Source organism: Suillus fuscotomentosus (assembly GCF_016647785.1).
Source record: "Suillus fuscotomentosus strain FC203 chromosome Unknown F5891scaffold_77, whole genome shotgun sequence".
Taxonomy (NCBI): Eukaryota; Fungi; Basidiomycota; class Agaricomycetes; order Boletales; family Suillaceae; genus Suillus; species Suillus fuscotomentosus.
The window spans coordinates 1-139,290 of record NW_024539589.1 but is presented as its reverse complement, the minus strand read 5'-3'; the positions used below and the strand labels follow the sequence as shown (position 1 = coordinate 139,290).

The following is a 139,290-nucleotide window of genomic DNA, read 5'->3' as shown; positions in this document are numbered from 1 at the left end:
GTATTGATCTCCCCAAATTTTCCCAAGTTCCAAGTTCTGGACACCCGACACCCGACACCCGGCAGTCTCGGGTATCGGGTGTCCGGAACTCGGAACTCGGGGGAAATTTGGGGAGATCAATACAATTTAATTTACAATCGAGTTAATTGACAACACATTGACTTAATCATGTTTGCAATATATTTTTGTTTAGACATACCAAGTTCCGAGTTCCGGACACCCGATACCCGAGACCCGAGACTGCCGGGTTTCGGGTGTCGGGTGTCCGGAACTCGGAACTTGGGAAAGTTTGGGGAGATCAATACAATTTGATTCACAATCAAGTTGATTGACAAACACATTGACTTAACTATGTTTGCAATATATTTTTGTTTAGACATACCGAGTTCCGGACACCCGATACCTGAGACCCGGTGTAGAGACTCGTGTGTCTCATGGTCTGATATGACAGCTTTACACTAGGAAGTACGTAGCATGAACTTGTAGTGTCACTCTGTGCGCTACCCGCAGCTATCTCTATATGAGGCGCAGCTTTCCCGCGCAACGCGCGCCATGCGCGCACCATTCCCGCGCTTCACGATGTATGCGCGCGCGTTCCCGCGCTTGCGCGCCCTATAGCGCCAGCCATCCAGATGCATCCATCCACTGTCCACCAAGCTCCCTAGTACGTATATTTCCATTTCCTTTATTAGCATAGTTCCACCTTTATTTTTATCATAGTTTCTCACTCATATATATTTTTACATACCTACTCGGTAGCGCTTCGGCTCCGCATGACCGCGCTTAGGCGCGCTATATAAGCGCCAGCAGTACATACTACACCTTAACTTACTTTACCTCCCATTTACCTATTACTACTTACTTACTACTTAGGAGAACATAGTAGAAACCTATTCCTTTAGATCTCGCGCTCTCACATCTCTTGCATCATATTATCACTTAAGTCTAGTCTATCTATCATTTCCGCATACGCGCGCGCGCTTTCCCACGCTTCGCGCTAATACGCGCGCGTGTTCCCGCGCCTTGCGCGCACCTGCGCTTTCTCGCGCTTCGCTGAAGCGCGTACCTCTAGATCTTGGCTGCACTCGCTTCCCCTTTAGGGTCGAATGCACTTGCCATCTCAAGTATCGCAGACTAGGCAACGCGCGACCTTACAACTTTTATAGATACAGTCTGGAGCTATCTTTGCTCCTCACAGTATTGTTGTTTCTACACCGGCAGTCTCAGGTTTTGGGGTCCGGGGGTCCGGAACTCGGAACTCGGTATGTCTAAACAAAAATATATTGCAAACATAGTTAAGTCAATGTGTTTGTCAATCAACTTGATTGTGAATCAAATTGTATTGATCTCCCCAAACTTTCCCAAGTTCCAAGTTCCGGACACTCGACACCTGAAACCCGGCAGTCTCGGGTCTCGGGTCTCGGGTGTCCGGAACTCGGAACTCGGTATGTCTAAACAAAAATATATTGCAAACATGGGTAAGTCAATGTGTTGTCAATCAACTCGATTGTAAATTAAATTGTATTGATCTCCCCAAATTCTCCCAAGTTCCGAGTTCCGGACACCCGATACCTGAGACCCGGCAGTCTTGGGTTTCGGGTTTCAGGGGTTGGTACATCTCGGTTTGGGGTTTGGCACTGAAAATTTGACATATATATTTTTGTGAGTGTTGTGCTTCTGGTGTCCATGCTTAGAAATAGGATTTGTTGCACACCAGGGTTCAGGTGTGGGGTTTTTCCACTTCAGTCCTGGATTATTGGTCAATGCCACACATGATCGATTCATGTTTTTGTGCTTAGGGGTTTAGATTTGGTGGTTGATGGTAGGTATATGCACTCATAGTGTACATGTATCCTATGTGTTTGATTCGCTGGTGGCTACATCAGCTGTATGTCTTGATGGAACATATCTAGGCTCACCCATATATGTAATACACCCCCGTCGGCCCGCCCATCTATGTATTATCCCCCACGTCGGCCGACCCATCTATGTAATACATCCTATGTTGGCCCACCCGTCTATATAATACATCCTGCATTGGCCCACCCGTCTATATAATTATACCCCACCTCGGCCCACCTGTCTATGTAATAAATATTTTATAGCACCCTCGGCCCACCGGTCTATTTGATATCCCTTTCGTCGGCCCACCCGTATATGTAATACATTCCACGTCGGCCCACCTGTATATGTAATACACCCTACGTCAGCCCACCCGTCTATGTAATATTTCCCTACCTCGGCCCACCCATATATGTAATACACCCACGTCGGCCCGCCCGTCTATATAACAATATTTGCCTTACATCTCTCTTCAGCCCAGCTGTCTATAATATCCTACTCTACATATTACCCAGATGGGCCCACCCATCTCCATGAATGATCATATTCCCCTGGCCCATCCGTCAACATTAAGGATATATATATCATTGGCATACATGAGCCCACCCGTCTCCATCAGAAATAATATGTGTCCCGGCCCATCCGTCATCATCGAGAATATACACAACATGGGCCCATGATCAGCTGGCCCGTCTCATACGGGATATTATGGAGGTCGGGTGGCCCGTATAATACGGAATTTGTCACTGAAGGGGCTCACCCTGTCGAAACTAGACTTAGAAGGACAGTTCATGACGGATGTATGAGTCAGTCCTACGTGTGCCGCAGCATGTTCCATTCTGGCTCTGCAATACTTTGTAAAATACCCTCCAAAATAATTATCGCTGGTCACTGGGGCCATGTCCTGGACAAGCCTGGACCATAACTTGCAATCACCAATACAAGTAAAGAACCTATCACTACGCCGAGCGTAGTAAAACATGCAATCATTAAGGGTGTGGATGGCTTGAAGTCAGCAGCAACACCTGCGAGAAATCCAAAGATGGAACTTATTACACTAGTGGAAATTCTATGAGTGATGCAGACAATCATAATCAAAGTTGATTGACCTTAGTACGCAAAAGCAAGTCGGTATACTTGTAATGACGATCAGCATCATGGTCTTCCTTTGTAGGTAATATACCTGTTCAATAAGCAAGGTCAAGGTCAGGCTGCAGTAATATGACGTGAATTGAACCGCGAAGTCAATGGATCTCATTCTCTCCCCAAAGTGTTGCACCATTGTAGCGGCAAAAATGCAGCCAACACCTAAAAGTAAGGAGCAGGAGCAAAGCATCCGTGAAGTTTCGGTCGTTCCTAGACCTGGAATGGCAAGGATGGCGACGTCCATGGCCACAGAGACACCTGCCTGTCAGAGCTGATGAGGTACGAGAAATATGTGTGACACTGACATAGCACTTACCAAAGTGATCTGACTCTTAGCTTGACTGCTGAAATCGTCGATGAAAGCCCTGACGTCCACATCATTCACAATACCATTAACAGAAGTACTCCTGATGTGGTCAATTGTGATTGGCATACACAGTATTGTAGCCGCTGCATTACCCATGAAATAGAGAGCTTTGCATGTCCTGCGTTTCTCTATCACTGCATGACCACGAATGAGGCGAGCTTCGGGTTGGTTGTGGTGGTTCAGATACTGGTAGTGGCCTATATTGTGTTGGCTTAGTGACATCCGATTTATGAAGGATAGACATATGTAGCATGTACAGGATTCTACCTATGAGTTGGGAGATTAGTATCCGAATTGGTCGGTTTGGCCGAACTCACGTACAACAAAGCACGATGCCAGTATCCTCAATGATTCTGTTTTCTGCAAGGGCTTCTATTTCTTGGTCATCACGATGTTGTGACATACAAGACATGGGCACATACCAACACTGGCAAGTTGTGCGTCAACCTGTCTCATTTGGTCTATAGTCCAGAAAATCATAGCTGCAGTAGACTGGTTCAAAGTTGTCGCTTATATTGTGCATTCAGGTGATTCCGGTTGTCATTGCAGTAATATAGGGCTTACCTCCAAGGTAACAAAGAATTTCTCTGCGTGCGCATCTCACTTGTGAGCTTGTCATGTGGAACTTGTGTGGAAAAAATTCTACATGTCTCCTGCCAAACAGTGAAACATAAAAATAAGTGAGACAATATTCGTCGACCGCTCACCAATACTGAGCTTCAAGTTCGAGCCCTGTATAATACAATGGAGTAAAAGAACAAGTAATTGCATAAAAACGTACTTTTATGCCTCCATTCGTTTGCCTGAATACACTCTCAAAAAAGAAGGTAGCCGTTCAGATCCTTGAGCCAGGTAATGATGCGCAGAGAGTGGACCACATAGTAGTATTGATATACATCTTCTCCCCTGTAGGTCATTTGGTGAACAATCAGTACCCATTCATCCTCTTTCACTGCGGCTCTTGATACATTGATGAAATCTTCAAGCCCTCGTCAATCGATATAGCGTATATTTATCGACGTGTATGTGTTCTAAAATTTAGGTTAGTAAATACATCGCTTGTACAATCGGCCAGTGCTCGCCTTTTTAGTATGATAGTAATATGTCCCCCCCAAGGGATGTACCAACTCCTCCCAACCACTCCCATACAATCCGGGCCTGTTGATAATGGTCAAACTGACAATATTTCTAGGAGCGAAGGTCACCAACGCAGGGTCATCGATTCGCCTCATAGGTACCAAGTAATCTTCACATCCATTCGTACTATATAATAAAAATGACATTGAACTTAAGAACTTAATGTATAAATCCATACTCACAGCATTACCGGCTCAGCATACCGTGGCAGTTGCGTCGGCCAGATTCCAAAAGTATGGTCCAGCAGCCCCGCTATGTACTGTTGAGAGTGTTGAGTTGCCCAGAACATAACAGCAACCTGAGGCCTGAGGACTGTACAGCGTCAGAAAGCGCAATATTGGAACATACCATGACTTCCAACTTACAAACAATAATAATTGCTTGTTGATTGTGTGAACAATGAGAACGTAAGAGCCAAAAGCACCTAGCGCGAACTATTATTTCCTTTTGGGAACCTTGTCCTTGATTATTGATTTTCTGATTACCTGACAGCAACGGTCCTCCTGGCATCCTAGGACAATCTGGCGGATTGGTTTTCCTTGTCTCCTTTGGTTTATTTTCTTGTGACCTCATCCTAAATGACATGCAAGATCAATGAGGCCTGAGGCCTAAGGCTTGATGGAGCTCTCACACTACTAGTACGTGCATGTCCTTCACATACCTACCATTCTCATTGTTCTCAACTAAATGTTAACTTGATTGAGCAGGATACGCTATTGAATTTATAGAGCTACTGCTGGAGACCGAGACCTGTGTGGGGCGATTGAGTCAAATCACAAGGTGTACTGTAACCACACTATGCAGCGATCTTGTAAGTGATACTGTGAGACATAGGTATGTCATGAAGTCAGTATGATACCGAGGGTTAACTAGACTGTTGCAAATGAAGCTGTCATCACAATCAAGTGTTTTGCTTGTGCCATGGCTAGGATTGCTTATCGACACCACTTTGCTTGAAAATGTCTCGTCAAGGCACACCTTGTATGCTGAAAACGATTTGTTACAGCTAAAATTGAATACCGAAAATATGCAGTGATCTAAGCGTTCAGACCTTCATGCTCCTGCAACACCATATGTTAAGCATTGCCTTCCAACCCTTATATCCCCGCATCGCATCATCAAAATTATGGCCTTGTTTCCAGATGAAGGTGTGAATAGTCTGGTAGCGATGCGGCACATGCAGTCAGGAGTCACCTTGTCTATGGCTGCAATCATTTCAGTCACAGGAATCCTCCGACCATGGACAAGCAACTAGATTAACACGTGAGTATGCGGGCATGTTTAAGTTAAAAGTTTGTCATACCTGCCAGCCAAGATCCTCCACCTCCACTGCCCGACTCTTGAGTGCCATCATCAGGCTCCACTTGAGCTGATTCTTGGCACGCTGAAGTTCAACGTTGTGGACAGATTGGTATATAAGCAGGCTAAGCTGATCGGCTAGGTGGAGCTGCATTTGTGCGGGAGTGTCTCTGACTGGGAGCATTAACGACAAATGAAGCAAAAATGCCGAACAGCAAAGAATCTGGAGTAAATGTGATAGAAGGAAGCACAGTGGTCGATTTGAGTGCAGTGATTCAGGATATGTGTGTAAAGTCGGGAGTATATGCCCTTGCCAGGATCACCTGCAAGAAGTCAAATAAAGCATGTGGCACAGGCAATGATTACTCACCAGCTAAGGAACTTCCACCTCCTCCAAGAACTTGCATAGTGGCTAGGGTATATATTCTCGTCACCAATACATACACCCTCAAAAACTAGGTAGAGTTGGTCATACTCGGTGTAGATGAGGAATCTTGACTAGACGTGAAAACACTTAAAACAAAAGGGTGCTCAACAGCAAGACCGGGATACGAGACAACAACTCGACCCAAGGGACAACCACTGAGAGAAGTTCCTCGAAATAAAGTGGAGGGAAACTCTATGAGCTAGGCGGGCGCTAACAGGCACGAGAAGATAACGCGTGCAAAGGCGCGCGAGATGCACACGTGAGCGGGAGGTTCGAGAATGCGCGCGCGCAAAGCGAAGGCGCGCCTTGAGCGTTAAGGGAAAGGTCCTATTGAGGAGTGAATGCCCAGATGGATGATTGACAGGAGAATAAGATCTTATAACAAGTGAGGAGGTGATCTATACACTTTCCAGTACACAAAGATAAGGGGAAAGTAAGTACCAGAACCAAAGGAAACCCTTCTGTATTTAAGAATGGAGATGGCGCGCTTCCGAGCGTGCTCCCGAACCGAGTAACCATATCAACTCTAATTATGACTAAGTTTAAATAAACTTTCTATAAGTAGCGCGGACGTTGGACCGAAGATTTTATTAGTTCAATGGATAAGATAGAAATAACGCACCAGCGAACCAGTAAGGACATGGGACGGATGGACGGATGATAGCGCGAAGACCTATGAGGAGGCGCGCGTGCGTAGGTAAGGCGCGCCTAAGTGCGCGCGAGTTCGGATAAGGCGCGTGCGAGTGCGCGCGAGACTGGTACTTAGGAGTAGAGCTGTAACATATAGGAATGTATGGGTAAAGGCTGTATATTCAGCATTGAGACGCGCGAGTCTCTACATCTCCTGGGGACTTACATTCTGAGTGTCCCCACTCAGTGCTATGTATAGCGCGGGATCTTGGACTTAGAGAGGTGGTGATAGACAGGGATCAGGTGATCGCGAGAGTAGGGCCATCCTTTGATGATCGCGAGCATCGATGATGTAATCGGAGGAGATGTTGATAAGAAGATGGATGCATTCTCGCGATCTCTTGACTTCTTTGTTATCAATCTTTCACCATGCCTACTTTCACTGTTGCTATGTTGAACTCTACTCCTTCCCCTGAGCCTGTTCCAGTGGTGCAAGGGCTTCCTGAGGACGCGCCTATGGGCGACGCTAGCGCGGAATCCAATACCGACCGCCTCTTCACCACTTGGGCCTCCATCCTAGTCTCCCTGGAAGGATGCGTGATGTCCGCGCCTGAACTCAAGCTGGAACTCCTCGAGGATCAAGAGATGTGGTTGCGCGAGTGGTATTCAGTACTGGTGAGTGCGCTTACATGTATTGGTCTTGGTTGTGGACTGACACTCCTAGGCTACTCTGAACGGTTGTTCTACGCGCGCAGGTGTGTTGGCGGTGGCGCTGGAGATGGACGACAAAAGCGCAGAGTTGTTAAAGCAGGGGCGGAAGAGTTGTAAGGAGATTGAGGCGGTCGTGAAGGATTGGAAGGCGAAGGCGATTGCGTCAGTTCCTCAGATGCCTCCCATGCAAGCTGCGCACGCCACTGGCGCGTCCGAAATCGAGGTGCGCGCCACTGACGTGTCTGGTACTGATGCCAGCAAGAAGGTGCGCCTTCTGTTTCCTGTTGGCACGCCACTCTATTAACATGTTTGGTTGCGCTAGCTGCGCGCCGGGCGCATGTCTGTGAACAAGGCGCGGCACTGTGGCGCCTGCATTGCCAAGGACATTGACTGTGGAGGCGCGCCTGGTCGCCGGTGCCCTCCTTGCGATGTGTCCAAGCGCGCTTGCACTTTCTGTAAGTCGCGCCTCTTGTCTTATTATTGGCGCGCGCCACTGACTGCTGTGGATTAGCTAAGCGCAACCTTACTGATGCGCCTAAGGCGCGCCTGCGCAAACCGATGCCCAAGCGCCCTATCGCAGAGTCTGCAAAGGAAACTGCTTCCTCTATTGCGGTTGAGGATGAAGAAGAATCTGAGGAGTCGGGGATGGATGTGGAGATTGTTGGAGAGCGCTCTGTGGAGGAGAAGGTCGTGCGCACCTCGCGCGATATTCCTGTGCGCGCCATTGGTCCTTTGGCATCTGGTTCTGCGCCTAAGGGAAAGGACAAGTTCAAGGATCCAGCGGTGGAGTTGAAAGAGGCACGCGCGGAATCCACGCGTTTGAAGGAGGAAAATGCGCACTTGCGCACTTCCACTCTCCAGATGTGCCAGTATGCGTGCGCCCAACAGGCGGATCTCCTCAACTATTCCAACAAGTTTTTCGCCATGTCCAATGCGTGGGCTGAATTGGAGAGGCAGATCAACGACTCCCTTAAGTAGATGCACCTCTCTTTTGTTTTTCTTGTCTCCTAGGCACCAATGCGCCTGTGTACTCCTTCTGAGCGCCAATGCGCCTGTACAATATATCTTGTGTTGCCTTGTCCATGTCCATGTCCTTATCTGATTCACTGGGCTTAAGAAATTAAAATGAATAGTATGTAAGTAAATGACAAGCGCGCGACGAGATCAAGGTAATGCAATGGACTTTACTGATTTTCTGCGGGGTGCGCGCCCGTCTTGTCTTCTTCGCGCGCCTTCCATCATCTATTCCTGCCGTGTTGCGCTGTGCGCGCCGAGGCGATGACGCGCGCGCGCTTGAATGAAAGGTAGAAAAAAAAGTGCGCGGCGCCGCGCGCACGTTAGAAAGTGAAAGTCTAATGAGGTGATTATGCGCGCGCTATACAATTAAGATAGTGATCAGTATGTACTTGCGGGGTATTAGCGCGTTTCTTGGTGCATTTGATATATTCTAGAGTCTGTGGGGTTTATGTGCAGGCAATGCGCGTTATATGAACAAATGATATGAGAGATATCACCGGATGAAACCCGGGGTAAAACTGAGAGTATGTACTTAATGAAATATTTTTGTGTTCTTCGTATTATCTGGTGTTTTTGTTTTTATGTTTTTGAGGGATGCACGTTCGCGCGAATATGATTGGGTGATGCGCGGGCGCGCGGAATATGGTCGCGCGCGCTAATCGTCTTGCGCGCGCTCGGGCTCATCTTCATCGGGTTCTACAGTTTCATACGCTTCTAGTTCGTCGATACTCTCGTCGTCTACTCCAGTCATTTGGGTTACTGATACGCGCTCCTCGCTACGCGGGTAGTAAGGAATGACGCGAAATGCGGCGAACCGAAGTTTTGATATTGCGCTGTCCAACTCGGCCAACATATATGAGCCTCCCTTTGTGCGACGCACTATGATCATAGGTCCCAAATAGCGTGGCTTCGTCTTCTTGCTCAGCTCGTATTCGACCTTCGAGTTGCGTACCAATACTAAGGCGCCGGGTTCGAAGTCGTGCGATTTGATAGACGCACAGAAGCGTCTCTCAAAATCGCGTATGGACTTGTAGCACGCCGCGACTACTTTATCCCTAATCGCATTTATATCCTCTACGCGCTTCTGCAATTGGCGTGTGCGCCATGCTATAAGGTCAGTGGTGGTGAACGCGCCTCGATTTGGTAAGGGCGCGAGGAACGTCGCTTCTGCAAGATCAAAGGGAAATATTGGCTCAATGCCATGCATCATGAAATAGGGCGATAAACCCGTCGCTTTATGAATGGTGACGCGCTCGGCCCAGAAAACTGAATGAACTACCTGATACCAGCGAGAATCATCTCCGTCGCAGCTTTTAATGATGGCCTCCCGGACATCGCGGTGTCGTCTTTCGACTATACCGTTTGCCTGAGAATTATATGGCGAGATGCGGATCAGGTGAATCCCGTATTTGCGCGCGAGCTCGTCTACTGCGAGCCTATATGCGGGCGCGTTGTCCGTCACTATCTCTGTGATCGGGCCCCACCTACACAAGAGCTCCTCGAAAATAAAAGCGGTTAGTGCGTTAGTATTCTCTTTGCGCAGCATGCACCATTCCGGATACGACGTTAGCGCGCATCGCGCTTGCACGAGGTATTCATATCCGCCCGCTCTGGGCATCTTCATCGTGTCGATGTGCGCTTTGCGAAATAGACCTCCTGGTATGGGGACGATTGGAGGAATATGCAGCCTCCTCGTTTGGTGAACTTGGCATTCGTGACACGTTTGTCCGTACCATTTGATGTCTTCGATGATGCGCGGCCACCAAAAGCGTAGCCATAGGCGCGCGCTGACTGTATAGATACCCTTGTGCCCTAAGTCGTCATGCGCCTCCTTGAGAACGCGATAGCGCTTGTTTGGAGGTAACACAAGTTGATGTTTGCCGTGCGATGCTCTGCACCATAGGTTGCCTTCCAGAACGAAATAATGCGCCGCGTTGTTCACGAACTTCTCGAATTCTTCATCTGAAACGTCAGTGGGTCTTTCACGCGTGGTAAGAAACTGTTCTATAGTGGTCATCAGCGCGTCTTGCGCGCGCGCCGCATCCGAGCGTGGGATATCTGGTTCTGGTTCTTCCGTCTGCGCGACATCAAAGTATACGTGCAACGCTGGTACGCGCGCGCTCTGCGAGATGAAACATGTGTGATGCGCTTCGTGGCGTATGTCACCCGAACCACCAGCTATACGATGCGTGCAATTGTTCAAAAGCGCGATAGCGAACGAGTATGCACGATCAATCCAATCCTCATGATTATTGTCCTCTATGGGGTCTTCCTCGGCGACTGGTCTCCTTGAGAGACCATCAACGCCTTTATGCTTTTGCGCGGATACATGAACGAGTTTGAATGAAAATAAAAGGATACCCGTGATCCATCGGTTGATGGTCGTGTTAGGCTGCAAGTCCGGATTATTGATCATACCTTTGATATACTTCGCGTCTACCTCCACCATCAGATTCTTCACCCCAAAGATGTATACACGCGGAAGAGTCCGAAGAGTTCTAGCTTCACTTGAGAGTAGCGCCTTTCCATGTCGTTTAGCGCGATTGAGCCAAATCGATTTGGATAGCACTTTCCGTCTTCGCCTATCTGCAGCAATATGAATCCAACAGCGATATTGGAAGTATCGACTGCTAGAATGACTTCGCGCTCGCTATCATAGTCGATGCGCCTTAGCGCGGGCGATTCTAGAATTGAGTCCTTGAGGGTCTGCATGGCTTGGCGCTGTTCAGGGCCAAATATAAATGGCGCGTCTTTCCTGGTGAGGTTAACTAGCGGGCGCGCGATGCACGAGAAATCGCGAATGAATATGCGCAGGACGCCGCAAGTTCCTAAAAATCCGCACACTTGCGACTGATTGGTGGGTTCTGGCCAGTCGTGAATCTTCTGTACTTTGGATTCTTCTGGTACGTGCCCTTCAAACGTGCATTTGTGTCCGACAATGATTGCCATAGGCGCGGCTAGAACAAACTTTGATGCGGATATGGTTGCGCCTACGTTCTCTAGGCGCTGTAGGATGCGATTGACAATGATGCAATGCTCCCAGATGAAGCGCCGGATTCCTGCGTTTTCGGGTATTGTCTCGTATGAACTGTCTTTGCGCTGATAGCGCGTTCGCACTGATTTGATCGGAACATCATCCACGAATGGTGACATGAATTCTGGAATCTCGTGTTGCAGGATAAACGCGGTATCGCCTTGGTAAACCTGTACAGCATTAGCATGTCCTTGAGGAAGAGTGGTTAGCCAATGAGGACCCAAAGGTGTTCCAAAGGTCGTCAAGTCACGCGAGTCTACGTGAAGCGCGCGCTGGTCATAACCTGAATATAAGTCCAATATTGCGTACACCGCGTATCCAGCGAACGCTTCTGCGAGAAGTTCAACAAAAGGCGGAAGTGACGCGTCGCGAATTGTTACCACATTGAGCGGCTGCAAGTCGTGAACTAGGCGCAAGGATTTTCCATCTTTCTTTACTACGCAAAACCAGCGCGAGCGATACGCGGCCGTTGATGGTTCATATACTCCCGACGAGATCTTCTCCTTGATGATGCGCACTACTTCATCTAAGGTGGCTGGCGGGATCGGAATATTGCGCTGAGACCATGGCGTGTGCGGAACCGTAGGAATCTTGTATGGCGGGAAGTAGGTCTCGTTGAGGCGCCCGCGCTCTGAGGCGTCCCATGCGAATGCGAGTTCGTGTATGCGCATGAGCCAGCGCACTAACTTGAGTTCTTCTGGCCATAGCCAATTTGCTGGGTCAAGGTCTAGTTTATCTGCACACGCCTGGCGCGAACTCTGGGGGATGGGTGGGTAAGTCGGGTAATCCTGCTAACGGATCATCTGGCAATTGGCGCACTACCCTATACTCTGCGGGCATAGTGGTAGGTACCGTGCGTACTTTCTTCGCGACTGGTTTATAGACCAGCGCGTGAAGTACAGGATCATAATAATAAAAGGAATTAAAGGCGTCGATAGTCACCTTATCTATAACGGTCTGCGTGGATGTTAGATGCGCATAACGCGCTGAATACTGCGGGATAGAAGATGAAGGAAATTGATGCGTAGAGACTAAAGGCGATGCGTTGTTGCTCCTTAAGAGCGAAGAATGGGATGCGCTATCCGCGGCGCATTAGGCGTGATGCGAGAATGCGAAACTTGATGTGATAAGGAAAATACTTGGGAAGACGAATGCTTATGGGCTTCTCCCCGCGAATGCTGCAGATCATCGATACTTAAAAACCCTGTTCCTCCTCCTTGAGCGCGTGCAAGTGCGCGTGACTCGTGCACGTCGCGTCTCTTGCAAGCTGTTGCTTGACCCAAGGTAGGGTTGGAATGCGCAATTCTTTGCGCGCGTTAGGATCAGTCAGTATGAGATCCTGCTCTCCGTCGGGCAGATCAAATGTGCGACACGAGGTAAGCTTAAAGAATGGGCGCCCTAGTAAAACTTCAAAGGTCGTGCGCTCGATGACCTGGACTTGGAAGTATAAGGGTCCTGCGCCAAAATCAAGCGGGACATTCTCTATGACTCCTAGTGTCGAGTCGTGTGACGTGTTCACTGATTCCATATTGAGGCTATGGTCCGACCTGAGCGGTATGCCGAGCTCTTTCCATACTTCCCTTGGCATGACTACTACTTTCGCGCCTTGATCTAAGACGCAGGTGAGAGTGCGCCCTTCCAATGTCTTAGTGCGAATACAGCGCAGGGGCGCGAAGTGATCCGCAACGATTTTACCATCGTCGCTTCGCATGCGCACATCCTCGTATTGCTTTAGCCATTGGTCGGTCGCGGGATGCCCTGATAATTCATGCACCGATACTGCGCCTACTGTGACGCGCTTCTTGGTCGTAAGTTCGCGGAAGTGTTGGCGAACATCGGGAGATACAGCTAATAATTCCCTTACTGGGATATTGAGATTGGAATTGAGGAGGCACTCGACAACACGTTTGTCGGCCTCCTTGTCTTCGAGCGCGAATGCATAATGATATGATGGTGACTGTGCTGGTGCTTGGGTTGGTGTTGATGACGACGATGGTGGCAATGCTGAAGATTGGGATGGGGATGACAATGACGACGATACTGGCGTGGACGATGATGGTGTTGACAATGAGGGTGAGGTGCCCTTAGGAGGCGCCTTGGCGCTTGTTGGCGTGCTTATTGGCGCGCTTAACGGCGCTACTTTCGCTACCTCCTTTCCTTTACCTTTGTCAGACGAAGCTTGTATTTTGGGAGAGATTATCTCCTCCTCTACTGTGGCTTGCTTAGATGCAGGTCTCGGGCGCGCGCGCGTTTCGCTGGGTATTTCTACACTGTCGAAGCGCACATTTTTACCTTTGGCATTGCGCTTCTGGTCGCGCCTTGCAGCTACATAGGCTATCGCTTCAGTCATGAGATCCACCGTCTCGTCGTCCTCATCGAGTTCCGTTTGCACGACTGTGTGCACGAACGCAGATGAGCCTACTTCAATTACTGCGTCAATCTCGTCGGATGTGCGATAGAATAGTCCCGCTGTCGCGCCTGTACTGGTGGTCGTATCCGGTGTCGCGCGACTTGCGTGATGTCGATCTAGTCGTTCCTTGAGTAATCCTCGGCCTGGAATCCAGTCGCCATTTGGCAAGACAAGCTTGCGCGTCTCTTCGCTAACCTTACATTTACCCGCGTCAATATACCTTTGTTTCTCCGCGCAACGAGGGTAGTAATGTTCGAGACTGCCGCAAAAGGCGCAGTCATTGAACATTGGCGCTTCGCGCTTATATTCGCGCTTGGTTACTGTACCTTGCGTGGGTGATTGCGCTGATGTGGTAGCTGTGACTAAGTTAGTGAATGACGTTGCCATAGGCGCGCTAGGCGTCGCGCTAGCTGCAGGCGCATTCACGGGCAGAACGAAATGTCCAGCTGTAAAGACGTCCATGAACGGGTATGGATCCTGCGGGTAGTGATCAGGAAATTTGATCATGAGGCGTGTGCGTATTAGCGCCTGAGTATCCTTGGGAATCCCTTCCATGAATATGTGATCGCGCTCGGCTTTACCAATGCGATCTTCTGCCAATAGCGGTTGCATGACCTTCTTGAATGCGCGAAGGTAGTTGCTTAACTCCTGGTACAAGGGCATCGTCTTGTTCGCGTATTCGCGCGCGATGGCTTGTAGATCCGAAAGCGTGTAGCGCCTTTTGCCATCCCATCCGGGATACATTACCTTGACTTCTTTCATGAACACGTTGTAATCGCTTACTTGCGCCTCCGGCATTCCGCCCCATAATTCTCGGTCATCGCGCTCAAGGTAGCGGATGATACCCTTAATGCGATCGAGACCTTGTAGACCTACGTCGTCAGCGAGCTGCTCGTATAGGTCGATAAAGTCGGCAAGGTTGTCGGTTGTGCCATCAAATTTAGGCGCGTCTGTTGTTCCACGGACAGGCATTCTGGTTCTTACTGTGGACATGATGGGCGGTTGGGAAATTGCAGGCGTGGGGATCTTGTGACTGATAGGTGCTTGGCGCACGTACGCGAAAGGAAGGTTTGATATAACGGTACCACCTGGAATTGAAAATGGCACGCGCGGTGTTTCTAAGGCTTCTTGCTTGATCTTAGGTATTCCCGTTGTAGGAAGCGCGTTCTTGAGCGCGGGGACTACTGGCGCGTTAAGTGGAGTGTCGCTAGAGTCGTCAAGCTCGCTTAGCGCGCTTAGCGCTGACAGATTAGAAGTATTAAAAGGAGGTTGATTGGGCGTGTGGAGGAATGCTCCGGGAAGTTGGCTCCTTGGGTTATCTATTGCTTTGAAGCCGTCTGACGACTCTTCCTTGACGGATTCTTCAGGCGAGGGCGTGACTGGCGATATCAGTTGTCTAGGCGCGTGCGCGAAGAGCGCTGGATCTGGTCGCGGAGGTTCTGATATATTGCACGAGCAACCGCGCGTGTGTTGAATGAATAAGGGTCCTGGTATAATGGATTCTACCGCCCTGTCGAATGCGGCGATGGCTTCTTCTCTGGCTATGCGGCGACTGTTGGGTCTGAGGCGCCGACCTTCTATCTCAGAAGTGTCCCTCGCGGTGGGCTCCAGTTGTAGATGAGGAATCTTGACTAGACGTGAAAACACTTAAAACAAAAGGGTGCTCAACAGCAAGACCGGGATACGAGACAACAACTCGACCCAAGGGACAACCACTGAGAGAAGTTCCTCGAAATAAAGTGGAGGGAAACTCTATGAGCTAGGCGGGCGCTAACAGGCACGAGAAGATAACGTGTGCAAAGGCGCGCGAGATGCACACGTGAGCGGGAGGTTCGAGAATGCGCGCGCGCAAAGCGAAGGCGCGCCTTGAGCGTTAAGGGAAAGGTCCTATTGAGGAGTGAATGCCCAGATGGATGATTGACAGGAGAATAAGATCTTATAACAAGTGAGGAGGTGATCTATACACTTTCCAGTACACAAAGATAAGGGGAAAGTAAGTACCAGAACCAAAGGAAACCCTTCTGTATTTAAGAATGGAGATGGCGCGCTTCCGAGCGTGCTCCCGAACCGAGTAACCATATCAACTCTAATTATAACTAAGTTTAAATAAACTTTCTATAAGTAGCGCGGACGTTGGACCGAAGATTTTATTAGTTCAATGGATAAGATAGAAATAACGCACCAGCGAACCAGTAAGGACATGGGACGGATGGACGGACGATAGCGCGAAGACCTATGAGGAGGCGCGCGTGCGTAGGTAAGGCGCGCCTAAGTGCGCGTGAGTTCGGATAAGGCGTGTGCGAGTGCGCGCGAGACTGGTACTTAGGAGTAGAGCTGTAACATATAGGAATGTATGGGTAAAGGCTGTATATTCAGCATTGAGACGCGCGAGTCTCTACATCGGGATGTGATGGAGGCCATCAACATAATTAGAGCGATGGGTTCAGTGGAGGAAGCGATGACTTGGTAGAGAGGGATTTAGGGAATAGATAAGTCGATGTAGTGAGTTAATGGCTTGTAGAGCGAAGGTGGAGATGATGACGAGGGAAGTGGGGTGGTAGATTTTGAGTAGCTGACGGCTAAAGTGACAAAACTGATGGTGTTGGCGCAGATTTGAGGGATGAGAAATATTCATCAGCCAACTCCACTAGCCGTTCGTGATGCACCCCAGCACCAGCAAATCCTCGCCGGGAGGTACCAGTTTGTAATGCAGTCCCGAAATAGGCCTCCACTGGGCGTTGAGTTCATTGAGAATTCAAGATGGTGTCTGATATGAGTGAAAGCGCGAGAGAGGTAGCTTGGTCAAAGTTGGACTATTGGTGCATGATATATTCACGTGATGAACAGCACATGATTTGGCCACCTAGCTCGTCCATTGCGCTCACCATATCTTCCATGGAGCGTGAGCTGGTAGTCTGAGCGATAGAGAGCTTTGAATACTGGCATAGATACTGCCTGAAGCTATGCACCTTGAGGGCCATCCTGTCTAGAAAATACCACCGCCCGAGGTGGATGGCTCTTGGATCCCGCATCTACATAGAATCTAATGGATGAAAAATGACTGAGAGTCGACTCTGTAGCAACTCTGACCTTGTGTGAATAAAAATGATGAGTGATCTGTGAAGCATGTACGCAAGTAGTGAGCATCAGTGCACTAGATCCTCCGAATTAGATAAATGTATGGCTGTTGCGCATCTTGATCCTGCTGAGAATGCGAGATGCGTTGAGCAGCACCGCTGTAGAAACAACAATACTGAGAGGAACAAAAGATGCTCCAAACTGTATCTATAAAATGTTGTAGGTCGTGCGTTGCCTAGTCTGCGTTACTTGAGGAGACAAGCGTGTTCGACCTTAAAGGGAAGCGAGTGCAGCGAAGATCTAGAGGTACGCGCTGAAGTGAGGCGCGAGAAAGCGCAGGTGCGCGCAAGGCACAAAGGCGCGTATTAGCGCGAAGCGCGGGAAAGCGCGCGTGCGTGCGGAAACAATAGAGAGGTTAGACTTAAGTGATAATATGATGCAATATAAGAGAAGAGAGATGTGAAGTGTAGACAAATAGACTTCTACTATGTTCTGCTAAGTAAAATGGTGGGTGGTAACTAGTAAGTTTGGTGAAAAGTAAGTTCTGCTGGCGCTTATATAGCGCGCCGAAGCGCAGTCATGCAGAGCCGAAGCGCTACCGAGTAGGTATGTAAGGATATATATGGGTGAGAGTCCATGATAAAAATAAAGGTGGAACACTATGCTAATAAAGGAAATGGAAATATACGCACTAGGGAGCTTGGTGGACAGTGGATGGATGCATCTGGATGACTGGCGCTATAGGGCGCGCAAGCGCGGGAATGTGCGCGCGCGTATACATCGCGAAGCGCGGGAAAGCTGCGCCTCATATAGGAATTGCTGTGGACAGTACACAGAGTGGTGCTGCAAGTTGGTGCTGTATACTCCCTTAGTGGAAACTGCCATATCACGCCATGAGAGGCATGAGTCTCTACACTGCGCTGAGCATGATGATCAATTTCAAAAGGAACAAGTAATATGAGATAAGAAAAATCGCACCTAGCCACCCTCAAATGCTTAAAAACGTACACAATCGTTGTTGCGGACATGCGCATGCAACAAGTCACGAATATACTAGTCCTTGCAATCAACCAAGTTGACACAGACAGAATGAGCGTGCACAAGTTCTACATATTAGTCTCGAGCAAAGGTCGAAAAATTGACAATGATGTGGCCAGGACTAGGTCCTAGCAGTGACTGGCAAGAGATCCCCAAACAGAAACTGTGTAATGAAATGTAGGCAAACTTGAGGGATCCCAATATACCCACATTTGACATTGTCAATAGAGCTTCCGTCGTCAGAAGTTCTTGAATCTTGATCCGAAATAACGAGAATGACGAGGGAACAAGAAATCAACAACAGAATGAAATGAGGAAGATGCAGCAAACCGAAAAGAAAAAAAGATGAGCCACTTTGATGGGAATGATGGGATTATTATGCGCACGAAGCGAGCACAGAAGACTACCGTGTGAGTAAACGAAGTGGCGCAGCACACCGATGCACATCGGTACTTAGTAAAGCCTCAACCGTCCAACTCAGTAGATCTACTATATCTCTTCGTTCTTTTGCACCCACCTGCCACTCTCTCTCTCAGGGTACGGACCATCACTTGATTCACTTGCTTCATTAATTCATTCATCTGATGTGCTGCGTTTGCTCTCTAGAGCTTCAAGCCTCATGCAAGGTGACCTGATTGGTGCCTACCCCCCATTACTACTCACCTTGAGACCTTAGATTCGTGCTCATACTCTGGACCAAAAAGCCTTGTGTGCAAATACTAGTTTATTGTTGTTCTATACACTACCGAACTCTTGTACCCCCAGTCCTCGTTCAATCAACCATTTTCTCCCTCATCAGTCGTTACGCTACAGAAGCATAGACAGTAAATAACATCCAATGATATAAACAGCCCGGGATGATTGGTGCACTCAACATGCCATTTTTGATGGACAGATATTCCAGGAACCTCGTGTTTTATTGACGATTTTGCAGCTACATAGTCATTAAATTCGAGCTTGATCGACAAAGTTTCAATAAATTACTCGATGATGTACAAGTTTGGTAGTACATGGAGATAGTATGTGCACCTGAGTACCAGTACAATTCAAACAGCGGCAGATGTAAGTGAAATAAATAATATTAGACCCGACCGTATGCAGGATGCCACCTACATTGAGGCTGTGACAAACACAAGGCTATTACCATAAGTCGAGTCAGTGCGATCGCTAATTGATCCGGCAGGAATGCATTCCTTGTAGATATTCACTTGCTTGGGTAGATTCGTTTGGAACAAAGTTGGACGTGATGAAGCTGCAATGGCATGAGTATTTGAGGAGAACACGCTGTCAGTGTAGTTGGATGCACATGCATTTTCGATGGCCTGTTCAAAAACATCCACCTCAGCTTTGGCGCGAAGCATCTTTGCCTGTAAGTAAAGTAGCTCCAAATTGGCATTGCGGTGGTGAGAGTGGTAACGTTCAATCTCGAGATATGTTGCCATCAATCCAGCCTGAGTGCCTAGTTCCGCTTTATGTGCCTCATTAAAGGCCTCTTGGACACAAGGGGTGACCCATGTGCTGCACAGGTGGAATGAGGGGTTGCACTTTAGAGATACGGTAAGAGCAGCCAAGTAAACTAAGGATGGTACTGACATTTACAATGACTGACGTTCGTTGTTCTGGGGCATGAGCAAGATGATCGACAGCTGGAGCGTTCGAAAGCGGGACACTTTCGATCGAGAAAGGTTCGTTAGGCGACCTGAGGTTGGTGTTTTGTCTCCTTAACCAACTTTCACATTTCTGTTGTACAGCTGCCGAATGGGCCATGGGAGGTACAACAACACACATCGGAGTTGCTGAGGTGGAGACATGATCCACGGTTGGGACCTCAATAGGATGCTGCAATGCTAAGAAGGAAGGCGTCAGACCGTTCAAGCACTTATTAGTGTACTGAATTGAAAGAATCTCACGTCTGATCCATCTCTGCTGGACATAATCGATAGCCTGACTGCATAGAGATACTTCCAACTGACATTGATCCCTCCTCTCCTCCATGAAAGCTTGTTCTACTATCCCACACCTTGTATTGTCCCCGGCCGCAACATTTCACAATGACTCCTCCCTTTGTGCTTCCAACAAACACCCCCCAACTATTTGCCAGATGTCGCCGAGATCAACCCGACCTCTAAGCAAGAAATAAAGCAAGTACAATTCAGTTCGAATCTATATGAAGAACTTTCAAGATGTGCAAAGTGTCAGAAATTATGGACTGACCGTCTCCGATGGTATAAGTCTTATATAGAATTCCAGCCATTTAGGACCAGTTAGTATATTCGAGAGTTCAAACATTCCGAGATGGATAGCCAGGGAGTTGAATGGTGGAAGGCAGGAGGGCGTCAACATGGTGAATTGCAGGAAGTATGTACAGCGTGTGGTTTCTGAGAATGATATGTTCGAGAATATATTATAGTACTAAACTGCTGCAGTGATTGAATATCCTGGCCATCAGTCCTTTGCTGGCGATCAAAATGACGTATATAAATGGAGCTTGATGAAGTATTATATATAGTTCAGGCGGTCGATGGCACTTCAATGGCACTCTCGAACTTTTCAGCAGCAGCTTAAGATCTAGGGTAGTATCATGTCACAGTTTGGTTTAATGTATTTCAACTCCATTGGAACCCTAGCAGATCAGAAACCAATCAATCAATGATATAACAAGATACAACTTAATCGCACCCACTTGAACATCTGTCTTGAAGATCTGATACCAAAATTTCAAACATATTTCCATGTGGATACACGATTTGCCTCTGCCTTCATTCTTCCGAGGATTGCGAGGACAAGGAGAGCCATCTTTCTCCCACGTCCTAGGGAGCCTGGCCAAGAGGATACTAGGTTACGGCAGAAAGCGTGGCTGCTGGACAACAGGCTTCAGGAAGAGCCCCTAGGTGACAATGGGTGGCCAAGTTTTAGGTGAGCTAAGGACGTAGCGACGATACACTGGCTGCTCCTAAGGCCTAAGCATTGAACAATGTCACATAGGAGTACTCGTCCGTAGTGCTGTAAGGGTGTAGGTAGGAGTTGGAGCCTCTCCAGAGGAGTAGAACTGTTGGAACCTGGTCAACTAGTCCATAGTGTATCCCAGAACAGTATCTTTCAAAGTACCCTGACATGATGAAGGTGTTTGAAGCACAATGAGCCTGATAACCCACAAGCCGACGATCTGGATTCTTGACTTCGGAAGCCACTAGGGTTCTCCAAAACAAGCTGAAATTCGACATTTGTGTCAGAAATGAATAGACCTAAACGTTCCAAGTTCAACTAAAATGAAAATATTACTTGTACTACTCACCACTGAGAAGCCAATTCTATCCAGTGTCCATGCCAAAAGTCATCGAGGGATACACTTTTGGAGTGTCTAGGTGGAGATCAGTCACAAATTCTTATGCCTGCTACCAGGGCAGAAGGATTGAAATTTGTTTTTTTTTGGTCCTTGAAGCTTGGTCTATGCACATTGCATAGAGAAATTTCACAGAGATGGGCCTGACCTGGGGCAAGCCAAGCTGATATCAAGCCGATATGCTCCGCTATAATAAATTTGCGACAAATGCGGGTGGGCTGTGTTTACTCAGCACTTACTTCCATATCGTGTTCAACCCTTGCAAAGGCCTCTCGTTAACATGGGTGATTTATCAAAATTCAGTATTTACGTTGGTCGGCAGTTGCAAACAAGGAGAATTGAGCGTCAATTCACAGGTAGAGGAATTTTGCAGTGTAAATGATATTAGTGCGATTGGGCTGGTAAGTACAAGAGCCTCCATCTAAGATGATCAGTGTCTCAGTTCACCCTCTTGCGCAGCTCCACCTGCATGCGGTCCATCCCCAGCTAGCACTTGGTCCAGCTCAACACCTTACATTGTGCCGGTGACTCCTGCCCCAGACCTAGTGTCATCAGTATCAACGATATTGAAGCCTTATTCCGATTCCTACCGACCCTTTTGCTTTTGCACTCCTCTTGAACAGACTTGGATGTGACGCTTCATTATCGGCCTCGTTACCACTCGCATACAGTGCTTGCAGCATCTAAAAAGAACGTGGAACTCATTCACTGTAATTCCATCACCAACGGTAAATTCGAGCCTCTTCATCAATTCTGTTTGTTCCAGGTAGGTCCATTCAAGATCAATCGGGCGCGGTTCTTTGTGCTCTTCTACATTATCTCAATAAAATTATGATTTTGCAGCACAGCAAGTTCATACCTCGACGAGGGTACTGGCAGGTTCCTATGGACGATCGATGATAGTATGCGTCAATTTTAACTAGGTGATAGTTAGTTTTGGATGTTTTGAAAAACGAAGTATACTGACCTCGATATCCACATTGATCAGATGCGCATCTTGCATTCCAATAAGTCTTATCGGTGGTCTTATCCCTCCATGAGTACACTGCTGCCTCCATGTATGCCCCTCTCCCACCCTCCTCGGCACATAGGCAGCATGGGTATCGAAACTGGCGTTCTTTACGGTACTTCTCAAAGTTGGACAGTAGAACTTTCTTTCCCTTGTCATTGTTGGGCCTGCATTTGTGGGCTATGTCAACGCTTAGATGTGCACATGATTCAAATGGCATCTTACCAGTACCATTCAATCATAGATTTTGACACACTGTCATAATGTAGGAGGGCGAAATGGCAAGTCATTGCCTCTGTAATGAGTTTGGCGAGTCTGAGTGCACTTTCATGATAGTTGGGTGGGGCAGTGATGATAGAAGAAGGTGAGCCTCCATTGGTCAGTCGGTTTAGCAAGGACTCGCCTCTTTATACATTATCATGGCTGGTTCACCCTTTTCTACCGCTGTCAAGTGCGCCAGTCCTGGTTTATGCTGCCAGGATCTGGCCTGTGGGAATATGGCCATGGTGGCGATTCGGTTAATCGGGCTGGCCATTTAGTGCCTATAATAGGTCCATTAGTATTATGTCATATCATGTTGTTGGATGAAATTGGTCAGTCACTCGATCCAATTTCTTCACTGTTGGGTTCAACTGTGTCTCTCGTCACTGTAGCTCCCCATGGACCTGGCCAATTCATCTGGAAGGTGTTTCAAATGCACTTGCACGTGTGAATTTACTCAGGAAAGCGCCTACACTAGGCATCAACAATTGTGTGTAAAGGGCAAGAAACATTTATTATCTGCTTTATCAAAAGCAAAAGACTTTCTATGAGCCGCAAAACGGCCCCGACTGGATGCCAATAATGCACCCGCTAGCATGGCGTCTTCGAGCATGCAGCTCCACTGCCCGCAATCCTTGTCCGTGTTTTCTGACCACGTCCATGAGTCATTCAGCGAAGAGTCTTCCAGTACTTCTGCAGCTGTGTCGGTAGTGCATCCCCCCCATGTATCACATGCAAGTTCTTCTTTACAAGGCGATCTGCCCATCCCAGTATCCAATACCGATCTTGGCACAGCATCCACGGAGATAGATGATGGGTTATCCCTGGCTCGGCGCAGAAGTAAACGTACTGGCATTTGCATGCCACAGCGCTATAGGCAGTATGAAGACATACTCCCCCAGCCTCCCCCGAGCGTTCCAAACCATGCTGCTCGGCAACTAGAGTCCACCTCACCCGCAGAATCCATTCAGGTGCCTACCACAGCTTGTTCACCATCGCGATCTGTTCCTTTCCGCATGGCAAGGAATGTTTTCGGACTCGTGCGCCAGTTTTTTTCTTCAACCCCTCCGTCCCATGACCCAGAAGAGGCTGCAATGTTCCAAGATATCAACTCTATCCCCTCTGTGGCTCCAGCGGAATTGAATAGCCATGCCCAACCTCATGACTCATTTCACCCGTACCCCAATCGAACGTCTTTCGATCTTGGCCATTGGTACTGGAACGGTAGCATACAGAAATCACAGGAGAGCTTCAAGGAACTGCTTAACATCGTTGGACGCCCAGATTTCGATCCTGAAGATGTTCGACGTATGCACTGGGACAAAATTAACTCACAATTAGGCACGAGCATTGACAATGAGGAGGGATATGAGTGGGAGGATTGTGATGCAGGTTGGAGTAAGACGGAAGTAAAAATCCAAGTTCCTTTCTCTTGCACCACAGCTCAGCCGGACACTTGACCTTATGTCGCAGCTCAACTCTACCATTGATCTCTCGTATTGGTTATTCGGGAGAAACTCACAAATGCCAGTGACGGTGAACATTTTCACTATGAGCCTTATCAATTGTGATGGAGCCCCCCCCCATCTACCCCATGAGGTGAACATTCAGGGCGAATTGTATACTTCACCCACATTCATGGATGCGCATCGCGAACTTCAGGCATCTCCTGGAGAGGCAGGATGTGACTTACCACGTGTGGTTACAGCACTCATGTTCTGGTCGGATGCCACACAGCTGACGACGTTTGGTAACGCGAAGCTATGGCCGGTATACATGTATTTCGGAAACGAGTCGAAATATCGCCGCTGTAAGCCATCCTGTCACCTGGCTAATCATATTGCCTACTTTCAAAAGGTATGACGGTCATTCCTCCTCAATGTTTAAACTCACAACTTTTGCAGCTTCCGGATTCATTCAAAGATTTCACGGGGACTTACACCAAAGGCAGGGGCGTTGGCCGTGAATGCACCACACATTGCCACCATGACTTGTTCCAAGCTCAATGGGCAATTTTGCTTGATGACGAGTTTTTAGAAGCCTATGAACATGGCATTGTGATTCTTTGTTGTGATGGGGTGAAACGCAGATTTTACCCACGGGTATTTACCTATTCCGCAGACTATCCCAAGAAGTGAGTCGTGAATACTTGCTCGTAAGATACATAAACTCACCTTAGCCAGGGTCCTCGTTGCTACTATCCGGCAGCTAGGAGGTTGTCCTTGCTCGCGATGCCTCATACCCACGAACAGGCTTCATCACCTGGGCATGAATCATGATAGGCAACAGCATAAGACTCTTGCACGTGCTGATATGTCGAGGAGTCAGCTGGTTGCCATGGCACGGAGCCTTATCTACGAGAAGAACTTTGGTGTAGACAGCACAGCAGTCGAGTCAATTCTCAAGCCTGAATCATGGGTGCCGACCTCGGTGAGAATGACCATCAATTAGTCGTCTCGCCTTCACTAACCTATCATTAGAATGTGTTTTCAGACTCTCTTGGTTCATTTGGACTTAATATCTTTCTTGCGCTTGTCATCGATCTCTTGCACGAAGTTGAGCTTGGAGTATGGCACATGCTTCTAATTCATTTGCTTAGGATTCTTACCGCTTTGGACAAGGACTTGATCCACGAGGTTGACAGAAGGTTAACCAGATATTTTAGTAATGACTCAATGGACTAATGCTCGACTTCTACAGGTATAGGCAGGTCCCCCGTTTGGACCAGCGACAATCAGGCAGTTCTGTTCAAATGTCTCCGAGATGTCGAACATGGCTGCACGGAATTTCGAGGATCTTCTACAAGTACGTACTATGAACGATTCTCATATGTCTTTATGTGCTAATTTTGTCTGAGTGTTCTATTCCGGTCTTTGATGGCCTTTTCCCCGACGCTCACAACAGCACTATTATTGATCTCCTCTTTACCATGTCGCACTGGCACGGACTTGCGAAGCTTCGCCTACATTCTGACCTAACCTTGGATATTCTTAATCAGCAAACAACTGATCTAGGTGAACGGTTTTGGCAATTCAAGGACAAAGTATGCCCCACATATCAAACTCGGGAGCTCGATCGTGAAGTTGGTGCACGATCTCGCCGGCAGGCAAAGGCAACGGCTAAACAGATGGGGACTAGCGATGGATGCGGCCCCAAGCGGGCTTCCCGAGGTTCTAACATTAAAGGTAAAGAAAAGGCAAAACCAGAGCAGTCACAGAATGTACCTGTGCCGAAGCACCCGCGGAGGAAAAAATCATTCAATATTCAGACTTACAAGTTCCACATCCTTGGAGATTATGTGGCCTACATTCGTCACTTTGGCACAACAGATTCGTATAGTACTGAACCAGTAAGTTGCAGCCCACTATCAATCCATTCATTAATCCAATTTTTATCAGGGAGAGTTAGAGCATCGTACTCCGAAAGGCAGATACTGTCGCACTGATTGAAACACATTTGTTCGCCAACTTACTCAGATCGAGCGCTGTGAGGTGCGCTTGCGCTGCATCAAGCAGCGGCAACGCAAAGGAGTCCCTCATACAGATGTACACGAAATAGCAAACGACCCCAAATTACACCACCACATTGGTCAGAGTGAGAAGATATATGACGAGTTTGGTCAGTACCTTCGCAACCACACAGGAGATCCTGCTATGAAGGTGAGCAACTTATGTGACTTGATGATCATTATCCTGAGATGTTATACAGGATTTCCTACCTCGATTAAAAGAATATATTTTCGATCGCCTCGAACAGAAAACCACTGGATCACCCGGGGAGAGACCAGCTTATTCAGACCAACACGATTCAATTTTCTTCAAACATAATCGAATTTATCACCACAACCTTGTCAGATTCAACTACACTACCTACGATGTTCGAAGAGCTCAAGATGTTATAAACCCGAGGACACCACATTGCAACATTATGTTACTTCAAGATGATGGTAGTCACGGTGGCCACTATCGTTATGCCAAAGTCATTGGTGTACATCATATTAATGTTGTGCACACCAGAAACGTATATGAGTCTCACCGAATCGAATTTCTCTTCGTTCGCTGGTATGAATCCATGCAGACTCACGCATGGAGCACACGCACTTTAGGGCGCATTCATTTCCAGCCTCTGGAAAATCAGAATGCCTTCGGCTTCGTGGACCCAAGTGTCATACTCAGGGCATGCCATATCATACCTGCCTTTTCTCTAGGCCAGCGCAATCCAGGTGAATGTGGGATTTCCACTCTCGCAGGAGACAAACACGACTGGCATGAGTACTATGTCAACAGGTAAATGGTTCCACATCCCATGATGATGACAATGACTAATACTAGGACCTCAGCTTTGTTGATCGCGACACCATCATGCGCTATCACTACGGCCTTGGGGTTGGTCACATGTACTCTCATGAAGCAAACATTATGGAAGACCTCTGCTCGACACAGGTGACACCTCGCCCTAACTTGAATACACAGATGACAATGTGGACAGAAAGTGGGGGAAGCCTCGCGGAAGGTACACTCCAGAAACCTCCTGACAACGACAACGACAACGACAACGACAACGACAATGACTATGACAACGACTACGACTACGACTATGACTACGACAACAATGACAACGACAACGACAATGACAATGACGACAATGACGACAATGACGAACAGGACAAAGATCAGGATCATGCTGGCGTGGAGGATCTTGATTTCTTTAATCAGGGACTTGATGCTAGCACAGAGTCGCTTGTTCAGGCCCTGGACGAAATGTTTACGACATGCCATAGTTTTGATTACGAGGATTAATAATGTCACTATACTAATCGGTAGCCTGACACTTCTTCCTGGCAGTTTTTTTGCCGCATTACCAATCATTGACTGGCCATCACTAGTTTTTCACTTCTCGCCTCGCTAATCTCTGGTGCAGCCTGACACATCTGGTTGATGGGTTCTTCACCGGCACTGCAATTCCTGGTGTAGCCTGCTGCATCTAGCTGACAGGCTCTTTGCTGCATTATAATCCCTGGCGTGCCCTGACTCGCCATCAAACATACATTATGCTATCCCAATCTTTGGTGTAGTCTTACTGGCGGTCCTTTCCCCATTCCCAATCCCTGGCGTGTCATGACTTGTGTTAATTTTCGCTACACTAATCTCTGGCAGCCTAACACCTTCTTGCTGGCCGTTCTTTGCTGAATAGGAATGTTTGGCGTGTACTAACTCATCATCACTACCGATTTCAGATGTAACTTCAATGATTATCACTGATCCCTAGTGCTGATCACTGGGTGCCCTCGCTTATCCGTAATTCATTTTGCCTATTGGTTGAAAGTGGCAGCCGGGTACGCCCAAATATTTATTAGAGTCTCGTTTGATGCTGTTTCCTTCATCTTCCTGCCCTCCCTCTCACAAGATGCAACAAACGGTATTGCCGGGATTTATTTATCCTCCAATCTTCATCTTCGTACCAGCTGCAGGCGAAGTCGCGCAATTATCGTTCAATAGTGTAAGTAAAATTTACACTGGACCATCCACACCATCACTGACGACCCTGCAGATTGACGAGGTTCGCTATCACCAATAAGTGTAACTTTCTAATTGACTTGGTTTTAGCCCTTTCATGGCTTCTCCAATCTTCTCTTTCTGGGGTATACCGCGCACGAAGGGCAACTATCACCAGTTTATGTGAGGCTATAATTCTCAAGTTCAAGTACTTCATCTCATCGTGCTCGTTTACAGTGGCCTCAAGAGCACATCCATCTCACAGATGCATCCCACGCCATCATGAATCATATAGGCTACCTGGCTACTGGCAGTGATAAACTATATGACATCTATGAGATACGGGTGAGAGCTCTGTCATGCTATGTTAACTTTTGATGTGATGGACATATTAGGAGGGCGGATCGACCTTTCTCAGGAATATCAGTAGTCTGTTTTGTAAGGGCAATATAACTAAAAGGGAGGCCTCTCCCATCTGGGCAGTGAGTGCTCCCATTGCTAGCACGTTGCCAAACTCATCACGCTGCGTACATAGCTCAATATGCTCCAGAAAATCCATAATATCCCATTTCATGAAGCCACTTTTCCATTAGGGTTCTCGCCTCCCCCACCATCCCCTTTCATCGCGGTCGAGCCCCCTCCGCAGCTGCTCTGTCTAGCAGCAGTGACCTCGCTATACCCGTCCCTGGATCTCGATTATGAATCTACAGGACGAGGCATCACAGCATCTATATATGGTGCCACCACTGTCAAAGAAGAGGACATCATTATCCCAAGCGCCCTTGAGGATTATCACTTCGCTGGTCAGGCGCCATCTTTTCATCTGAAGCTATCCTGGACAAATGAATCTAGGGGGGAAGTCCTTGACTCAGCTCAAAAACAGTCGCTCAAAGTCTCGTTGGCAAATTCATCTTGGGCAAAGCCGTTGTAGAAACAACAATACAGAGAGGAACAAATAATGCTCCTAGCTGTATCTATAATAGTTGAAGGTCGTGCGTTGCCTAGCCTGCGTTACTTGAGGAGACAAGTGCGTTCAACCCTAAAGGGGAAGCGAGTGCAGCCAAGATCTAGAGGTACGCGCTTCAGCGAAGCGCGAGAAAGCGCAGGTGCGCGCAAGGCGTGGGAACACGCGCGCGTATTAGCGTGAAGCGCAGGAAAGCGCGTGCGCGTATGCGGAAAATGATAAAGACTAGACTCAAGTGATAATATAATGCAAGAAAAGAGAAGGGAGATGCGAAGTATAGACAAATAGACTTCTACTATATTCTGCTAAGTAGTAAGTAAGTGATAACTAGTAATTGGGAGGTAAAAGTCCCTCTCTAATAGTATGTACTGCTGGCGCTTATATAGTGCGCCTAAGCGCGGTCATGCGGAGCCGAAGCGCTACCGAGTAGGTATGTAAAGATATATATGAGTGAGAATCCATGATAAAATAAAGGTGGAACTATGCTAATAAAGGAAATGGAAATATACGTACTAGGGAGCTTGGTGGACAGTGGATGGATGCTTCTGGATGGCTGGCGCCATAGGGCACGCAAGCGCAGGAACGCGCGCGCGTATACATTGCGAAGCGCGGGAATGGTGCGCGCATGGTGCGCGTTGCGCGGGAAAGCTGCGCGTCATATAGAGATAGCTGTGGGTAGTGCACAGAGTGACGCTACAAGTTCATGCTATGTACTTCCTAGTGTAAAGCGCCATATCAGACCATGAGACGCACGAGTCTCTACACCGTTTCAGCTGGGAAAATCTCTTTATTCAGGGCACTTACTGGTCGGTGTAGAAGAGGAATCTTGACTATAGGCGAAACACTTGAAACAAATGGGTGCTCTACTTCAAGACCAGGATACAAGACAACGACTCGACCCGAAGGACAACTACTGAGAGAAGTTCCTCAAAATAAAGATTTGAGGGAGACTGTATGAGCTAGGCGGGTGCTAGCAGGCGCGAGAAGGTAACGCGCGTGAGCGGGAGGTCCGAGAATGCGCGCGCGCGAAGCGAAGGCGCGCCTAGAACGTTAAGGGAAAGGCCCTATTTGAAGAGTGGAAGCACAGATGGATGGTTGACAGGAGAATCAGATCTGATATCAAGTGAGGAGGTGATCTATACACTTTCCAGTACACAAAGATAAGGGGAAAGTAAGTACCAGAACCAAAGGAAACCCTTCTGTATTTAAGAATGGAGATTACGCTAAGCGGCGCGCTTCCGAGCGCGCTCCCGAACCGAGTAACCATATCAACTCTAATTATAACTAAGTTTAAATAGACTTTCTATATGTAGCGCGGACGTCGGACCGAAGATTTCATTAGTTCAATGGACAAGATAGGAATAACGCACCAGCGAATCAGTAAGGACATGGGACGAATGGACGGACGATAGCGCGAAGACCTAGGAGAAGGCGCGCGAAGCGCGCATAGCGCGTGCACAGGTAAGGCGCGCCTAAGTGCGCGCAAGTACGGATAAGGTGCGCGTGAGTGCGCACGAGACTGGTCCTTAGGATTAGAGCTGTAGCATATAGGAATGTATGGGTAAAGGCCGGATATTCGGCATTGAGATGCGCGAGTCTCTACATCGGGATTCCAGAAAACCCGTTCGATATGCACCACACATATTCAAGGCAATTGATAACCACCTGTTTCATCCGAGCAGTCTATTATTACAATACAACTTTTGAAGTGCTACATCAAGAACAGTGTAAGTGTCTGACTCTAGTTCTGAACACCAATGGCTAACAGAATGGTCAGTGAAGGTCACGAATATTGCTAAGATCGAAAGTGAAGTGGGCTGGTCATATTTAAGGAATAAGGTATGCTCGTTCTGATGTGTTACCCTCACTCGCTCTAACACATTAGGGATAGTTCAAGGACACGCACATAGAGATTACTTCCAAGCTGCAGAAGGTGGCAAGAGGTAGGTAGTGCGTCTTCACTGACTGGGTTTGTCATCAATGAAGAGCAAAGAAACCCGAAGATGCTTGATTTGATTGCTCTCCTTAACTCGGACAATTTGCAATGGGTAAGAGACGAGAAACTGCATAATCGATACTGAAGACTTTCGTCCATCAGGTTCAACGAGCAATCAGTGACCTCGTTATAACTCAAGCTTTTAGGGAAGTCGTGTGGGCCGCATTGTTGCGACCTATCCCTGAACTTGTTGATGTCCATGGACGGATGGCGGATTTATTCCCTGCGGACATTCAAGACTGGAACGGCAATCTACGATGTAGTATTGTATGTTCACTCGTCATTCTAGTGAGCCTTTTCTCCGTCCTAGCACATAACAATGACGAAAGTCATGCCTCTATCAGATGTACCAGGCCTTTAGTCATGATCTAGACATGCAGGCACAGTACCTGAAAGCGCCCCAGCTGCATCCCAGGGTCATGGCTGCTTGCAGTGAGATGTATGTGTGCCCAGAGCAGTTCCCTCTCTTCTCCGAAGCGATCAAACAGCTACCTTCCTTACAGTCAGTGTCCTTCGCACAAATTTTGATCTTGCTCATTGTTTGTATGCGTTTAGGGAATCAAATGTCTTTGGCATGGATACCAAGAACGGAGTCCCGAAATCAACCATAACACAGGGAGTGAGGCGATTGAAGACCTTGGCTGATCTTTCATCCATACAAATCCATAGTGCCCCGGATTTCCAAGTTCCCTATGTGCAATTTTCATTTCCGGCTCCTAGCCAGCATGTGGAGATGCACATCTCACACTTCATCACACAGTCTTAATGTACGCCGGTAGAGTAGTGATTTGAACGCTATGATATGAGTTGTTTTGTATGTTCCATGCGTAATATTAGAAACAGAATGCTCCTTTTAAAGTCCGGATGGTTATGCACGCAAAAAATATTTATAGGTATACTGGTCCCTTCGGTACTAGACAACAATTACGAGTCCTACAGCATGCCACACCAACTCATTTGAAATGTTGTGTTCTTATAACAAGCAACAAACGAGTTTCTCTCACAGCTGTATTCACATGTTCAGCATTTTGATGTTCATCAACGGCCTCCAAGCTCGAACATGCAACCCAAGTATGCACACATCTCCCATGGTATGACATCACCTTTTTCAGAAACTCCTTGCACATAAAAGCATCACCCTCTCCCGTCCGTCACGTTCTTTGGCAGAATCGTCAAATCCGTACAATCTGTTGGCACGCACGCCCATCTATGTAGTGAGGGTATCGCCTGTAATGCGAGACGTTGAAGTGGGGTGCCCCTCCAGCGGGGGGTGGCACAGGCGAGTGTTTGCCACCATTTGCATAGCTTATTCGGCAGGGGTAGAGCCTTTGGGTGTTGTCGTAAGTAGAATCATCATTAGGTAGAGGCCACACACCAGCTTCCGTCTGCCAGAGGCAGGCACATTGCCAGCCGTGCTAGTTCAACGTCAATAAGAGGATGTGATGTCCCAGGTAAAAAGCCCACTGAAATCAGTTAAAAGGGGGGTGAGAGGCTTGGTGCTTCGAAATTTAGCTCACAGAATTACGGGGATTCCTTTCGAGAGTCGAGACGCGGGCACTGGGATGGATGTATGGTAAGTTGACCAAATGGGACTGAACAATCAAGTTTCTGAGATATATTGTTGTCACCGAACTGACGATCAAGTTAACAGTGATCAACACGTTAGCTGTGCCGGGGGCTAAGGACTTGTTCTGCAGTATAGTGGATATAAAGTTGAGCTGATGCGTCCAAACAATGGAAATGTCACATGACTTTGTTGTATTTGGTATTATTTGGCATGACAGAATGATAATCACATGTTGTTACTCTAAATCTATATCACCATTACGAAAACCAAATAAGGAATCTTCTCGGCAAGCATAATTGAATCATCCCAATCGTATATGTTAACATTCACGTTAGACAATGACTCGGGTCGCACATTCACCTCAGATCGGAAGCGATTCTCTCATAAGTCTTGCCCTGTAGGTAACTTGAATACGATCTCACAAATTACAGATACAATTTGAGCTGTGGATAGCAAGCAGGGTATGTATTTAGTAATGCGTCACCGACACGGAGCCTGACTTCAGGACCCGAGGTGGCCGCAGACATCACATCACATCAGGCAATTTGTGCGCCTCTGTGCCGATGGTCTCGCTCGTGTGGCACAACGTGCGACGCAATGCATGAATTCAGTGATGCAGAGCGTGCATATTTTTATTTGACTATTAGTATAGAGCCGATAGCTGAAAATGCTCTAGCTATGAACGTTATGAGCCGCAACCATATACCACCATCATACCACCACGACAGCACTAGCTAGTACTAGCGCTATGATCTACTCCAGTATGCATAACCGATGTGATGATTCAAATATTCATTCCCCACTTACAATGACACATACTACAAGAGCACATAGTACTAGTAGCAGTACTATCATGATATCTGCAGTCACTGCTACTAATAAGTACATTAGCAACAGAGTAGTATACCACTACAATATTTAATGATGTCCCTATACTTAGAAATCCTAATGCATTTCACAATCTCGTCACAATCTTGCCTATCGGTTTCCACGCCTGATGCTGGATCTCCAAATTTAAAGATGAAGAGAATCAAGCAAGATGTTTTAAATTTATGACATATCCAAAAAAGGAAGTGATGGAACCGATAGAAATGCATGGGTCAGGTACAACCGCAGCACAACAACCTAGCAACTTGAGTCACTTGACACGTTCGACATATTACCATTTCCTGAATTCTCGGACGTGCCCTACTTTAATGAGCCGCTGATGGTATTCATTATAGCTCTTGTCCACGATCCGTACTAGGCTGCTCACACCAAATGCCTTCAATCAGAGACTCCTTGAGCCTAACTATGCTGTCTACCTTGAGATCACTAGATGATTCAACACTAAAACAGGTGAGACATCAGTTTATTCTGTGTTTTCGATGTTAACGTTCAGTTCTGATACGTCATAGTACATACACATAGCAAACCACTGGAACCCACATATCACCGCTCCCACACTGTGTGGTTATCCATTTCAAAGAACTTTTGAACGAGCTTGTCCTTCGACATACACATCCCTTCTCAGGACCATCCATGTCACGGATCCTACAGCTCATCTATCGATGGAAGGAGGGTATTTGTGTTGAGAAAAGCTGGAAGGAAGACAACCCTCGCTTGTGTGTCATTCCTAATTGTACCCTGTCCTGACATGGTGAAACAGTTCATCAATTTAACGCCTTCTCGAAGTCTTTAATGCAGCACGGACGTGCATGGGGAAGCTTCTCACCATCCCAACAAGCAGGACGCTCTCTCTTCTTCGATTGTAAGAGACCTGTGGATACCCCAAGTCTACGGAAATTGTCAGGTAGGTACGGCTTTTGCTATCTTCAGCGCTCAGTTTCAGGTGACTGCTCTTTTTGCATGCAGATTTGCTATGCCAACACAGTCGCCGAGCAACCGTTTTGTGATCTACCATTCGACATGGAGGATGAGATGTTTGACTATGATCTTGTAGACTTAACCTCGTCACAATCGAGGTCTCATTCTGGCACCGGCGCTGGTTTTGGTTTTTCTTCGTATGGGTATGTCAATGCTCTACCCATCGTGAATGATCCTTCTCAACCCCAGTCGAATCCAGTTGAGCCTGCCCCATCACCCTACACATTATAATATCATTACAAAAATAACCTAAATGGTGCTTTGACGGCTCTCATAAAATCGTCTTCACCATCCTTTCTCGCAGACCTTCCACCAGGTTGCACCTGCGCCCAGACAGATTATTTTTGCTCTTCTCTTGAATTCATACATATCACATTCCCAGTGGTGTCTCTGGTTCGCCAAATGATCAAGTACTAAACTTACTGTGTGGAAGGAGCTCATCTACTAGTCATCAGGTATGTTTATCTATCGATCAAGACCCTCATCTCATCTCGTACTCTCAGCGTCAGCATATGGACAGAAAGGGCTCTCGATTAAAAAAAGCTGTCACATTATCCATACTTCAAGTCCAGGAACTTCCGCCAGACGAGCCCCACAAAGAATTACCGACGTCCTCTGCACAGCGACCATAATATTACACGATAATGCTACGGTATGTCTTCTCCTAGATTCTCAAGGCCGTCTACATTATCTAAGAAAGGGGGTCAGTTTATTTTAGAGGTGTACACATTGAACATACTTGGAAAGGGAGAAGAGGTGTCCCATTCAATCTGGCGAGAGGAGACAGTACTGACTCCATCTGGTGCATACTCCTCCAAGATTGTTGCTCGATGATTTTCTTCTAGCCAACGCAGTCTGTATTTTTGGTACAGCTCTCCTAATTTTGAGCAGTTCAGTTCTGCAAATCGTAGTCGTTCTTTGAGCTCGGCCACGGACTCTTCATGGGTTTCACAGTTGTGCTCCGGCAGGCCTTTGTTCTCCATTGAGGGCCTGTTCTTGTCAATATGCACCTCGCTGATATACGGTCAGATTTGTGGCTGAATGATGATGGTGTTCATGCACCTTACCTTACACTGGCGAGTTCTACAGGTTCGTCTCTTTCATTGACCTTGCTCGCTAACTCGATCCTAAAACAGGATTAGCACGTCCTACTGTAAGTGGGTCACCAGGCTCACCGGAGGTTCAAACTAATAATGCATCCAGATAAATTGAAGGACTGACTCTGATTCAAGGTTTGTGACATATTCGGGTTGGACGTACTAGTGATGAATATGTATGCCTATTTCCGTCTGGCCAGACAGCTTTTATCCTCTGGAATTCCCCAGCACTTTTGCTGAACCATTCTATTCATTACCATTGATTAGACGGAAGTATCTTCGGTGCCGCTCGCATAGCTGCCAGGATTGCGGCCAGTGCTTAGTGGCCAGGATTGTGGCCAGTGCTTAGCGGCCAGTCACCTAAATTGGTCTCTGCCTGGCAGCCATCAGGTACACTGTCTACCTGGAATCTCACGCAGTATAGTACTGGGATAAAAAGCTGGGTCCCGGTATCTGCACAGATTCAGTTACCTTTCAATCCTTGCCTGCTTTCATGACTGCTGAAGGTACCACTTCCAACATTCCGAGCAAACGCGCTGCGTCAGCCCTGCAATTGGGGCCTCGTAAAAAAAGTGTAAGCTGTTCAAATTTGGCACCGGTTTGTAGGCTCATCTTGTCGCACAGCTCTACGTCAGATCCTCTCATATCCCATGGGTGTCACTTTGGCCGAACAGTATTCGCGTTGTGTAACTACCCCTCTCTACTCACCAACGGTATCCTCAGATTAGAACAAATGGAAGACACTCCTCTGGAGGACTTTTCTGCGGAGTAAAAGACCATCATCCTTGTTTACTAGCCTGTTGACTGACGTATTTGACAGAGAACGACGAGAACATTGTGTGTTTGAACAGCTCTTAGATTCTTATCCCGGTGTAGAAACAACAATACCGCTAGGAACAATGAGATGCTCCTAACTGTATCTAAAAATGTCGTAGGTCGAGTGTTGCCTAGTCTGCTATGCTTGAGGTGGCAAGCGCGTTCGACCCTTAAGGGGAAGCAAGTGCAGCAAAGATCTAGAGGTACGCGCCAAAGCGAAGCGCGAGAAAGCGCAGGTGCGCGCAAGGTACGAAGGCGCGGGAACGCGCGCGCGTATTAGCGCGAAGCGCGGGAAAGCGCGCGCGCGCGTGCAGAAATGGTAGAGAGACTAAGCTTAAGTGATAATATAATGCAATATAAGAGAAGAGTGCGAGATGTAAAGGAATAGAGTTCTATTGCGACTTTCTAGGTAGTAGGTACTAGGTAAATGGGAGGTGAAAGTTCAGTAAGGTAAATAATAGTATGTACTGCTGGCGCTTATATAGCGCGCCTAAGCGCGCTCATGCGGAGCCGAAGCGCTACCGAGTAGGTATGTAAAAATATATATGAGTGAGAAACTATGATAAAAATAAAGGTGGAACTATGCTAATAAAGGAAATGGAAATATACGCACTAGGGAGCTTGGTGGACAGTGGATGGATGCATCTGGATGGCTGGCGCTATAGGGCGCGCAAGCGCGGGAACGCGCGCGCGCGTATACATCGTGAAGCGCGGGAATGGTGCGCGCATGGCGCGCGTTGCGCGGGAAAGCTGCGCGTCATATAGGAATCACTGTGGATGGTACACAGAGTGATGCTGCGAGTTGGTGCTGTATACTCCCTAGTGTAAAGCGCCATATCACACTATGAGATGCACGAGTCTCTACACCGGCCTTTTGGAGCGCCTACAAAATGGGTCTGAGGAAGAAATTCTCCACATTGGAGAGCTAGTGCGTTGTTTGCTGCATGGTCAGAGTCCATACTGATGAGCTACAGATTGGTAAAGGAGCAGCAGGCGCGAGAGGCGACGACACAAAAATGCTGAAGTCTGCCATACTTGATTGGATTTCCCCAAAAGGGGCAGCAATCCAGCCTCCTTTGCATAGGAACTCGAAGATCGATCGCGGATTCAACCACGAGCTTACTGGATCACTGCTTTGTCCCGCTGGGTTGGAGTGGAGCGATACAGAGTATGTTGTCGTTTTTCCGGTGTCTGCAGTCCTGAAAACTCTTCACAGAACAAGAGAGAACCTCCGAAGCGGCGAATTGTCAGTGTGCGGAGATCAATGGCCTATTTTTTTGTTCGCCCATCATACGTATGACACAGAAGACCCGTGGTGTGGGCTTCTTAGGAGCCGCTTACTGGTATGCGTGAGTGGAGACATATTTCCAAATTCCTCGTAGTTTTTCACTGTATTTTTTTGATGTCAGGCTTACAAGCACATTTTCACGTCCCCGAGCTCAGTCGACAAAGAACCAAAAGCCACACGATCTGGAAATGCTTGCCTCCATGGAATGAATTCCGTCACAATTGCGTCTATTGCTTACGTTGCCACTCAGGTTCGTCAATTCTATATATTTATAGCTAAGCGTTCTGATATACATACAACTGAAGGTTCGATTCGCTCTAAGTTCCTCCTCGGTGTTCTCGCGAACAGACACTACTACGGACTCAGAAACTTTTACCATAGCCTGCTCAACCTTTTCGAGGACCCTGATGAATCAAAGGAGGTCGAGGAGCTGCTGATATGGTGAAATCGGTATTGTTATTACTCTTTACCATTTCGCTGTAGCTCATATATTGCTATATACCCAGTCAAGTCTTTCCAACTTCCTCCGCTGCCAAGCGATCTGTTAGCGCTAACAGTGCCTTATTGAAAATCCGACTCAAGCGCCTTGCGGCCAAGCAGGGGGCAGATTCGAGCATGATCTATTCGTAGTCTTTGTATCTGAATGTAGTAAATAAGAATATGATCTAATACTACTAGCCATCTTGTCACTATCAGAACCAAGCTAGCATGTTGAAGTGATCACAATCCTGACCTCCAGATGACCTCCAATGACAAAATCACTGAAACCTATTGTTAAAGTTCTCATGATATAGCACAATGGTCTCTTATGCAATACTGATCTGTGCAAGCATGCCTTACAAGATAACTGACCTGCAGCTAAACTCCACCTGAACTGGTATCATCAACAATAACTAGCTGAGATGGAACATGATGACTGAGTCTTGGCAACCAGCTGGAGAATGGTATAATGTTGTGATTGCTTCACACCCTTGGACCCAAGGCAGCTCAAACAGAAACAGCCTGATCTTCAAAGACTATATCTAGCATCAGTATTTATTCAAAGTTTGTGAGAATAAAATATGTTGACTTGCCTTATATCTGATGACGGAGCTTCAGCTACCAGCTGATGGATGGTATGATGTTGTGATTGCTCCACACCCTTGGACCAAAGGCAGCTTGAACAGAAACAGCCTAGTCTTCAAAGACTATATCTAGCATCAGCATTTATTCAAAGTTTGTGAGAATAAAATATATTGACTTGCCTTATATCTGATGACAGGGCCTTAGCTACCAGCTGATGGATGGTATGATGTTGTGATTGCTCCACACCCTTGGACCAAAGGCAGCTCAATTAGAAACAGCCTGACTGTATCTAGTGCTGGCATTTATTCAAAGTTTGCAAGTAATAAAATATGTCACTTACCTTATATGCAATGATCAAACCTTGGCAACCAGCTGATGAATGTCACAATGTTGTGATTGCTTCACACCCTTGAACCAAAGGCAGCTCAAACAGAAACTACCTGTTCTTCAAAGACTATATCTAGCACTAGAATTTATCCAGAGTTTGCAAAGAACAAAATACATAACTTACCTTGTAGCTTATGATCATAATTTGTAAACATTGTGAAGGATCACAATAGATTGTCACTTGTTACCCACATTGTGCAATTGGTGACCTGGTCTGGCATCACAACCACATTGAGATAGCACAGCACTGCACTATAATTACATAACATCCTTAGGGCAATGGCAACTTTAATCCAATGCAGTCCGGCCATATAAAGCTTGATCTAACTTAGACATTCATGTAGACATTATTCAGAAGAAAAAAACAGTCAAAGGTTACATAGGGCAGGCAAAATTATAGTGTATTATAACTAATACACAACTAGATGAGTGGTGGAGACCTTCAGCAACTCAGTATTCCCTTGTCATGCCTGGTAGGTGTTGTAATCTGTCCCCATTGTGATGATAAGCCAGCAGGTGGTTGCAATGAGACTGTCAGCAATGTGCATTTGGTGGGTTCTATCCAACTTAGTCCAGGTATATAAAGCTTTCTCATTTGGAGTACAATTATGACAGATTCTATATGTATTTTACTTTAAATAATGCTTTGTCTATCTTTATCTTTTTCGTGTCAGTTCCCTGATGAACTCATGGGTCTCAGACAGCGCTTGTCCAGCGTTCCTCGACCCTCGTTTTGAGTCGCCAGGCGATCGACAGCCTGCTTACCGGTAATCTCAGTGCACTTGCTGTAAAGATATCTATTGATTTGGCTCGTAGGATATATCGGGCAGGACGTTCCTCCGACAGAGATCGCCGACCGCTTCTATGTTGCTCTCCCCTTGTCAGCTCAACAGAATCCCCAGTACAATGCCAAGGAGATGTATGCCCATATGGATCAGTTTGTTGGCAACATTCGAAAGTAATTTCTTCATCTCACCCTTTTTCCTTAGGGACCTCAGAGAGAACTTGTCACAGCATGGATATCTCCTTCCCGGCCCTGAGGACAACTTTGTTCACCATCTCTATGTTCGACGAGGTAAGTTTGTTTTTTCTGTATTGTTCTATTTTTCTCACCGTTATTCCAGGTGGCTATTACATCGACCGGGGTTGTGCACAGCTCATCACGTCTGGCAAGGTATTATTAATTTTGCTGAGTTCCCCCACACATGTTGCTTACTAGCAACCAGATTACTGTCAAGTCCGGGCATGAGATCTTCCACTTCTCCCCTTCCGGGTTGGTATTCGATGATGGTTCGCAAGTAGTGGCCGACCTTGTCATCTTCGCAACTGGGTAAGTCTTTTACATATCTATCTGTCTGATCGCGCACTTCTGACGCATCATTTACAGGTACTCAAAACCTACAATCAAAGAAGTCACTGAGAATCTTTTTGGGCCTCAGGTCACTGATACTGTCCATGACCTCGGAGGATTAGATAGTGATTGTGAGTTCGCAGGTATTTGGAGGCCGACTGGACGTCAGTATTCTGTTGATTTGATTGCGCGACTCAATGATACTGACATTCTACTCCAGACAATGGACTCTGGTTTGCAGAGGGCGATCTCTTTGCTGCACGATTCTACTCCCAGTTCATTGCATTACAGATAATGGCGAGGGAGATGGGATTGCTGAGTCCAGACCAGAAAACTTACATCGCATGTTGATTTCTGCGATTAGCTTCTCAGTTACCCTAAATGTTATGTAGATGAGTGTCAACGACCTGCCGATAATATTATTTAGATGCGTGGATTGATTCTGTGAACACGGATGGTGCAATAAGAAGTCTGCTCCCAAGTCAGTATATGATAATATACAAGTCCGATCGTCAAGGTACAAACTAAAATCACTGGTAGATCTTTAGAAAACTACATACAGCTACAGCCACAGTACCTGATTTCCATCATGTCTTTAGCCTTATCATGATCCGACGTGATCTTCTTAAATTCACCGTCGTGCTGCCACGCTAGCAAAAATGCAGTCCAAAGCGAATTATCACACGGAAGGCTTGCAAGTGGGCACCCGTATCGAGCTTGGGTACAGGACTCTGTGGTTCTCGCTCGTCACAAATCTTTGAAGAGTGTAATTCTGTGTGTCAAGGCTTCCGCATGTCCCTTTCTGCCAGGATCGTATTCTTGAAAGTTATGTGGACGACCACAACGACGAGTCAGTTTTTCGAAGACAGGACAGCTTCGTCGCATATTAACCAAAATATCAAATTAGTACAGAATAGGATTATCAAGCAACAGAGAGTTTAGTAGATAATCTCATGACTGATGCGAGGTGGGACGACGACGACCAAAGAAAAATCCGCAGCAGCTCACTCCTTCATAAAAAACATCTTCCGTCCCACCACCTGCACCTTGTGTTTCCGTCGGGGGTCCTTGAGACACTTGTGTCCCCGACACAGCCTGAGGTTGACCTGCTTGCGTCGAACTGCCGGCCTCGCCGCTATTTGTGTGTTGCGCTGCTGCCGCTGCCGCTTCTGCGCGGGCCAATTCTGCTGCGCTGGGAGGGGAAACATAAATTCTCTGCAAATGTATTAATTTCCATGGCATCAAAAAGGAGCGATGGAAGCCACTCACATTTTTCTTGCGACCGGCAGCTACTTCAACAGTGCGTATAGAGCTTCCTCCTGACAATGAGTTGAAATTCCAACGCTGGGGCTGCAGCGGGACTGATTGTGGCGCGTTTGGAGGTTGAGTGTTGAAACGCAGCGAACCGAGCAAACTGCGCCAACGAAGGGAAGACAAAGGGCTCGCAGGAGGAGCTGCAGGATGGGGTTCAATGTTGGTATCAGCGTCCCAGAAGTCGTTGCCCTGTACCAGTGTCAAATTTACAAGAGCCAGAAAGAAATATTATACTGACATATTTCGTCGAGCCTCTGTTGATGGGCTGCTTCTTGGAGATCTGACCAGCGTGTAAGATCTGAAGAGACGAATAAGTAAACGAAAGTGTTGACAACTGATCGGCGCACAGTATCTATCGATCGAACTGGACGTCCCTGGTGAACAAGTAAGATACCATAAGAAAGAGAAACGCAGACGATTTGCCTTGAGCTTCGCATCGGGTTTAGTGCTGCCGAAGTCCGGTTCGGTTTGGTTCTTGGGGCAAATTTTCCGAACGCCGAACCGAACCATAGGTTCGGTTCAGCCATTTGGTCGAACCCTGGACCGAACGTCACCGAACGCGTTCGGGAGGGTCCGGTTCGCGTTCGAACCAGGTTCGACTAAGCTTGGACCATCTGTGGTTGTATAGGCTCGAGACCATGAGTTGTCATGTAATTCGAGTCGGACAGACAACGAAAAGACTCTAACGCAAGGAGAACTTCTTTGTACAAAGATTGAATTCAAGTTTCTAAAATAAACACATTTTATTTGCCCGGTGCACATAGTTCCCTGATCACATTCTCATCGATCCTCTTCTCTAAACATATCTCAAACGCAGCAGCATGTACGGTTGCAGTATTCGAGATTGCAAGCGTGTCAATCTTCGCTGCAGGATTCTCTGAAAGGCGGAAAGCCCAGAGAATAACAGCCGTATTGATGAAGATGGACCGATTCGCGACATGTTGACCAGGACACACTCTAGTATTTTCAAGTAAGGCATGAGAAAAGGTGGAAAGATGAACGATACCACTCACCGGCGGCCAAAACCAAAAGTGAAAAACTTGAGATCAGTGATCACCGCGCACACGACCTGCATCGTCGCGCGATGCGCAAAGCCTGTAGTGAAAGGTGGTCGTCCATTATCGCATCATCACAACTGAAATAAGACGTACCTCCAATAGTGACAGGTCTCCACCTGAGACCCTCGAGGATGAACACGGTAACTTGCGGCATAGCTTGAGCTCGAACGAAGACCGACAGACTCACGAACTGCGAACGGTGTGCAACGACTTGTATCAGCATGGCTGTTGCTCGAACGAGGATCGACACACTCACGACCTGCGAACGGTGGCCAACGTCTTGGATCAGCACGGCTCTTGTTCGAACGAGGAACGGTGGCCTGGTCCGCCAACGATTTGGATCAGAATGGTTCGAGCTCGAAAATCTTGACATACTCACTTCCTGCGAACAATAAGCAACGACTTTGATCAGCATGGCTCATAACATTCCCAAGTAGTACTTACCTATATTAATCATTAGCAAGAGTTCAAAGTGTTTGGAATTCATATAGCGACACAGACTCCAAACCATCGGCAGGTGTGAGAGAGTCTTCATACTGTTACCTTAGCCGAAAACCAAATATGTACAACATAATTTCAAACACCGCAACTTTGAGACTCTACACACCAAGCCGACTGGCAAAACTTGTAGTGGCGCGAGGTTTGTATGTATTTGTCCCACCGAAAAAGCCTTCCGAGCGCGCTGACATATCCCAAAAGAAATGGGAGCAATCGAATATTATTGTCAAAAATCTTTAGCGTGACGTGCCTTTAGTGACATGATGGATAATCCCTTTCTGAGACTTAACATCTTCTAAGTCACGTATCTTGATGTCATCGCCAGCTGGCCGGTTCGAAGTACTGAGCTTTGCAGAAATGAAACGCATTGCAGAAATGAAACTGGGTCTTACTCCTTGTACTTGGCAACTCCAGTCCGCTCACAACCAGCTTGAGAACAAAGATGTCTTCACCATCTCACCCACCGGCTCAGGAAAGACTCTTACCTTCTAGATTCCCCTGTTATTCAACAATGGTGGAATAACAGCTTCTTCATTCACGTCGTCTTCTTCGCGCATCATTCCTCCAATGTCGTCACCTCCAAATTCTCCAAGGTCCCTCTCTTCAACATAGATATCCATGTCCTCATTGCCCACCTTCACATTCCCACCCATAGCTCGCCGCTGCTGAAGTGTGCTGTCGAGCAGCGTGAAGAATAGATGCCACAGGTTAGGTGCCACCTCCTGCATTTTTTCTGCGAGCTGATGCATGAATGCACTCTCCAGTTGTTCGACAGTTGCAGACGTGGCTTTGAAACGAAGTCCGTGCTTTTCGAGTGACAAATCTGTCACCTCAGTGCGCAGCATGTCCCGCATGATTGTTATTGCCCACTGTGTTACATGTGAGTGCGCATGTTCTTCTCTGTACAGGGCAGCACATATTCTAACTGCCTTCGTTGTTAGCGAGTTTCTTGCGCTCTCGTGTTCTGTGCTTCCGAGAATGTGGTTGATGAAGTCTGCTGGAGTGAGAAAATTTTCTTCCATACATGCAAGCACGTTGTCCAGTCGGTCTGCGAGACTTGTATCCATCACGAGCGCAACAGCACGAAAGCTAGGACTCTGTCTTTTGTTTTATGCATTTTCTGCCATTGTTCTCTGCACTGTTAATATTTAATTATTATTATTTCCGTCACATAATTAAACAATACCATTTGTCTTTTTATAAACAATGTGACATCAGTTAATATTCGATTGCTCCCATTTCTTTTGGGATATGTCAGCGCGCTCGGAAGGCTTTTTCGGTGGGACAAATACATACAAACCTCGCGCCACTACAAGTTTTGCCAGTCGGCTTGGTGTGTAGAGTCTCAAAGTTGCGGTGTTTGAAATTATGTTGTACATATTTGGTTTTCGGCTAAGGTAACAGTATGAAGACTCTCTCACACCTGCCGATGGTTTGGAGTCTGATAGCGACATAAGATACCTAGTGTTTGAACATGTTGTGACGGTGCAGTACTGTGTCACAGCGCGTCACGACTGCGGCAGGCGCGACAGAGGACCGCGTCAATTTCACCCGGCTCAAACCTGCGCGGGTTGCAGACACATGCATTTGCATATATTGACACATAGTAAATACTTACATCTTTTTAAAAAAGTGTAAAGCGTACAAAAATTGAGAGGTTCGAACCTGTTCGAACCTATTCACTACCAGCCCGAACCCCGAACCTCTGGAAAGGTTCGGTTCTGAGTCTTGGCCGAACCTTGGACCGGACCATGCGTCCGGTTCGGAAAGGTTCAGGTTCGAACCGAGGTTCGGAACCGGACTGCGGCAGCACTAATCGGGTTTTGCTTCAATCGCAAGCTGAATTACAACCAAACCCCGCTTAGAAAAGACACTGACAAAGAATAAACACACTCACATGATCATCGCCTGCATATTTGAGCGCTGCCTCCAGGTTCCACACATATATCTTTGCGTTTGATCCACCACTAATGATATATTTTCCATCAGCAGAAATGACGACAGCCCAAACTTCGTCGTCGTGCAAGAGCGGGTCTCCAACTGGCTGATTGGTCTTGGGGTCCCAGATGCGAACTGAGTGGTCAATTGATGCGCTAATAAGATGGCTTTCGTCAGGAGAAAGACAAAGGGAGATGATGGCATCAGTATGACCCTGAAAAACAACGAGCTCCTTCCCATCAATCGACCGCCATTTTCGGATGGTGCGATCGAAGGACGCTGAGAAAATGTATGCGCCGTCCCTGGACCAACACAACGATGTCACCAAACTGTCATGGCCCTCGATCTCCATGAGCAGCTCGCCGTCCTTTGACCACATACGGATCGCCTTGTCTTTTCCGCCGCTCGTGAATTTGTCCCCTTGGGGAGAGTATCTGACAGCGCAAACCCACCCATGGCCGGTCTCTATTGGTGGTGCTATCTGTCGACCAGTATCTGGGTCCCAGCGTCGTATGGTGCCATCTGATGATCCACTTGCTATCTCCCGGGCATTGGGAGACCATTCGATGCACCACACTGAACTCTCATGCCCCTCCCACGGGTCACCGACCACGCTGCCCTCCCTGATATTCCACAGTCGTAGCTTGTCATCTGTGCTTCCGCTCATGACCATTGACTCATCTGGAGATATTGCTATTGAGAGTACCGCTCCTCCGTCACTAGTCCAAGGCCTCTCCAATGGCTCTCCGTCTTTTGTCCACTGACGAATTGAACCATCACCTGACGTGCTCAGTATATTGGAACCGGTACCCAAACGGACAAGGCCCCAAATGACTTCGGAATGACCCTCGATGATGCACTCTGGCGTCAAGCACTCTGGTGGACGCTCAGACACTGGTTTCTTCCACGACGTGGTTTTGGTATTGTGATTGACAAAGTAGGAACGACCGAGCGGTGAGATGTGCCATTCGCATCCGGGAACCAGTTGTCCAAGATAATCTATGTTTCACCATGAGTTCCTCGTTGGTAATGACACATTCTTCGCTCACCCATTCGCACTCCTGGTAAAGGTCGGTTTCCTGAAGTCGTAGCAAGTGTTGTATCTTGATATGCTATTTTGCCATCCAGTAACTTATACTGCCGCCATTGAGGAGGAAGCGCTTCATTACCGCCTGCTGCTTGTTGAGTAAGTCAGTGAGTATCACAACGCAGCTACTCACCTTCCCAAAGTGCAGTCTGACGATGCTGTGCACCATAGGGTGGTGGATCCTTCTCCTTCGTCCGACAACTCGGAGGTGCGCCAACCAGCGGTGAGTTCAACAACGCTCGTTTCCCATCTCTCTGTTTCGCTGATGTGTTTGACTCGTCCATGACGCTGACGAAGGAATTTTTAATTACTGCTGTCTGTGCGGACACGGTGAGAGAGCTCGGTAGTACGGAAAATGAACTGTCGAGGATGTGGAAACGAAGAGACTTGCTAGATAGTCAGCTGTGCATACTATACTTGTAGGCGCATTTTTTCACCCGCATGTCGGGGAAGTTTTATACATTGCTGTGCATTACACAAAATTCGTCAGCGAGCGTCAAGCTAATTCCATGCGTATCTGTATGAATTAGTACTAGAGGACGCCAACGCCTGAATCACTCGCTTTTTTAAGTTTGACTAGACCAAGAGGCACTTGCGCACCTCCAAGTCTAGCAAGGAGAAACGATGGTGAAGGCAATCAAGTCACCTGCTAAGTGATCATCGTCACATGCTGTAGTTTACACACTGAACAGGCGATTATAACGAGCCAACAGTGTAACCCGCTGTGATCCTTTTTATCAACTCAATCCCAGCGAGAACCTATTCGACTCGTTCGAGCGATGCAATTGACATGCCTGGTATTGCCAACGCAAGGTGTGGAGTGGACTCTATCATATGCACGACTTAACTAAATGACTTGGTGGAAGCACAGTTTGGGCTCACCGCGTTATGAGAGTCGGACCCGGCGATGAGGTTGATCATCATGCTCGCTGGTGATTTATCGAGGGGCCAAAAGATGACGTGGATGTGATTCGGTTGGCGACTCCTCAACGATGAGACCCACAAAGTCGCAACCACGTAACTTTGGCCCGTTGTAAGTGCATCGATACCGGAAACGAAGAGGAGAATATGGTCGAGTCGTTTCGATTAGGATCAGCAGACAGCAGGAAAATGCCGGTCCCCGGACTCTACATACCTCGGACTAAATTTGATTTCCCTTACTAGTCATGCCAAGGCAAGGTACGAAGTTGTAATAGAAGGAGTGGGGCAGTCCTCGAGGTGATGACTGTGTGGAGCAGGTCACTGTACGTGTTAATGGTCGAAGCTTCCATGAGGACCCACAAGGGGAATTTCGGTTCGATATGGGATCATGTGAAGGTCGATGGAGCGATAAGATGTGAAGAGAAGCGTAATCGAGTGGTGCGATGATAGAGCAGATGGTGAATTGATACAAGCTTGACTCACACCATCCCTGGTTCCCCAACACGAGTTTGCCAATTTTCTCGTCACCGGTCCAGTTGCCTAAGATATATGGAAAGCGGGAGTGATCAGCTTCGGCGAGAGTGATCAGCTAGACTAAAAAGGCATTTGTTTGGCTCTTCTCCTGCCAGACCCCCAATCACCCACTGAACGCGATGAAGGATTTACCGACTACACTCATAAATGTGGCTGTGCGTACAGAATGAGGTTAAGACATTGTATTGACGTGGTGCCTAAGATTTCTTGCCTTGCAAATTTGACATGAGAAATCCATCACTCGCACATAGACTTGCATCAAATGGTGATATCAAAGGCCCTTGCTTGTTCCGACGAGCCTCTAGTAGCACTAATATTTGAATCTGACGGTTCAGAAATTTAAATCCAAACCCCCCAAAAAATCCACCATCATCATGTATGCTGCAGAGTTCACCACAAATGCTGACCAGCACTAGTATGCCAACTGTTTTAGTGGTCATCCTGGCACTGTACTTGCTATCACCTATATTGAGCACAAAGATCCGAGCAAGCCCGGTAAATGGCTTTGTGAAAAATGCAGCCGATACCAGCGCTCCAAGTTCACTACCAAGAAAATAAGTGATGCAGGTAAAATAATTGCTTGGCGTGCAGACTTTGTCACATTACAGTCTGACAATAATTTTCTTTAGTAATTCCAAATACCTCGAAGCATGGTTTCAGCCAGTCTGAATATGATGGTGCTGCAGTTCACAAGCAGACTGCAGAGGCGCAGCGTGGAAGTGAGTTGCCCAGTACAGTTGCATTTTATATTGAATACAAACCTTCAGTTATTTTTGTAGAATCCCAACTTCCTGTTCGTGCAGTGGGGCTTAGTGTATCATGTGGGATGCCTCCACCTGCATTCATCCCAGGTCCCGTTCACCCGAGGCGCGCCTCAGCAAATCATCAATTTGTTCCTTTACCCAACTGGCCTGCAGCTCCTGGCCCCTCAGACATCCGCCGTGCAAATCCATTAGGGCCCAACATATCTATTTATGGCCGGGACACTCAGTTTATTGTGTACTCAGACCTTCTTCGAACTCTGCCACTCAGGCCTGGTTATCAAGATGCACATAAAATTTATGAAGAGATGCGAGACCGGCTTGCTCGACAGGCCTATGCTTTGAGTGTTCCCGAAGTGGTATGTGTCAAGGCATACCTTGCAGTGATGATTCCACGGGCTAAAAAACCAACTCTAATATCTGTAAGTGTTGCTCTCTACAATTCCAAATTCAACTTCACCAACTTTGCTGAATCTTCTATAGGATATAGTCGAGTCGATCAGCAATATCCCTTACCTGTATTGGTGCCAATGACCTTAAAACTTCGGTGTATCTCACCCTACTTCCCATGTTCATCAAGTGGTCCATGGGTCTTACTTTTACGTTTGAAGAGGCACGTTTGCGTCTTGTTAGTAGTTTCGAGGAGATTCTTCCCCGTCCATCTGGAGAAGACATCAATGCCATAGCATCCCACTTCCTCAAGACCAGGAACACGAAGCAGCAGTTCAACGCTGGCAAGGGGATCGAACTTCACCTCATTATTCCACATACAAAGTTCCTTGCCGCTGAGCAAAGGCGAAATGGTGAGGAAGTAGCTGAGTCCAAGTCTCGCGATGTTCGTTTTCAACATGGACTATTGGTACCTTGCATGACTGACAGCATACATCAACCAGGATACACCTCGCGCAACAGCAGCAAGTTCATCTGACATCCAACATCTTTCAAGTCCTGCATTAGTACTATCTGCGGTGTCCCCATCAAAAAATTTGCAAAATGGCGTCCAATGTTCGCCTCACCCTGTCAAGCGCAAATTATCATCGGTCAGTCATTCTTTCGAACTCTAGTACCAGCCTTATGCTCATTAGCATCGCACACAGCCTCCTGTCCCATCCACGCCCCCTCGAAAGCCTCGGACCTTGGATGCTGCAGTATCTCCAGATGTTAGCGCACTTCGCCGTGCACTTCAAGCGCAAGCTATTCCCATATCCCAACCAAACTTACCCTTTCTCACTCTTCGCACGTTCAAGGCACTACTGCGGATAATCCCCCCAATATCACTCTCTGCTCTGATTACTGATCCAACCACTTCTGACATAGTAACAAATACTACTGCCCCCCCGATGCAGGCTACTCTTTTTTTCGATCCACGAAGCAAACCGAAGTATGGAGCATTCAAAGCAGCACAATTCGGCTTTCTAGACAAAGCTATCCTTGGACCGTCTGGATCTGATTCAACTCGCATCTGCTTAAAGCAGTGCTACTACCAGACCGACAAATCCAAGCGGTTTCCTTATCCCGATTCTCGGCAACTACAGCTGCTGCAGCCAGAGATTAGATGCAGCATATGGGCAGGAGCACTCATGGACCGGGTTCAGCAATATATTGCCACAGAACTAGTGACTCGCAGCACACCTCCCTTCAAGATTCCAAATATCCGCTTCGTGCATATTGCTCTTGCCACTATCGAGGACGCTGGTGTTACAAAAACATATCTAATTGAAGAGTTCATTGACGAGTCCACGCAAGGGAAATTCACAAAGTATATATCCAATGACTCGCCTTCCCCACTGCCACACCTTGATGCCAATTCAAGTGAAATTGCCCAGTACCTGTCATTTGCACAACACGTCCAATACATCAAGACCAAGAAACTTGCTTACGTTGCAGATTTTCAAGGCTCGTCTTTATTTTGGATATCTACACATAGCTTATTCGTTCTCGACAGGTGGAAGGAATCTTTTAACTGATCCTCAAATTATGACTTCTCCGTAAATCGACATCCCTACTACTATCCTTTTCAATGAGCGGCTGACAGCAATTATCAGTGATCTTTCCGGACACCTGTTCGCAGATGGCAACTTGGCATCTGCATTTTCATCTTTTGCGGAGAAACATCAGTGCAACATGTTTTGCGAATTTTTCAAATTGCCATGGGACTGGTCTCGTCCAATACCCCCATTGTTCCATAAGACACCAGAAGAAGTTGCTGACAGCGAGAGAGACTCAGAGTCTGATGACGAAAGTGATGACTTTGGTGAAAAGAGCATGGTTCTGGGAACTCGCGATGATATTTCAAAAGACTAGTTACTTTGGCATTCCTGTCGTAGACACACGGTCGGCAAACTACTTCTTTGAACGACCCCCCCTACTCTCGACTCAGCCCAGATCTGCTCCATGTCCTACAGCAGCTAGGACAGCAGGTGCATGCGTGTCCACAAATTTGGGAAGATAGTCCTGCAAGAAACTCAGGCCAAGAGTAGATGACAGTGAGTGCGGACGAAGACAGAGTTGGCACTGCCTCTGCCACATGGGCCTTTGAGGATGTCATACTAGGAACGACAGATAGTGAATTGGTGCTTCCTTCAAGAGACATAAGGGAAGAAGTCGGACGAAGGATGACATCCTTGGAAAGCTTTAGCTTCTCCGAAAAGGAAGATGTGCTGCGGAACCCAGATGTAGAGGTCTCCTGAAAGATAGAAACCGATGTGGGGTCTGGGTTGAATACTGACAAGGCGAAGTCTTTCAGAGAAGAGTGGAGTGATATTGCTGTCGACTCGGTCTTTGCTGGAATTGATTCGTGCGAGCGATTGATGACAGGGTAGAGGAGTGCCCAAAGGAATGGCGTTGAAGCGGCAGGACTGTCTATGGCGCAAGGAGCAGGGACAAGGACAGGAAGGCCTCCTGCGCGGAATGACGAGTTGCGTCCTCAGACTGGAGACTGTCTATGGCGCAAGGAGCAGGGACAAGGACAGGAAGTGTGACCTGACGCTGGTAGAAGCCGGTGGTGTAGGCGTTGGCGCTGGCGAAGTAGTGGGCGCAGTATGGGCGCGGGTGACGTGGCGCTCGCAAGTGGTGGTGACGCGCTGGGCCGTTCTATGGCGAGGCAGGCGTTGGCGCTGGCGAAGTAGTGGGCGCAGTATGGGCGCGGGTGACGTGGCGCTCGCAAGTGGTGGTGACGCGCTGGGCCGTTCTATGGCGAGGCCCGGTATGAGGCTGCTTACCTCCTCAACGAATCGTCTTGCTTCCACTTCCTCCCGCTGCTCATTTTCCTCTTCTCTCCTCATTCCTCCTTTCTCCTCCTCCCTTCTCTTCATCTCCTTGCCGTACTCGTTCCTCTTGCGTCCGTTCGTTGTCCGCGTCTGTTCGAGCCACGTCAGCATTCGCTGACGTGTGCTGGGCGTTCGCGCATAGTACCGGCGATGGTGGTTCGAATGGCGAGGGCGCGACAGAAGGTGCCAGTGACGTGGCGTTTGGTGGTTCGCATGGTGGTGGTGATGGGTGCCGGCTGAGGACACGCGTTAGCGTGTCTGATGGCGTCAAGATGGGTGGCGCGTGTGCTGACGAAAAGGAGTGAACGAAGGAACAAGAGCGTGATGGACTTACCAATGATTCAACCGGGCCATCAAGCTTAGGGTTAGGGTTGGGAGTTTGCACCTGCACGAATTTTGGGGGGGCAAGTTGGAGAACTTGTACGTCTCACAGTACTAGTACAACTTGCTACTCCCGAACCATTGGCGTCCGTGCCAGCTTCCAAGCCGCACTGTATGTATCGCCTCCAGTTCGGAGCTGAACAAGTCGTACATTCATACATGTACATAGATGGTACTAAGTCTTTTCGCCAGTCCCAGCGGAGTTTAAAGCTTCCGTGGGAGATTTAGCTTGAGTTGGACTCACCTCGACAGCGGCAGCACTACAGTGGAGAGATGCTGACAACCTTAATGTATTACTAAAAGTATATCTAGGCATTTCTGCTACAGTCTCTTCTGCTGTCAGACTCAGACTCAGAATCCGTGAACTCTGCGAACTCTGGTTGATCTTCATCATCCTGATCCTCCCCTTGTGATCCCCAGTCCTGAACACCGTGAAGTGCTTGTGTTGGCGGGTTCACCATGCCTCCCATATACTGATAGCCAGCCGGTCCTACTAAGCCAGCATTTTGAGGGAGGTCCTGCAAGCTCGGAAGCAATAGAACATCATCATCTTCAGGTTCCGTAACTCCCTGTGAAAGCAGGACTGTCAGGTCATCTTCACCTTCAATTGCAAGGAACTGCGCCAGTAACATCTGATATACATTCCAGAACGAATCCGACGATACTTGCGGTTTGCCGAGTGAGGTATAGAGATATTGTGCGCGTTGCTCAAATGAAGGTGGGACAAGATCGAAGACAGGATGATCAGAGGGAGCATAAATTGCTTCGACCTCATCAAAGAGCGCACTTGGCACTGGAACCTTGAGAAGAGTAAGTAGTGTTGAGCTGCAGTCATGGACGACATACTTTGAAGTCAAGTGAATTGAATTCGTGAGGTTTCGCACGAATGATTGCTGGAATGCCGTGAGGAAGAATCTTATTTTTGTCCCTGCGGGGAGCGTTATGGTTTCTACGATGAGCCCATGCATCAAGCTCAGCCTGGAGCCATGGAATTGCAAGCCAGCGGAACACGTAGCTAGATAGTAGATGGAGATTGTCAGTGAATACATATGCAAGGAAGTGATGCATACTTTTGCAGAGTGTTGTGAATGTCATATAGTCCCCTAGTGACACCTTCCTCCAGGATATTCTCGAAACCTGGAGCAAAGTCCCTGCGAAGCACAGACCACATGATTTCGGGCTTGATGTTCTGGTGCTTTCGCATCCAGCGGTGCTGAAGTGTTCCGTTGAGTGCTGGATCTAGGCGGTGCCGAATCATTGTTTGTGCATTGGCAACAGCAAAATTTTCGGAGCCTGGATCGCTCTGAGTGATCAAAGGTACAGCTGAGATCACAAAAAAAAAGACATGATCAATGTCCGATCAATGTGAGGGGCTTGGTGACATACCTCCAAGTTTTCGGCAACAGTCAAGGTAGTATTTAGCAATAAGGCGTGGATTCTTGTTGGTCCACCAAACTTTCAGCCAATTAATCCAGCCGGTGAATGGATCGAGGCTGATATGCAGCCATAGCCCAAAGCGCAGCCATTTGTCATGCTGGTGTTGGGGCCAGACATCATTAACCCCCGCACACCAAAAACGCCTCCGTTTGAGACGTCCACGACGCCTAGCTTCCACAGCAGTTGGCTCTGTGATCTTGAGAAGCTTGGCAATCAGTTCGCTGTTCAAACATTAATTTATAGTGAACAGTACTAGCAAGTAGACAGCAACTCACCGGGGTACGTGAAAGCTGAACTGCTGGCGCAGGTCTCGTCTGATGGCCTCGGCACCTCGGTGGGGAAATCGTTGTCGAATCTCCCGGACATGCTGTTCAATGGACTCGAGAGTATGTTGTTGTTGCCTGGTCCGTTTCCAGCCCCAGCTATTTCGCATCCGACGAAAGCTGACAACGCTAGCATGATAAATTAGTTGAAGTAGTTGCACTGGACATATGTAAGACACGAACCTGAGTCCATATTCCTCCTGGTCATAGTGGTCTTTGAGGTGGTGCACGATGTCAACATCACTCATGTTGAGCTTGAAATAAAACTGAGCCAGATCTTGTATTTCCCTGGCAGGAGCTATGCTCGCTCAAAAATAAGTGAAACTGGCAGTGATTCAGGCTTAACACTCACGACATGGCTTATGCTGGTTGGTGCGCCGAGAACGATCAGTCATAATGTTGGGAGCACAATCCTGCACTCGTCAACTTGAACGTTCGAGTTGTTTTGAATTCCGTCACAGATTGCGCTGTCATTGCATTAAGGTACGATCAGCACCTGATTTACTATCTGTAACCATTGGAGGACTCATAATTTGACAAGCAATACATCTTGAATATATCACTAGAAACATTAATATTAAGTCTCTCTCAAGCAGTGGTTGGGGGTCTGACAGGTAAAAGCCAAACAAACACGCTTAGCGAAGCTGTTACGAAGCTGATCACTCCCGCTTTCCATACGAATCTACCGCGACGGAACCAGCAGTATTTCTTGCAAAAATCTATGTGATGATATCGACAGTAATGAATCCGAGGATGACTGCCGTCCTCGCAGCGGAATTCGAAGGTGCGTCCTACACGATACAGGCATTGAAACGCGATCTATACCTCGAGGTTCGTAGTCTCGATTCTCAATTCTCAATTTTTTTGGTCCCATCTTCGTCTTTCGCCCAGCTCCAGAGTAATGAAATCGAGATCATCGATGGTATCCATCACGACGTGTAGGAGATTGCGTTGCGGTGCAAACCTGTTCAAGTCGATGGAGGTGCGTTTCATCCTGTAAGGAGGGTCTGTAGTCGTCGCGTTAGCAAGCAATATATAACGCGTGATCCCACGCACCAATGGCGACGCGAACGAGGCGTTACCGTTCTCTACGGTCGCATGACCACTGACATCGTGTCAGAGACTCCTAGCAGCGCAGTTTATTGCAGGGGACAGCATCGTCGACGATTTTGTTTGAACTGAGTCCCGACTCCCCGATCAGTCGGACCAAGTCTGTGACTCCCTATGGACAAGACGGTTGTTGGCGTAAAACGTGATGAGAAACGTGAGGTTGAGCTGTTTGGCGAGCCACGAGATCAAGGCTTCGTGAAGGGTGGACGTGATCTGGACTTGGAGCGCGTCTTCAAAGTGGCTGAATCTGCGGTTTGATGACGATCAGCGCGACTCGTCGTCAGAAATTGGGATGACGCGATCCTGCTGCGTCGGTTTCGTGAATACGACTTCCAAACGCATGACTAGCGTTCGGTTGAGCGTGGAACGTCGGATGAGCAAGGATCTCCCTCGTCCGTACTTCGACGAAGCTTGGCTTGCGAGAAAATCAACGTTCGAGACAAAGGTTCGAAATACTCGGGCGTTCGTACCTTGTCGAAAACGCGAAACGATACAGACCGGAGTCCCAGAGCCACGAGTCAAGTTACATCAGAGCAAACCCTCCTAGGGACTTGGACAGTTTTATCGGCAGGTAAGTTTTGATCCCAATCGCAAAGCTAGCCTGAGTACAGCACTGACTCATCATGATGGCGTGTTGGTCGCTGATCCCACCAAAATTATAACTCCGACTTTAGGTAAGCCTTCAGCTACAGGACTCAGGTAGTACTAGTAGTACTAGTGTTCCCTGCTTCACAGTGCGTTATGCGATTCTTCTGCTGCGCCTGGGACTGTCAGCTCGCTAGGACCAAGACCGCGCGTCTGATCCTTCTCGCAGAATGACTCGTATCGTTGGTCTCCGTGCAGTGACGACGAGACGTCACCCGCAATTCAACGCGATCAGACCAGAAATCGCAAGCCCTTAGCCGTCGTCGCAATGCGGCCGGGACGATTCCTAGCGTGAATCTGAATTCGCGCCAGAACCGCATCGAGAGGTGGAGAGTCGGGGAAGCAACCAGTGACCAAGGTGGGTTTTCCCCGCGATCCGCTTCATCTGCACCATCCATTCCGCCTCTGACATGCGCAGACGCTGCTCGGCGCGATCTCCAATTTGGTGTTTTAGTTCAGTGATCGCGCTCGTCGAAGGAGCTCGATGTTTTTCACCTCCATTTAATATCTATGTACTCTCATCAATCTATGTTTCTCCTTCAAACCACCTGCATGCGTGACTGCGCTGTGATATATTCATGTGCCTCAACGCCTAGCAACTCTACATCGAAGTAACGACGAAATACCGACAACAAGAAATCACGACAGCGAGGGCCTGTGGGTCTTCATGCAATCCAAAACAGCTTCCACGCAATTCTGAACGCCCCGGATGTGCTGACCCTCCAACGCTCTTTTGACGCATCGTCTTGACAACTTCGTTTGGCTGACTGGAATAGGTAAAAATTCTTCATCAAATCCATGACCGAGGTGTCGTTCACCGCGATATCAAGCCTGGAAACATCCTACTCCCGATTAATGGGGAGTTACAACCTCACTTGCTAAGCGCTACCGCGACGAGACCGGAAAACATAAACCGGAATCTGGAGAGTGCGCCGAAGGCACGTTGCCGTATATGAGCATCCACGTTCACTCCCATACAGGTGAGTTTACCTGTATAACACGTTTTGATCACGTTATAGTTGCCGAGACGACGTAATATCCTTGGCGTATACGCTGATCCACTTAGCGAAAGGATCGCTCCCGTGGTGTGGACTCTCCTCAGCAGAGTGCGAGGAAATGAAACTAGAACTTCGGTCGTTGGCAATCACCCCTGCTCCACTCGGATTGTTTCTAGAACATGCTGAGGACCTAGGGTATTTGCAGCTTTTGTTTGACTCCGTTGGCGGCTGACTCTGGTTGACAGTTATGCAGAGGATCCTAGACCGTCTTTCAAAGGACTCTGCTCAGCCGCAACGCAAAGACGACTGGTTAAGAGCAGCTGCAATAGAGGACATCTCAGAGCAACGCGCGGCCTGGATGGCAGATGTCCTTGTAGCTGCTGTATCACCCCAATACCCAGACAAACTCGGTCAGTGTCCTTCATTTCCGCACTGTTGCACGTGCTGATAAGTCTGTAGTATCAAGCGCGAGATTGGCCATCTTTGCCATGATGAGCACCGACCGCCAAAGACTGGTGGGAAGCAGAGTTCCGATGCTGTTCCAGCTGCTTCGTCAAATAGCGCTGATCCTGCAAGGTCGATGACTCGTGGAATACATTTCCATGTCTACTCACAAGCGTGCGTTCCTCCGATTAAACTTGTCAGGTGCATTTGACACCATGCAACCCGGCCCATCGAACACCTTTACCACGATGTCCCTTTTCACGTCCATCTGTCATTACAGAGGCAGCGACCTCAGGCTGAACAAAGCAGCGAACCAGTTTGTGTTGTTAACTTTTCAAATTCCTAGTGCACTCGCCCGGATAATTGTTGGTTGCTTTGCTCAGAATCGTCACAAGGAACCTCTATAGTAGCAGTGTGCGCTGGTGATTCAAGAGGTTCCACCATTTCGCGAACGTATGCCTCACCACCCTGCTTCTGATTTCATGACCTCTGCAGAAATTGCTAATAAACTACCGAAGGACTTCATATGGGGATTCGCTACTGGTACGTTTCACCATTTTTACCGCTGCCATCATACATTGACGTGTTTTACAGCGAGTTTCCAGATCGAAGGATCTGCTAATGTCGATGGACGCGGGAAGTCAATCTGTGACGACTTCTCCAAGCAACCTGGAAAGACAATGGACGGCCGAGACGGAGATGTGGCCACTGATTCATACAGGCTCTGGAAGGAGGAAATTGCACTGCTTGCTCAGTATGGCGTCAAGTCCTGCCGATTTTCCTTATCTTGGTCTCGTATCATCCTCCTCGGTGGCCGCAACGACCCCGTTAATCCTAAGGGTATAGCCTTGTACTCCAATTTCATCAATGCACTGCTGGAACATCACATAATCCCATTTGTTGTTGTATGTAGAGCATCCGCGCTTCCTTCAGCACGTTCTCACTACGTTTTCTCAGACTCTATACCACTGGGACCTTCCCCAGGCCCTGCATGGCAGATATGGCGGGTGGTCAAACAAGGACCAGATAGTTCAGGACTATGTCCGCTATGCTAAGGCGAGTTGTCCTGTAATTTTGCGTATAGTTTGAAATAAGCAAAAACATGGCTGCTAGGTCTGCTTCCAGGCTTTCAGAGACCGAGTCAAGCACTGGTGTGTGTGCTTCAGGTATTCGGTCACCATGCGTCTTTAGGCTGACAGTGAACGAGCCATGGTGTGTCTCAATTCTTGGGTATGGAAGGGGCGTCTTCGCGCCAGGACGATCAAGTGACCGAGGAAGATCACCAAAGGCGACTCCTCCACCGAACCGTGGATGTGCATCTACTACTCATTGTCTGTACGCAATCGGCTTGTTGATTTCACCCCACAGAGTCGGCCACAGCGTCATTTTATCGCACGCATATGCAATCAAGCTTTATCGCGAGGAGTTCAAGGCCGTGCAGGGTGGCCAGATCGGAATCACGCTCAATGGTGACTGGGCCATGCCATACAATGATAGCCCACACTGAGTAGGCACAATTTTTGGTTTGCTCGGATATTGACAACACGCGTCTGTGCTTTCAGATGTGGAGGCGGCACAGCACGCCCTTGACGTCGCTATCGGTAAGTTTGGCCCCTGTCTGTAGCATCCAGTTTGCGCTGACGAACGGTTGATAGGATGGTTCGCTGTAAGCTTCAAGTCATATGCTCTGTCGAGTCGTCAAATCAAACATATGTTATTCGCCAGGACCCGATCTACCTTGGTCATTACCCGAAATACATGAAACAGATGCTTTTGACCACCTGGGCTTGTGAGTATCGACCCATTGGTCGATGATGATCACCACCTTGTGGTACTCATCGTCGTCGGCAAGTTCGGACGTCGCCAACCCTGCCGAGGACTTCGAGGACGTATCTGTTGGTTTTGGTTTGATCGAGTCGCGCTTCTTCGTCGCCAACCATGGGGTCGAAGAGGACTGGTCCGTCGCTGATGTCTCAATCTGGAAATGTCAGCAGCAGCATTGAAGGACGCGACAGGTAGAACCTACGGCATTGTGCACCACTAGCTTGGTATAAGATTTGAGGAGGACGGGCCCATCAACTAACTCCCCCCTCACCTCGAATTCCCTCGAATCTGAGCGGGCAGTTTCTCTCCGTGTCAAGGGGATACTCCCATGGGACATCTGGATAGCAATGTCATGCTCGATATCCTGGAGCAAGCAGCTCTCGTTGAGCAGCGGCAAGACCGCTGAAACCACCTCTCCGATGGTAGTCTTGCCTGTTTCGTCAACGACGACTTCAGTGCCCTCGATTAGGGAGACCCGACCCCATCGGAGTCGTCGTTTATTCTCAAATGCAGGACCAAGCGTGCCTTTGAGGGCTCGAGGGACGAATCCATCGCTGCGTCTATTACTTTTTGGGCTATGACACAGAATTTGTCTGTCGGATACAGAGTTATCGACGGAAACGCCTGTCTGGCGTTCTTTTTGAACGTCGCAAAGTTGTGCCCGGCTTTATTGCCATTTAAGACATCTTTCGCCTGTTGCAGGAGACCAACGATACGAGTCATTCTGCGAGAAGGATCAGACGCGCGGTCTTGGTCCTAGCGAGCTGACAGTCCCAGGCGCAGCAGAAGAATCGCATAACGCACTGTGAAGCAGGGAACACTAGTACTACTAGTACTACCTGAGTCCTGTAGCTGAAGGCTTACCTAAAGTCGGAGTTATAATTTTGGTGGGATCAGCGACCAACACGCCATCATGATGAGTCAGTGCTGTACTCAGGCTAGCTTTGCGATTGGGATCAAAACTTACCTGCCGATAAAACTGTCCAAGTCCCTAGGAGGGTTTGCTCTGATGTAACTTGACTCGTGGCTCTGGGACTCCGGTCTGTATCGTTTCGCGTTTTCGACAAGGTACGAACGCCCGAGTATTTCGAACCTTTGTCTCGAACGTTGATTTTCTCGCAAGCCAAGCTTCGTCGAAGTACGGACGAGGGAGATCCTTGCTCATCCGACGTTCCACGCTCAACCGAACGCTAGTCATGCAGTTTGGAAGTCGTATTCACGAAACCGACGCAGCAGGATCGCGTCATCCCAATTTCTGACGACGAGTCGCGCTGATCGTCATCAAACCGCAGATTCAGCCACTTTGAAGATGCGCTCCAAGTCCAGATCACGTCCACCCTTCACGAAGCCTTGATCTCGTGGCTCGCCAAACAGCTCAACCTCACGTTTCTCATCACGTTTTACGCCAACAACCGTCTTGTCCATAGGGAGTCACAGACTTGGTCCGACTGATCGGGGAGTCGGGACTCAGTTCAAACAAAATCGTCGACGATGCTGTCCCCTGCAATAAACTGCGCTGCTAGGAGTCTCTGACACGATGTCAGTGGTCATGCGACCGTAGAGAACGGTAACGCCTCGTTCGCGTCGCCATTGGTGCGTGGGATCACGCGTTATATATTGCTTGCTAACGCGACGACTACAGACCCTCCTTACAGGATGAAACGCACCTCCATCGACTTGAACAGGTTTGCACCGCAACGCAATCTCCTACACGTCGTGATGGATACCATCGATGATCTCGATTTCATTACTCTGGAGCTGGGCGAAAGACGAAGATGGGACCAAAAAAATTGAGAATTGAGAATCGAGACTACGAACCTCGAGGTCTAGATCGCGTTTCAATGCCTGTATCGTGTAGGACGCACCTTCGAATTCCACTGCGTTACAGGACGAACTGCGTCTCCACGGGGAGGATGCTACATACGATTCAATACAGGCGAGTGAGCTACCTGTCACGGAGTACCTTCGTCCATTCATATCAGCGCATCATTTCAGTACGAGGTGAGAGAGATCGCCAAGAACAACGGTCTCCGACTCGATGCCATGATTCGGTTTCAGTCGCCGTTGGTCTTGGCTTCTATAACCGTGAAGGTACGGTTTTCGCAAAACATTTGACATTTGACATGGATATATGCGCTGATATCGACCACTAGGCCATGTCGCGAATACCGCATCTCACCAAGTTCGAGCACGGCTGGCCCGTGAAAGAGCTTATCCAGCAATATTTGCAAAACCATTGCGACTACGTGAAACGGAAGGGACGCGACAAATCGAAACCAAAGGTCGTCTTTCATCGTCTTTACTACGTCCTGCATTTAACTCGAGTCACGGAAGGCAGCGGCAGGTCGCACAAAACAACCTGTTCCCGCAGACTTTGGCGAGTCGCAAGAGAGTGGTGAAAATACTGAGGACGGTCGAGATCATTTCAGACGATGGGTCGATGATTACTTGAGCGAGTCGTGCCCAGATCGCCATCTAGCTACGCTGACATTCCCTTCCTTTTAGCCAGAAAGTGCCAACCAGAGGGAAACACCATCGTGCCATACCCATCGTCAAACACGTCGCATTCCGAGTCGACGGAATCTGACCTCGACGACTCGTCGAGCTTTCTACAGGAGACCGAATCATCTCAAGATGTAGTTCGCCATGGCGTTTGAATCCGCGCTCGAACCATTCGCTGACGCATGTATCCTCATCCAGATCTCGCACTGGCAGGCTCAGGATGCTTCAGAACACTCGCCAAACGAGGAAGAATTTCGTGCGACTTCTCCGGTATCTGAGCTGACCATGGAGGAATGCTTGGACTGCGACCTGGAATCCCTACGATTAGATGCTCTGGACTCCTGTATCATTTGCTACACAGTATTTGATGCTTGCAGATCTCGTCGTGCCTCTGGTCGGGCCACGCCCGCTATAAGACACCCGTCGAAGGGAGAAACCAATTCCTGCTTGACGTCTACTCTCTCAAGTCGCGCATATAGTCGCGACTCACCGTTTAAAATCCAAAATCCCGTTTCACCCGGGTCGCCGTCTCTTTCAATGTCCCCGCGGATGGTGCCACGTCGACCAGTCCTCTTCCCCGGCAGGGAGCCAGCACTAAAGCTAAAATCATCGACGCCCATCGAGATGGAACGAACGAACGTGCTCGTCGACTGACCGTTCGAATCCTGTCACTCATACGTTAATGCCGTTGGAGACGAAGATCCGGAAGCTCGATCCTTAGCTGCCACAGAGCTCGTATCCGCATGTGCATGGTTTCTGTGATATTAACCAGCGGTTTTCCCAGTGTCATGTCGATCCGATTACAGTGTTTATGATACTGAATAGAAAGTGTGCCGACTTGTTGCGCTGCCCAGTCACGATTGCAATGAGTCACTGCAGAACGACTATCTTCCTTCGGGAGCCTAGGCTTGACCTCATTTCAGTGTCTCGTCCGTTCAGTATTTTCGACGCTAGAAAACGACAGTTCCAGCCCTTCAAATACTGAATTTTGTGCTTCCCAGTCGCGACGTCCACTGCGGCCCCGAGATAATACGAAAGACTTTAAAAAAGTCAGTGTTCTGAATGTCGACTCGCGAGGTATCCGTTGCTTGCTTTGATCAACCAGTGCCTTCTCCTGTCTGATTTCAGATCAGTATTTTTGACACTGAAAAGGACACTGAAAAGACACTGAAAATACTGCTCTGAATATGCAATGATACAGTGGAATCAGACTGAGCTCGTAGATGAAGATTGCTGACACTGCAAAAGACTAACAGTTGTCTCAAATGCTGCTTGACTCAGGAGGTATTAGTTGCTTGTTTTGATCAATCAGTGCCTTCCCCCATCTGATCTCGGATCAGTGTTTTCGACACTGAACATTTTTACTTGAATATGTGATGATGTGGTGAACTGAGCTAGTAGAAGAACACTGTCGACTCTGCGAAAAACTAAAAGTCAGTGTTCTGAACTGTTGTCTCAAATGCTGCTTGACTCATGAGGTGTCCATTGCTTGCTTTGATCGATCAGTGCCTTCTCCCATCTGATTTCAGATCAGTATTTTCGACATTGAAAAGACACTGAAAATTTTGCTCTGAATATGTGATGATACAGTGAATTCAAACTGAGCTCTTAGAAAAAGATCGCTGACCCTGCAAAAGACAAAAAGTCAGTGTTCTAAACCGTTTTGTCTCAAATGCTGCTTGACTCATGAGGTGTCCATTGCTTGCTTTGATCGATCAGTGCCTTCTCCCATCCAATCTCGGATCAGTATTTTCAACACCTAAAAGACACTGAAAATTTTCCTCTGAATACGCAATGATACAGCATCAGTAAAACACCTGGTTCCTTACCTTACTTATTCTTGTCTTTCTTTCGTCGAGATGAGTATAGGACTTCTTGCTTCTTGCTTTTTGTCCTTTTTCCTTACTACTGAAAGCACATTAAGGGAAACAGGAGTGAAATCAAATTAAGCATAATAAGTACATTGTATTGAAAATTGAGAGTTTAGGACACGATTTCAAATGTGCGGTGATCAGCATATTTGTTAACATAAAATTTTCGGAAGGAATCATAGGTTTGGTAGTGCCAGAGGTTGAGGGAAATGAATTGGCTACCATAGACGGGAATAAGGTGAGAGGCGTGGTAGATTGAGTCAACATGAATGATAGATATGTTGGGGGCATGATTGGCATGGTGAGCAGGCTGCACCACCCACATCCCTGTATCTTCATCAGGTGAATCTCCGAGGGTGTCAAACCATCGCACAACTGCACTTGGATATGTCTCAGTCCTGTAAGTAAAAGAGAAAAAGGTCAGTACTCGAGCAACATCCATACCCCTCATTTCGTCAAGGTCCGGATTCACGTTAACAAAGATACAGTCATAACATGGGTGCTCCTTTCTCCATGCTGGACATGCATGAATGTGCTCGTGGCACATACCACCAATGCCGCTGTGATCACTGGGGGAAAAAAACCTTGAGCATGCTGAATTAAAAATATTGATTTTGTCGTATTGGGGACAGGTCGCAAGAGGAACTTCTGAAGGATCGCGTTGGTCATTTGGATTGAGCTGGGCAAAAAGGAAGCAGGACATCATATGTGGGAGTTGGGGAATCAACGACTGTGCGTGCATGGTTGTGTTCTGATACAGTATGATATTAGCTAGTGAGAATAAACAATGATGATAATGAAAGAACATACAGGCTGTCTTCACCAATTCCACATGTGCTTGGATGACAGTCAGGCCAGTGTCAACTTCGACATCCCCGACATCCCAGTCTTCCCACACACCCACCTCACACTCAGCATTAGGTGGCAAAAGATTTCCAGGCTGGTCATTTGCAATTTGGATTTCTTCTGTTGTAGGGTTAGTTGCAGCACATCAAATGTAACACTTTTAGACTTACGTAGTGCATTGATAGCTGCCGCAAGACATGTCCCGCTGAGCATGCCACAATTTGTAAAGTCAGCCCGTTGTAGAGACTCATGCATCTCTGGGCTTAGAAACTCGACTTCACTCACCTTCCTAACAACATTCAGCTCTTATCCCAGGATTAGTCTTGCGCATGTGCGCCCCTTTTGCTTTGCAGGTATCTAGCACATGCTCCACACGCATCTCGCCCTACTCGTCCATCCATTCATCCATCCATCATTCCCTGGAGTCCATTGGTGCGTTCTCATGTTATTCTCGACAGAACGTGGGTCTTTGGCTTTTCATTGTGTAGTTTCAACATATCTCTGAGCGTCTTACACGCTTTTGCGCTACACATGGCAGTAGGACCCTTATTACATATTTTCATAGTTATATTTAGCTTGTGTGGTTCGCACTTTCAGTCCTATGTGCCTAGCAGATGTGTTGTTGGTGGCACATATGTTGATGAACGGGAATACAAATTTCTGCAAAGACGTCAGTACAAACAACCTCAGCAGATGAATCCGGGTGATGCCAAACTCACCTCAGCTTCCCAGATGATGTGTTGGATGAATTTCCATTGGAACACATCAGCAAACTACTAATTTGGCGACAAGTTTCACACGAGTCACAAGTGCACACAGATCCACACAAGGTCTCACAGACATCACAGACATCACAAGGGTCACAAGGATAGCACTGGTAAACATTGAAAAATAGTGCAGGAGGAGTACATGAAAACAGTATATACTAGTATGTAGTGCATAAATCAAGCACTACTGGTTATATCACATGTGAAATATGGATCAATATTCATTAACAATATGATAGTATGGCCGAACCTAACTTACAGCGCACTCAGGCTGTACCACGTTGAGGACTTGAACCCACAAATGTCGGAATACCACTTTTTTCCCTCTCAATATGCATACGCCCTACGTTGAGGTTGGCTGTTAATACACGCATATTTGCAGCTTCAACATGACGGCGGTAGAGGTCCACAAGTACCATATGATGCTCCAAGGTGCAATCCGCCAGGGCTTTTTGAGCCTGGCACACTTTGCGTCTTGATTTAGCTGCCTCGAGGGCCAGGTTGGAGTGGTCATCCTCTTCATCGGCTTGGTAAAATGAGGCACAACTCGAATCAAACTCCTGACAATGGCAGATAAGAAAGTGCAGAAAAAATTAGAGCACAGATTAACTCACAAGCTGCAGTCCTCCTGGAAAGCTGTTCTCCTCTTTGATTAAGCATGCTGATCGAGATGGTGAATGATTCAGTGCAGGATCTTCAATTCAGCTGAGGGTGCAGCTGATATAAATGTTGAAGGGATGAAGATATGGGTGCAATATGTTCATCCCTTAGGGGAAGCGGAGAAAGCTGGTATCCACAGGTGACAACTCTAGGGGGAATGCGTGAAGCGCGCTGTAGAGACTCGATCCTGAGTAGCCTCACAATGGCCCATATTGTGATGTAGGTCAAGTCTACAATACTACGCATACAATGCGACACTTGCGCAATAAACACGACGTTCGCGCGATGCGCATGACTTAGGCAACACAAATGCGACATAGGCAACACTTGCGCGCGCCTAAGCGCCCTATGGTGCCTGACTTCCCAGAGTGTTTTCCCATGTCCAACCAAGTTCCCAGGTATGCATTTCTCCATTTATCATTTATTCCATTATCGTACCATGTTTATTTTCACTTTACACTTTATCTCTCAACCATTACCTTCTACCATCATCTCACTACTACAAGTTTTTTATTATGTTTTGAATAAATCATTGCAAGCCCTAGTAGCAGTTAGCTCTAGTGGTTACATCTGCATTGCACCTCACACCTATACGTCTTGTTAAGTCTCGCTATTGCTCGCCTACCGCTTTCACGCACTTCCGCTTCGCAACACGCAGCTTTCCTGCGCTTTGCACACCTATAGCGCCTTTGTTCCCGCGCCTATCACCTTATTGCGCGCTTTGCGCATTCCCCCTAGAGTTGCTTATATTTGTGGATCCCAGCTTCCTTGCATCCCCTAAGGGACGAGCCTATTGCACATTTCCTCTTCCCTTCAACAATTATATCAGCTGCACCCTCAGCTGAGTTGAAGATCCTTCAGCGCAATAAGGCGAAAGGCGCGGGAACAAAGGCGCTATAGGGGCGCGAAGCACGTGAACATCGTGCGTTGCAAAGCGGAAGTGGGCGAAAGCGATAGTGAGACTTAATGAGACGTTAAGGCGTGAGGTGCAATGCAGATGTAACCACTAGAGCTAACTGCTACTCGGGCTTGCGATGATATATTCAAAACATAGTAAAAACTCGTAGTAGTGTGTAGTTAGATGATGGTAGAAGGTAATAGGTAGTGCAGAAGTGTAAAATAAACATGGTACGATAATGAAATAAATGATAAATGGAGAAATACACACCTGGGAACTTGGTTGGACATGGGAAAGCACTCTGGGAAGTCAGGCGCCATAGGGCGCTTAGGCGCGGGAAAGTTCGCCTAAGGCGCACGCAAGTCACGCAAGTGTCGCCTATGTCGCGCGAACGTCGCGTTGTATGCGTAGTATTGTAGACTTGACCTACATCGCAATATGGGCCATTGTGAGGCTACTCAGGATTGAGTCTCTACATCGGAGGTCGTTGATTGTGAGTACAGATGCAGCGGTGTGTTAGTGAGTAGTGATGACTTGGAAAATGATTCAAGTTGGAATATAACGAGCGCAAGGATCGAGAAGAAGGTGTGGAATGGCGAGAACTTGAACAAGAAGAGTTTCTGGAATGGTGAGAGGGTGTAGAATAACGAGGAGACAGGGCTAGAGGCTCCATATGATGATGAATGTTAAGTTGGACACGTGTGAATTTCATCTCGCATACCTTATGTCAATACCATCATGTCCAAAATGCGGCAAAATATTCACGAAGGAGTCCAGTGTAGCTCGCCACCTTAGCCAGCCCCGAACCTCATGCCATAGCTCTATTCGCAATATGGTTGACATTTTGCAGTTTGCAGAGTTGGTCGAACCACGTCAGCGATCCCTTGATCCTCTCTCTTCTCACTTTCCTTCAAGAACGAATCGTGAGATGGTTTCATATGATCCTGATCGTGGAGATGGAATGGATTTTGGCATTGGGGGAGACCACTTCGACACAGTGGGAGAGGAACCATCAAGTGCAGAGGAATGGTACGAGGGCACAGGGACTTGCTACTCTCAGGACGGCACAACCTTCTTGGATATATTCGACGCTGATGAGTATGCAGACTGCAGGAAAGATAATCTTTTTTATCCTTTTGCATCGAGGAACGAGTGGGAAGTTGCCAATTTTCTTCTTCGGTCTCCCCTCAGTATGGCCGCAATCAATGAATTTTTGGCACTCTCGATGGTATGTAATCTTTTGCGCTCGCACTTTTCTTTCTCCTCGCCCTCTTATTGATGATCACCCTTGCAGATTCGCGAACTCAAACTATCTTTCAACAACGCTAAAGAATTACAAAGCCATGCCAAGATGCTCCCCAAGGGACTGAGCTGGAAATGTCAGCTCATTACCTCGCCCCATAGCACAAAACACCCGATCCGACTATTCTGGAGGGATCCTGTTGAGTGCTTAGAGAGTCTGTTCAGCAACCCCCTCTTCCATGACAAGCTCGACTTTGTCCCTCGTCGCGTGTACACTACTGCAGTGCGGGTTCTGCGCGTATATTCGGAGTGGCTGACGGGTGATTTTGCTTGGGATATCCAGGTACGTGCATCTGGGTCTCTAAAATTCACATCATCTCATCATAGGCTCTGCAGAACCAACTACCTAGAGGCGCTACAATCCTTGGGACTGTACTATCTTCCGACAAAACAAACATCACCACTATGACCGGTGCCAGGGTCGCTCATCCACTTCTTCTAGGCCTTGCGAATATCTGCATGTGCACTCGCACCAAACTTTCATCTAGGGCATTCCTACTTACAGCTCTCCTCCCTATCCCACAGTATTTGCACCCAAATCAACAGATGCGGGGTGTGCTCAAAGATCGCCTCATACACAAGTGTCTTGTCATTGTCTTGAAACCGTTGATGATAGCAGCCGAGATTGGGATCATGATGTCAGATCCGGTGGGCAACGTTCGTCATTGTTACACGCCTCTTGCAGCCTACATTGTCGACACCCCCGAGGCATGTATGCTTGTGTGCGTGCGTGGCAAAACTTCCCTGTTCACCATGGCATCATATCTTGAGTTCGGGGATGATTTTCGTCATCCCGAATGTACTCGCTCTGTCACACTTGAACAGCTTGCAAACATCGAGGCCGACCCCAATAACCTTGAAGCTTTTTTTGAAGCATGCGCCGAATACCGGCTTAACGGCGTTCATGCACCTTTCTGGATGTACTGGCCGTATGCTGATCCCTCAGTCTTTCTGACGCCAGAATCTCTGCACCACTGGCATAAGGAATTTTGGGATCACGACCTTCACTGGTGCCTTGTAGCTGTTGAAGCGCTGGAACTTGATTTTAGATTCTTGATTTTGCAGCCAATCACAGGCTACCGCCACTTCTCTTGTGGAATCTCAAAGCTCAAGCAAGTCACAGGGAGAGTTCACCGTGATGTTCAGCACTACATTGTTGGCTTAATCGCTGGTACAGCCCCTCGTCGTTTTGTAATAGCGATCTGTGCCCTTATGGATGTCCGATACATGGCGCAATCCCCTTCTCCCGATGATAACATACTGACATCTATCGACCAATCGCTCTTGATATTTCATCAGAATGAAGATGTCATCATGTCATTGGGCGCACGGATGGGTACTAAGAAACCAATCGACAACTGGTTTATACCCAAGCTGGAGCTAATGCAGAGCATTACTGCTAGTATGCATAAAGTCGGTGCTCTCATTCAATGGTCTGTGGATGCTACCGAACACGCTCACATATCTGAAATCAAGGATCCTGCGCGACACACCAACAATAATGATTACGATCCGCAAATATGTCGTCACTTGGATCGATTGGAGAAGCTATGGCACTTTGAAATTGCCACAACGCTAAAGAGTCATGTCATTGATCCTGGTACCGAAACCAAGGATGAGGGGGGCGAGGAAGAGGGTACTGCATGTGATGATGAAGAACCAACTGATCCATGAAGTGCGCTCCTAGAGGAGCTCGATTGTACACGCATTACTACTAACTATTTCAACAGGGCCAAGGATATAATTACTCTGTCGCATCAAGCTGGCATTTACCCAGGCCTGCCTCGAACATTTACCACTGGTAATGTTGCCACCCACCTGAACTTCAATCCAACCCGCACCGGGATGAAACTTGATGACGTCTCCGACAATTTCAACCTACTGGACCTCTGCCATGCTCTTTCGGCCTTCTTACAACGTGATATGAGGAACGGAAACATGATCCATGGAGTTGGGGTTCTAAGAAGATCACTTATCGACCGTCCTCCAATTCTTCCCTTTGATCGAGTTCAAGTATGGCACACTGTTCGCTTACAGCATGTTTCATACCATGATTCGAGTGTTGCCTTACTGGCCCAAACCTTGCACGCCTCTCCTTCATCCCCCGAGTGGTTGAAAGGCTGAAGGGATGCTGTCCTTGTGAATATTGATGGACAGTATGAATGGCCCCAGTCCGGGTTAAAAGGTGAGCACTTTTCTACTCATCAATTTGGCCTATATATATTGACCCCCTCAGGGCACACCATCTGCGAATTGCAGCTCATTGTGCGCCCGATGCCTTGACGAAGTTCTCGTATTGGATGGCGAGACCAGTACCTGTGTTATGTCCATAACATGAAGATTGGTGCAGTTGACCCTGTAACTGGAATGCACGTTGTGAAACGTGCTAAGCACACCAATGGTTCTCCAGTGGGTGATATAGTTCCCCTTCGGCAAGTTTATGTAGGTCAAGTCTACATTACTACGCATGCAACACGACACTAGCACGATAAACACGACGTTTGCGCGACGCACGCGACATAGGCAACACAAACACGACATAGGCAACACTTGTGCGACTTGCACGCGCCTTAGGCGAACTTTCCCGTGCCTGACTTCCCACAGCCTATTCCCATGTCCAACCAAGTTCCCAGGTATGTATTTCTCCATTTATCATTTATTTCATTATTGTACCATGTTTATTTTACACTTTACACTTTACACTTTACACTTTACCTACCATCATCATCTGCAAAAACCCAGCACAAAATGACTCACCAGTTGGATTCCTAGATTTACAACAGTATGAAGGCTGAATTTTTGATCATGTGTAAAGAAAAGATCGTGCAGTGATGGCCTGAGGAGGCCAAGAACCAAAGCATGATATTGTGACTCTCTACCAAACCAGAGAGTGTGCAGGATTCCAACTCCGCATTCAAGTCATTTCAGAATCGTGTATTCGCGCTGTACAGAAGATGGCTGGGTAGTGATGGATTCCCGTTTGATGGCAACTGCATCGTTGTTGATGATGTTCCTAGCATGGTATACAACAGCTAAGTGGGGTCCATAGTGTGTTAATGTTTTTTATAATTGTAGTCAGCTTGTGAATAACATACTGTATGAACCAGATCCTAAAACTTCTCCAAGTCTGAACATACCGTCAACTCATATCGGAAGCTTAGGGTTCATGGTTAGTATGCTGTGAGATGCCTTGAGCCTCGAGGCCTTGAGGAGTAACAGTGAAACTAACCGGAAATGAGACTTCAACACATATTTATAAACCAGCTTGAGCCGATGTTGATTTTTTTTGGCTCACAGTTAGTTCGTGGGACTCCAGATGGCTAACAGACCAAACCAAACTGTACATAAATAGCCTGGCTCACTAAAATAGCCAAAATACAAGCAAACTGATGAACACCAAGCTGGAGTGGGCTGCAGCCAAGCTGCAGTTGTACTAGCCTTAGTACCTAAACCAACATGGTATCAAATCAGGTTATGAGGATCCACACATCCACTTAATGTCTGCATTTAGTTGAAAACAGATCTGCTTCTGATCTGATTAGGTAGGTAATGTATCAGTAAACTGTCCTGCTAGCCTCCCCCAGATGCTCCCTGGCCCTTGGTAGTACCCTCCACCACCCTCAGGCTACTCAGCCATGTATGAGTTTCAAAGCCAGCCTCAGAGACACCCCAGCAGTGCTCCTAGCCAAGTCAATAATGCACGCAAGTATCAACAACCAGTAGGAGAAACATACCAGCCATAAATATCCCCACTGAACATCGGGAACCAGTCACTACCACAGTTGCCTCAATGCAATAATTTCTTCAGCCCTGTGCCTCGATTCAGAATAGGCAGCACGTAGCAGGGTGCTGGACGTGCATATCAAGATCTGAGTCAGTTGAATGAAACCCCAGGACTTCATTCCTCCAGCCCACAGCACTCACCTCAGGATATACACCAGCCATCTTCATCTCCCTACCCTTATTTAAGTGCCCACTAGCCACCCCCACAGTCCATGCGCTGAAGAAGAGGAATCTGAACTGCAGGGAAAACACAGATGCGAAGACGAACACAGTAAGTCCTGAATGCGAGATATAGCTCGACCCGAGGACAGCTACTGAGTGAAGGGAATCCTCTCTATGTGAGGGATACTCAAGTGCTGTAGGGCATGTAGACCTATGCGCGAGGGGCGAGACATGAAAGATGAACTATAGGTGAATGCACGCGAGTGCGAAGCATGAGATGGTATGCATGAAGTGGTAACTCGCATGGATGTGATGTATGGGGTCAAACACATGAGGTGAAGATGCGCGTGTAGGTTTTGGTGGGTAAAGATAAAGACACGTGATGTGCAGCTTAAGCAAATGTAAGATGACTGCTGAGAGGAGGATAGCAGAGAGCTTGTAGAGGCGATCGTGCGAAGTGCGAAAGAGCAAGACAAAACAATAGAATTTTAGATTGTAGCTCTACTGTGCAGTGGGAGTAAGTGGGTGGAAAAATCGACCCGGAATCTGAAAACATATGTAGATTATATGTAAGGATTCAAGCGTCGCTAGGCGCGTAAGTTCGAGTGCACAAGCCGAGTAAGATAATTATAGACATGAAAATATGTAATATGAGTTCATATACGCCCGAAGCGCGACAGTGCACACAACAATCCAGATATGGGTTAGACAAAAGGAAATAGTATGGGAAAATGCACCAATAGACTCCAGTGGGACATGGATGGTTGGATGGATGGACACGGAGACAGGTGAACGCGCGGATGCACAATAGTACAGACGCGCGTAGTGCGCGTGCACAATTTGTACCTGTAAAGATATGTAGGTGCTGTTGCGCATGAGGCTGATCATCTGGATGAGAGTAGAGCGGTGTGTAGGAAGGGGTATAATGCATGATTGTACGCCTGGCGAGATGCAAGTCTCTACAGCGCGCTGGTAGTGTGCCTCAAAACATTAGCGCTACACCATCCTCTAGAGGAGAAACATTGTACCATCATAATTCCGGTCATCGTCCTTTTGTGGGAGGCTCAGGAAGCGAGGTATCTTTGTGGGCACCCTCTGTAGTGCCTGGAAGTGACGAGTATCAAGCTATGCTGTTATATTTGACAGCTTGACAGACTGCTCACCTTCCACACATGTATCAGTGACCTGCAACAGATTTGCAAGACCAGTCAGCAAATATCAACATGACAGTTGCACACCTTGTCGCAGAGGTGAAACAACTCACCAAACATGCCCAACAGACTGATAGGCTGCTTGATGCTGCAAATGGAGCCCCTTCAGTGACAAATTCCATATCATATGGGCCACCCGACCTACATAATATCCCATATCAGATGGGCCAGTGGACCATGGGCCCATGTTGTGTATATCCTTGATGATGACGGATGGGCTGGGAGTACAATTATTTCTGATGTGTACGGGTGGGCCCATGTATGCCAATGATATATATATTGTTGATGTTGACAGATGGGCCGGGGAAATATGATGATTCTTGATGTCAGATGGTTGAAAGCTAAATGTTCACCTGTCTGTCCTTTCAAGAGCAAGGGTTGTTGCATGGCTCATCTTCTTTCACAGCAAGATGACTTTGCAAACCAGGAGTCAATGCTCAAGACTTTGATCAAGAAGACAGGCCACCTATGTATCTTTTTGCTGAAGTTCCATTGCGAGTTGAATCCCATTGAAATGGTGAGTGGCCTGTCAAAGGTAGATTCAGATGCTGAGTTTGTTGGTAGTACTGGGGCTGGTGCAAGTACCGATACCGATGAAGGATCTTCAACTCAGCTGAGGGTGCAGCTGATATAAATGTTGAAGTGAAGAGTAAGAGTGCGATAGGCTCGTCCCTTAGGGGATGCAAGAGAAAGCTGGTGTCCACTGGAATGATCAACTCTATGGGGAACACGCGAAGTGCGCAATAAGGCGAAAGGTGCAGGAACAAAGGCGCTATAGGCACACGAAGCGCGGGAAAGTCGCGCATTGTAAGGCGGAACTGAGCGAAAGCGGAATGCGAGCAATAGCGAGACTTAATGATGCATTAAGGTGTGAGGTGCGATGTGGATGTAACCACTAGAGCTAACTGCTACTAGGGCTTGCGATGTATATTCAAAACATAGTAAAAAACCACTTTGGTCACCCCATTTCGGGTACCTCTTAGGTTATATTATACCTATAAGGGTTTTCACCTAGGAGGTGCTTTTCAAATGGTCTGGCCGATGTTTGTTGGTCTTTCCCCAAGTGCATAGGGTCCAAAATAAAATATGTTGGGCATGGTCCAAGGATCAAAATAATTTTGGGGTGGGAAAGACCACCAGCCAACATTGGACCATACATGCATGGTATTTTCCCATGGTGGAGGGGTGTCAGGGGTCCTCTTACCACCCAATTTTCTGCGCCAAAAAAATGAAAATTTTGTGGCATTTGTGGCCCCTAATATGCAAGCCAATGGGTCATATAATGTCTGTAATGACTATTAGATGTCTATAAGCTTTGAAATAGGATCAGAAAACACAAAATGATTTCATTCACTGCCCCCCCCCCCCCTTTCAGCCCAGGAATCACTCCCCTCTGAAAATGATCACACATTTACCTCGCACCAATATGTCTACAAAATCACCTACGCCTACAGAATCATCACTTGTGGATCACACTATTCAGATATTAATCCACCAATGCCTGGTCTCAGCTACTCGCCCACGCCTACAGAATCATCACTTGGGGATCGAGATATCAACCATGTGTCCGCTAATGCCTGGTCTCAGCTACTCGCCCACGCCTACAGAATCATCACTTGGGGATCACACTATTCAGATATCAACCATGTGTCTACCAAGTAAAGCTCCCACATTTTATTGCATATTATCATTGCCACTCCCCTTTGTTGCACACACCCCCTGCTTCGTGTTCTAACAGACTCGCAAGTAAAGCTCCCACATTGTATTGCATATTATCTTTGCCACCCCCCCGCCATTGTATGACAGACTCGCAAGTAAAGCTCCCACATTTTATTGCATATTATCTTTGCCACCCCCCCTTCATCACACACCCCCCCGCCATTGTATGACAGACTCGCAAGTAAAGCTCCCACATTTTATTGCATATTATCTTTGCTACCCCCCCTTCGTCGCACCCCCCCCCCCCCCCCCGCCATCGTATGACAGACTTGCAAGTAAAGCTCCCACATTTTATTGCATATCCAAGTCTTTGCCACCCCCCCGCTTCATCTTCTAAACAAAATGGTCATTCATTCACTGCCCCGCCCCGCCCCCCCCCCCTAGCCCAGGATCACTCCCTCTGAAAATGATCACACATTTACCTTACACCAATATGTCTATAGAATCGCCTATGCCTACAGAATCATCACCACTTGGGGATCGCACTATTCAGATGTCAACCATGTATCTACCAATGAGGATTGGATAGCCCCGCCATCAATTATGGGATGGACCATATTCAATTAAGGGAAGGACCATCATGGATGGGATAGCCCCACAATCAATTTTGGGAAGGACCAAGGTGGATGGGAAAGGCCCGCAATCAATTTTGGGAAGGACCACGGAGGATGGGATAGCCCCGCAATCAATTTTGGGAAGGACCACGGAGGATGGGATAGCCCCGCAATCAATTTTGGGAAGGACCACGGTGGATGGGAAAGGCCTGCAATCAATTGTGGGAAGGACCACGGAGGATGGGATAGGCCCGCAATCACCTTTGGGAAAGACCATGGAGGATGGGATAGCCCCGCAATCAATTTTGGGAAGGACCACAGAGGATGGGAAAGGCCCGCAACCAATTGTGGGACGGACCATGGAGGATGGGATAGCCCCACAATCAATTATGGGACAGACCACGGAGGATGGGATAGGCCCGCAAACCTTGGATGGGAAAGGCGCGTAATCAATTATTGGAAGAACCATGGTGGATGGGATATGCCCATAATCAATTAAGGGAAGGACCATGGGCAATGGGAAAGGCCCATAATTCATTAATGGAAGGATGCACATGGTCTCCATATACAATTAATTTTTGTTAGATAAATGATTAAAATAAATGATTAATTGTGACATTTGTAGTGACATGTTGAATGTAAATGTGAATAGGGGATATTATATGCAGCGCCTTTTTTTAGGTGTCGATTTGGTAGGTGACGAAGGCATAAAACTATCCTCAACGTCATCAATAAGGTCCTCATCCTGATACCTGTACTCATCAGCTAATGCAACCTCCTCAATCGCATCCATAAGTTCATCATCTCCAACCTCAGAATATGCCGGATCACCGTCCTTGTCACACTCGTCCACCACTCCGACACTCTCGTCGTCATCATCATCCTGGAAAAATGATGACTGCACCTGGTCTCGAGCGGCTCAAAGTAAATCCTCGTTTGTAGGACCCCAACTCTCGACTGGGCAGGCGCAAGGGATCTCTCGAACCTTGTTCCTCCAGATGACACAGATGCACAGAAGTTCCTCTGTGCGGGCCTTGAGGTGGAATGGCATCACGAGATCATTGGCTGCCGATAAATTAAACATCGGTCATGGTATATTCTGAATACATGCACCAGGATCTCTCAACGCAGTCTGGACAGCCTCCCACTCTGCTAACATCCATTCCTGCATCACAGACCGCTCTCGCCTCAAACGAGTCTCTTCCTCAATGCAACGATCCAATTCAAGCTGCAAATGAATACCAGACCTGGTGGCCTCATCCGATAACCATGCCGGCGGGTGCATGCCTTCGTCATCGAGGCCAATATCTTGCCAGATTTCATCGTCCACGTCGAGTAAGAAGATGCCGTCACGAGCAATAAGATGAGGGGGAATAGCAGATGGGGGAGCTCGCCATTGACGTATGAGGGACTGTAGCTGAGTACATAAGCCGTTGTAAGTTGACACCAGTTTGAGAATTGCAGGTTCTCGCCGTTTGATTGAATACTGGGTGTTCAAGCGAAGCTTGTGTTCTGTTGAACAACACATGAGACATGCTGAAAAAGTAAGGCAAAAGAGTAGTAACGTACCATTTACTGTTGCTCGATACAACCTTTCTAGCCTCTCCAATTCAAATTTGCGTTGACGGAGACGGTCCCTAATACGAGTTTTTACTGTGCGAGCATTCAAGCGGATGGTAAGGAAGATGTCGTTCTTCATCGTCATAAAATCGGCCTGTCCTTGCGGTCCAAGGGTAGCCTTACGACGTCGAAGGGTATCTGCAATTTTGGCACGTCGTGACCGAGCGTCGGCGAGCTGCAGATTGAACTCCACGACGTTAGCAACGGCACCTACATAAAGCTGCATCTCTAGCTCACGAACAGAAGTCTCGTGAGCGTCCAGGGTCTTCTCCAGCGCAAGAATAGTGGTAATGACCTCCGCCGCCTTGTTCTTGGATTGCCCTATACAATTTAATCAGTAAGACGGCAAAAACACTGGTAAAACTCTTACGTGGGATGGGTCGCGTCGGGTGAGCAATTTGCGCCTTCCATTCAGCACGAAGGATATCCTCGTTGACGTCTAAGTCCTGTAAACCGTCCAGAGCCACATTCTTCTTAATCTGGCAATGCAGCCATCGCCAATGGAGCCAATGTCCGTAGCCTTGGATGGATTTTGTGTCCAGGTGGCGAATTTGAACATCGAGGACGAAGAGACGTTGGTGGAACTACAGTAGAATTAAAATGAGATATACATGTGAATATAGACTTTCTTACCCCAGAAACGCGTAACGATGGGATGAGTTGCTTGAGAGAACTCCACAATCGTTCGCATCCCTCACCATCAGACAATCCAAAACCCTCGCGCTTCCTCGGATGGTAGATGATCTGACAGGGCCATTGATGGCCATAGGCATGGAATACCGCAACAGCGAAGGATAAGCGTGATAGGGTATTGTCATCGAGAAGGTTCCATTTTCGGCAGCTTCGTTCAAGTTGACATCCGATGTCATAGAGAAGTCCTACAGTCATCTGAGGGGGTATGTGCTTGAACAACTGGTCCAGGAGAGCGAGCGCGTAGTGTTGCTTTTCCCCTGCTGATGTGAGGTTGGCAAGCCAGAGGACACGGTCATGTCTGCATAGAAGGGCCATCAGGCCTGTGTCGGTAAAAAAACGAGTACTTGCCTTTTCACGCTTTTCGTCTGCAGCAACGAAGGATTCTCCGCATCCATTCAACACAGACACTGGCACACGCATCCCTTCTTCATAGCGATCCTCCTCCTCTTGCGCTCTCGAGGCTCGCGTTCGACATCTTTCTCCGCGACAACTGTTTACAAAATCCTCCATCGCTTTGACATCATCGTTCGACAGAAAGAACGTTGGAGTCGGATTAGGAGGGTCGATACTGCTAGCACTGCGAGGATTAGTCGAACACTTTTGAGTAAAGCAGGCATCTATGCAAACAATAATGTCTGGGCTGGTATTGTCAATTAAATACGGTACAATACGAGCTGAGATACAAACTTACATAGAACGAGCATCTGCTTCATGGCAAGTATTGCCTCCGAAACAAAGCAGGCAACGAGAACGAAGGTATTCAGATGGCTGATCGATGAGTGGGATACGTGCCTGACCCCTCCAAACATCGGCGATGATACTAGAAATGTGATTGCGAGCCAAGATGCTCAGCACTCGGTACCAGTGGAAAGTATTGCCGAAACGACGACGCAAGTTATTCTGATGAAAGACTGAGCATCATTGTACGTGAGAGGATTGGAAAGGCTAACCTTGCATGACAACTTGTACCCCATTCCATCTAGAAAGGTTTCCACCGCATCGCACCACGCGGTTTGGTTGGGAGCCTGGCGTACGAAGAGAAGACGGACAAACTCTAAAACACGCAAGTCGACCGCGAGTAAGGGAACGAGAGGAGCGCACAGAAACAGACCGCGACGAAGGAGTTGGAGGGGTACAGGGAAACACGGGCATGTGATGATGTTAATTTCTTTCAATGCTGTAAGATGTGTTAGATACATTGTGAAGAAAGTGAAAAATAACACACCGTCGAAGTGCACACATGCAACTGTGATACTCCGAGTCCTACACCCAGCTTGGCAAACTGCAAGATCTTGCTGAGCTTCTCCTGGTGCATTGGTATAACGTAACACCGAAGTTTGTTGGATATAGGATAGATATGGTACAAGTAGGGACGGAATGACGTCTTCTGACCATCTGCGCCACTGGTTGGCCCTTTTCTGTGAGCTGGTGAGACGACGGCCGATAGGATCGTTGGAGAAATGTAGGGAATCGCTGAAGAGAACCTCATCGGTAATATCTTCTTGTGTGACCGATGTCCTGGACGCAGACAACGGACGGCAGAAGTTTTGCTGCGTGAGGCATTGGCGTCCGGGCAAGACCAACAAGGGAGGCGGGGCAGGGAGATATAGGTTGAGTTTTCTTGTCTGTCGAGGACGTCGCCATGCCGTGTTCACCCAAGGCTCACAGACAATAGTGATGGGCGGCAGAATTGAAGGGCATTCTTCCTGTGTGCAGGAGATCACCTTGGAGGTTGACGGTTCACGACGGCGGGGCTTTGGACGACGAACAGCCATAATGAATGCCGTTGACTCGAAGTCACACGGAAGGCCACCAACGACGCAGAGTCAGTTGGAGGAACTATCCATGGGCGCGCAGTCCGGGACGAGCTCGATCGAGAGAGCCAACGACCAATATCGGGTCCAGAGACGACTGATACTTGACCGGGAGAGCCAACAACCAATACTTGGCCGAGAGAGCCAACGACCAATACTTGACCGAGAGAGCCAATGACCAGGCCGAGAGAGCCAATGACCAATACTTGGAGTGCAAAGGAGAAACAAATCTGAGGGAGATTAGTACTGGGGATATGATTCACTGGCAGACTCCAGGAGTGAATCAGGGTAACGATAACGTCGAATTAATGGAAAAAAAAAAAACTTACTCAATAACGTATCCGCATAGAGACATATGCTGAGCCTACTAATACAAAATACAAAGCAAAACCTTATCTGACAGCGCGTTACGGAGATTAACAGGTAATGGAACATAGTACAATTCGTCATTTATACTAGTAGTAGCGTAGAACGAAAGGGAATAAATGCTTAGTACAAAAACGCTGCAATATAGTATCGATCACAAAGGGATGGAATGGGGAACGATGGGGGGCCTGCCAAAATGACAAAAGAATGTCTGCACATAGAACGCGGTTGCAGAATGCATGACTTCCCAACACTTGGTATCCGTGAAGCTATCTGGCGTCAGTGGCGCAACCAAAAGCGGCAGAGCGTCGTCCCAAGCACAGATAAGTTCTCGGAATTTCTCCAGGTAAGGGAGAACACCAATTAAGGTGTTATTCCACATGCCGTAGTTGTCCTCTGGAAATTGCTCTGACCACATGACTAAACCAGCCTCGCCAGGGAAGATAGAATGAAGAAGCTGCTCGCGACCGATCGGATCATCTGCCCAACGTTTGCGAGCCAGGAAGCGATCGAGGTCCCTCAGCTCATAACAGAAACCAAGCTCGAATAACTCCCATGTGATCCTTTGAGCGAGACGCTGTGGAGGGTTAGCGAGACTGGCAACCAACACTTGTTCGCCACGAAATTCCACCGATCCTTCTCGTGCGAACAGGTCACCCTGAGTCTCCAACATGTCATCCCCAAATAAGTCCCTCATCACCGCCTTGCGCTTCTCCGCCGCTGTAGGTCCCTTCTTTTGGGGATCCTTGCCTTTGGGTGCTGCGCCTTGGGCTGTTGCGCCTTGGGTTGTCAGTCCGCTGCCGAGGAAGTCACGCCAGAGCTGTGGCGAAGGGTAATTGCATGGCGGGTCGTGATCGACTCGGCCAATCCATAGCGGACGACAGGCGAGCCAGGTAGCAATATAACCCTGGAGGCGCTCCAGCAGCTTGGGACCGAGGAGGAGAGCGGGTTCAGGGAATCTGTATCCCCGGTCGATGGCGTAAGGCATGTGGATGTGAGATGGATCCTTGTTGCAAGTCTTGAGGGCATCATCCCAATGCAAAAGAGAGGGCGGAAGATATGGGCTCTCAGGGTCTTTCCACTTGTCCCTGGATTCCCCTGACTGGGAGGGCTGGGTGGGCCGAGCCTCTCTTGCGTCTAATACAGTAGTAAGTAAACACAATGCAAATAGTAAGGGTTCACTTACAAGGTTGTCGCCTATGCTTCCTGAGACTTTGTTGAGGTGCTCTTCCAGCAGCGGATGTTTGAGAGGATGGCGCGAGAGCAGAAGAACTGGGAGTAGAGAAACTGCAGGATGATGCGGACGAGGGAACCGTGACGTCGGGATTTATGAAAGTTGTGCCGCCATACAGGCGACGAACGTGAAGTTGGCACTGGTGGCCACCTTGGCCATGATAAATAATATTGTAAGGGCAGATTCTGTTGCCCTCCGCGTACATCGAGATGACGATGTCATCCGGATGAGTGATCAACACAGGTTTGTGGACCCTCATATTAGCAGGTATATATGCCATCGTGCAGACATACCAGACGGGCACACCAGCCATGTGGAGCTTGTTGCACATGTCACTGTCATGCGTGAAAGCACCCATCCATTCCGAATTGACGATGACAGTCCCGTCGCCAGAGGAGATGCGAGGTTGGGCAATGAGAACCCAATCCATAAAAGAGTGAATTTCGACGAAGAGGCGTTGGGCGTCCGTGACGAAGATGAGAAGGTCGCGAAAGGTCAGGGGATGTTTTTTGAGGCGCAAGATACTGTGTCGAAGAGAGACGACACGATTGACGATGACATCCTTTTTGCCTTGTCGATTGGCCCTCCAGTCTTGTACACGTTTTTCTACTAATTTGAGGAGTGACTCCAGTCCTTCGACCTTGTCAGAGGCAAGCGTGCCTACAGGAAACGAATTGCCTGGGATGGTCTTGAAGTCCTTTTGCTCGGGAGTGTACCACGCCCAGTGAAGCGGGTGTGGGAACGGGTAGGCCTCCTTCCGAAGAATGCAGACAGAATTGCAAAATATGTTGTCATAGGCTTGAGGCCATTGAAAGCAGTCGACGACGCTGAAACGACCATCGGCGCGGGCTTGTACGTTTTCTTCTTCGAAATGGTGGAACTTGGGAACGAATGGCATGTTGGGCGTAGTGATGACTAGATTGTCCTGGACGGCGACGGCGACAGCATCGTAAGATTGTAACCAAGCTGCAGGACGCATGCGCATAAGTAAGTAAGAATGCTAAATGACAAATATTACATACATGCATGAAGTGTCGGGTCACCCTTGAACATCGTCAGAGCGTTGGGCATGATGGAAAACTGTGAAAGTTAGAAAATGTGCTGACAGGTATAAGGCAAACACACCTCAGAGTTTGGTATGGTATGGTGAGAGTCTAAGCGCTGGTCAGTATACGGATTAATGAGATAATGAAAAGGATACTTACCAAAAAGGAAGACGTAGCTAAAGTGACGAGCGCTATAATGTAAGATATGCATCAGGAGACATTGTAGATCAAAGATTTCGAAAACTCACTGATGAGACCGACGAGTGCAAGGTAATTGATTGGCACACCTGAAATATGAGAGGAAGTCTGCAGCAGCGTGTGGCGCACCAGAAATAAGCCAAGTGCGAAGGCAAAGCACGCCCAAGAGGGTCTTCAACCCCACTGGCGCAGCAAAGTATGAGCGACCAGGGCGACCCTCCAGACGCGAAGTCTGGGAGTGGGAGATCAGCGACGCGAAGTCAACTGATCAAGTGAGTGAACGGCACGAAGCCAATTCAAAGGGCCAGGAACCATAGTCTGGATCAATCGCGGTGATGAGCTTGATGGGCTTGACGCATGACGAGCTGAACGATGCGAGTGATGAGGATGCGTGAATGTTGTGGTCTGAGGGCAAAGAAGGAACTTGGAACTGGGGAAGGAGAATGCAGAGAAGGAAATGAGACAATGAGACAAGTGAGAAACAGAAACAAGGTGGGAACTTCCCAATTGAGTCGAGAAGTCGAAGTTTGCAGACGTTTGTGGACTTGTGGGAAAGTCCCACAATTCACAACTTTCACTCTTTCATCCACATCGACAACACTCCGTCCTTTATGCTGTCCTCGCTGCCCTCAATCCCGCCTTCCCCGCCCTAGATCCCGCCTTTCCCGCCCTCGATCTGATCATCCGGCCTTCCACGCCCTCGATAGGTCCAACAACGACGGTTCCTGGCACTATGAATTGGCTTCGTGCCGTTCACTCACTTGATCAGTTGACTTCGCGTCGCTGATCTCCCACTCCCAGACTTCGCATCTGGAGGGTCGCCCCAGTCGCTCATACTTTGCTGCGCCAGTGGGGTTGAAGACCCTCTTGGGCGTGCTTTGCCTTCGCACTTGGCTTATTTCTGGTGCGCCACACGCTGCTGCAGACTTATTCTGTCATATCCCATACTCCGAACCCAACTTCCCATCCCTATCATCATCCATCTTCCTGTTATGCATGTCACACCTCAGTAGGATTAGCCCTGCTACCTCTGTCCATCATCCGATTTGATATCCGGACATCCACAACCATCCGATGCACAGATCCGATACTGTCCGACGTTTCCGGTCCGACGCTATGATCCAATGCATGGATCCATTATGGTCCGACGTATGGATCCATTACGATAACAATCCAATATACAATAAGCTTCGTAATCCCTTTCCTGTTCATATAACGTTATCACAGCCTTTCCTGCTATCGGTAAATCCTTATTACCGGCTTCTCGGTATTCCTTAATTCCCGACTATGTTTCCTTGATCCGTTTTACTTGTGATTAATTCCCGGCTATTGTTACAGTAACGCTGTGCCCCCCTATCTTTTCCCCATCTCCTTGGACTTACGGCCGCGTTGCCTTGTACCTGTAGAGCCTCGGCTCCATTATGCCTTACCATTGACTCGGTTCGTCTTATCTCTGACTCCCGTTGACTCGTACCTTTGATCCGGGTTATCTCTGACTCCCTTCGACTCATACCCTTAACCCATGGACATGCGGCTGCGTTGCCTTGTACTATATCTGGCTACTGCCTACCTTTCTCGGACTTACTGATACCTGACGACCTCCCCTAAAGCTATTCCATTTCCCCTATATATACTCGTCATGTATCGTAGTTATTCTGCACTTTAATCTACTTGGTTTTCGACCCTTGTATCCTGTCTCAGAGGTACCAGCCCTCTAGAAGTCTACTTGGTTTAAACCGCACTTGATCCTCGCTTAGGCTTCACAACCTAAGTGTCTATCTCTGATTCTATCTTCGAGCACTCCTCGTCGATAGCCTGATTATCGTCTGTCTTACAAGGTGCCAGCCCTTGAAGACCGAACCCTTGATCTTACCTCAAAGGTGCCAGCCCTTTAGGTAGTCCAACGAGCTCCGCCTTCTTGTCTGAAGGGAAGAACCCGCTTGCCACAGACATCGTCGTCGACGAGGCTCTCTTCTGAGCCTGTGACAAGAGAACCATCCAAGTTCGTAACAGCTATGTTATTCCATCTGTCCACTCGTGATTTCCTTCCGGCTTCCGTTGATTAGCGATAGACTTTGCTTATACTTCGTACATAGCCTCGAGCCTTAGGCATTTAGTATATAAACCCCTGTACTTACATTGTAACACCTCAGTTCGAATATAAAAGTTATTCTCCATTCAAGTTATTTCCATCTCTCTTGTCTTAGGGATTGAGTCCCTTATGCTCTGGCTCTACCTTTCGGTAGTCTTTCCTTATGCTCCGATACTTTCGGACCTCGTCCGATAGTCAATCCTTGTCCATCCTTATCCTAAGCTATTCCGGACTATGTCTGATAGCTATTCCTAGTCTTTCCTTATCCTTAGCTATCTGGGACCTCGTCCGATAGTTAATCCTTGTCTTTACTTAACCTCCGCTACTTTGGACCTTGTCTGATAGTTACTCCTTGTCATTCCTTATCCTTGACTATTCTGGACTTCGTTCTGATAGTTCTACTTTGTCCTTTGCTTATCCGTAACTATTCCGGACTTCATCCGGATAGCTATTCGTTATCCCCCGCTTATCCGTGACTATCCTGGACTGTGTCCAGATAGACATCCCTCATCCTGTGTTCCTCCGGACATCCTTCGTCACACTTCCTCTGGTCCGATCTCGGACATCCCATCCTGTTCCTTTCTGCTTTGGACATAGTCCGCTGCAGCCTTTCCTCTGTTGGTTTCTACTTGGGATTTATCCTGAAGTAGTCTTTAACTCTTTCCACACCTCTGGACTTGTTCTAGGTAGCCTTCCTATTTCCGGACGTACGTCCGGATTTAGTTCCCACGCTTCGGATATGGTCTCGGACGAGTTCCTGCAGTTCCGGATATCATATCCGGACTTTCCCATGCTTTCCGGAAGTCCTCTGGGCTCTTCCACTAGAGTTACCTTACCTTCGGAGTTCAACTGAACTTCGTTGGATGTGTTCTGGACTTCATTCCGAAATGTGGGGCACGTACTCGGGTAAGGGGCACAGCGTACGAGCTGAGGCCAAGCCCTTCCTTCCTAATCCGACCCTCCGGCATGGTTTCTAACATATTCTCATATTTCAGGTGTGTCAATATCTCACTCGTCAATCTAACTGGTGAGTTTTCGATATCTTTGATCTACAATGTCTCCTGATGCGCATCGCACTTTACCCACTATAGCCCTCGTCACTTTACGCCACTTTCAAATCTCATCTCACACGTTTATCTACGACATCGGTGAGTCGCATTTGCACTTCATTTATATGAAAACATTCCATTCACACGTCAACAGAGGATATCGTTTTCTTTCAACCACCCAGCTACTCGACATACTGTTAAGACTTTGCTAATCAGTACTTTATTCATCTGCGACAAGCGCATAGACGTGACTGTTTAGGATACCACTATCGCCCAGCTGATGTGATCAATGTCACAAGTATCTGCGCCTGAACAGCCACCTCCACCTCACGCTTACTCGCCCATCTGTTGGCCAAACTGTACGTATAACTTACGTTCTTGTTGCCATATTATAAAATCCTGATTTATTCTTAGGAAACAAGCACCTTTCGCATCTCTCAACGTTCATCAACTAGTGGCTGGTGCTCGACAAGGTATATTTTACATGTTCCGCTGTACAATTAGCGTCTGACTTGTTCTTAAGCAACTGACAGGGTTGGGTGTGCCTCTGACCGCTGATCGACCAGCAATTTGTCTTCTCAAAACGTAAGTTCTCAAAACAGTTAGGTTTAGCCAATCAGTCAGATCCGTCCCGCTCATTTTTGTATTAGTCAGGGTCAGCTGAGTCTTTCATTGGCCAATCTCTCCGTCAGGGTTGTATATCAGTGGGCCTCGACCTCTCCTGAGATCCGAGTGTTGCTCTGTATGTGCTCACTACCGCTGATCTGTCCGCTAACTTTCCTCGGCTGCCAGACACGGTTCTCATTGGCTCGTCTCCCAGCCAGCGATGCACTCGTTCCATTTTAGTCAGTCTCAGACTTGACCAATCTAAAGGATCGGGCACTGTACGTAGCTACCACCTCCAATCCACCATTCCAGTAAGGCCAAGGTCAATCTTTTTTTCAATTATTGAGCGCTAACCAGGTTTAGCTTCAGTGCTGTACCCTAGCGTTTATGGCAACAATGTCTGTAGTTCAAACTATAAAGGTAATGAGTCTCTCGATTTCGAGTGCGTCAAATTCCACTTTCTCAATCCAATATTGTTTGCAGTTCACCATCTTCTACCATCCATACATCGTCTGACTTCGTGTCGACCAAATATTGTTGAGCAAACTTCGAGTTCTCAACTTGTATTCTACATATCTCCATGATCGTAGGAACTCTATCGTTTGACTTGAAAATGCCCGCTGTTACTACCCGCTCAGGTCGTCATGTCAAGCGTCCCCTTCTGCCTGATGAACCCAAGGTATTCTTTATATTTTCTTGACGTCTGTAGTAGCTGACTCCTGTCATGTCAAGACTCGCAGCAAGGCAGCGGACATTCATACTGAGTCTGATGCAGACACCATCCAGGTAAGTTATTTTTTTCAAAGTTTGTCAACCATGATTGATTTTTCATTACTTTAGTCCCCCCGGCCTCGAAGACGCTGTAGAGACTCGTGCATCTCATAGTGTGATATGGCGCTTTACACTAGGGAGTATACAGCACCAACTCGCAGCATCACTCTGTGTACCATCCACAGTGATTCCTATATGACGCGCAGCTTTCCCGCGCAACGCGCGCCATGCGCGCACCATTCCCGCGCTTCACGATGTATACGCGCGTGCGCGTTCCCGCGCTTGCGCGCCCTATAGCGCCAGCCATCCAGATGCATCCATCCACTGTCCACCAAGCTCCCTAGTGCGTATATTTCCATTTCCTTTATTAGCATAGTTCCACCTTTATTTTTATCATAGTTTCTCACTCATATATATTTTTACATACCTACTCGGTAGCGCTTCGGCTCCGCATGAGCGCGCTTAGGCGCGCTATATAAGCGCCAGCAGTACATACTATTATTTACCTTACTTTTCACCCAACTTTACCTAGTACTTACTACTTAGAAAGTCGCAGTAGAAATCTATTCATTAGCACAACACATCTCACATCCTTTATCTTGCTTATATCTTCACATAAGTTTAGTCTCTCTTATTTCCGCTTACACGCGCGCGCTTTCCCGCGCTTCGCGCTAATACGCGCGCGCGTTCCCGCGCCTTCGTACCTTGCGTGCACCTGCGCTTTCTCACGCTTCGCTGAAGCGCGTACCTCTAGATCTCCGCTGCACCTGCTTCCCCTTTAGGGTCGAATGCACTTGCCATCTCAAGTATCGCAGACTAGGCAACGCACGACCTACAACTTTTTAGATACAGTCAGGAGCATTTCTTTGTTCCTCTCAGTATTGTTGTTTCTACAACTGGAGCCCACCGCGAGGGGAGCAGTCAGCAAGATCTAGTTCCGCGCATTTCGCGCATACAGGTCAATATCTTTGCATTTCAAAAGCTAATCATTTTCTAGTCACGCATTCTCGTGCCTTGCGCGCGCGCAATATTCCCACGCCTGTGCGCCTCGCGCGCGCACCTTTCTCGCACTTCACACTATTTAACGCATACAGGTCAATATCTTTGCATTTCAAAAGCTAATCATTTTCTAGTCACGCATTCTCGCGCCTTGCGCGCGCGCTTTCCCACCCCTATACGCCTCACGCGCGCCTGCGCTCTTTCACACTGCAATGCCTTATAGAATGCCCATCCGCGGCACAGCAAACGCGCCCAAGTTCGACGGCACTACAGACAACCTCGCCGAGTTTATTGATACCTATGAGCAGCTCGCTGATGAAGCAGGACTCCAAGGACTCGACCGCATCAAAGGTATTATCCGCTACCTTGAGCGCGACGATCGAGAACTATGGGGCGGAATGCCTGAAGCGCAAGTAAGCGATTACGACGCCTTCTTAGACGAGGTAAAGGTAATGTATCCTGGATGGGATGGTAAAAGACGCTATGCGCTTGCGGACTTGCGCGCCATCGCGCGCGAATACGCTAACAAACCAATGTCTTCTTGCACAGAACTAAGCAATTACCTGCGCGCATTCAGGAAGATTATGCAGCCACTCATGGATGAAGACCGTATTGGAAAGGCCGAACGCGACCGCTTATTCATGGAAGGAATCCCTAGCGATGCTCAGGCGCAAATCCGCTTGCGCCTTATGATCAAATTCCCTGACCACCATCCATACGACCCCTACCCATTCATGGACGTCTTTGCAGCTGCGCAGTTCCTATTACCTGCGCGCGCTTTTCCCGCGCCAAGCGCGCCAGTTAGCGCGCCCATAGTAGCGCCAATTGCTACCTTAGTCACAGCAACTGCGCCAGTGCAAGTTAAGGTGGCTAAGTGTAAAGATCGCTATCATGCAAGCCGCGCAATGCAGGATATGACCATTAGCACTAATGCGACAGCTGGACTCTTCTATCGCACATCCTCAGAAGCTGTACTTGACAAAAGGCCACCAGTTCCTATTCACGCGCCTCGTGCGCGCGCCTTTCCTGCGCCTTCGCGCGATTCACGCGCACCTCAACCATCAACTGCACCAGCATGCAAAGCCATACCAGAACGCACCACTTTAGATCACGAACTCGAGCGCGCGCTCGCGAAGCGCAACCAGAAGCGCACTGCAGGCGCCTCTTCACCATCATCTTCATCAGCACCATCTCCTTCACAATCCGCATCATCACCATCACCATCAACCTCGCCAGTAGTCAGGGATGACTCTAAACATCTATTGCACACTAACGCGCCAGTTGAAACACGCGCACCTATCGCTACCACCTCGCCAGAAGTCAGGGATGACTCTAAATATCCATTGCACACTAACGCACTGCTAGAAACATGCTCGCCCCTCGCTATCACATCGCTTAAGGAAGAAACCTCGCCAATCGCACCATCGCCATCACCGCTATCACCACTCGCATCATCAGAGGTCAGGGATGACCCTAAACATCTATTGCACCTTAGCGCGCCTATAGAGGAGCCTCCTACCGCATCAGAGGCTCAAGTTGCACCTTGCATCAACCAGAGTTTGCCTCTGGTAACTCCAATTGTCACTAACGATTGCGCGCATGTCGCGCTTTTTGCTTCCAGTGACTATCGCGCACCGGTAAAACATCCGTGCATCACGCTGCACAACCACCAAGCAGAGCATGTCTCAGGCGACCCTGGCGCAACTCAGGCGCACCATATTGCGCCTGAGGACGCACAATGCGCGCGCCTAGAGGCATTGTATATTTTTCCTCATCTTGTTTCGCGTTTTCTGTCTCTTTCATGTTTAAAGCTCTTAAGGAGCTATATGATGCTTCCAATCACTGTAACTTCATCTTTGCACCACCCCTTATTCACGCGCCATGATCATGCGCATCGCGCAATATGCGCGCGCGTTCCCGCGCCTCGCGCACTCATAATTTTAGCAGAGTTTTCACGCTACCGCATTTCTATCGCTTCTCCCCTTCTAAACCGCATTTCTATCATTCAACACAAAGTATATTTCAATCAGCCATCCAGGCGCGACTTAGGCGCGCGCCTGACACATACATATGCGCCTAACTCCCCTATCATCATCTTTAACTTTGCACTTCCCACATTTATTCACATTCTGCGCGCTTTTGCTTACCATGTCAATTTCATTCCTGCGCGCCTTGATGCGCACTATTCTCCTTCACCTATGCGCCTATTGCGCCTTGATATACCACCCTTACAGCCCATTGGCGCAACATTTGCGCCTAATTCTTCACTATACATGTCTCTCGCTAATGCATTTGCAGAGAAATGGCCGTTCCTCGCGTGTTCGGCCAATGTAATTAAATTCGCGCGAAATCGCACCAAGGCGCGCACATCGCGCGAAATCGCACCAAGGCGCGCACATCGCGCGCATCCTATCAGCTTGTAGGGCGCCCCTACACCCCTTGCAGCGCCTCCCATTGGCGCGCCTTCAACCTGCAGCGCGTTGTGCAGGAATTCATTCTGCCAGTTACAAGCCCCCCCCAAGCGTGCCAGCCTCGCTCATTCCAACCCTACCTTGGGTAAAGCGTCAGCTCGCAAGAGACGCGAAGCGCGCTAGTCACGCGCACTCGCACGCGCTCAAGGAGGAGGATCAAGCACCTCAGCCGCGCATGAAAGAACAACATATAGCATCGCTGTTTCATAGGATACCATTTGTTTTACCCTGGGTTTCATCCAGCGCTCTTTCATTTTATTTTCTCTCATTATAACGCCATCCAAAGAACTAATAACTCGCTGATATATATGCATATAGGAATCACTTAGAAGAACATAGAAGAAAAACAATCATAGAACGTGCCCGCCTAGCTCAATAGTATATTTTCTCTTCGCATGCATGACGCGGCACCATGCTCCTTTTTACCTTAGAACGCGCACATATGCGCGCAGTCTTCCCACGCTCACGCGCACATACGCGCGCAATATTCACGCGCCCATACGCCTCGCGCGCGCACACATGCGCGCTTCCTGCGCCTCGCTCATAGGAAGGTGTAGATGTCGACAGCCGCACGAAGAAGACAAATCGGATAGGACATCCGCAAAGTTTACCATTTTTTCCTTCGCATTTTCACATATAGTTTTACTCACACTGTTCAAACCTTACCACCTAATATTTAGCGCGCCTAGCAGGACTTGGTTTGGACTTGGATTGGATCGCTCTTGGACCGCACCACTTCGCATCATACGCACAATACAACACATGCGACACTCACGCGCTTTCTCGCGCCTTGCGCGTGCGCACTTTCTCGCGCTTTATGCCATATGCGCGCCACATCCATATCACTCTCACATCATTGCCTCACACCCAGGGAACACTATTCACACCAGAGTCACCCTTGCAATTCGCCATGCTACGCTTCATTCCCACGCCTTCACGCATAGCGCGCGCACATTCTCGCGCCTTGCGCGTACCATGCGCGCAACTTCCCACGCTTCACGCACATCCACGCAATAATTCCTGCACTTGCGCATTCATCGCCCAACGACCCAAGCATCATACAGGCATCGCGCACACATACTATCACGCAAAATCCTCACCATGCGCGCGCTGAGTGGGGACACTCAGAATTTAAGTCCCTGGGAGATGTAGAGACTCGTGCATCTCATAGTGTGATATGGCGCTTTACACTAGGGAGTATACAGCACCAACTCGCAGCATCACTCTGTGTACCATCCACAGTGATTCCTATATGACGCGCAGCTTTCCCGCGCAACGCGCGCCATGCGCGCACCATTCCCGCGCTTCACGATGTATACGCGCGTGCGCGTTCCCGCGCTTGCGCGCCCTATAGCGCCAGCCATCCAGATGCATCCATCCACTGTCCACCAAGCTCCCTAGTGCGTATATTTCCATTTCCTTTATTAGCATAGTTCCACCTTTATTTTTATCATAGTTTCTCACTCATATATATTTTTACATACCTACTCGGTAGCGCTTCGGCTCCGCATGAGCGCGCTTAGGCGCGCTATATAAGCGCCAGCAGTACATACTATTATTTACCTTACTTTTCACCCAACTTTACCTAGTACTTACTACTTAGAAAGTCGCAGTAGAAATCTATTCATTAGCACAACACATCTCACATCCTTTATCTTGCTTATATCTTCACATAAGTTTAGTCTCTCTTATTTCCGCTTACACGCGCGCGCTTTCCCGCGCTTCGCGCTAATACGCGCGCGCGTTCCCGCGCCTTCGTACCTTGCGTGCACCTGCGCTTTCTCACGCTTCGCTGAAGCGCGTACCTCTAGATCTCCGCTGCACCTGCTTCCCCTTTAGGGTCGAATGCACTTGCCATCTCAAGTATCGCAGACTAGGCAACGCACGACCTACAACTTTTTAGATACAGTCAGGAGCATTTCTTTGTTCCTCTCAGTATTGTTGTTTCTACAACGCCCCCGTGCTCATCGTCGCGCTGGGCCTAAGAGTGTTATGGTCGGCGACGACAACGATGACGACGATCCACAAGAGGTAAGCTATGTCTGCGAATATGTCGGTGTCCCCACTTACTTCTTAGTCATCTACAACTCGTCGTCGTCCTCCACCCAAGCCTCGTCCGCTTGCATGGTCCAAACGTTCTGGCCCCATGACCTCATCCGCTGAGGAGGAGATTTTCGAGGCCAGTTTTTCCAGGCGCTCATCAATGATTCAAAAGACCCCCGATGTCGATACAGATCAACAATCCTCCCCGTCTCATGTTCGACTTGCTGATGGCACTTCATTGACATGTGCCAAATTCGACTCTCTTGCAGATGAAGAATTATGCGCTGACACCCAAGATGGCGATGTAGAAACAAGTACAGTTTTTATTGTGATGTGAATGTCCTGTATTGACTTGTTGCCTAGCAGCTCCTGCATCGGTTGCTGAAGCACATGGCACTACTGCAAGCAAGGATCCAAATCCTGCCTCTGAAATTCAATCAAACGATCCCAATGGTGGGACTTCAGGTGAGATAGTCACTCTTTCGTATTTCATAGCTTCACTGATTGTGAATACAGCTACTCCTACTGAGTCGCACAACACAGGGCATGGAAGCAAGGACCATGGCAAGGATACTTCAGGTGAGCCATAGACATTTGTCTATATATCCAGTACCTCAACTAATTGTGCATACAGCTGCCTGTGCTGAGTCACACAGCGCAGAGGATGGCAGAAATAATTCTGCTACTCCTGCTACTGGCCGCCCGCGTAGGTCATGCGGCATCAAGTCATATGCACCTGATCGTAACGACGGTGAAGAGAGCTCTCCATCTGACAGTGACTGGGCTGCCGACCAAGAGCTGCGCAAGAAAGCACAACGAGCTGCTGTTGATGCCGCTGCAAACGATGGTGACGACGATGAGGCTGTCCCTGCAAGCAACTCCCCGTCTCCATCTCGGTTGACGGCCACACAAAAGCAAAAGTCCAAAGTGGTGGTGGACGTCAATGAAAACAACGACAGCGAAGACGAGGACGACGAAGACTTTGTGAAGATCAAAGGGAGAATACCTCAAGCAGGTATCTCAAAGGCGCAGGAGCTTGGAAAGAATACGTTGGAAGCCGCCAGAGAAATTGGAAAAGAATATGGGAAGAGTGTAAGGACGATCCTCATTGAAGCAGGGTTGACGATGAAGGCAACCCGGAAGGAGTCTCCGTGGAACCAACATTAGACGTGGTTCGCAGCCACCTGCCCCCCGCCTAAAGGAGCGTCGGGAGCTGTGTCGCCAGGTATGTTGCAGTTTTCATTATTGATTTATTAATGCTAATGACTTTTGCAGCGGATCTTAAGGCTTGGAAGGTGAAGCAACGAGCTCACTACAAGGCCCACCCGCATGGTGACCCTCAGCACGCATCAGTGTGGAAGGAGATCCTGGAGAACTGGGATCATGCTGTCGTGGGTTCAACCGAGGACCTTACATCACGATCTGCTGCAGGTCTGATGATGGCTGTTCGTGATGCTTTCACAAAATCGGTAAGTGTTGTATTCATCCAATCTTGATCCAGAAAATAACTACGATCAAGGCTGCATACTGGCATCGCACCCATGGCATTCACATTGCCGGTGTGGCAATATTCCCTGGTGACGAAGAGGCAGGCCGCCAAGCATCAGGACTGTTCGCCGGCTCTGACATGGTCAAGGCCCTCATCAACTCACACCAACTGGATATCAAGCGTTGGCTAGATGAGCTCACCACTATCCTTAAGTGCGTCTTGTATTATTTATAGGTGTCTGTGCTAAATTACTTCCAGGTACAAAGACTTGGAGGCCGCACACGCCGAAGGCAAGACGTTCAGTTTACTCCCCCCTTCTTCCACCACTCCGAACGGTACCCTCTTGTGTAATGGCAAGCCAGCCAGGGATAGGAACAGAAAGGTGGCGCCCATGATGATCAGTGAGAAATTTGGTACATTTGTGAATTGAGTGTATTTCTACTGTACTAACTACATGCTGTATAGCTGAGGCTGGCCACCCGCTCAAAACCTCGAACAGTAGGTGGTTGACCATGTTGGACATCCTGTATGCCGAGAAGCTTTGCATACATGATTGGCCCACTGGTGTTCCCCCGCCTGGCCCCGATTTTGATCTCAAGGCTCTATCTGCAAGTCAACTACGTGCGTTGGTTGCTCCTTATCTCAGGATTCATCTCGGAGCCATGTACGAGGCCGAGTTAGGCCTTGACGACGACGACGACGACAGCGAGGCAGAGGCAGCGAAGGCGAAGAAGCGCAAAGGCAAGTCCAAGAAGTCAGGCGACAAAGGAAGGAAGAAGGGGCCGATTGCAGAGGAGCCAAGTGTAGTATTGCATATCAGCAGATGGCCTGAAAGTACGTATTGGATACTGCAAATCATACACAAGCTGATATCACAATCACAGGTGATATTCTTGCTCTTGAGATGCAGGCCTCAAACGCGTGTCTCATCCCCCTCATCATCGACACTGACGGCAGGGTCGTTCGCGCCCTCCAAGACTCGGAGAAGTTCATCAAGGACCTTCCAAAAGACGACACTCCTAGACGCCGCACCAATGAGGTAATCAAATAACCCACTATCTCTAATCCAGCAGCTTCGCGCTCAACTATTGAAGCTTCGCGCTCAACCATTGGAGCTTCGCGCTCAACCATGGGAGCTTCGCGCCCCAATCAGACAGCTTCGCGCTTCAACAATGCAGCTCCGAGCTCCAATCGTGAAGCTTCGCGCTCTCACCAATATACTAACCGAGCTATCCATGAGGATCTCCCACCTTCATCGCCGCCTTCATCACCACCCCAGGAAGCCCCACGCTCGCGTCACCCTACTAATCGAGTCTTTGACGACCTCCCGCCTTCGTCACCGTCAACACCATCTTCGCAATTCTCGTCTCCCCCTCCTATTTCACGCTCGTCAACTCCAGTGCCAACTTCAGATTATTCGCACGTCCGGTCCCACTCTTGATACAAGCCGTCCCGCAATGGAGCACTTCGACATCAACATGCATATGACGATGTTATGCCAACATACCATTCAGATATTCGCAAACGGACTCGACCCCATTATGAATCAGACCCTTCAGTCACTTTTACTGCACAACCTGTTGATAGGATGTGTACATTGGCCTGCAAAACCTGTCATACAGGACACCGGCCGGTCTATGCAAGTGCTGTATAGGCCGGTCATGCAGAACCCATGTAGGCTGATGCCTCATAGAAAATGACACAGGGCCGGCCGGTGGGCTTCTGCACTATGGTAGATCAGGCCTGCCACCTTTGTAGTTTGTGGAGGGTGGTCGGCCGGCTGGGAAGTTCCTTTAAATTGATCGGCCAGCCACCCCAAGCAGTATGTATAATATGGTTGGCCGGTGGTGTAATTTGTGTGGGGTGGCTGGCCTACTGATTATGATTTATTTTGAACTGATCAGCCACCCTTCCCTCACAGTGTGCACATCAGGGCCGGCCGGCTGACCATTTGATTTGAACTGATCAGCCAGCCTCACCATGCAACATGTACAACTGGGTCGGCCGGTGGGCTTTTACACTATGGTGGATCAGGCCTCCTACCTCTGCATTTTGCATAGGGTGGCCAGCCGACTGACTATTTAACTTGAACTGATCGGCCAGCCTCACCATGCAACATGTACAACTGGGTCGGCTGGTGGGCTTCTACACTATGGTGGATCAGGCCTCCTACCTCTGCATTTTGCATAGGGTGGCCAGCCGACTGACCATTTTATTTCAACTGATCGGCCAGCCTCACCATGCAGTATGTATAACTGGGTCAGCCGGTGGGCTTCTACACTATGGTGGATCAGGCCTCCTACCTCTGCATTTTGCATAGGGTGACCGGCCGACTGACCATTTTATTTAAACTGATCAGCTAGCCCTTTCAATGCAGTCTGTATGACAGGACCGGCTAACATGCTTCTTACTTGATTAAGCTATCCAGAATTTTGTTGGTTACATTAACTTCACAAAGAGCTTATAAATTGATGTATGTAGTTTATTCTACTATATTGTGACTATAGATACTGTCTATTATCCCAGCCTTATTCATTTAAAATGTTCATCTATGTCAATGAGCGAAAGGAGACCAGTTATGATACTGTATAGGTCAGCCTGCATTTCTGGACCAACCACTGTAGTTTGTGACCCTATATTCCAACTGGCTGACATTGGGCTACAGCCTGTCTGTAATAGACAGCAATCAAAATGATTTGTCATCATAGATGGGCCATCCTAAATTTGCAGCCTGTAGGTCTAGGTCAGCCGTCCCTGTTTGTGACTGTAACACCAGTCGGCCAGCTGGGAGATGCAATCTGTATGGGATGGACAGCCACCAAGGTGATTTCCCATCATGGATCAGCCTGCCTGAATTTGCAGTGTGTAGATCTAGGTCGGCCGTCCCCATTTGTGATTGTAACACCAGCTGGCCGGCTGGGAGATGCAATCTGTGTGGGATGGACAACTACTAAGGTGATACCATCATTGATTGGCCTGCCTGAGTTTGCAGTCGCAGGTCTGGGTCGGCCGCCGTAGTTTGTTACTAAGGGAAGCCGGCCGACTGGGGGATGCAGTCTGTATGAGATGGATGGCCACCCATATCACATGGGTCCACATTTAGAAGTCAAGTAATTAGTTTTCATGATGCTTGATTACTACCATGTCCTTTTTTTGGACAACACTTAGTTAGAGTTAGCGCCCCCTGTAGCCACAATACTTAAAAATAGATTGCTCCCCATATCAGGGCCTTCCTGCATTTTCCCACACTCCGCATTTTCGCATTTTTACCCCACAACACCCAAAACATCATCCTAATATGGTATACCACATAATTATAATTATTCCCACACTCTCTCTACCTCATCCTGCTTCACCACTAATAAGGCCTCCCTTATATCTAAGTAGTAGTTTGGTATATACATGTATAATATTATATGATAGACCACTTTTTTTGTCTATTTGTGTGCCCTGCTCCTCCTGTAGAGCCTTTTCAAAGTAGGGTAGGGTACAGAACATTTTTGCACTTTAGCCCTTTGATAGGGGGGTGTTCCAGGACATTCAGAACATGTTTAGGAGTATATCTGAAGTGATTCACCTTTATTTGACCACATGAAGTGTCCTACATCAATAGATATACTACATATGCAAGAAAACACAGATTATGTTCTCAATTAATTATGTTTGTATGAAGAAACTTGCAAAAATCATTACCAGCATCTATTCAACAATAGGAACAATATATCAGGAGCCTGGGACCATAGGGTGATCCCCTGTTGCATGATGTGTCTACCCTCTTCTGGTAGTTGACACTTTGTAAAAAACAATTCTGTAGGACTGGACCTTAATTGGAGTGAGGTGTCTATTTCTATGTATATTTGAAGTAGATCTATCATATAGCTGGCCCAGGACACACATAGGATCCTTTTATAGTAACAAAAACATCGAAAATCACATTTTTGACATTTTTGATGTTTCTGGTGTCTTATACATGTATAAATAATACAACCTGTTCATACATTGTTATCCTAGCATATATACTTGCTTTTGGTGTCAAGGATCAGCTCAAAATAGGCTGGAGGTTTGAGTTAGTGTGAACGCTTGCTATTTCTACTGATAAGGAGCCCATACTTTTAAAACATCAAAAATTCACAATCAGAGAGCTGGAGCAGATTTCAAATATATTCAGTATCATAGGTCGAAAGGTACAACACAATCCAACTAGAATTGAGTGCTGAGGAAGTGTTATAGATAAGAAATTGAGTGTGGGAAAGTTTAAGGACTCAAAACATCGAAAATGGTCAGTTGAGCAGTAGTAGGACTTTAATCCTAGGTCAATACACATTTACACTACATTCCTTTCACCTATCCTCTACCCTCAGGGCAGTAGATAACATATGTTCCTTAGGTAGTTTACTATCTATCCTATATAATTTTAATGAAATCTTCGACCTGTATCAGCTATAAATGTGAATTTGTGTCAAAAATGTCAATTGTCACTTTTCACGCAATAGTCATTTTGCCTGTCATTTGGTCAATTATCCATGGATCTTTCTAAAACTTCAATACTATCATCAGGGACATATATCAGAGGGTCTCCATGTCTCTGATCACTTATCACAAATTTAATCACTGTATAGTCTTCTTATTAGTAGAAATACCCTCTGTACATCATATATCACATTTGCGTCCTAGTAGAAGGATCCTATATGTGTCCTGGGCCAGCTATATGATAGATCTACTCTGAATATACATAGAAATACACACCTCACCTTAATTAAGGTCTATTGGGATGATGTTTTGGGTGTTGTGGGGTGAAAATGTGAAAATGCAGAGTGTGAGAATAATGTGGGAAGGCCCTAATATGGGGAGCAATCTATTTCTTATAACTACGGCTCATATAGCCCTTTAAGGCATGTTCTCACGATCACGTGATTTTTTTTTTGGCAAAAAGTCAAGCGTTACATGACATCAAAATACCCATAAAGGGAAATACATGTTTGCTACAGTAGCTTTATCTAATCTAAAGTGTAACAAGTTGGGAAAACAAACAAAGACAAAAAAACTAAGGTAAGCGGTGCAAGACAAGGATGGAGGGGCCCTCTCCATCCAAGCCTTGCGCCCTATAGTACAAATATAGGTAAAAAAAAAAAAAGGGGGAAATTGTGAAGTAATTAATAATCTAGTGTAATACAAGTCAGTATGATACTCAAGGATAAAATGGTGCTTACCAGTTTAAAATTACCAAGGAGTGTTGAAAAAAAAATGATAAAGAAAGCTAGAGAAAGAAATGTGGTTAGTATTAGAGTATATTTGAAGCAAAAAAATAAGAAAAAACAAACTGTATCCCTCAGATCTCAAGTAAAGGCGCCAGTCTCTAGAAACATGGATAGCCAAAAGTATAGCCCCCAGATCCCAAAGTCAAAGGTGCTAGTCCCTGAGGACATAGATAGCTAAGACAATACCCCCAGATCCCAAAGTCAAAGGCGCTAGTCCCTGAGGACATAGATAGCTAAGACAATAGTCCCCCAGATCCTAAAGTCAAAGGCGCTAGTCCCTAGGGACATAGATAGCCCAGTGTTACAGTAACGCTGTACCCCCCTATCTTTTCTCCTATCTCCTTGGACTTACGGCCGCGTTGCCTTGTACCCGTAGAGCCTCGGCTCCATTATGCCTTACCATTGACTCGGTTCGTCTTATCTCTGACTCCCTTTGACTCATACCTTTGATCCGGGTTATCTCTGACTCCCTTCGACTCATACCCTTAACCCATGGACATGCGGCTGCGTTGCCTTGTACTATATCTGGCTACTGCCTACCTTTCTCGGACTTACTGATACCTGACGACCTCCCCTAAAGCTATTCCATTTCCCCTATATATACTCGTCATGTATCGTAGTTATTCTGCACTTTAATCTACTTGGTTTTCGACCCTTGTATCCTGTCTCAGAGGTACCAGCCCTCTAGAAGTCTACTTGGTTTAAACCGCACTTGATCCTCGCTTAGGCTTCACAACCTAAGTGTCTATCTCTGATTCTATCTTCGAGCACTCCTCGTCGATAGCCTGATTATCGTCTGTCTTACAAGGTGCCAGCCCTTGAAGACCGAACCCTTGATCCTACCTCAAAGGTGCCAGCCCTTTAGGTAGTCCAAACGAACTCCGCCTTCTTGTCTGAAGGGAAGAACCCGCTCGCCACAGACATCGTCGCTGACGAGGCTCTCTTCTGAGCCTGTGACGAGAGAACCATCCAAGTTCGTAACAAAAGATTAAAGTCTAACAAATCCCCTTCGGTGCTTATCAAAGCAATCCACCATTTCGACCCGGAGAAGAAGATTTAATTGGGAAACCGATCCGCGAGATCTACCCACAGAACCCGATACATCAGAAGACGAATTCCCTGCAGAGAAACCACCCAGACAACTCTCAGCGAACCCTTCATTTAGAATGTCAAACCAGACCGTCCTCGCTAAAGCTGCAGAAATCAAAGTTGGAGTTCCAACTAGATTCTCTGGAGACCTTACGGACGCTAGCAGATGGAAGTACTCGGTACTTGCCTACCTGAACTTGAACAAGATCATCTACGATACCGATGAGAAGAAGATCATCAATGCGCTGTCCTATATGACCGAAGGATCAGCCGCCGCATGGGCGCAAAACTTCTACGCCACGGCATTTTCTACCATCACTACTCCAGTATGGGGTACCGCAGATAAATTCTGGGAAGAATTTGACAAAGCTTTCGTCCCAGTTGATTTGGCTATCAACGCCATGACTAAACTCAAGACCATTAGACAAGGAACCGACCTTGCTAAATTCATAGCCGAATTCAAGACCCTCGTCGCGCAGGCCAATATCAAAGAAAGTATTTCCATCATTCACTTCTTTGAAAACACGCTAGAACCAGGGTTACGAAACCGTGTTTACATGAAGGAAACGGTCCCGAAGACTTTTGACAAGTGGGTTGAAGCTGTCGTCCAGCTCAACGCCAACTGGCTCAGAAGCAAGGCCGTTACGCAAGGCTTGCACCAGAAGCCTTACAAATCCAACAGCAACACAAGATACGTCCCGAAACCGCACGTCAACAAGGATCGCGATCCTGATGCGATGGACGTCGATCGTCTCAGCGAGGCTGAGCGTACCAGATATATGAAAGAAGGAAGGTGCTTCATTTGCGCCAAGACTGGGCATCGTTCCAGCGACTCCTCCTTCCATCCCAAGAAGAAGAACGTCCGCCGTCAAAACATTGAAGACGAAGAAACGGATGAAGATGTCGAGGACATCAACCAAGTAAAGGATTTTTGAAGAAGAGGACTGGATCGACGTCAGTACCTCATAACCGAATCGGACTTGTACGTAAAGTAGGTGAGAAGAAGGAAATGCGAATTCCCATTACTCTCATCTCTTCCGTCCGTCCGAAAACCGTCGAAACAACTGCTGTTGTTGACTCCGGAGCATCCAGAACATTTATCTCCGAAGATTTTATCAAGGAGCATGGGATCAAGACCCATCGTCTCAAGAAACCTTTCCGTGTATGGAATGCCGATGGCACGAACTCCGGAAAAGGAAGAATCACCCACTATTGCACCATTATGGTCAAAGTGGATCAGCGAACCATGTATGGCAAGTTTAATGTCCACAAACTTGGCCATCACGACTTGATCCTCCTCGGAATCCCCTGGCTAAAAGCCATGAACCCTACGATCGATTGGGCAAACGAAACCCTCGATCTCTCCAAGACCGAACGATCCGAAAAGTTAGAACGACTTACGGATAAAGAACGAAAGAAGAACGGTCTGAAACCGTTATTTGAAGAAAAGAAACGTGAGTGGAAGAATTCCCAACTAAAGAAACCTTCTCAGGAGAAGTCGGGAACGTCCATGAAAGAGACAAATGAGGAGAAGCCCTCAGCCTCTGCTCAACCGCAACACGACCCTGAGCAAGCAATCAAGAGTTCCCTGACCCCTGAAAGGTTATCTTCGAAGGGATCTTTCACAGCTTCGATTGAAGAAATCGCCGATGAAGAAGCACCCGGCCTCCTTCCTATTCCGGAAGATGACGAAGAAATGATTACGGAAAATGATGAACGATTTGACACTACCAATGACGTTTGGATTGATCGACTCGATGAACACTTCGCACCTGCAGTTAGTTCAATTGCCGAATATGCTTTGCAGGATGACGAATTTCTCGTTGAATACTCCGACTCAATGGATTTACGTGTATTTGAAAACGAATCCATGGACACCCCCCTGACCAAAGACGGAACATCCTTTGCGGAACAAAAGAAACCGGTTTCACCCCTGCCACGGCCCTCTGAATATGTCAAAATTGGAAACAAAGCCCAGCAATTTGCCCTCGCTGCCAATGCAGAGCAAAAGAAGAAGTCGTTTGAAGAACTCGTCCCTGAGTATCTTCACGACTTTGCTGACATCTTTGCGAAAGATGGGCTTAATCAATTACCTCCTGAACGACCCGGCATTGACCACCGAATTGAAACAAAACCCGGCTTTATTCCCAAAACGTCCAAAATCTACCCCTTATCAGAAAAGGAAAGAGAAGCAGTGAAAACGTTTATTAATGAAAACGTGGAGAAAGGCTTCATTTCAGAATCGAAGTCGCCACAGGCTAGTGGCTTCTTCTTTGTTGGAAAAAAGAGTGGCGATCTTAGACCCTGCCAAGACTACCGGTATATCAATGATTGGACGGTGAAAAACGCGTATCCCCTCCCACTTCCGCTTTCGCTTGTGGCACGTCTGCACGGCGCAAAGTACTTCACGAAGATGGACGTATGTTCCGGCTATAACAACATCCGTATCCACCCCGACGATCGATGGAAAGCCGCATTTACGACTGAATTCGGGCTCTATGAGCCGAATGTCATGTTTTTTGGGCTTTGCAACTCCCCGGCTACGTTCCAGGCATATATGAATTGTACCTTCCAGCAGGAGATTAACGAAGGATGGCTCATCATTTACATGGACGACATCCTGATTTTCTCAAATACTCTTGATGAACACCGAACCCGAACCCAACGAATCTTGGAAAAGATTAGGAAGGAACATCTATTCCTGAAGCCAGAAAAGTGTACCTTCGATGCACAGGAAGTTGAATACCTTGGAATGATCATTAGACCCGGACACGTAGCCATGGACACCGCGAAAACTGAAGGAATCAAAGATTGGCCAACGCCAACGTCCGTTAAAGACGTTCGGTCATTCCTCGGATTTTGCAACTTCTACCGCAACTTTGTACCACACTACTCAGATATTGCCCGACCCCTGATTGACCTGACCAAGAAAGATATCAAATTCTTATGGTCTGACCCCTGCCAGCACGCCTTTAATGAACTCAAGGCCTGTTTCTTGAAACAACCCGTCCTACGAAACCCCGATCCCACCAGACAGTTTGCTGTTGCAACTGATGCCTCCCTTGTCGCGACAGGAGGAGTGCTCCTTCAGACTGACGACAATGGTGTTTACCACCCTTGTGGATATCTGTCACAATCCTTGAACCCTGCCGAACGCAACTACCAGATTTTTGATCGCGAACTCCTTGCAGTCATTCGCGCCCTCGCGGAATGGCGTCACTACCTCGAAGGGAACCCACACCCTGTCGTAGTATTCACAGATCATAAAAATCTGCTCTACTTCCGTACCGCACAGAAATTGACTCGCCGCCAAGCACGTTGGCAACTTGAACTATCCCGATAAGACCTCGAACTTCATCATGTGACTGGAACCAAACTCGCAGCACCTGATGCACTGTCTCGTCGTCCTGACCACGACTCGGGTAAGAGTGATAATGAGGACGCTGTCCTCCTCCCCGACGACATGTTTATCCAACTACTTGACACCGACCTGATGGCCTCATTGGCCAACCCCTCCGAATCTGACCCCCTCTTCGCTTGTGCACGTAACGCACTTGATGGACTATCTCTACCGCCTATGAAGTCAGCATTGTCTGATTGGCGTATCTCCAATGGTATTCTTTATTTTAAGGACCGTGCCTATGTTCCCCCCGATTGTCGTCTAGCTGTTTTACAACAGACACATGATCATCCGACTGCCGGACACCCCGGTCGTTTTAAGACAGAAGAATTGACGAAAAGAGATTATTGGTGGCCCTCTATGGGTGCCTATATTCGACGATATGTTGATGGCTGTGCCTTGTGCCAGCAAATGAAAACCGACACCCACCCTGTAACTCCCCCGATCATGCCTATCGCATCCACTGCCGTCGCCCCTTTCACTCATCTCTCCATGGATCTTATCGTGAAACTCCCCCTGTCCGGGGGCTTCGACTCTGTTTTGGTCGTGGTCGACCAAGGGCTTACGAAGGGGGTAATTCTCATACCATGTAACGAAACCATCGATTCCGACGGAATCGCCAAGCTTTTTGTCAAACACGTGTATCGAAGATTTGGACTTCACGAAAAAGTCATCTCAGACCGCGGTCCCCAGTTTGTTTCCAAGTTCTCTAAAGCTCTTGCCCAACTACTTGGTTATCAAATCGCAGCATCGACCGCATACCACCCCCAGACAGATGGACAGACCGAACGACTGAATCAAGAATTAGAAACGTACCTCCGGATCTACTGCCGATCAAACCCTGAAACATGGGTTGAACATCTCCCAATTGCCGAATTCGTCCACAACCACCGAAAGCATGACTCCCGAAACGCCTCCCCTTTCTTCCTGATGATGGGATACGAGCCACGTGCGCTCCCCCACGTTCTTCCTGATACCACCGTTCCAGCTGCAAATGAACGAGTCCAACAGCTACAGAAGACAAGGGAAGAAGCTATTTCCTGCCATAATATCGCAATGCAAAGAATGGCGGAACGAACCCACGGAAAGAAGTATACACCCTGGAAGATAGGAGACAAGGTTTGGTTATCCGGAAGGAACCTCACCACCCCTTTGCCCTCGAAGAAATTAGCACCGAAACGATACGGACCTTTTACCATCTCCGCAGTCCTATCACCAATCACGTTCACCCTCGTGCTTCCCCCTCAGTGGAAGATACACCCCACGTTCCATGCATCGGAACTATCATCCTATCAGGAGTCCACGGCCCGAATTTCACTGAACCACCTCCTGACCTTATCAATGAAGAAGAAGAATACGAAGTCGAGGCAATCCTTGCCCATAAAGGAACAGATAAGCGACGACGCTATCTAGTCTCCTGGAAAGGATACTCCACCGCCAGTAACAAATGGATCCCAGAAAAGAATCTGGCAAATGCCGGACAGCTTTTGAAAACATATAAAAAGACGCACCGACTGAGTTGAGGCCCCAACCCACCTCTATTCACAACCATCATGAACTCTGCCTCTACCTCTGCCACCGTTGTCGAAGATACCCTTGTGAACCATTACGTCTCTACCTCCGCTCAGACCACCAGAACCCCTGTCCAGCTCGCCGCCATCTATAAAGAAAACATTGAGGCTGCCGACGAAGCCGCCCTCATTGAATCCGCTATTCTATCCCGCCAACACACTCTAGAGATTGAACGCATCCTTGTTGAAAGGAATGCTTATCCCACCGCCGCCGTCCTTAACACCATCAGAACTGCCCAACTCATCGAGCAAGAAGCTCAACTCATCTCCGACCCCGCCGTCAAACAATCCATCCTTCACTATCAGAAGCGTATTCGTGGTCTGTGCTACCTGCTCCTGCCTAGCGATATTAAAAAGGATATTCGCGAAGCTGTATTCATCATACTTGACCGAACGACTACTGAGGTTGCCAGACCACCATCCCCTCATCGTCTTGACGAATATATTCGCATCCCCTCCTCACCTCTATCAGAGGTTCCTAAACCAGTCCTTCCTCCCACAACTCCGCGCATTGCCGCTGACAATCCGCCTACCGTTAGCATGCCTGATCTGGAGCTTGGCACTCAAGCTGCACCTATCGTGGTCGAAGACTTCTCTCCACCACCCTCCCCTAACACCAGAATCGCCAGAAGAGAGCAAAAGAGACGACTACGTATCAGCTCTAAATCCGCCTCACCCGTCAAACGATCCTTGAAAACCTCGCCCACCACCTCTTTACCTGACAAGTACTCTACCCACACCGAGTATGACAACTTCATCTGTCGTCACTGCAAGGAATTCGGACACCGTCACAAGAACTGTCCTACGTACTGGTGCCGTGTTTGTCACAAACAACAACCAGGCCACCTCTCCGTCTATTGCAAGAAGTTGAGGGACCAGAAAGTTCGCGAGAAGATTCGCGCACCCCCTACCACCGCTTTCGAGGACCCAAACTTCTACACCCATATGAAAGATTGGGAAGCCCACGTCGATGAAGACGTTGCCAGAGCATATGAGCTCGAACGAGACGAAGCGCTGAACGAGTTCGAAGAACATTACCAAGTTGACGACGACCCTATCTATTACGCTAATCAAGATGATTGAAGTCGGTGACTTCATCGCTAAACACGGGGTAATGTTACAGTAACGCTGTACCCCCCTATCTTTTCTCCTATCTCCTTGGACTTACGGCCGCGTTGCCTTGTACCCGTAGAGCCTCGGCTCCATTATGCCTTACCATTGACTCGGTTCGTCTTATCTCTGACTCCCTTTGACTCATACCTTTGATCCGGGTTATCTCTGACTCCCTTCGACTCATACCCTTAACCCATGGACATGCGGCTGCGTTGCCTTGTACTATATCTGGCTACTGCCTACCTTTCTCGGACTTACTGATACCTGACGACCTCCCCTAAAGCTATTCCATTTCCCCTATATATACTCGTCATGTATCGTAGTTATTCTGCACTTTAATCTACTTGGTTTTCGACCCTTGTATCCTGTCTCAGAGGTACCAGCCCTCTAGAAGTCTACTTGGTTTAAACCGCACTTGATCCTCGCTTAGGCTTCACAACCTAAGTGTCTATCTCTGATTCTATCTTCGAGCACTCCTCGTCGATAGCCTGATTATCGTCTGTCTTACAAGGTGCCAGCCCTTGAAGACCGAACCCTTGATCCTACCTCAAAGGTGCCAGCCCTTTAGGTAGTCCAAACGAACTCCGCCTTCTTGTCTGAAGGGAAGAACCCGCTCGCCACAGACATCGTCGCTGACGAGGCTCTCTTCTGAGCCTGTGACGAGAGAACCATCCAAGTTCATAACACCCAGACTAAATCCCCCAAATCCCAACATTCAAGGCGCCAGTCCCTGGAGACATGGATAGCCAAAAATAAAAATAAAAGTAAAAAAGTCAATAAGTAATTCAAAATAATTCCTTTGACTACTTGCAGCTGCAGTCTGCAAGTATCCAAAGGACAGGTACATATAAAAAAGTAAAAAGATGTTGAGTAAATAGGATGTGGCGAAGGAAGTGGTGTCATGGTAGTAGTTAAGAAAGAAGAAGCGTGGGAACAATATTGAGAGTTGAAGTATTGTTTGTTTATTTGTTGTTGTTTGTAAATTCCCGCGCCTCAATCAACCAAAGTTGTAGTTTTTGTCAAGGTGAGTCTATCCATAGTCTAATGGCATCAATAGGTTAAGATCCTAGTGAGTTATAAGCAAAATACTCGAAAATGGAGGGTTCAAGAAAGTAACTTGACAGTGGGAATTTTTTCGCTGAAAACCAAAGTTGTAGCCCCTGTCAAGGGGAGTCTACCCATAGTCTCATGACATCAATAGGTTAAGATCCTAGTGAGGTATAAGCAAAATACTCGAAAATGGAGGATTCAAGAAAGTAACTTGACCGTGGGGATTTTTTCGAGTGTAATGATATCAATAGGTTAAGATCCCAGTAAATTATAAGCAAAATACTTAAAATTGAAGGTTTTAAAAGTGTGAAGGTCCAGCTTATTGATATAAGCTTATTATCTCAGTGTAATCCTAGTCCTATTAACCAAAAACTCGAAAATTCACTAAATCCTGTAATATGGCTTTGTTTGGCATTGCTTATTATAATAGGCACATTTCTATATGGTCATGTGAGTGTCTTTTCCTTTGTCACTGGCAGGTCAGTTTGCTCTATTTTATTGACACGTCCTTTTGTTAGGTGATTGTCCTTTCTTTTCTTAACATGTCTTTTGGGTAATATGTCTTTTTGTCAGGTGATTGTTCTTTATTTTCTTAACACATCTTTTGGGTAACACTTCCTTTTGCTAGGTGAGTTTGCTTTATTTTATTAATACATCTTTTTGTTAGGTGATTTTCCTGTCTTTTCTTAATGTGTCTTTGGATGACGCATCTCTTTGTCAGGTGAGTTTGCTTTATTTTGATAACACATCTTTCTATTGACGCCTCTTTTTGTTAGGTGATTTTTCTGTTTTTTTGTCAACATACCTTCTTGGTAATGCATCTCTTTGTCATGTGAGTTTCCTTTATTTTGCTAATGTATCTTTTTGACAGGTGAGTTTTTCATTTTATTTTATTGTAGCAAGTACAATAGTGCTAATACTTTCTACAATCTCAGTTTGAAAGCTCATCCAACATGGTCCACACGAAGAACACCACGAGGAAATCCAATGGTGGTTCAGTGCCACATGTCATCCTTAATTTTTCTAGAGCCACCAGTACTTCTGAAGTAGAGTGCTTTAGAGAAGAAAGGCTTTGACATCCTCCAAGGTCACAACTGTGGAAGGTGGGAACATTGAAAAGAGAAATACTCGACATATGGTGCGTCTATCTTTTCTGTCTTCAATTAGCTTATTCACTTTACCTTTGTTTCATATAAGGCTTTGACCACCAGCCAGCCATTAATAAGGAGTGTAATAGACTGGATTTTTGTTTTATATTCAGTCACCATTTATATTATTGCATATGAAATATATCTTTTATTACATAAATGAGGTTGCCTAGACCTACTCCGGTATGAAATCTCATTTCATTAGTGCATTTAGGATAGCCTCCATAAAATTGAAGGATGCAATATTGGGGAGATCTACTTAGATATGCTGGTTTCACTAATATAAGTAACATAGAGATATCATATATATCATGTGTTGTACTAGCCTACGCAGGTTGTGCAGAGATATGTATCATTTTCTATCTGGGGCATCAGCCTGCATGGGTTCAGCATGGCCGGCCTACACAGGATTTGCAGAGATATCATTGTCTATCTGGGGCATCGGCCTGTACATGTTCTGCATAGCCGGCCTACACAGGATGTGCAGAGATATCATTTCTGGTCTGGGGCATCGGCCTGTACATGTTCTGCATAGCCGGCCTAACAGGATGTGCAGAGATATCATTGTCTATCTGGGGCATCGGACTGTACATGTTCTGCATAGCCGGCCTAACAGGATGTGCATAGACCGGCCGCCGTCCGGTACACCTGGTTTTGCAGGCCAATGTACATGTCCTATCAACAGGTTATGCAGTACTATATGACTGAAAGGTGTGTATGAATCTGCTCGGGAGACTGAAGACTTGGAGCGTGAAACGGTAGAGGAGAGGCACCGTTGAAGGTTCAACAATCCAGCTGAGGGTGCAGCTGAACATGTTGGGTCTTGCTGCCTAGCTGCTTTGTCTAGTAGACAGTGTTCGACCCTAAAGGGTTTCTGTACCAGGCTCAGAGCTCAAAGGAAGGAAAATATGCTAATCACAACTGGGGACTCATACTGGTAACTGGTGAAGGAATAACATGATTATGTAAGCACCAAAAATGCGAACATAGGAAAGGTAGTAAAACAGTCTCTACAAGCCCAGCCAGGAATGAGTCTCTACACCGTGTCAGGGTGCATGACAAGTGTGTTGCTATGCCCTGACTTCTACGTATGTTTGCTAACTGTCATCTTATTGTATCAGTTCCCGTATACATTCAGGGCGGGCCCAATCGCAAATTGTCAGCACCTCCCGTTCTCGTTTGCCATCACGTTCCTCTGTTGTGCCGCCCTCCCATGCCGGTTCCTCTGTTGTGCCGACCTCCCGTGCTGGATCCTCGCAGCACCGCCATTATCCAACTGTCAGATCTCCGCGTATTCGCCCAGCATCTCCTGATCGCCGTCTAATCATCGAGGAAGATGAGTATTACTAACTTTGTAGCCCTTGTTGCTGCCCACTTCTGGTAACGTCTTCTGGTAACGTCTACTCATTATGCTTATGCCTTTCCTATGTTTGTCGTATGCTTCCTTATGTTTTTCTTTATGTTTTTCCTATGCGTTCTCATCTTTATCTCATCTCATATGCTTCGAGTTACCTAAGGTACATGTAGGTCTCATCTTATGTTCGATTTATTTAACAATTGATGTTGTGCGAGAACCCAATAATTTTGATAAATGCTCAAAATTACTGAGTCCTTGCGCAGTCTGATCGCGATCGAAATCTACTGAGTCCTTGCGTAGTCTGATCGCGATCAAAATCTAAGTTCAATTGCTTACCGACTTAATCGTTACACTTCACATCTAGGTTTGTTTGCTTACGGACTTAAGCTTTACACTTCGTGAATACATCTGATTTCTACCTCAACAATTATCTTCATCTCCCGTCTACATTAACTATACAAAATGATCGAAAGCGCAACATATGTGGGTCGTACAATCTATTATTGCGATTTTATGTTTGACATCTTTCGCTACAGGGAACGCAGGAGCCTGAAGAGAAATCCATCGGAAGTATGGACGTCGATAGCAACTTCTTGTTCGATTTTGATGGAGACGTCATAATGGTATGTCCCACCTTTACTCTTGTAATCTCACTCAGTATTGCTACAGGAAATTCATCAGCCGGATGACGAATTGGAGGCTCATATGGACGTTGATGCAGACTTTGTCCTGGTGAGCATGCCTTCCTATATTCCACTGCTTTTGGTTGACCGATATGTTAATTTTTAGCGCGAAAGCATAGTTATTGTGCAGGAGGCTGGCAAACTTGAGTGGTGTATGGACATTGACGCAGACATTGTCGCGGTGAGCACGTCTTACTATGTTCCACTTCTGTTCATTGATGAATATTGTAAATCTTAGCATGAAAGCATGGTTATTGCGGAGACGGCTGATGAATTGGAGTGGTCTATGGATGTTGATGTGGACATTGTCATGGTGAGCACGTCATACTGTATTTCACTTCCTTTGATTGACCAAGCATGATTATTGCGCAGGTAGATCTATCTACTTCTCCTGACGTCTAAGGGGATATCACACACCCCACTCTTGTAAAGGCCCAGTAAGCTTCTGCTACAGAAATTTCACCCCCCCTCCCCCCATCACTATACCTTTGATATCAACATTTCATCGAGTCATGTTAATCCACACTTGTGTACACCATATCCCCCCCTCCCCATACCATTGAGATTGTATCATGACAATGTTACTGTAATTACATGCTGAATCAGACAAGTTCTCCAAATTCCATCTTGTGATACACTTGAAATCACGCTACATATAACATCCTACCAATCTGTCACTACAAATGTCACAATTAATCATTTATTTTAATCATTTATTTAACAAAAATTAATTGTATACGGAGACCATGTGCATCCTTCCCTGAATTAATTATGGGCCTTTCCCATTGCCCATGGTCCTTCCCTTAATTGATTATGGGCATATCCCATCCACCATGGTCCTTCCAATAATTGATTACAGGCCTTTCCCATCCTCTGTGGTCCTTCTCGCAATTGATTACGGGGCTATCCCATCCTCCGTGGTCTTTCCCAAAGGTGATTGCGGGCCTATCCCATCCTCCGTGGTCCTTCCCAAAATTGATTGCGGGCCTTTCCCATCCACCTTGGTCCTTCCCAAAATTGATTGTGGGGCTATCCCATCCTCCGTGGTCCTTCCCATAACTGATTGTGGGCCTATCCCATCCATGGTGGTCCTTCCCTTAATTGAATATGGTCCATCCCATAATTGATGGCGGGGCTATCCAATCCTCATTGGTAGATACATGGTTGACATCTGAATAGTGCGATCCCCAAGTGGTGATGATTCTGTAGGCATAGGCGATTCTATAGACATATTGGTGTAAGGTAAATGTGTGATCATTTTTAGAGGGAGTGATCCTGGGCTAGGGGGGGGGGGGCGGGGCGGGGCAGTGAATGAATGACCATTTTGTTTAGAAGATGAAGCGGGGGGGTGGCAAAGACTTGGATATGCAATAAAATGTGGGAGCTTTACTTGCAAGTCTGTCATACGATGGCGGGGGGGGGTGCGACGAAGGGGGGGTAGCAAAGATAATATGCAATAAAATGTGGGAGCTTTACTTGCGAGTCTGTCATACAATGGCGGGGGGGTGGCAAAGATAATTTGCAATACAATGTGGGAGCTTTACTTGCGAGTCTGTTAGAACACGAAGCAGGGGGTGTGTGCAACAAAGGGGAGTGGCAATGATAATATGCAATAAAATGTGGGAGCTTTACTTGGTAGACACATGGTTGATATCTGAATAGTGTGATCCCCAAGTGATGATTCTGTAGGCATGGGCGAGCAGCTGATACCAGGCATTAGCGGACAAATGGTTGATATCTGAATAGTGCGATCCCCAAGTGATGATTCTGTAGGCGTGGGTGAGTAGCTGAGACCAGGCATTAGCGGACACATGGTTGATATCTCGATCCCCAAGTGATGATTCTGTAGGCGTGGGCGAGTAGCTGAGACCAGGCATTGGTGGATTAATATCTGAATAGTGTGATCCACAAGTGATGATTCTGTAGGCGTAGGTGATTTTGTAGACATATCGGTGCGAGGTAAATGTGTGATCATTTTCAGAGGGGAGTGATTCCTGGGCTGAAAGGGGGGGGGGGGCAGTGAATGAAATCATTTTGTGTTTTCTGATCCTATTTCAAAGCTTATAGACATCTAATAGTCATTACAGACATTATATGACCCATTGGCTTGCATATTAGGGGCCACAAATGCCACAAAATTTTCATTTTTTTGGCGCAGAAAATTGGGTGGTAAGAGGACCCCTGACACCCCTCCACCATGGGAAAATACCATGCATGTATGGTCCAATGTTGGCTGGTGGTCTTTCCCACCCCAAAATTATTTTGATCCTTGGACCATGCCCAACATATTTTATTTTGGACCCTATGCACTTGGGGAAAGACCAACAAACATCGGCCAGACCATTTGAAAAGCACCTCCTAGGTGAAAACCCTTATAGGTATAATATAACCTAAGAGGTACCCGAAATGGGGTGACCAAAGTGTAAAAAACTCGTAGATAGATGATGGTGGTAGTTGGTAAAGTGTCCCGTAAGTGTAAAATAAACATGGTACGATGTTGAGATAAATGATAAATGGAGAAATACACACCTGGGAACTTGGTTGGACATGGGAATAGGCTATGGGAAGTCAGGCGCCATAGGGCGCTTAGGCGCGGGAAAGTTCGCCTAAGGCGCACGCAAGTCGCGCAAGTGTCGCCTATGTCGTGTTTGTGTCGCCTATGTCGCGCGCGTCACGCGAACGTCGCGTTTATCACGCTAGTGTCGCGTTGCATGCATAGTACCATAGACTTGACCTACATTGCAATATGGGCCATTGTGAGGCTACTCAGGATTGAGTCTCTACACCGAGAGACACCAAAAAACAGTTTTGGTGAAGCCAAGAAAGCAGCTGAGCATTTTCTCGATGCTTGCCCATTAGAGGTCTTTTGTTGTTTCATCAATCACTTGTGGTGTTTTATGAGTGCCTACCAAAAGGGTTTGACTGGGGAAGCTGCAGCTTGGGCAGTGCGAAAGCAGAAACAACACCACTCCGTGTCTCAAACTGTGATGGATTCAATCATGGCTGTTCTTAACTGAGATTCATACCATTTTGTTGTGCTCCTAGTGTCTATCAAGAAAAAATTTACCCCAAAATTTGGCCGTACCCAAAAAACACATGGGAAAATTCAGTCCAAGGCATTTCTGAATGTCTTTTGACCTGTAGAATCGATATCTGAAGGCTGTTTTGTGCCAAAAAAATCCCTCAGTCTGCTATGAAAGTTGTTAATTTTGCCTGTCCCCAACTGTATATGCTCGGAGCATGGTCCACATTTGCGGCTTTTTGTGGATTGGAGGGTATGGAGCTTCATTGGAGCGATAAGATTGTAGATTTTGGACAACCACAAACAGGCAGAGTATGTGATATTATGCATGCATTAGCAATGCATTAGCAATGCCTGCTCAAATGTAGAGGACCATTGCAAGCTAGGGTGAGGCACTGCTGGATGCAAGGGAAAGGGAAAGGCCACATGTCATCAGCTTGAATGTCGTCTCCATACACAAAAATGTACCACTTCCAAGGCGACAATGCAGTCAAATAGTAGCAGCACTTGCATAGCTGCACTCATATATGGTGAGGTCATGGAAATTCGAAAATCCGGTTTTTGTCTCTGCGAGTTCCAAAAGGAAGATCCTCTGGATAGCAGATTGAGCCTCCTTTGCAGAGAGCTTGGATACTCATCAGTCAAAATCCACGACATGTTCAACTTGTCACTCAAAGTTGTTGTTCAAACAACAGCATATCAGATTCCGCCAGTACAACAAGAGCATTTGAAATCTGTAAAGTAAACCGAGGATACTGGAAGGTGGTTATAGTTGGTAGCCTGAAGTATGTGTCAATTTTAACTAGGTGAGGTCGACTCTTCAGTTGTGATTTTCTTGAGCATGAAGAATGCTGACCTCGGTAACCACATTCATCAGATGCGCACCTTGCAGTCCAATTGAACTGCCCAGTGTCCTTATTCCGCCACAAGTACACCATGCACTCTATGTATGCAGTCCTACCCCTACCATCGGCGCATAGGCAGCATGGGTATTTCAATTCATATTCTTTGCGGTGGATCTCCAGGTTAAATGGCAAAATCTTCTTTCCATCACCATCGATAGGCCTGCATTTGTGTGGAGCAGCATCATGACTCAAAATTTGGATATGAAATAGGCATGTCTCACCACCACCATTGGACCATGGGCTTTGAGGTGCTGTCATAGTGTAGAAGGGCAAAGTCGCAGAATGTAGCCTCCACAATTAATTTCGCTAACCTCCAAGCGGTTTTGCGACAGTCAGGTGGGGCAGTGATGGTAGACGAAGGTGAAGATGGGGCTTCCATTGCATGATCTAGTGTGGCAAATATGCAGTATTTACTCTGCTTTTATGAGACTGCGACATGTAGTAATATCATCTGCCCAGCTTATGCTGCCACCATAAAGTGTCCCCACTCACTATACCCTGCTGCAAGAGGTGGGAATCTAGTGGTTCGATCGCTTGTACCCTCCATATTATGTTATGCTGTCAAAATCGTCAGTTCTTCCACCTACCCTTCAATGTCAGACTCAACTGCATCCTTACCCCTTCAGCTCCTTCATGGATTGGGCAGGTTCATTGCCGACTCCCTTCAGATGTGCTTGTACTTGTGAGTTCATGCAGGAGAGTGCCTACACAAAACATCAGGGCTCTTGCACTAAGGGCAAGAAACGATTATTCTCTGCTTTATCCAAAGCAAAACATCTTCTTGGCTCCACAAAACGGTTACGAGTTAACCACAACCTCGATAGACAGTCTACTGGCCCTATCATAGTGGCGTTGAGCGAGCCAGGCCACCTTGCGAATGGCTCTTTCCCATCTGCTGACCTGCTGTAGGCCCACACACCCACATTATCATTAAATACTGATCTTGCTGTCTCACCTATAGAGATCAACACAGAACAGGGCTTGTCACTGGTGCAGCAGAGGAGCTGACACACTGACATCCCATTGCCGCTTCATTATAGGCAATACAAGGATGTGCTTCCGCAAGCCCCCCCAAGCCTTCCCTCCAGCTATACTACTGTAGCACCAGAGCTTGACCAACCAGCCAGTTCAGCAGATGCATCTACCAGTGCTTGCTCATCTTCGCAGGCCCCCCCTTTTTGTACTGCTAGAAGTATATTTGGGTTGATATGCCAGTTCTTCTCATCAACCCCCCCTTCTCATGACCCAGAGGAAGCAGTAACACTCCAAGATATCAGTCATGTCCCGGCTATAGCCCCAACTAAGCTAGATGCCCTCACAGAGCCTGACAATGTTTCATTTTTCCCCTACCCCAATCGATCATCCTTCGAGCTGGGTCATTGGTACTGGCATGGAGGCACACAGAAGTCCCAGCAGAGTTTCAAAGAACTTATTGATATCGTCAGTGATCCAGATTTTAATCCTGATGATGTCTGGAGTACACCATGGGCCAGAATAGACTCACAGCTAGGTGCAAGTGTGTACAATGGCGAGGGGGAGGAATGGGAGGATGAGGATGCCGGTTAGCACAAAACACAAGTCAACATCAAAATACCTTTCTCTTGGACTGTAGCTCAGCCAGGCCCTTAACCTTACATTGCAGCTGAACTTTACCATCGGTCACTCACCTCCATTGTTCGAGAAAAGCTTGCAAATGCTCAGGATGATAAGCATTTTCATTATGAACCTTACCAATTGCGATGGAATACTTCCCATCTTCCCCATGAGGTCAACATTCAAGGTGAGCTTTACACCTCACCAGCCTTTATGGATGCCCACCGTGATCTCCTTGAGTCTCCTGGAGAGCCAGAGTGTGATTTACCCTGCATTGTTGTCGCTTTGATGTTTTGGTCAGATGCCACACAACTGACAGCATCTGGTAATGTGAAGCTGTGGCCGCTTTATATGTACATTAGAAATGAATCTAAGTATCGCTGCTGTAGGCCATCCTGCAATTTGGGGAACCATGTCACATATTTTCAAAAGGTACGATTTCCTCCTGAATCGAGGTCCTCTCCATTGAAGCACACTTTGGCAGCTTCCGGACACATTCAAGGATTTTGTGGGAACTTACACTAATGGCAAAGGGATTGGCCATGAATGCATGACACATTGCCAATGTGAACTGTTTCAAGCTTAGTGGAATATCTTGCTCAACGAAGAGTTTTTAGAGGTGTATGAACATGGAATGGTCATTCTCTGCTGTGACAGAATCAAACACAGGTTTTTCCCACGAGTCTTTACCTACTCTGCGGATTACCCTAAAAAGTGAGTCATGATCATTATCTGTAAGCCATCTAAACTAACTAATCTAGGGTCCTTGTTGCAACCATTTAGCAGCTGGGAGGCTGTCCTTGCCCACGCTGTCTCATACCAACTGGACGGCTTCAAAATTTGGGGATGAGCCATGATTGGCAATAATGTTCAACCCTGGCACAATCCAATGTCTCGAGGGATCAGCCTGTTGCTACTGCACACAAACTTATCTATGAGGAAAATTATAGTGTTGACAGTACGGCCATTGAGGTGCTTCTCAAACCTGATTCCTGGGTGCCGAATTGAGTGAGCTTAATCGTTAGTCTCATTTGTCACCTGAACTAATACTTAATAAGAATGCGCTATCTAACAAACTTAGTGCATTAGGATTCAACATATTTGCAGCACTTGTCATCGATCTCCTTTACAAGTTTGAGCTGGGGATATGGCACATGCTTCTGATTCAGTTACTGAGAATTCTGACTGCATTAAACAAGGACTTAGTACATGAGCTTGACAAGAGGTGCTGAATTTGTTTTTTCATGACATCTGGGGTACTCATTTCCATCTCTGACAGGTACAGGCAGGTCCCTCCATTTGGTCCTGCAACTATTAGGCGGTTCTCCGCTAACACCTCCGAAATGTCAAACATGGCGGCACACAACTTTGAGGATCTTTTACAGGTACACCTCAGGGACCATTCTCATTTATGTTCATGGACTAACTTTGTACAAGTGTTCTATTCCTGTCTTCAAAGGCCTCCTCCCTGATGCTCACAACATAATTCTGCTCAATCTTCTTTTCATTATGGCATATTGGCATGGCCTCACCAAACTGTGCATGCATTCTGACCTCACCTTAGAGATTCTCAACAAGCAAACCACCCACCTTGGTGAAAAATTCCATCACTTCAAAATGAAGGTATGCACTGCATACCACACACAAGAGCTTGACCATGAGGTCGATGCGAGGTCTCGTCGGCAGACAAAGGATGCTATCAGACACACAGAGGGCAGCATGCCAAACAGTGTTGGGCAAAGAATAGTGGCTCAAAAGAGGGTAGGGGATAATGCCAAAGGGAAACAGAAGGCAAATTTTGAGCAGTTGCAGGATCCATGTTTACCAAGGCCATCAAGGATGAAGAAGTCGCTTAATCTAAAGATGTACAAATTCCATGTGTTAGGTGATTATGTCACTTCCATTTGTCGCTTTGGCACAACAGACTTGTATAGTACAGAACCAGTAAGTTATTTTTACTCCCTGTCTGCTCCCTACCTCAATTACTATAAGGGAGAGTTAGAGCACTGAACTTTGAAAGGCAGATACCATCGAACCGATCACAGAAATTTCATTTGCCAGCTAACTCAAATCGAGCACCGTCAAAATTGTTTATGTCATATCAAACACTGGCAGGCAATACCGGCCCCTCATATGCAAGCTGATGAACCTGCAATCGACCCCCAATTACACCATCATATTGGATGAAGTGAGAAAATTTTCGATGATTTGGGACATTATCTACGCAGTCATGCAGGGGATCCTGCCATAAAGGTAAGGTTTTTGGGGTGCTCAATTGTTGTTCTAATATTATGATGTAGGACTTCGTACCACATTTGATGGATCATATCCTGGGCCGCATAGGGACTCTTGGATCTTCGGTGGAGAACTCTGCCCATCCCGACCAGGGACAACATTTCTTCAAGCTCAACAGAATCTACCACCACAACCTTGTCAGGCTTAACTATATGACGTACAACATTCGAAGGACTCAAGACGTGATAAATCCTCAGACACCCCATTGCAACATCATGCTGCTCCAGCATGGTGATGAATCCAATGTCAAATATTGTTATGCGAGAGTGCTCGGTATCCACCATATCAATGCTGTGCACTCAGATAATGTATATGAGTCCTGCCAAATAGATTTTCTTTTTGTTCAGTGGTATGAACTGATACAACACCATTCATGGGAAACACATGCTTTGGAATGAGTTCACTTCCTGCCATTGACAAACACAACCACTTTTGGCTTCATGGATCCAGGAGCAGTTTTGAGAGCCTGTCATATAATCCCTGCTTTTGCTCGAGGCCGACATAATCTTAATGGGGGGATTTCTTCCCTTTCGGGGGATAAAGATGACTGGCTAGAATACCAGGTGAGTGTTCTTACCCATAAAGTCATATCTATATCATCATAACACACAGTGTACCATCCCCACTTTTCATGATGATACCGTCTAAGCCAGCTTCCTCCAGCAGTGCTAGGATATGGCCCATGCAGGCATGATACAGGTTGGCAATGGTTCAGCATCATGAAGCCTTGTTGGTGATGTGTTCAAGACGGGTAGTGGGAAGATAAGCGAGAAGAATATGGGCACGGTGAGATGGCTTTCAGCAAATATCCTTTGGAATATTGCCAATGGTAAGGTAGACTGGGTAAGCTGTTTTGTTGTGGAACATTGTTACTTGAGTCTTATCACTTGAAATAATAATCAGAATGATAGTTGCACCCAGTTTGTGCTGATCAAGTTTTTTCTATTTAACACATCAGTTAGTTTCAATGAGCAGAAATCTTCAAAATATAAACTTACCTGAGTATCCCACCACCATTTACCAGTATGCATATCATAGTATAACCGGACAGTTTGTTCCTTGTCTGCATAGTGGTGTTCCAGTGCAAAGACTGAAAAATTGGCAAAATCTGGATCACCATACAAGGCCTTGACACACTTGATGACATCCCTATAGAAAATGTCGAATGCCTCACCTGCAATGACGATTTGTTCACACCTGAACTTTGGGTGACTGGGAAGCTGCTTGTCAATTATCTTATTCAATTCCCTTGAGTTTTTGTAAGAAAGACCAAGCTGTTCATGGATTACGCGCGCTAGATACCTGCAAAGCAAAAGGGGCGCACATGCGCAAGACTAATCCTGGGATAAGAGCTGGATGTTATTAGGAAGGTGAGAGAAGTCGAGTTTCTAAGCCCAGAGATGCATGAGTCTCTACAACGGGCTGACTTTACAAATTGTGGCATGCTCAGCGGGACATGTCTTGCGGCAGCTATCAATGCACTACGTAAGTCTAAAAGTGTTACATTTGATGTGCTGCAACTAACCCTACAACAGAAGAAATCCAAATTGCAAATGACCAGCCTGGAAATCTTTTGCCACCTAATGCTGAGTGTGAGGTGGGTGTGTGGGAAGACTGGGATGTCGGGGATGTCGAAGTTGACACTGGCCTGACTGTCATCCAAGCACATGTGGAATTGGTGAAGACAGCCTGTATGTTCTTTCATTATCATCATTGTTTATTCTCACTAGCTAATATCATACTGTATCAGAACACAACCATGCACGCACAGTCGTTGATTCCCCAACTCCCACATATGATGTCCTGCTTCCTTTTTGCCCAGCTCAATCCAAATGACCAACGCGATCCTTCAGAAGTTCCTCTTGCGACCTGTCCCCAATACGACAAAATCAATATTTTTAATTCAGCATGCTCAAGGTTTTTTTCCCCCAGTGATCACAGCGGCATTGGTGGTATGTGCCACGAGCACATTCATGCATGTCCAGCATGGAGAAAGGAGCACCCATGTTATGACTGTATCTTTGTTAACGTGAATCCGGACCTTGACGAAATGAGGGGTATGGATGTTGCTCGAGTACTGACCTTTTTCTCTTTTACTTACAGGACTGAGACATATCCAAGTGCAGTTGTGCGATGGTTTGACACCCTCGGAGATTCACCTGATGAAGATACAGGGATGTGGGTGGTGCAGCCTGCTCACCATGCCAATCATGCCCCCAACATATCTATCATTCATGTTGACTCAATCTACCACGCCTCTCACCTTATTCCCGTCTATGGTAGCCAATTCATTTCCCTCAACCTCTGGCACTACCAAACCTATGATTCCTTCCGAAAATTTTATGTTAACAAATATGCTGATCACCGCACATTTGAAATCGTGTCCTAAACTCTCAATTTTCAATACAATGTACTTATTATGCTTAATTTGATTTCACTCCTGTTTCCCTTAATGTGCTTTCAGTAGTAAGGAAAAAGGACAAAAAGCAAGAAGCAAGAAGTCCTATACTCATCTCGACGAAAGAAAGACAAGAATAAGTAAGGTAAGGAACCAGGTGTTTTACTGATGCTGTATCATTGCATATTCAGAGGAAAATTTTCAGTGTCTTTTAGGTGTTGAAAATACTGATCCGAGATTGGATGGGAGAAGGCACTGATCGATCAAAGCAAGCAATGGACACCTCATGAGTCAAGCAGCATTTGAGACAAAACGGTTTAGAACACTGACTTTTTGTCTTTTGCAGGGTCAGCGATCTTTTTCTAAGAGCTCAGTTTGAATTCACTGTATCATCACATATTCAGAGCAAAATTTTCAGTGTCTTTTCAATGTCGAAAATACTGATCTGAAATCAGATGGGAGAAGGCACTGATCGATCAAAGCAAGCAATGGACACCTCATGAGTCAAGCAGCATTTGAGACAACAGTTCAGAACACTGACTTTTAGTTTTTCGCAGAGTCGACAGTGTTCTTCTACTAGCTCAGTTCACCACATCATCACATATTCAAGTAAAAATGTTCAGTGTCGAAAACACTGATCCGAGATCAGATGGGGGAAGGCACTGATTGATCAAAACAAGCAACTAATACCTCCTGAGTCAAGCAGCATTTGAGACAACTGTTAGTCTTTCGCAGTGTCAGCAATCTTCATCTACGAGCTCAGTCTGATTCCACTGTATCATTGCATATTCAGAGCAGTATTTTCAGTGTCTTTTCAGTGTCCTTTTCAGTGTCAAAAATACTGATCTGAAATCAGACAGGAGAAGGCACTGATTGATCAAAGCAAGCAACGGATACCTCGCGAGTCGACATTCAGAACACTGACTTTTTTAAAGTCTTTCGTATTATCTCGGGGCCGCAGTGGACGTCGCGACTGGGAAGCACAAAATTCAGTATTTGAAGGGCTGGAACTGTCGTTTTCTAGCGTCGAAAATACTGAACGGACGAGACACTGAAATGAGGTCGAGCCTAGGCTCCCGAAGGAAGATAGTCGTTCTGCAGTGACTCATCGCAATCGTGACTGGGCAGCGCAACAAGTCGGTGCACTTTCTATTCAGTATCATAAACACTGTAATCGGATCGACATGACACTGGGAAAACCGCTGGTTAATATCACAGAAACCATGCACATGCGGATACGAGCTCTGTGGCAGCTAAGGATCGAGCTTCCGGATCTTCGTCTCCAACGGCATTAACGTATGAGTGACAGGATTCGAACGGTCAGTCGACGAGCACGTTCGTTCGTTCCATCTCGATGGGCGTCGATGATTTTAGCTTTAGTGCTGGCTCCCTGCCGGGGAAGAGGACTGGTCGACGTGGCACCATCCGCGGGGACATTGAAAGAGACGGCGACCCAGGTGAAACGGGATTTTGGATTTTAAACGGTGAGTCGCGACTATATGCGCGACTTGAGAGAGTAGACGTCAAGCAGGAATTGGTTTCTCCCTTCGACGGGTGTCTTATAGCGGGCGTGGCCCGACCGGAGGCACGACGAGATCTGCAAGCATCAAATACTGTGTAGCAAATAATACAGAAGTCCAGAGCATCTAATCGTAGGGATTCCAGGTCGCAGTCCAAGCATGACGGCCAGAGGTCGAAAGTCGAAGTCGAGCGCTTACATCCAATCGCTAGAGTTGTCAATTCTCACCAGTCTCGGGCACGCTTTCTGAACACTGGCTTCCATTCAGCCTGGATTTCCTCCATGGTCAGCTCAGATACCGGAGAAGTCGCACGAAATTCTTCCTCGTTTGGCGAGTGTTCTGAAGCATCCTGAGCCTGCCAGTGCGAGATCTGGATGAGTATACATGCGTCAGCGAATGGTTCGAGCGCGGATTCAAACGCCATGGCGAACTACATCTTGAGATGATTCGGTCTCCTGTAGAAAGCTCGACAAGTCGTCAAGGTCAGATTCCGTCGACTCGGAATGCGACATGTTTGACGATGGGTATGGCACGATGGTGTTTCCCTCTTGTTGGCACTTTCTGGCTGAAAGGAAGGGGATGTCAGCGTAGCTAGATGGCGATCTGGGCAAACCTGGTTTCATCATCTTCGAATCTTCGAATTTTGGACTGCAATCTCACACGGTCTCACGCGGTACCCCTGCTTGTTGCTTGGCTGGGTTCAATTCGGCCGCACGTGATCCCCGAACTTTCTGTCGGACTTTTTGAGCTTGACTGTTTGAACTTTGAACTCCGTGTATATAGAAATTTGACTACTCCTTGGTCTCAAGTTTTCGTGCCCTACAATGTGTTCTCACTTAACCGCCCTCTTCGGATCTGCAAAACCTTTTAACGGCCAGTTTTGGACTGAAACTCTCTGCGACAAGGGCTCTTTTGGTACCTTCATCTCATTATATGTACTATATCTATTTACCTCCATTTCAGGTTGTGTCATTTTTGCACGGAAGATTCACACAAAGGAAGATGTGGTAATTAAAGTCGAGTGCGGTGTATTGCGCTCTTACAACGAGGTTGCAGCGTACAAAGCCCTTAAAGGTGTCTCCGGTATCCCGCGATTTCATTGTCTGTACACTATTCGAGACCATGGGATGATCGTCTTGGATCGTCTTGGCCAGAACCTTCTCACATATATGAAATCCTGTGGGGGTTCTCTTCCTATCAGTGAGGTATATGTGTTGGGAAAAGCTCTTGTAAGTGTGTGTATCGTCTTGACAATCGTTTAGCTGACTGGAATAGGTAAAAATTCTTCATCAAATCCATGACCGAGGTGTCGTTCACCGCGATATCAAGCCTGGAAACATCGTACTCCCGATTAATGGGGAGTTGCAACCTCACTTGGTGGATTTTGGTCATGCTAAGCGCTACCGCGACGAGACCGGAAAACATAAACCGGAATCTGGAGAGTGCGCCGAAGGCACGTTGCCGTATATGAGCATCCACGTCCACTGCCATACACGTGAGTTTACCTGTATATCACGATACCTTGCAGACCAGCAAACATATTTGATCAGGTTATAGTTGCCGAGACGACATAATATCCTTGACGTATACGCTGATTCACTTAGCTAAAGGATCGCTCCCGTGGTGTGGACTCTCCCCAGCAGAGTGCGAGGCAATGAAACGAGAACTTCGGTGGTCGGAGATCACCCCTGCTCCACTCGGATTGTTTCTAGAACATGCTGAGGACCTAGGGTATTTACAGCTTTTGTTTGACTCTATTCGCGGCTGACTCTGGTTGACAGTTATGAAGAGGATCCGGACTATTCTTACCTGGAGGATATCCTGGGCTAGATTTGCCTTGGTTTGTTGCGACAAATGAATATTCATCGAGTTCCACATTGTCAATCACAATTTCCTCCCCTATTGTATCCACACTTCCCCCCTATAAACATTTATATTTTAACCAGCTAACATGTTAAATCCCATCCCGATGATATCGATTTCATTATCATTCCCTACCCTGGCGAATCACTCACGATCGGCTACAGCAACTCAATAGCTGACACCAACGCATTCTTGTAAGGTGCCGGGAAACGTAGCTCACCGGAGTTTCCCGGCACCACATTCCAGCCGAGCGTTGCTGCCGTTTTTCCTTCATTCGTTTTTTCGACCTACCACCGACATCACATTCAGGCTACCTCACATACCCCTCACTCATTATATCAACGTTTCGTTGCACCCACCCACCCCTCCCTTACGTATTTTCGCAAATTTATAGTTCATTGTCAAAATAGAGAGTCAGCGCGCGATCGAATTCGTAAGCAGGTTTCCCGCCCTCCCAGCGGCTCCACCTGCTTGCGTCTCACCCCAAGCTAATGCTCGGACCAGCCCAACATCTTAGATCGCGTCACTGACTTTATACTAGATGTACCCGAGTGTTCGCGCTTATTTACGGTCTCGCGTATTGCTCTCGATCCACAACATAAAATAAATATCGGATAGTCATTAGTAGATATAATACCATCTCAATAACATGGCCCAGATTTTTTTATACTAAAAAATTGATCTGTTGTGTTGCTACAGCATGAGCGAGCACCTCTAGTCAATCTCACCTAGTGTTCGCGCATTCGTCACACTGTGTCACAGGTTGCCAACAATGCCGATTCGAAGTCCGCTACACTTGCGCTACACATACCCAAGTTCAAGGGGCAGCTTCATCATGGCAAGGGGTAGAACGGTTGCCCCTTGCCATGACCAATTTTTCATTGCATTTTCTATGGCCTTCAGGGCAGGTTTATAGGATACATGGTGAACCTTTTCCGAATTGTGCCAACTCAAATATACCCTCTCAAACGCCTAACTTCTCATGCATCCCCTGCGTCGTGACTCATTTGTTATTATTCGCAATGAGAAGCGTATGTCCATCGGTGAGGTGCTTGACCTTTACAAGAAGGGAAAAAATTGGCATGGATCTGTGCCCTCCATCAAATCCTGCTGAATTATCCCATCTCTCACTTTGTGTTTATCGTGCACTCGACTCTGACATTGAAAGTGACTATATTTTCACATTACACGTTCTGAATGTGTCATTGTTTCTGAAAGAAACTTGATGCATCTGACAATGATGACAACTCGAATCCCTTGAACTCAGATGACACCAGCCTACCACTGTTCTTGCACACTCTCAAGACATTTGAGCTCCACACTCATGCACCTGCATAGCAACTCGTTTACCACCTCAATGGAAATCAATTCACACAGCAGCTCTGCAGTCATCTCAGTCATCTCACCTTGTCTGCTGAAGCAGGTGCTCACTGGGCAACTCTCTCTCTCGACCATCTATCAAATGTGTCATTCTGAAATTGCTGCCTACCATCAAGATTCCAGTAATGGGAGCACAAATGACGGAGAAATAGTAGTATTGGAATATAGTAGTACACTGATTACATTCAGACGCTGTATATATGCCTCTGTCGCTCTCTGTTGCCGCTGTCACATCAACAGCGCACCTGGCTATCCCAATTAGTAAGCCTAATTATGCCTGGTGTACACGTACCTTGCCAACTATAATTAGGCTTGTTTGTAGTTAAATCCCAACACCAGCAATAAATATTGCCCTAAATCATTTGTGACCTCCAGTACTACTGTATTACCACAGCTAAATATAGTTGGCAAGGTACGTGTACACCAGGCATAATTAGGCTTACTAATTGGGATAGCCAGCGCCCTCTATAGTGCCATTCCCGCCATTCCCGCCTAAACATCATTCCGGCAGTTTCCGCTGCAGGCCCTTCCCGATTAGGACCTGTGTTAGCGGTGGCAGCTTCCCATGTGCCTTGCTCCTCACCATTATACAGCGCTGCCTCCCTTGAGCTATTAGGGCCTACTACTGGCTGCTCATGCCCTCATTTCAGACGAGGAAGACGTCTTTCTGGCTGCCAACACTGCGCAGCACAATCTGCTCCCTTCAACTGCGCTCAACTGCGCCAAACTTGGCATCTGCGCCCTCCCTGTGTCTAGCCCTAGTATCTGGCCTCTCCTCCCTTTGTCACTGCGTCAGAACTGCACCAGTACACCATGTCCCGCAGCGCAGGTTCTTTTAGGCTCACAGGCCTATCAAAATCAGTCATATCACACAATTTTAGAGGACGCCATTGCCAAACTTGTATTCTCATGGCTAGTAAGCAGTTACAACACGTGGATGATGCAGATACTATGCGTCAGGCGGAAGTTCAAGGTCAGTAGTGGTTTTTCTTCTTTCAAAGGTAGTGTTAACAACTTGTTAGGTATGTCAATGGAGGATCGCAATATGGTGGAGGATATGATAGTAGACTATGGGATGGATGTTGAGACACTCCCGCACACAGCACCCCCAGGAGAGGAAGGCTTTGAGTTCAGTCATGCAGGCAGGGAATATGAAGCTTTTGAGGGTCTTGCAAGCCAAATAGCTGAGATCAGTGGCTGGTACGTGTTTTTTTGCCTATATGACCTTGCTTCATCTCACCCCGAATAATAGTTGCTACATAGATCACTGGGCATGCCATGACCGGACAGAAAACCAAATGGGCCACTGGGGTCTTCAACTAGATCTCCTTGTGGATGCTTATCTCGACTATCGCTCTCGCTCTTCCAAGAACGGTGTGCCAACCTTTGATGAGCCACCCACGGAGCCATCATCAAATGATACTCAGTGTGTTTTGCTGAGTAACATTGAGCTTGTTGATCTATTAGGTGTGTATGATAGATTTTGTCTGCCGTTCTATCAATATTAATTTATTTTCAGAGTGAAGCCGTTCATCACTTCAATCGTTGCCTTCTCACAAATACCCTAATGAGACGCTCATTTATCATGGCTACATTGGGTGCTCTCCAATGTATCCCACGGTCGCAATATCATTACGCACTCTTGCCGCCTACCGCCAAATTCATCGAACATGTCCTCGTTTCAGCATCCAAGCTCAATGCAAATCGTTATGTTTTCTTCACGATGTAAGTGCATGGTTGCTTTAGTGATTTAACTCATGGCCATTGAATAGATTCCTTATCGACCGTACTTGTGCATGCAATTTTCAGCCGCCTATGATATATACCTTGAAATCATCCATTCTGTTGACAAACAACTCAAGGCAGCCCTGAAACACGACACGCCTGATTGGTGCTTACTCAATTCCTGTCCAGTGTGCTGCTATAAGCTCCAGGACGAGCTTGCATTGGAATTTGATTGGCTTATCTCAATTGACAGCAATAATAGTTTGAAACGCTGGGATTCTACTATATATGGCACCACCGCCCACACCGATTCTTGCAAGGCACACTCCGACTACTGGATTGCTCCATTGGTTGTAGACTGGTTCAAGGCTGAGGTTAAAGCTCAAGAAGTAAGTTGTTGCAATATTGACATCATCATTGCCTGCTGACTTCTTGCAGAAGCCCTCAAACCCTGATGACTGGGAAGATGAACCTGTTGATGCTAACCGCTCACTTACTTGCATTGGTCGCTGGAGAAATGCTGGCCTCAATACGCACAAGAAAATGTTTTCAGTCTTCAACGAATCAGGCATTTTTATTGCTGCTTGCCGTCATCGTTTCATACTCCTGGCCTGTGACATGATCCAAAGTGGGGAATTGTTTGTTGATTTGCCCTCAATTAATTTTGTTCTGCACTGATTTGATTTGACAGGGCAAAATACCCACTTGCCCTCGTCGATAAGCTCCTTATGGTATATGGCAAAAACGGAGCTTGCGCTTATGACATCGGATGCGCATTTTCCAAAACCCTTAGTAATAGCACCTTGGGGCCATGAGCAGCAGAATTAAACTTTCGGATGATGGTAGGCACATTCCATGGGCACGCACATAATCGCAAATGTCAGCTGATGTGGCATCCCATGTATATTCCGGGCACTGGACATAGCGAGGGCGAAGGGTGCGAGCATATATTTTCCACCTCAAATGAGCTAGCTCGTAGCACTCGACATGCAAGCCCATTCCACTGGCATCAGGCGATCGAGGAACACTTTGCTTTTTGGGACACTGACAAGTATGCTGTGCTTTGTGAGTAATTTCTCCACGCACGTCAATTATGAAACTTATTATTTCGTATGTCATCAGCTAATTTTTTGTGGAACCATTATTGAGAAGCAACCAAACAGATCAGTGTTCTCGCAGCCGAACTAGCCGTCATCCAATCTACACTTGGTCTTACTGATGCTGACTTCTCTTGTTTCCTCCAGGAAGAACATGACTATCTCGACGGTTTGAAACAGCCGCCTGAAACAGATCGTCTCTCTGTACAGTACATCGAGGTACTCGACAAACTTGCTGAACGAAGGTGTTAATTTAAACTAGTTCATCTGTGTGCGGCTCTGACCCTAAATAATTAGGGCAGATTGGGACTCAGCACGCGAAGCTGCTAATAATTTGCTTGTTGGAATTGCAGCTGGTAGCTTGGACCAGATGAACAACGTACTCGCACAGGCTCACATTCGGGTGGATTCGTCTTATGCTAAATTACAGCATGCAGAGGTGCTAGTGGCGCACATCGAAACACACTTAGCTGTTGATGCGCGATGGGAGATCAGCGGCCGGGAGTACAACCATTTCAAGGAGGAGGTGTCCCTCAGCAAGTATCACAGTGCCCTTGATGACCTGGAGCACCTGGTCATCATGAGGCTATTTGAGCTTTCGAAGCTTTCATTTTCTGGCACAGGTATGTACTCATCCCAAATCACAATTGGTGAGCTAATGTTCTTATTTAGGCTATAAACTACGTCAACAAATTGGCAAAGCACTACAGCAATGATCAGAAGCTATCCGTGATGCGATCAACCGCTACAACGTCCAAGCTGCTGCTCTTAACCCACCGCGACAGAAAGTCACTTGGAAGGACATCGCTGACTATGGTTTCCTAGGCGAATTCAATCTTTTGCGCTATTCTCGCTCTGATATTCGAAGCAGTGACTGGGTGACACCTGCTCATCGAGAGGCAACCACAAAACATTTCAAGCTTTGTTGAGCTCACGAAGAAATCGCTCGGCTTGATGTTGAAGTTCGCCGGTTGTGCACTGCAATTCATGATGAAGAGTTCCATGCGTCTGCCATCATACAGGACCTTCTCATTTCAAACCCACAGCTAGGGAAAGAGCTGCAACGCCAATGCTGTGTGTGCATGGCCATTAACGCTGTCCATTCTTCTCGTCTAGATCGCATTGAGAGACTCCCGGGATTCTCAGGAATCAGGGGTGTTGGTGTCCACCTTCACTCTACGCTATCTAGCAATGATGCAGAATCTGCCCATCCTGCCCATGCTGGTAAGCTTTCCATGTGCGTATGTGATTTGGACTAATTTATAACGCAGTGCAACAAAACATTATCGACGATGTGAATGATATCATTGCTTCGGATGCCGATGCCGATGCTATTGAACGGGAAGAGAGTGATTCATTGACACAGGACATGGCTGACTATTTCAATCCATTGTTGATTAACATCTGTCTTACTTCTGCCCTATGTAATTAATGATGCTTATGCTTTAAAACAGCAAGAGCGGCTGATTGAAAGCCACCCTGCTTGAACCTCTGCTTTAAATCAGTGAAAGCAGCTATTTATGTGAACATTAATGTGTAGTAGTAATAGAGGCGGGCTCACTTACATGACCGCTGTCGACACATCGATGTTTACCTGCTTGAACCTCTGCTTTAAAACAGTGAGAGTGGCTGACTGAAAGCCACCCTGCTTGAAGGGCCTGAGATTTATGTGAACGTTAATGTGTAGTAGTAATAGAGGTGGGTCTGCTTACATGACTGCTGTTGATACATCAATGTCACGTTTACTGGCATGACCTTTCCGATGGTAGGTGAACACTCCTATTGCATGTAATTAAATCATCAGTTTTGATTCTTACCGTCTCTGCAGTGTGTTCTACATTATAGCGTTCTCAAGACTCTTTCATTTCCTACCTATTGTGCGCCTGCTATGTGTTTTAATATCAAACTGATTGACCTTGTAAGTTATCACAGCGCAGCTCTGCCAACTATTATGTGTTTACTAAATGACCTTTATTAGCGCCTCACTAGTTGCTCTCGACTTTTACGTTTCAACTACAGTTCATTTTCAACATCATGGCTGTCACTCCCCCCAAGGCAAAACCACCACCGTCAACTCCTGCCAATGGCACACGTGTATCGTCAATCGATCGGACACTTGGATTAATACCAGGACCAGGACCTTTCACAATGTCTAGCCTAGCTACTCTCTATCATACGTCAACATTGGCAGAGGGTTTCAGCAACAATGAGCGTCAAGCGGCTGCAAGGGCTTTGCTTAGGCACGATGCACACCTTGATGGCACCCACTATCACACTAGGAGACCTGGTGGCCTTCACCCAGCCTATGTTGCCTTCAATCGGACTGATAGTACTAGTAAGAGAGGAGTCTCACTCACACTGAACTAGTTGAGGCGGCACTCAAGAATCTTTTTGATGCAGTAAGTTTAGGCTTTCGTGTTTTTGTTCTCAAATTTCATATATTGTTCAGGTAGCCATGCAAGATCGCATTGACGGCGGAATCACTCTACTCATTCGATGCCCGGGCTCTGAAGTCACTCCAACAGTCTTGCCTGATCAGCTTGCTCTTGACCTCTACATCACACCGCGCGAACTTCAAGAGACACCACAGCACATTGGCAGAGACATTGCTGCTTTAATACAGACTTTTGCTGAAGAATTCGCGATACCTCATCTCCAATGCTTTTCTAAGCGTTGCGCTATCGAAAACATAAAACCACCCAAGCACTGTAAGTCAATTAATTTGTGGACAGGATCGCTTCTTGGTCTCACGCCAGGTGGCACTCCGACTAAGACCCCGAAAAACACCAACCAACAGCACGCCCAAAGGCGACGAAGCCGCCCAACGGTGACCCCAACGTCACCACTCATCAACAACTCAATAGAATCCAGATAGATATGTCCATTCCAAAGAAAAACAACAAAAACCCAGGTATACAAACGGCAGGAGGTACATCACCGCCACCCACAGGCATCCCCACTCGACAATCCAAGAAGTCAATGCTCACGCAAGAGGATATCGAAGTGATAGCAAGCACCGTGATGAACATAGAGAACGCTGAAGACTACCTCAACAAAAACTTATTGTGCCATTCTGATCAACCTTTCTCAATAACTCACATAATTTCAGTCCTGTTCCATATCACGCAACTGAAGGCAATCCCGCTCCCAGCAATAGAAGCCATTAGAGCAGTCACATTCATATTGAAAAACACGAAGCAAACGAAATCGCAGAACTAGTAGCCGAAAGTATTACTGACAACCTTGCCCCCAAAATAGTAGACCACATCATTGCAGCAATAGCACCGCAGGTAGCAAGAATCTTCACTACATCGGAAAACCTCGACAACACCCTGAAAGAAGCAGAAAGAATCCGCCACTCGATAGAAAGAGAAAAAGAAGAGAAAGAGGGAGAAACGGAGACAGCAGCTGAGAGGATCGAAGAGGCAGCAAATACGCTCCATGAATCAATCGAAGAATGCAAAAACTCACTTAAGCTCCTCTCGCCATCTATAGATAAGACAAACGAACACCTCACTGAAATCTCCCAACAGATCGCATCTGCCCTGAAATCAACCCCCCCTGAACCACAACAACCCAGATCATACAGCACAGCAGTAGCATCAAACCTCGCCCCATCAATCGACCAAGCACTAGCAAGAGCGGCCATCAGAGCACATCAAATAATCCTAGACCCCCTTCCAGGCGGCAACATGTTTCCCCCCGATACCACCCACGAAGAAATAGTCAAGACACTCAAAGAAGCCCTCGGTAACATCAAGGATGAAACGACACCCCCGGGAGACATAAAGCAGTGACCTCCTTCCACAATGGAGGACTTCTCGTCGAACTGGAGAGCGGCTCGCTGGCTACCTGGCTAAGGAAACCATTCAACAGAACAGCACTAACAAACAAACAAACTCGGACCAACAATTTCCTTCCGCAATAGCGCTTTCCCTGCAGTCATTGAGTACTTACCAATCCACACACAGATTAACAATGAAGACTTCCTATGTGCAATAGAAACCGAGAACAGCCTGCCCGAAAACTCGCTTATCAGTATCAAATGGATCAAACCCATAACCAGACACACCCAATCCCAGCAAAAGGCCTTCGCCCTCCTTCAAGCCCTCGATGCACCCACAGCAAACCACATCATCAAAGAAGGCATATGTATCCGAAATGAGCGCTTCACCATCAAGAAAGACAAGAAGGAACCCATTAGATGCGCGAAGTGCCAATGTTATGGCCATATAGCACGAAATTGCAACACTAACAACGACACCTGCGGAACTTGCGGTGATCAACACAGGACCTCAGACTGCAACGCAAACAAGACCGAACACTGCGTTAACTGCAATAACGACCACCACACCAGTTGGAGCAGAAAGTGTCCAGAATTTAAGAGACGCCTCGAGATACTCAACAACAACTACCCAGAAAACAGGATGCCATACTACCCGACCGAAACACCTTGGACTCAAATCGCCCACCCCCCAAGAGAAAAACCACCCACCCCTCCAACCCGCACCCAACCCGCTGCCCAAACACGCAACTTCTCCCAATCCAAACTAAACTGGAACAGGAACCCTCCCAGACACCGTTCCCTCATTCCCAACTCTCAACCTCCAAACTCCACTAACCGCTTCAACCCTTTAATTATAGATGAAATAGACGAGACCAGTCAGCAAAACTCAAGTTGGTTCGATGCCTAATCAGGTGCAAAACCGACATCAAACCCCCGACCCAGCAAGACTTAGAATATGGCAACAGAATCTCAACGCCTCTATGGCTGTGCAAGAAGCCTTGCTCAACAGCCCGATAGCTAACCATTGGGACATAATAGTAATTCAAGAACCCTACCTGAACTTCCTATGCAACACTCGAGCTAACCACAAGTGGCATGTTTTATATCCGACTCAGCATTATACTCACCCCCAGAAGCGCTCCCGAGCCATCACCCTCATCAACGCTAAATTAGATACTAACTCTTGGTCCCAAATAGAATTCCCCTCATCAGATGTCGTCGCCCTACAAGTAATCAGCAACATCGGCAAATACGTGATATTCAACATCTACAATGCGTGCGAGAATCAAGACACGATAACAGCCCTCAACACCTTCCTAGAAGAAAACTCAGCAATGATAAGACCAACTGACAATGACCAGATGATTTGGATGGGAGATTTTAACCGCCACCACCCTTTATGGGAAGATATACGCAACCGCCACTTATTTAATTATAATACCTCCCAACCGCTAATAGACACAATAGCTGACTATGGAATGATACAGCTCCTCCCGCAAGGAAACCCCCACCCTTCAATCCCTAAGCACAGGAAACTGGACATGCCCAGATAATGTCTTCGGAACAGAACGAATCCTGGACACCATTATATCATGCAAAACCGCCCCAGAAGCAAGAGGACCGAAAACGGACCACATTCCAATACAACTTATCCTCGACACGAGCGTCCCAACAACCCCAGAAGAACCCAGAAGGAATTGGAAAGACATCGAATGGGACGAATTCAATAAAACGCTAAGCAATCTCCTCTCTCTGCATCCCCCGGCTCCACTTGCAACTAATGATGAGTTTCAATTCATGGCAGGATTCCTCACTCGCAGCATCACAGAAACCATAGAAAAACACGTCCCAGATCCAAACCCTGTCCACACTCGAAGCGCTGGTGGGCCCACGAACTTTCCAAACTTCGCAAGAAAGTAATGAAAATGCACCATCAAGCCTACCAAATGAGAGGCCTCCCACAACACGAAATCCATGAAGAGCTCAAATGAACCAAGAACGAATACACCAATCTAATTCAAGAAACGAAAAAACAACACTGGCAAGAATGGCTCGAAGACATGGAAGGAAACAACATTTGGATGGCCAACCGTTACGTAACATCAACCCCAACGGATGGGGGAAAAACAAGGATACCTACGCTAACCAAACTCAACCCTGACAGCTCAAAAGCATCAGCAAGCACCAACGCCGAGAAGAGCCAAATGATAGCCCAAGCATTATTTCCTAACCCTCCGCTAGACGATCACATCCCAACTGACTTCATTTATCCAGATCCCATCACAGCCCATATCCCCTTCAACCAAGATCAGATTCAGAAAGCCATCACAAATCTCAGCGGCTACAAAGCACCGGGACCGGACGGCATATGCAACATAGTGTTCAAGAAATGCAGCGAGCTCCTCACGCCATACTTCACCTTCCTATTCAATGGGGTATTTTCGCATCAAACCTACTACGAACCATGGAAAAGATTCATGACAGTCATATTATGAAAACCCGGAAAGCCCAATTACACCACGCCCAAAGCCTATAGGCCCATAGCCCTATTGAACACCACTTGTAAACTACTGACTGCTGTTGTAGCCGAGCAAATGACCTACCTCCTCGAACAACATCAACTACTGCCCAACACCCACTTCGGAGGAAGACCTGGACATTCGACAACCGACTCGTTACACCTACTTGAAGAAACCATCCGGAACGCATGGCGCACCAAAAAAGTAGCCTCGGCACTCTTCCTCAACATAGAAGGTGCCTTTCCAAATGCCATTACAAGCAGGCTACTACACAACATGCAGAAAAGAAAACTACCAAGGGAACTAGTAAGTTTCACGGAACGGCCACCAACAGGTAGACAAACACAACTTCGTTTCGACGGCTTCATGTCAGAATGGATCCCAATCAACAACGGTATAGGCCAAGGTGATCCGCTCTTGATGATATTATATATCATATACAACTCCAACCTCGTCGAAGTCGCGAAAACTAGGAAAGGTAGAGAATCGCTCAAAGAACTAACACTCGCATTTGTAGATGACACAGCCTTTATCGCAATAGCGAAGGACTTCAAAACCGCACATAGTATATTACAAGACATGCTAGAAAGAGCAGGAGGAGGCTTCAAATGGTCTAGAGACCACAATTCCCGTTTTGAAACAAGTAAATTCGCACTAATGGACTTTTCGCTCAACAGAAATAAGGAACGCCCAAATATGAACATTCAAGGAAACATCATACGCCCATCCCCCCCACAAATTCCTGGGAGTTATTCTGGACCAAGAACTCCGGTGGAAAGCGCAAGTAGACTATGCAGTAGCAAAAGGAACCGCACATGTAATGCAAATCCGAAGACTCTCAACCATGACCAAAGGAATCCCAATGAGACTAATGCGCCAACTATATCAAGCGGTAGCAATCCCGAAAATGCTATATGCAGCGGATTTATGGTTCACACCCGCATTCAAGGACGGCTCAGATACACCCCAAAGAGGATCTCTAGGAACAGCAAAACACCTCAATACCGTACAATGCATAGCGCTACTGGCAATCACCGGAGCAATGAGAAGTACCGCAACTGACCTATTAGAAGTTCATGCTAACATCCTCCCAATAACCCTACTTCTACAGAATTTCTGTCACAGAGCAATAGTCCACATCTCAGCACTCCCAACATCTCATCCTCTCTATAACCCGGTCCGCCAAGCAGCCAAGCTTCAAGTATCATCCCACCGCTCCTCCTTTCATAAACTAACCAAAATGTATGCAATAACACCAGCAGATATCGAGACGCTAAACCCAGCAAGACGACCACCCACATCAAGATGTATATACAAAACACGAACGACAGACAGAGAAACCGCAATAAACGAACACAACAACCTCACGGACAACATCCAGATATATTGCGACGGATCAGGGTACAAGAACAATATAGGAGCCGCAGCGGTACTATTCAGAGCAGGAAGAAGACCGAAAACCCTGCGTTTCCACCTGGGAAAGGACAAAGAACATACGGTATTCGAAGTGGAAGAGGTAGGACTAACATTAGCGGCCCACTTGTTGAAAACGGAGGAAAACCTCACCTTCCCACTATCAATCTCGATAGACAATCAAGCAGCGCTACAAGCAGGTGAGAATACACAAGCTCGTCCAGGATCTTATATCGCAGATCACTTCAACAGAACAATGAGAAGACTAGCGAAACAACACCAAAATTTCGATGTAACTTTAAGATGGTCACCGGGACACGAAGGGATACACGGCAATGAAACAGCAGACAAAGAAGCAAAATCAGCAGCAACAAGTAGAACGAACAACAGTGCACGAGAAGACCTTCCCCAATATCTACAACACGGCACCCTCCCACTCAGTATCTCCGCGTTGAAACAAGCCCATAAACAAGAAACGCACCAAAGATGGAAGAGGCTATGGGCAAAATCCCCCAGATATAACCGTCTTCAGCGAATAGACCCTAATGCAATCAACCGCTCCTTCGTCAAACTAACCGCAGCTTTCCCAAAGAAATTAACAGGATTACTCATGAATTTCAGATCGCAACACCTACCGCTCAATCGCCACCTCCACCGCATCAACAAAACGGAACATCCCCATTGCCCTTACTGCCCAAACATTGAAGAGTTGGTCCACCATTACCTGATCAAATGCCCAAGATATCAAAGAGAACGCCATCTCCTTCACACTGCCCTGGGAAGAGACGCATCCCATCCCGTACCTCCTGACAGAACCAGAAGCAATACCGCACCTAGTCAAATTCGTAAACACCACACGCAGACTTAAAACAACATTCGGTGAGGTACCAATATCCAAAAAACGAAAGAACTGACGTGCACGTGTAGCATCATCTCATAATTATCAATATCATTATTGCAAGACGAAACCAAAACTCCTAAACCTACGAAACAACATAATCAACCATACCCTACCACATCTAATCATCATCACCTTAACCACCACATAATCAAACACAAAAACCTCTTGACTACACTGGAATCTTGCCCTCTGGAGAAAAGGATGAACAAGTCGGCCTACTGCCCATCACCAAAGACTAACCCATCCCACACCCTCTCCAATAGATACCTGTAACCCTCCGTGAAAACAGACAAGACACGAGTACCATCACCGCAAGTAGACTAAAACACCACACCAGATATATCACATCTACCAAATGAAAAGCGCGTCTAAAATGGCCGGCAGGAACGGCGACTGGTGGGGGTATGCCTCACACCAGGGCATTCGCGTTTTCAATTAGTAAAGGACACGGGTGTCCAGTAGATTAAACAGTACTGTCCTACATAGGGTCTACCCTCAATGGACAAAAATTGGAATCAAAAAAAAAAAATTAATTTGTGTATAAACTAATCACACTTCTAACATAGTCCTGAAGTTCCTGCAGCACACATCAATACTTGTGGTCCACAGTTCCTCCCTGTGCCCATGGTTGCCACTGGAGCCCGCATCCAGTGTTCCACGCAATTACCACAAGTGTTCGCTGATGGCTTCCAAGCTCAAGCCCAGTTGAACATTGCATTGACTGACATCCCATCCACAGCAATTCGCCAGGGAGTAGAATTGGCTACCAGTATGGCAAAGAAACCTGTAACACCGCATTCACAGCGGATCTGTCAATGCCGCCTTGCAGATGTATTTGTCCCTGGAGACAAAAATGCAGGTCCGCTTTTTCGGCTCAGGAATCCTGTCATGCGAAGTTTGGTCCAGTGCTTATTAGCATTGGAGCGAACACTGATGCTGCGCTTGATTGGTTGAGTCTTGGGGATGAATTTTTACTTAAATTACGGATCTTGATTGGAACTACCCGCCAGCAAATGGGAGGCGGTGTTCAGGCGCCAAAATGGAACCTTACTTATGAACAGTCTGTTATTCTGTCGAAGGCCCTGCTCGCTGACCTTCAACCAGAGGCTATCAAGGTTGGTGTGTTTTCATACTATCGTCAAATACATTCTTACTCTTTCGGTGTTAGTACAAGATATCTTCAGCTTTGCTGTCCGTCATTCTCAAGATTTTCGGAATCTTATTCTTTGCAAGTGCACTTTACTTCTTTGGGTTATTATTCATGTAGATCTTGGAATCCGTTTATGTCAGTGTAAATATATGTCTCCGTCTACCCTGAACCCACTGTCCATGGACTGGAAAATAATTCATTTATTCACAGTGTGTTAAATATCTCAACTTCAGGCATGAAAGGTTGTGCTTACCCCCTTGCAGAGAAAATGGTCTCTCAATCATTTCATACCGTCAAGAGTGTCCCTACGCATCGGTGTGTTCAAGCACCTCCTTGTACTCGTCCTAAGGTTACCTTAAGCAAAGATGTGCGAGCCGCGCTCAAGCTCAGCCGACAGGAGAAATCTCGCCGCTTTAAGGATGCCCTCGATGATGCTTGGAATGAGCTTGACCAGGCTACAAAGAGTATTGCTGTGTCTCACCACAAGAGCGTTCGCCACGTGCAAAATGATTTATATATTGGTCGTGGATTGCTCCACTCGAGGCGTTCAAAGCTGAATGCATGGAGTGCGTTCTGTTGGAAGAAAACCAAGAGACCGAGAACCATAGGTTTGTTTGCTTCGCCACTCACATTTACTAACACATTTCATGGCAGATAACCAGGGTAGAGAGGCTCTCAAATCACTCGTCCACAATCATCGGGACAAATACCTTGGACTTTTGAGGGATGATCAAGACAACATCCTCGCAGAATATGCCGAATGGAAAAAGATGAAGGTCACTGGCTTATGCGTCTCGACAAAATCAAAGATAAACAACATTACTCAAACTGTGAAGGCCGTGGAAAATGAGGTGCACCTTCCATTCATTTTGACTTACAACGCTGCTGATGCATAGTCCTTACTACTATTAGCTCAATAGCCTCAATTGTCGCATGGGCGCAGAGACTATTCTGTACACAACACGTGGTTCTATGGACCTTCCTCTGCGAGGTGTCACTTTTTCCACCCAAGGTTCCAACATTTTATGGGTTCCGTCATGGGTATCGACAATCAGGACTTCATTAGCAAGATGGAAGGTTTCGCAGTGCAAGGAATGAAAGGTT

The 139,290-nt window shown here is 47.2% G+C and overlaps 33 protein-coding genes across 33 annotated transcripts; 18 read left to right on the top strand and 15 right to left on the bottom strand.

Annotated features, from left to right (window-relative positions):
• Positions 1-2,936: 2,936 nt before the first annotated feature.
• On the bottom strand, positions 2,937-3,758 carry F5891DRAFT_1195068 (uncharacterized protein; the record flags this gene model as incomplete). Its single annotated transcript, XM_041368052.1, has 5 exons — positions 2,937-2,978; positions 3,026-3,250; positions 3,305-3,395; positions 3,448-3,622; positions 3,677-3,758. The coding sequence occupies 5 exons, from the start codon at positions 3,756-3,758 to the stop codon at positions 2,937-2,939; spliced, it is 615 nt and encodes a 204-aa protein (XP_041220202.1).
• A 1,787-nt stretch (positions 3,759-5,545) lies between these two features.
• Positions 5,546-5,975, bottom strand: F5891DRAFT_1195067 (uncharacterized protein; the record flags this gene model as incomplete). Its single annotated transcript, XM_041368051.1, has 2 exons — positions 5,546-5,743; positions 5,796-5,975. 2 exons carry the CDS (start codon positions 5,973-5,975, stop codon positions 5,546-5,548), a joined length of 378 nt encoding a protein of 125 aa, XP_041220201.1.
• Positions 5,976-19,116: 13,141 nt separating this feature from the next.
• F5891DRAFT_984896 (uncharacterized protein) lies at positions 19,117-20,131 on the bottom strand (the record flags this gene model as incomplete). Its single annotated transcript, XM_041377517.1, has 4 exons — positions 19,117-19,165; positions 19,250-19,654; positions 19,746-19,835; positions 19,923-20,131. The coding sequence occupies 4 exons, from the start codon at positions 20,129-20,131 to the stop codon at positions 19,117-19,119; spliced, it is 753 nt and encodes a 250-aa protein (XP_041220200.1).
• A 1,072-nt stretch (positions 20,132-21,203) lies between these two features.
• On the bottom strand, positions 21,204-22,778 carry F5891DRAFT_984895 (uncharacterized protein; the record flags this gene model as incomplete). The annotated part of the gene is made up of 10 exons (XM_041377516.1): positions 21,204-21,245; positions 21,292-21,346; positions 21,432-21,497; positions 21,719-21,748; positions 21,995-22,021; positions 22,074-22,162; positions 22,189-22,298; positions 22,339-22,362; positions 22,447-22,655; positions 22,714-22,778. The coding sequence occupies 10 exons, from the start codon at positions 22,776-22,778 to the stop codon at positions 21,204-21,206; spliced, it is 717 nt and encodes a 238-aa protein (XP_041220199.1).
• A 5,377-nt stretch (positions 22,779-28,155) lies between these two features.
• F5891DRAFT_1195063 (uncharacterized protein) lies at positions 28,156-29,175 on the top strand (the record flags this gene model as incomplete). The annotated part of the gene is made up of 6 exons (XM_041368050.1): positions 28,156-28,248; positions 28,300-28,308; positions 28,356-28,427; positions 28,482-28,589; positions 28,640-28,726; positions 28,780-29,175. 6 exons carry the CDS (start codon positions 28,156-28,158, stop codon positions 29,173-29,175), a joined length of 765 nt encoding a protein of 254 aa, XP_041220198.1.
• Positions 29,176-31,211: 2,036 nt separating this feature from the next.
• F5891DRAFT_1195062 (uncharacterized protein) lies at positions 31,212-31,970 on the top strand (the record flags this gene model as incomplete). Its single annotated transcript, XM_041368049.1, has 4 exons — positions 31,212-31,256; positions 31,307-31,492; positions 31,549-31,706; positions 31,760-31,970. The coding sequence occupies 4 exons, from the start codon at positions 31,212-31,214 to the stop codon at positions 31,968-31,970; spliced, it is 600 nt and encodes a 199-aa protein (XP_041220197.1).
• Positions 31,971-34,292: 2,322 nt separating this feature from the next.
• F5891DRAFT_1195061 (uncharacterized protein) lies at positions 34,293-34,868 on the top strand (the record flags this gene model as incomplete). The annotated part of the gene is made up of 3 exons (XM_041368048.1): positions 34,293-34,375; positions 34,458-34,563; positions 34,626-34,868. The coding sequence occupies 3 exons, from the start codon at positions 34,293-34,295 to the stop codon at positions 34,866-34,868; spliced, it is 432 nt and encodes a 143-aa protein (XP_041220196.1).
• Positions 34,869-35,284: 416 nt separating this feature from the next.
• Positions 35,285-35,880, bottom strand: F5891DRAFT_1195060 (uncharacterized protein; the record flags this gene model as incomplete). The annotated part of the gene is made up of 4 exons (XM_041368047.1): positions 35,285-35,328; positions 35,377-35,651; positions 35,705-35,764; positions 35,813-35,880. 4 exons carry the CDS (start codon positions 35,878-35,880, stop codon positions 35,285-35,287), a joined length of 447 nt encoding a protein of 148 aa, XP_041220195.1.
• Positions 35,881-36,344: 464 nt separating this feature from the next.
• F5891DRAFT_899839 (uncharacterized protein) lies at positions 36,345-36,612 on the top strand (the record flags this gene model as incomplete). Its single annotated transcript, XM_041373442.1, has 2 exons — positions 36,345-36,502; positions 36,555-36,612. Coding segments are annotated over 2 exons (216 nt in total), but the record flags the coding sequence as incomplete, so codon positions are not given.
• Positions 36,613-37,494: 882 nt separating this feature from the next.
• On the top strand, positions 37,495-38,468 carry F5891DRAFT_1254956 (uncharacterized protein; the record flags this gene model as incomplete). Its single annotated transcript, XM_041369971.1, has 5 exons — positions 37,495-37,718; positions 37,767-37,899; positions 37,960-38,092; positions 38,144-38,279; positions 38,345-38,468. The coding sequence occupies 5 exons, from the start codon at positions 37,495-37,497 to the stop codon at positions 38,466-38,468; spliced, it is 750 nt and encodes a 249-aa protein (XP_041220193.1).
• A 1,503-nt stretch (positions 38,469-39,971) lies between these two features.
• F5891DRAFT_984891 (uncharacterized protein) lies at positions 39,972-40,992 on the top strand (the record flags this gene model as incomplete). Its single annotated transcript, XM_041377515.1, has 7 exons — positions 39,972-40,057; positions 40,084-40,248; positions 40,280-40,365; positions 40,415-40,464; positions 40,517-40,620; positions 40,678-40,772; positions 40,862-40,992. 7 exons carry the CDS (start codon positions 39,972-39,974, stop codon positions 40,990-40,992), a joined length of 717 nt encoding a protein of 238 aa, XP_041220192.1.
• Positions 40,993-42,730: 1,738 nt separating this feature from the next.
• On the bottom strand, positions 42,731-43,026 carry F5891DRAFT_1061985 (uncharacterized protein; the record flags this gene model as incomplete). The annotated part of the gene is given in 3 exon segments (XM_041362943.1): positions 42,731-42,913; positions 42,957-42,958; positions 42,972-43,026. Coding segments are annotated over 3 exon segments (184 nt in total), but the record flags the coding sequence as incomplete, so codon positions are not given.
• A 973-nt stretch (positions 43,027-43,999) lies between these two features.
• F5891DRAFT_1281531 (WD40-repeat-containing domain protein) lies at positions 44,000-47,086 on the bottom strand (the record flags this gene model as incomplete). The annotated part of the gene is made up of 4 exons (XM_041370477.1): positions 46,670-47,086; positions 46,499-46,621; positions 45,409-46,448; positions 44,000-44,380 (listed from the first exon to the last, which is right to left on the bottom strand). Exons 1-4 carry the CDS (start codon positions 46,818-46,820, stop codon positions 44,000-44,002), a joined length of 1,695 nt encoding a protein of 564 aa, XP_041220190.1. The 5' UTR covers positions 46,821-47,086.
• A 1,279-nt stretch (positions 47,087-48,365) lies between these two features.
• Positions 48,366-52,326, top strand: F5891DRAFT_1254950 (uncharacterized protein; the record flags this gene model as incomplete). Its single annotated transcript, XM_041369970.1, has 11 exons — positions 48,366-48,379; positions 48,425-48,558; positions 48,621-48,710; positions 48,771-49,174; positions 49,243-49,555; positions 49,632-49,792; positions 49,838-50,697; positions 50,798-51,020; positions 51,080-51,172; positions 51,570-51,957; positions 52,130-52,326. 11 exons carry the CDS (start codon positions 48,366-48,368, stop codon positions 52,324-52,326), a joined length of 2,877 nt encoding a protein of 958 aa, XP_041220189.1.
• A 3,060-nt stretch (positions 52,327-55,386) lies between these two features.
• Positions 55,387-56,379, top strand: F5891DRAFT_1195053 (uncharacterized protein; the record flags this gene model as incomplete). Its single annotated transcript, XM_041368046.1, has 2 exons — positions 55,387-55,524; positions 56,230-56,379. The coding sequence occupies 2 exons, from the start codon at positions 55,387-55,389 to the stop codon at positions 56,377-56,379; spliced, it is 288 nt and encodes a 95-aa protein (XP_041220188.1).
• Positions 56,380-57,162: 783 nt separating this feature from the next.
• Positions 57,163-58,866, top strand: F5891DRAFT_1195052 (glycoside hydrolase superfamily; the record flags this gene model as incomplete). The annotated part of the gene is made up of 8 exons (XM_041368045.1): positions 57,163-57,325; positions 57,375-57,491; positions 57,561-57,724; positions 57,770-57,902; positions 57,954-58,264; positions 58,317-58,437; positions 58,493-58,694; positions 58,728-58,866. The coding sequence occupies 8 exons, from the start codon at positions 57,163-57,165 to the stop codon at positions 58,864-58,866; spliced, it is 1,350 nt and encodes a 449-aa protein (XP_041220187.1).
• Positions 58,867-58,917: 51 nt separating this feature from the next.
• Positions 58,918-60,608, bottom strand: F5891DRAFT_984887 (uncharacterized protein; the record flags this gene model as incomplete). The annotated part of the gene is made up of 8 exons (XM_041377514.1): positions 58,918-59,030; positions 59,097-59,337; positions 59,386-59,758; positions 59,788-59,939; positions 59,988-60,022; positions 60,048-60,125; positions 60,151-60,373; positions 60,486-60,608. 8 exons carry the CDS (start codon positions 60,606-60,608, stop codon positions 58,918-58,920), a joined length of 1,338 nt encoding a protein of 445 aa, XP_041220186.1.
• Positions 60,609-63,668: 3,060 nt separating this feature from the next.
• On the bottom strand, positions 63,669-64,103 carry F5891DRAFT_961296 (uncharacterized protein; the record flags this gene model as incomplete). Its single annotated transcript, XM_041375806.1, has 1 exon — positions 63,669-64,103. One exon carries the CDS (start codon positions 64,101-64,103, stop codon positions 63,669-63,671), a length of 435 nt encoding a protein of 144 aa, XP_041220185.1.
• A 3,552-nt stretch (positions 64,104-67,655) lies between these two features.
• On the top strand, positions 67,656-69,703 carry F5891DRAFT_984885 (uncharacterized protein; the record flags this gene model as incomplete). The annotated part of the gene is made up of 3 exons (XM_041377513.1): positions 67,656-67,955; positions 68,022-68,312; positions 68,357-69,703. The coding sequence occupies 3 exons, from the start codon at positions 67,656-67,658 to the stop codon at positions 69,701-69,703; spliced, it is 1,938 nt and encodes a 645-aa protein (XP_041220184.1).
• A 1,050-nt stretch (positions 69,704-70,753) lies between these two features.
• Positions 70,754-70,948, bottom strand: F5891DRAFT_961258 (uncharacterized protein; the record flags this gene model as incomplete). The annotated part of the gene is made up of 1 exon (XM_041375800.1): positions 70,754-70,948. A coding segment is annotated over one exon (195 nt), but the record flags the coding sequence as incomplete, so codon positions are not given.
• Positions 70,949-74,682: 3,734 nt separating this feature from the next.
• F5891DRAFT_984884 (uncharacterized protein) lies at positions 74,683-75,957 on the top strand (the record flags this gene model as incomplete). Its single annotated transcript, XM_041377512.1, has 3 exons — positions 74,683-74,843; positions 75,348-75,408; positions 75,478-75,957. 3 exons carry the CDS (start codon positions 74,683-74,685, stop codon positions 75,955-75,957), a joined length of 702 nt encoding a protein of 233 aa, XP_041220182.1.
• Positions 75,958-76,116: 159 nt separating this feature from the next.
• On the bottom strand, positions 76,117-79,546 carry F5891DRAFT_1130891 (uncharacterized protein; the record flags this gene model as incomplete). Its single annotated transcript, XM_041364583.1, has 11 exons — positions 76,117-76,341; positions 76,363-76,376; positions 76,404-76,523; positions 76,572-76,970; positions 77,028-77,399; positions 77,449-77,662; positions 77,712-78,411; positions 78,463-78,671; positions 78,722-78,948; positions 78,997-79,196; positions 79,356-79,546. The coding sequence occupies 11 exons, from the start codon at positions 79,544-79,546 to the stop codon at positions 76,117-76,119; spliced, it is 2,871 nt and encodes a 956-aa protein (XP_041220181.1).
• A 559-nt stretch (positions 79,547-80,105) lies between these two features.
• On the bottom strand, positions 80,106-82,164 carry F5891DRAFT_961290 (uncharacterized protein; the record flags this gene model as incomplete). The annotated part of the gene is made up of 2 exons (XM_041375804.1): positions 80,106-81,049; positions 81,165-82,164. The coding sequence occupies 2 exons, from the start codon at positions 82,162-82,164 to the stop codon at positions 80,106-80,108; spliced, it is 1,944 nt and encodes a 647-aa protein (XP_041220180.1).
• A 3,411-nt stretch (positions 82,165-85,575) lies between these two features.
• F5891DRAFT_1195044 (uncharacterized protein) lies at positions 85,576-87,146 on the top strand (the record flags this gene model as incomplete). Its single annotated transcript, XM_041368044.1, has 8 exons — positions 85,576-85,669; positions 85,887-85,929; positions 85,985-86,043; positions 86,104-86,155; positions 86,221-86,312; positions 86,363-86,454; positions 86,889-86,962; positions 87,017-87,146. 8 exons carry the CDS (start codon positions 85,576-85,578, stop codon positions 87,144-87,146), a joined length of 636 nt encoding a protein of 211 aa, XP_041220179.1.
• Positions 87,147-92,409: 5,263 nt separating this feature from the next.
• F5891DRAFT_1195042 (uncharacterized protein) lies at positions 92,410-95,390 on the top strand (the record flags this gene model as incomplete). The annotated part of the gene is made up of 12 exons (XM_041368043.1): positions 92,410-92,448; positions 92,495-92,774; positions 92,827-92,925; positions 92,977-93,039; positions 93,095-93,552; positions 93,628-93,685; positions 93,736-93,929; positions 93,980-94,161; positions 94,208-94,362; positions 94,415-94,783; positions 94,834-94,988; positions 95,103-95,390. The coding sequence occupies 12 exons, from the start codon at positions 92,410-92,412 to the stop codon at positions 95,388-95,390; spliced, it is 2,340 nt and encodes a 779-aa protein (XP_041220178.1).
• A 9,859-nt stretch (positions 95,391-105,249) lies between these two features.
• Positions 105,250-106,350, top strand: F5891DRAFT_1195039 (uncharacterized protein; the record flags this gene model as incomplete). The annotated part of the gene is made up of 1 exon (XM_041368042.1): positions 105,250-106,350. One exon carries the CDS (start codon positions 105,250-105,252, stop codon positions 106,348-106,350), a length of 1,101 nt encoding a protein of 366 aa, XP_041220177.1.
• Positions 106,351-110,397: 4,047 nt separating this feature from the next.
• F5891DRAFT_1195038 (uncharacterized protein) lies at positions 110,398-111,020 on the top strand (the record flags this gene model as incomplete). The annotated part of the gene is made up of 6 exons (XM_041368041.1): positions 110,398-110,418; positions 110,472-110,558; positions 110,605-110,667; positions 110,725-110,799; positions 110,857-110,931; positions 110,991-111,020. 6 exons carry the CDS (start codon positions 110,398-110,400, stop codon positions 111,018-111,020), a joined length of 351 nt encoding a protein of 116 aa, XP_041220176.1.
• Positions 111,021-111,421: 401 nt separating this feature from the next.
• F5891DRAFT_1254949 (uncharacterized protein) lies at positions 111,422-112,495 on the bottom strand (the record flags this gene model as incomplete). Its single annotated transcript, XM_041369969.1, has 3 exons — positions 111,422-111,709; positions 111,779-111,839; positions 112,251-112,495. The coding sequence occupies 3 exons, from the start codon at positions 112,493-112,495 to the stop codon at positions 111,422-111,424; spliced, it is 594 nt and encodes a 197-aa protein (XP_041220175.1).
• Positions 112,496-115,235: 2,740 nt separating this feature from the next.
• On the top strand, positions 115,236-116,111 carry F5891DRAFT_1195037 (uncharacterized protein; the record flags this gene model as incomplete). Its single annotated transcript, XM_041368040.1, has 2 exons — positions 115,236-115,450; positions 115,586-116,111. 2 exons carry the CDS (start codon positions 115,236-115,238, stop codon positions 116,109-116,111), a joined length of 741 nt encoding a protein of 246 aa, XP_041220174.1.
• Positions 116,112-119,231: 3,120 nt separating this feature from the next.
• F5891DRAFT_961289 (uncharacterized protein) lies at positions 119,232-119,713 on the bottom strand (the record flags this gene model as incomplete). Its single annotated transcript, XM_041375803.1, has 2 exons — positions 119,232-119,360; positions 119,387-119,713. Coding segments are annotated over 2 exons (456 nt in total), but the record flags the coding sequence as incomplete, so codon positions are not given.
• A 674-nt stretch (positions 119,714-120,387) lies between these two features.
• On the top strand, positions 120,388-120,822 carry F5891DRAFT_961294 (uncharacterized protein; the record flags this gene model as incomplete). Its single annotated transcript, XM_041375805.1, has 1 exon — positions 120,388-120,822. The coding sequence occupies one exon, from the start codon at positions 120,388-120,390 to the stop codon at positions 120,820-120,822; it is 435 nt and encodes a 144-aa protein (XP_041220172.1).
• A 1,752-nt stretch (positions 120,823-122,574) lies between these two features.
• On the bottom strand, positions 122,575-122,863 carry F5891DRAFT_1195034 (uncharacterized protein; the record flags this gene model as incomplete). The annotated part of the gene is made up of 2 exons (XM_041368039.1): positions 122,575-122,721; positions 122,783-122,863. The coding sequence occupies 2 exons, from the start codon at positions 122,861-122,863 to the stop codon at positions 122,575-122,577; spliced, it is 228 nt and encodes a 75-aa protein (XP_041220171.1).
• A 312-nt stretch (positions 122,864-123,175) lies between these two features.
• Positions 123,176-124,181, top strand: F5891DRAFT_1195033 (kinase-like domain-containing protein; the record flags this gene model as incomplete). Its single annotated transcript, XM_041368038.1, has 5 exons — positions 123,176-123,266; positions 123,315-123,580; positions 123,627-123,846; positions 123,902-124,082; positions 124,133-124,181. The coding sequence occupies 5 exons, from the start codon at positions 123,176-123,178 to the stop codon at positions 124,179-124,181; spliced, it is 807 nt and encodes a 268-aa protein (XP_041220170.1).
• Between the last annotated feature and the right edge of the window lie 15,109 nt (positions 124,182-139,290).